The sequence below is a fragment of the Grampus griseus genome, assembly GCF_964374135.1.
Source record: "Grampus griseus genome assembly, chromosome: X".
Taxonomy (NCBI): domain Eukaryota; kingdom Metazoa; phylum Chordata; class Mammalia; order Artiodactyla; family Delphinidae; genus Grampus; species Grampus griseus.
The window spans coordinates 41836267-41980445 of NC_138999.1; the positions used below are offsets into that span (position 1 = coordinate 41836267).

Consider the following 144179-nt stretch of genomic DNA (forward strand, 5'->3'; position numbering starts at 1 on the left):
AGGAAGCAAGTCACTAAGCACACCCAGGGATGGGGAGAGGATGTTAACCACTACCTCCTGGACGGGGAAATATCTACACACATTATTTGAAATTCTCCAAGTTATCTGTCTCATCTCTCCCATTTATTAATTTATTCAATCATGTATTTATACCAGTATGGACTTATGGATATTCATTTTTATTTCATGGGTTATAATCCAATACTATTGTTTATGTTTTGTTGCTCAGATCTCTAGCTTTGGCCATTAGGAGCTCCTCTGGGTTGGCTTCTGTATCTTTTTGACATGCCCTGCCTTTTTTGAGTACGTTCTTACTTTTTGGCACCACAAGATGTTTCAGGTTCATCTTGTAGTTTCCCTGCTCCAGCCCTGGACTCAAGCACTTCTCCAAGAAGCCCTAACTCCTTTTATTGGAGAATGGTATTGAGAAACAGGATCTGGGCACTAAATGTGCTCACTGACTAGGCAGAACACTCCAGTGTTACCTAGTATATTCTTAGAGCCCAATCAAGAGACAAATCACACAGGAGTTTGAAGAGAGCATGTTTAATATAAGTAATTAACTATAACAGGGAATTGGAGGAATGGGAGATTGGCTACTAAGAGGTAAAGAGCACTCCAAAGAATAGCAAATATAGGGAGTAGCCTTTATCCCTAGTGCTGAGATAAAGCACCTGAGAAAGAGGCCACTCCCCATCTCTCCGCCCCGGCTTAGAATTTGATCTAATTGGAAAGGGCACGACCAAGACCCATTGGATGGCAGAGAAGTTTGCTGAGCTGGTTGGCAGGGCTTGATGGAAGTCTGCCCTCCGGGATGACGGGGGAAGACGTTTATGGGATGTGCCACATGCTTATGGCCACTGGGTGCTACTGTCCACCTAGGGATGCACTGCAGAAGCCATGGGTGCTGCAGGAACTTGGTGAGAGCAGCACACCAGAGCTAGGAAGAGAAGTCTCTTCCTCCTCCAGTGTCTTTCTATGCCCTCTACTGATAACTGAAATACTTAGGCTAATTTCTTTCCTTTCCCATCCTCTTCAGTGCCGTTATACTATTCATTTTTAATATAGGTATGTTCATTTGTTAGTGTATATGTCATTTAGGGTTCACCCCACATTGTAGTTAATTTTAATTTTTTTGGAGGATGTGAAACAGTATGGTTTCATGAATCAAAGCTACACAAAAAGGTATATTCAGAGAAGCGTCACTTATCTCCTTGTCCCTACTATCCTGTCCCTTTCCCACCTATCCCCTGTAGGTAAGTGAGCTCTTTAGTTTCAAGTGTATCCTCCTGTATTTCTTTTGCAAGGACATGTATGTCTTCTTATATCCCCTTCTTTCTAGACACTCTTTAAAGCTTCTCTTTTTTCATTTAACAGTATGAAATCATTCCATATCCATTCATAGTCTTCCTTTTGTTGGAGATCTTTAAGATGGATTTCTAGATGTAGGATTGCTGACTCAAGAGGTAAGAACAAATGTAGTCTAGTTAGATATTACCCAATTCCTCGCCAGAAGGATTGAAGCAGTTTGTGTTCCCAACAGAAATATACTAGAGTGCTTTTTTCCCCACAGCCTCACCAACATAACATATTGTCACACTTTTAATTTTTACCAGTCTGATAGATGAGACATGGCATCTTGGTGTTATTTTAATGTGCATTTTGCTAATTGTAAGTAAGTTTGAGCTTTAAAAATATATTTGGTGGCCATCGTACATCTCTTTTTCTTTTTGTGAATTACCTGTTCATGTCTTCCCATTTTTAAATTTGTTTTGTATTAAAGTATAGTTGATTCACAATGTTGTGTTAATTTCTGCTGTACAGCAGTGATTCAGTTATACATATACATATTCTTTTTTTAAATATTTTTTCCCTTGTTTATCCATTCCATATATAATAGCTTGCATATGCTAACCCCAGCGTCCCACTCCATCCCTCCCCCACCCTCCATCCCCCTTGGAAACCACAAGTCTGTCTTCTACGTCTGTGAGTCTGTTTCTGTTTCGTAGATGCATTTGTGTCAGGTTTTAGATTTCATATATAAGTGATATCATATGGTGTTTGTCTTTCTCTTTCTGACTTACTGCACTTAGTATGATAATCTCTAGTTGCATCCCTGTTGCTGAAAATGGCATTATCTCATTCTTTTTGGTGGCTGAGTAGTATTCCATTGTATATATGTACCACATCTTCTTTATCCATTCATCTGTCAATGGACATTTAGGTTGCTCCCACATTTTTAAAATGAGGTTTTTAGGCCCATGTTTCTCAATTTTTAAGAGTTCTTTATATCAGGGATCAGCAAACTAGAACCCATAGGCCAAATCTGGCCCACCACCAGTTTTTATAAATAAAGTTTTATTGAAACACAGCCACACTCATTTGTTTACATATTGTCTATGCTGCTTTCACACTACCCCTGCAGAGTTGGTAGTGTAGATTGAGTCAATTCTTTTCGTTCTTTTTTTTTTTAAGAATTTACCAAGTGTAATAAATTAGAGGTGAAGTCACAACAAAAGAATTTATGGCGTCCAAAAAAATTCACAAGTAGAAGTTTCCTTCTATCAACTTCTCAGAGTCCCATGAGCTCTCCCCTGACCTCTGAAAGATGGGTTTTACCAAAATCTGGTTTACACTGAACTTTTCAGGTATATATGATCTGAAAAGAAAGAAGTATCTGATAAGAACCTGCCTGGTGCTCCTTCCTTGTTGCAGCCCTTCTTTGTGTAAGTGATCAGAATCAGGTCCAAGTGACACAGAACCAAGCATGACATATCACACCAAACACCATTTCCTGTCCAACCAATTCTCATCTCTCTCCAGTAATGAAGAGGTGGACGTTCTTCTTGGACTGCAGCATCTGTGCAGCCCGCTCGACCCCGACCACAGCAGCCAACCTCTGGGCATCGTACTTGGAGTAGAGGACAGTGCAGGTCCAGGCAGCTTCCTCTCCTCTGGTGGTGGCTTGCAGCATGTTACAGACTTCACTGTAGAAGTGGGGATATGTTGGCAGTTCATAGAAAATCAGGTTCCTGATGCCTTTTATTGTGTATCTTTTGTAGAAATGGAAGCGCTCTGTGAGGAGCAGGAACTGCTTCTCTCCTTGAAGGAAGAAGTGTCTGGCCCTGGAGACACCAGACTTCTGGGCACACTCGCAGATATGAGTGAAGTTCAGTTCCTCCTTCCTGAAGTAATTTCGGAGACGCACAAAGTCCAAGTAGGAGGGGACATAGATAAGCGTGTGAGACATGACTGCATCACGATACTGAGGCAAAATCTTGTTGACGAAAAAGTTAAACCTGGCATCAATCACTGAAGCTAGGTTTTCAGCTTCCATCCTCTGGAAGACACGTGGGAGCTGCACCAGGACATGACTGATGCAGCCTGTCATCGGGACGTTCCTCACAGCCACCTGGCCTTGCCCATGGACGCAGTATTTGATGAACACAGAGTTGATCTGGGCATCCTGCAGGGCCCCAGACAGCAGCGTCTGACGATAGTACTTGGACCAATTATTGAGGCTCCACATGCGCACTCGAGAAAAGTCCACCCCATGTGAGTCCAAGGGCAGTAGGTCCATGTGGTTCATCAAATGCAAGACATGCTCCCAGTTCTGCATCAGGTAAATGTCAGCTTGATCAATGATGAGAAGCTCAATAGAAGACAGAAAGTCAAAATCTCTCTTCTTCTCTCCTTCTCCACCAATGATGGTCCTCAAGCCCAGAGGGGAGGCAATGAGGATGTCTGACAAATAGAAGGGGGCATAAAGTCGGATGCTTCTCTGCAGTATTGCCACTCCAGTCCTGAAGTGGTCATCGATGTTGCCGACAAATACAGCTTCATAATCCTCAGGCCTCTTCAGGTTGGGTGGCCTCTCCTCGGGATCTGAGCCATACTCTCCATTAAACCTCTTTTTGTTGCCTACAATTATTTTCTTCTTGCTGTCGCCCTCAAGAAGACTGATGAAGAGCTGTACCACCCGCAAAGCAGCTTCCCGGAATGGCACCACTATCAGCACCTTGGGCCTCGTTAGCCCTTGGTCCCTGAAGTCATCATCATCACCCACCCCAAGTTTCTGGCTTCGGCACCTGCTGTTGTTGGTAAGCACCTGGGCATTGGCTTTGAGGACGTGATTTATCACATGCAGGCAATACACGTGGCGGATCTCTTCCCCATTCTTCAGGGCAGTCCTTTCTGGGTAGAACAGGTCCCGGTAAGAATTCATAATTAAGAAGAGCTCTTTCTGGAGGGGTGTGAAGGGGCTACTTGAATTTGGGGGACCAGAGAGGAACTGGCTGTTGGTCTTGATCCAGGTGGATTCCAGAGGCTTCTGGAGATGAAGTGACTTTAAGTCAATGTCCTTTGGGGGTTTAAAGGTTTCCGGTTTCCAACTGTTGAAACCTGGATGAAAAGACAAGCTGGCCCAGGATGGGCCATTTTAGCTGGTGGGTAGTTTTGGGATTTGTGGCAACAGCCTGGATTTCTTTTTCTTTCAGTTCTTTGTTTACATGTTGTGCAAATGGATCTTGTAATGCTTTCAGAGAACAGTTGCCTTCTCTTTCCTCTTCGAGAAAGTTGGTTTCTAGGCTGAAGAGTGACTCATGTTTTGCATCTGTAAACTCCTCTGGGGATTCCTCTGATGTGCCAGGTGGCCCGTGCCCATCTTTTCCCTTAGGGTCAGCAGGTAAGGCCGCATTCTTCTGCATGTCAGTAGACGCTACTGCCGTCTCTTCCTCCACACTGATGTCACTATCGCCATCTTCAAGATTCATTTCTGTCTCATCTATAACACTGTCTTCTTCCTCTTCCTCCTCCTCATCTTCCTTGGAAACATCCTTTAATGTGGCAAGTAGTCTGTTGTAACCAGAAACTTGTTCTGGTTCACTCTCTGCTTCACTTTCAGAACTTGAAGTATCTAAACTCTCTGACAGTTGACAAGTCTGTGGTTTTGCTTCCTTTCTGGAAACCCTTGGAAGGTGGAAAACAGAAGTTCAATGTTTTGAAATAAAAGATTTGGTAAAGCTGTCTTCTCTTGTAACTTAGAAAGAAGATCAGTGGACGAAAGCAGTTCAGGAGCTTGTAGTTCTAAAGAAGTCATGATCCACACCATTGTAAAGAAATCATACCCCAATAAAGATGTTAAAAAAAAAAAAAGTCATGATCAAGTGGGGTTTATTCCAGAGACGCAAGGATAGTTCAACATCAGCCCGAGAGGCTTGTCTGCTCACCCGCCGGGGTGGGCGGGGCTGGGAGCTCAATTCTTTTCATTCTTGTTTCTTTATTCTGCTCTGTGGTAGTTATTTCCACTATTTTATCTTCCAGGTCACTTATCCGTTCTTCTGCCTCAGTTATTCTGCTATTGATTCCTTCTAGAGAATTTTGTATTTCATTTATTGTGTTGTTCATCATTGTTTCTTTGCGCTTTAATCCTTCTAGGTCCTTGTTAAACGTTTCTTGTATTTTCTCCATTCTATTTCCAAGATTTTGGATCATCTTTACTATCATTACTCTGAATTCTTTTTCAGGTAGACTGCCTATTTCCTCATCATTTGTTTGGTCTGGTGGGTTTTTACCTTGCTCCTTCATCTGCTGTGTGTTTCTCTGTCTTCTCATTTTGCTTAACTTACTGTGTTTGGTGTCTCCTTTTTGCAGGTTGCAGGTTCATAGTTCTTGTTGTTTTTGATGTCTGCCCCCAGTGGCTAAGGTTGGTTCAGTGGGTTGTGCGGGCTTCCTGGTGGGGGGGGACTGGTGCCTGTGTTCTTGTGGATGAGGCTGGATCTTGTCTTTCTGGTGGGCAGAACCGTGTCCGGTGGTGTTTTGCGGTGTCTGGGACCTTATTATGATTTTAGGCAGCCTCTCTGCTAATGGGTGGGGTTGTGTTCCTGCCTTGCTAGTTGTAGGGTATCCAGCACTGTAGCTTGCTGGTTGTTGAATGGAGCTGGCTCTTAGCTTTGAGATGGAGATCTCTGGGAGAGCTTTCACTGTTTGATATTACGTGGAGCTGGGAGGTCTCTGGTGGTCCAATGTCCTGATCTCGGCTTTCCCACCTCAGAGGCACAGGCCTGACACTTGGCTGGAGCACCAAGACCCTGTCAGCCACATGGCTCAGAATTAAAGGGAGAAAGAAAGAGAGAGAGAGAGAGAGAGAGAGAGAGAGAGAGGGAGGGAGGCATGGAAGGAGGGTGGGAGGGAGGAAGAGAGAGAGAGAGAGAGAGAGAAAGAAGGAAAGAAAGAAAGAAAGAGAGAAAGGAAGGAAGGAAGGAGAAAAGAAAGAAAAAATAAAATAAAGTTATTAAAATAAAAAATATTAAAAATTTTTAAAAAAAGAAAGAAAGAAAGAAGAGAGCAGCCGAACCAAAAAAACAAATCCACCAGTGATATCAAGCCCTAAAACTATACTAAAAAAAAAACCAAAAGCAAAAAAAAAACGGACAGACAGGACCCTAGGACAAATGGTAAAAGGAAAGCTATACAAACAAAATCACACAAAGGATACACATACACACTCACAAAAGGAGAAAAAGGAAAAAATATATATATAAAGGAAGAGTAACAAAAGCAATAAAGATATCTACCAATGATAATAAACTCTAAATACTAAACTAAGATAAACATAAAACCAGAAACAAATTAGATGCAGAAGGCAAACTCCAAGTCTACAGTTGTTCCCAAAGTCCACTGCCTCAATTTTGGCATGATTCGTTGTCTATTCAGGTATTCCAGAGATGCAAGTTGATTGTGAAGATTTAATCCACTGCTCCTGAGGCTGCTGGGAGAAATTTCCCTTTCTCTTATTTTTTGCACGGCTCCTGGGGTTCGGCTTTGGATTTGGCCCCACGTCTGCGTGTAGGTCGCCTGAGGGTGTCTGTTCTTCGCTCAGACAGGATGGGGTTAAAGTAGCAGCTGATTAGGGGGCTCTGGCTCACTCGGGCCAGGGGGAGGGAGGGGTACAGAATGCGGGGCAAACCTGTGGTGGCAGAGGCCGGCGTGACATTGCAACAGCCTGAGGTGCGCTGTGTGTTCTCCCGGGGAAGTTGTCCCTGGATCGTGGGACCCTGGCAGTGGCGGGCTGCACAGGCTCCCGGAGAGGAGGTGTGGATAGTGACCTGTGCTCGCACACAGGCTTCTTGGTGGCTGCAGCAGCAGCCTTAGCGTCTCATGCCCATCTCTCATGTCCGCACTGATAGCTGCGGCTCACGCTCGTCTCTGGAGCTCGTTTAGGCGGTGCTCTGAATCCCCTCTCCTTGCGCACCCCCAAACAATGGTCCTCCAATACTTCTAGGTAGGTCTCTGGACCTGCTGTGGCACTGTGGGGCCAGCTCAGACTCTGATCTGGCCTTACTTAGCTCTTCAGCCTAGAAACCAACTTTCTCGAAGAGGAAAGAGCATGTACTTGTCTCCAAAGTCCACAGTTGCCCCCAAAGTCCACAGCCTCGATTGTGGGAACACTCGTTTTCTCTTCAGATATTTCACAGATTCAGGTTTTACCAAGCCAATTGCAGGGGTTTAATCCGCTGCTCCTGTGGCTGCACGGAGAGATTTCCCTTTCTCTTCTTTGGTCGCACAGCCCCTGGAGTTCACCTTTGGTTTTGGCCCTTCCTCTGCCTGTCAGCCACCCTCAGGCATCTGTTCCTGCCCAGCCAAGAGGGGTGAAAGCAGAGGCTGATTAGGGCTCACTTGCTCACTCAGGCCGGGGAGAGGGAGGGATACAGCTGTCACAGTTGGGGTGTGGGGGGAGTGCCTGCAGTGGCAGAGGCCAGCAGGAAGTTGCTACAGCCTGAGGCATGCCATGCATTCTCCCAGGGAAGTTGGCCCCAGATAATGGGACCCTTGGCAGTGGTGGTCAGCACAGGCTCCCAGGAAGGTGTGGGCAGTGACCTGCACTTGCTCCCGGGACCCTCGGCAGCAGCAGCGGCAGCCGTCGCGCCCGCCTCTGGGATCCTAGGTAGCAGCTGCGGCTCGCATGGGTGATGCCCTGCCGTCTGTGAGTGCATGTAGGTAGAAGCTCCTATGGTGGGATTGCCCCTCTCCTTGAGCACCCTGCAACAATGGTCTCTTGCCTCTCAGGAAGGCCTAGGCTTTTTCCCAGACTCCCTCAGTTGTGGTGCACTAGCCCCCTTCAGGCTGTGTTCACGCAGCCAACCCCAGTCCTCTCCCTGGGGTCTGACCTCCGAAGCCTGAGCCTCAGTGCCCAGCCCCCACCTGCCCTGAACAGACAAGCATCTCAGGCTGGGGAGTGGTGGTTGGCACCAATCCTCTGTGCGGGATTCTCTCTGCTTTGCCCTCCGCACCCTGTTGCTGGGCTCTCTTGCATAGCTCCGAAGCTTCCGCCCCGCCACCCCCCATCTCTGCCAGTGAATGGGCTTCCTAGTGTGTGGAAACTTTTCCTCCTTCACGGCTCCCTCCCAGAGGGGTAAGTCCTGTCCCTACTCTTTTGTCTCTGTTTTTTTCTTTTTTCTTTTGCCCTACCCAGCTACGTGGAGATGTTCTTGCCTTTTTGTAAGTCTGAGGTCTTCTGCCAGCGTTCAGTAGGTGTTCATTAGGAGTTGTTCCATGTGTAGATGTATTTTAGATGTATTTGTGGGGAGGAAGGTGATCTCCATGTCCTACTCCCCTGCCATCTTGAAGGTCCTCCTGGAAGTTTTATATTTTTTAATTACAGATTCAATTTCACTTCTAGTGATCAGTCTGTTCAAACTGTGTTTCTGCTTGACTCTGTCTTGGCAGGCTGTATGTTTCTAGAAATTTGTCCATTTCTTCTAGGTTGTCCAATTTGTTGGCATATAACTGTTCACAGTATTCTCTTATGATTTTTTTTTTTTTTTTTTTTTTTGCAGTACGTGGGTCTCTCACTGTTGTGGCCTCTCCCGTTGTGGAGCACAGGCTCCGGACGCGCAGGCTCAGCGGCCATGGCTCACGGGCCCAGCTGCTCCATGGCATGTGGGATCTTCCCGGACCGGGGCACGAACCTGTGTCCCCTGCATCGGCAGGCAGACTCTCAACCGCTGCACCACCAGGAAGCCCTCTCTTATGATTTTTTTAATCTCTGTGATATCATTATTATCTCTCTTCTTTCATTTCTTATTTTGTTTATTTGGGTCCTCTCTCTTTTCTTCTTTGTGAGCCTGGCTAAAAGTTTATCAGTTTCATTATCCTTTTGAAAACCCAGCTCTTGGTTTCATTTACCTTTTTGGTTTTTTTATCTCTATTTTTTTTACTTCCTCTCTGATCTTTATTATTTCCTTCCTACTTTGACTTTGGGCTTTGTTTGTTCTTCTTTTTCTAATTCTTTCATGTGGTAAGCTAGGTTGTTTAGTTGAGATTTTTCTTATTTCTCGAGAATGGTCTGTACTGCTATGAACTGATTTTGCTGCATCCCACAGATTTTGGAAAATTGTGTTTTCATTTTCATTTGTCTTGAGGTATTTTCTGATTTCCTCTTTGATTTCATTGTTGACTTTTTTTTTAATAGCATGTTGTTTAGTCTCCACGTGTTTGTTCTTTCCCCCTTTTTCTTTCTGTAGTTATTTTCTAGCTTTGTGCCTTTGTGGTCAGAAAAGATACTTGAAATAATTTCTATCCTCGTAAATTTGTTGAGGCTTGTTTTGTGACTTAGTATGTGATCTATCCTGGAGAGCATTCCATTTGCACCTGAAAAGAATGTGTATTCTGCTTTCTTTGCACGTAGTGCCCTGTAGATATCAATTAAGTCCAACTGGTCTATTGTGTCATTTAGGACCTCTATTGCTTTATTGATTTTCTGTCTCAGTGATCTGCCCGTTGATGTCAGTGGGGCGTTAAAGTCTCCTACTCTTATTGTACTATTGTCAATTTCTTCCTTTATGTCTGTCAGTATTTGCTTTACATATTTAGGTGCTCCTGTATTGGGCACATATATGTTAACGAGTGTAGTATCCTCTTCTTCTATTGATCCCTTTATCATTATATAATGCCCTTCTTTGTCTTTCATTATAGCCTTTGTTTTAAAGTGTATTTTGATACGAGTATGGCTAGCCCTGCTTTCTTGTCATTTCCATTTGCACAAAATAACTTTTTCCATCCCCTCACTTTCATTCTGTGTGTGTTTTCTCACCCTGAAGTCTCTTGTAGGCAGCATGTTGAAGGGTCTTGTTTTTTTATCCAGTCAGCCACCCTGTTTTGTTTGGAGTATTTAGTCCATTGAGATTTAAAGTAATTATTGATAGGTATGTATTTATTAGCATTTAATTCCTTGTTTTCTCATTTTTTTGTAGTTTTTTGTTCATTTCTTTTTCTTTTTGTGGTTTGATGATTTTCTTTTGTAGTATGCCTGAGTTCCTTTCTTTTTGTTTTTTTGTGTATCTATTGTTGATTTTTGATTTGTGGTTACCGTGGGATTCATATATGTTGACCCATAATTGTATCTACTTGCTATAAACTGATAATCATTTAAGGTCACACACATTCTAAAAGATGTACATTTTTTACTTCCCTCCCCCACATTTTGTGATTTTGATGTTCTATTTTACATGTTCATGCTTATCCTTTTGCTGTTAATTGTAGTTACAATTGCTTTTACAAATTTTTTTGATGTTTTTTAATCTATGTACTGGCTTATTTAAGTGATCATCAATCCTTTTATATATCTGCCTTTCCAATAGATTCTTGCTTCTTTTCTTTTTAGAGAAAACCCTTCAGTGTTTCTTTTAGGGAGGTTAATATTGCTGAATTCCTTTAGCTTTTGCTTGTCTGAGAAATTCTTTATCTTTCTTTCTATTCTAAATGGTAATCTTGCTGGGTAGGGTATCCTAAGTTGCAGGTTTTTCCCTTTCAGGACTTGGAATATATCATGCCACTCCCTCTGGCCTGCAAAGTTTCTGAAGAGAAATCAGCTGAGAGCCTTATGGGGGTTCCCTTGTAACTGACTCCACGTTTCTTTGCCGCCTTTAGAGTCCTCTCTTTATCTTTAACTTTTTCCATTTTAATTATGATATATCTTGGTGTGAGTCTGTATGGGTTCATCTTGCTTGGGACCCTCTGTGCTTCCTGTACCTGGATATCTGTTTCTTTCTTTAGGTTTCAGAAGTTTTCAACCATAATTTCTTCAAATACATTTCAATTCCCTTTCCTCTCTTTTCTCCTTCTGGAAGCCCTATAATGCGGATGTTGGCATGTTTTATATTATCCCGTAGATCTCGTATGTTGCTTTCGTTTTCTTTTTCATTTGTCTTTCTGTCTGCTGTTCTAATTGGGTGATTTCCATTTTTCTATCTTCCAGATCAGTTATGTGTTCTTCTGTATCACCTAGTCTGCTGTTAATTCCTCCTAGTGTATTTGTCATTTCAGTTATTTTATTCTTCAGTTCTGCCTGTTTCTTTTTAATATTTTCTTGTTCCTTGTTAAAATTCTCACTGTGTTCATATATCTGTTTCCTTAATTCGGTTAGCATTTTATTGCTAATGCTTTGAACTCTTTAATAATAATAAATAATTTCTGTTTCATTAGTTGTTTTTTCAGGGGTTTTCTCTTGTTCTTTCATCTGAAAAAATTCCTCTGCCTTCTCATTTTGCTTAATTTCCTCTGTCTCTATGAAATTAGGTGAAATAGTTACCTATATCAATCTTGAAGGAGGGTCCTTGTGTGGGAGCATCACAATACTGTCTTCATGTGCCCAGTGGCTTTGATGGGAGAGCTGGATCTGAAGTGAGCATGAATCACATCTTCCCCCAGAGTGTGCTGGTAGCTATCACATTGGTAGAAGGTGGGGCTGGAAATGGAGGGGCTAGAGCCAGGGCCAGATGTGGTCTAGGGCTTCTCCTCTGCTCAGTGGCCAACACCACCCTGTTGGGGGTGGGGGTGGGGGTAGGGGTGGGGGTGGGTCCTAAGTTGCTGGAGCATAAGTCCTAAGAGTCTGGTCTGAGCTGGCTCCATTCCCTCTAAGTGTGTGCTCTCCCGTCTCCCAGCACGGGCACCCTTGTCCCAAAGGGGAGCAGTACTGGAGCAAGAGGAGCTGGAGCAGGTGCTTGGTGTGGGTCAGGGCACAGGCTGTAGCAGTACCAGCACCAGTCACTGTTCTGGACCATTCCTGCAAGTGCCAGCAATGGCTGCCTTCACCTTGTTTAGATGCCATGCTGGGTCTGAGCCAGCTCGGTCCCTCACAACTGTGCACTCCCCTCTGCCATGGTAGCCCTCACCCTAATGCAGAGCTGCACCATGGAGCAAGTGGGGCCAGAGCAGAGGCTTAGCTCAGGCTGGGTCACATGCTGGGTTGGTCATGGGAAACCAGCCAGAGTCCTGGGTAGTTTCAATATGCTTCCCCACCCTTGTTCCGGGGAGTAAGCAAGCATGTGCATGCTCTTCATGAGTGGTGTGTAGGTTTCTTACAGCCCTCCTATTAGTCTCACTGGTTTTCAAACCAGCTCCAGTTTCTTGTCTTCCCCGTGTCAGACCCCAAGGCTGGGTGCTCAATATGTGGCTTGAACTTCTCACTCCCCAGGGAGGACCTCTGAGCCTGTGCAGTCCCCTTCATCTTCTGTGCCCTCTCTCAGGGGTGCATGTCTTGACCTGATTGCTTCTCTTCCCTTCCTAGCTGATTCTGTGTGGATCATTTTTACAGCCATTTTGCCAGTCTCCAGTTTGTTTTCAGTGAGAATTGTTCCACACGTTGATGTATTTTTCATGTGTTTGTGGGTATAGGTGAGCTCTGCATCCTCTTCCTCTGCCATCTTGATCTCCCCTTCTCTCTTCCCTCCTCCTTTTTTCAATCTCCTCTTCTCCTGAACTTTGAAAAACTTTAAGAATGACAGAAACAGGTTTCAAAAAAACTGTTCTGAAAGCTGCAGGCATGAGATTGCACCTGTGATCCTGAGAAGAAGGCATGGAAAACTGGAACAGTCTCTCAACAGTTCGAACCACAAATTTTCAGCAGTTACAGATAAGAAAAATTGCAGCCTGGGACAGACCACAGTCATATGCCCTTCTTGCCCTATATAAATTAATCCTGCCTCAGCTTGGGAAGTTTATCGTTCTTAAGTTTCTAACTGATGCACATCCGTTGAGTAAAATCTTTAAGTACTCTTAGAGTCACAGTTTTTCTCTCGACAGGTTCATTCTGTAATAATAAAGGGGTTAATTCATCAAAAGGACATAACAATCCTGAATGTTTAGGGACCTAATAACAGAGCTTCAAAAAGTGTCAAGAAAAACCTGATAGAACTGCAAGGAGAAATAAATCAATCCACAATTACAGTCCAATATTTCAACACCCTTCTCTCAATAATCACTAGAAGAAGTAAACAGAAGAGAAGAAGTAAGGATATAGAAGACTTGGATAACACTATCAACCAACTTGCCCTCATTGACATTTATAGAGCATATCGGCAGACTACACTTCCTTTACAAGAGCACATGTAACCCATTTACCAAGATAGACCATATTCAGGGTCATGGAACCAATCAAATACATTTAAAAGTATTCATATCATACAAAGTATGGCCTGGGACCAGAACTGAATTAAATTAGACATCAAAACCAGAAAGATCCCTGGAAAATCCCCAAATGTTTTGAAACTAAATTACATACTTCTAAATAATCTGTAGATGAAAGAAGAAATAAAACTTGAAATTATAAGATATTTTGACCTAAATGAAAATGAAAGCACAGAATATAAAAATTGGGGGATTCAGCTAAAGAAATATTTAGAGGTACATTTATAGCACTAAGCATTTATATTAGAAATTAAGAATGCTCTTAAAGCAGTAATCTCAGCTTCCTTCTTAAGAAACAAAAGCTGTACGAGCAAATTAAATCTAAAGTAATTAGAAGAAGGGAAATAATAAAGATCAGAGCAGAAATCAATGAAATAGAAACCAGAAAATCAATAGAGGAAATCAATGAAACCAGAAGCTAGTTCTTTGAGAAGATCAATAAAATTGTGAAACCTCTAACCAGAATGATCAGGAAAAAAAGAGAGAAGACACTAGTCACTAAGATTAAGAATGACAGAGGTGAAATCACTGCAGGTCCTAAAGATGTAAAAAAGGATAAAAGGGAGCACTATTAGCAAAGATGGAGGAGTAAGGATCCCTGGAATTTCACCCTTCCATAAAAGCAATGAAAAAACTGGCAAAATATTGTCAAAATCAACTTTTTCACAACTCTGGAAATCAACCAAAGTTTTTCAGTTACCTGGGAAGCATTTAATCAAGAACATATACTGAATCTCAGTACGAACAGCAAGTTCTGTGGCATTTTAACTTTCCCTACTCCCACCCCCAACTCCCCAGTTCAGTGGCAGACTTGAAAAGACCACATTCCCGGTACCGGTAGGCAGAACGGAGTTATTGCTCTTTCTAAGAGCTGCTATAAACATGGGAGGACAAATATCTCTTTAAGACCCTGCTTTCAATTCTTTTGAATATATATCCAGAAGTGGAATTGCTGGATCATATGGTAGTTCTACTGTTAATTTTTTGAGAAACTGTTAACACTTTTTTCCATAGTGGCTGTACATTTTACATTCCCACTAACAGTGCACAAGGGTTCCAATTTTTCCACATCCTTGCCAACACTAGTTATTTTCTGTTTTTTGATAGTAGCTCTGCTAATGAGTGTGAAGCGGTATTACATGTAGTTTGGATTTGTATTTCTCTAACAATTAGTGATGTCGAGTGTATTTTCATGTGCCTGTTGTCCATCTGTGTGTCTTCCTTGGAAAATGTCTATTCAGGTCCTCTGCCCACTTTTTTTTTTTGGCCGCACTGTGCAGCTTACGGGATCTTAGTTTCCTGACCAGGGATTGAACCCGTGACCCCTTCATTGGAAGCACAAAGTCTTAACCACTGGACTGCCAGGGAAGTCCCATGCCCACTTTTTAATTGGGTTGTTTTGTTGTTGAGTTTTAGGAGTTCTGTATATATTCTGAATATTAATCCCTTATCAGATATACAGTTTGCAATTATTTTCACCCATTTTGTGTGTTGCCTTTTTCACTCTATTGATAGTGTCTTTTTAAAAATTAATTAATTTGTTTTTGGCTGCATTGGGTCTTCGTTGCTGTGCGTGGGCTTTCTCTAGTTGTGGCAAGCCGGGGCTACTCTTTGTTTCGGTGCCCAGGCTTCTCATTGTGGTGGCTTCTCTTGTTGCGGAGCCTGGGCTGTAGGCGCGGGCTTCAGTAATTGTGGCACGTGGGCTCGGTAGCTGTGGATTGCAGGCTCTAGAGCGCAGGCTCAGCGGCCATGGCTCACGGGCCCAGCCGCTCCACGGCATGTGGGATCTTCCTGGACCAGGGCTTGAACCCATGTCCCCTGCATTGGGAGGTGGATGCTTAACCACTGCACCACCAAGGAAGCCCTGATAGTGTCTTCTGATGCACAAAAATTTTTAATTTTCATGAAGTTCAATTTGTCAAATTTTTTTGGTTGTTGTTGTTGCCTATGCTTTTGGTGTCATACCCAAGAAACCATTGCTGAATCTAAGGTTGTGAAGTGTTTGCCCTATGTTCTTAGAGTTTTAGATCTTACATTTAGGTCATGGATCCATTTTGAATTATTTTTTTAACATGGTGTTAGGTAAGGATCCAACTTCATTCTTTCCCATGTGGATATTCAGTTTTCCCAGCACCATTTGTTGAAATGGCTGTTTTTCCCCCACTGATAGCCTTGATAGTACTGATCGCCTTGATAGTCTTGATAGCCTTCTCAAAAATCATTTGATCATATATACAAGGGTTTATTTCTGGATTCTCTGTTCTATTCCATTGGCTTATATGTTTGTCTTTATGCCAGTACCATATTGTTTTGATTACTGTACCTTTGTAGTAAGACTGAAATCAGGAATTGTGAGTCGTCCAATTTTGTTCTTCTTTTTCAAGATTGTTTTGGCTATTCAAGGTCCCTTGAGATTCTATATGAATTTTAGGATTTTTTTTGTGTGAAAAAAAAATTGGGATTTTGATAAGGATTGCATTGAATCTAGATCAGTATTGACATCTTACCTATGTTTTCTAATCTATGAACTTGGGTTATTTTTCCATTTATTTCTGTCTTTATTTTCTTTCAGAAATGTTTTGTAGTTTTCATTGTACAAGTCTTTTAACTTCCTTGGTTAAGTTAATTCCTAAATATTTTTATTCCTTTTGATATTATAAATGCAATTGGTTTTTAAATTTCCTTTTTGGATTGTTCATTGTTAGTGCATACAAATGCAACTGATATTTGTGTGCTGACCTTATGTCTTGCTACTTTGCTGAATTTGTATATTAGTTCTAACAGGGTTTTTTTTTTGGTGTCTCTATGGAATGTAGGGTTTTCTACATATAAGAGCATATTATCTGTGAACAGAGATCATTTTACTTCTTCTTTTCCAATTTATATGCCTTTTATTTCTTTTTCTTGCCTAATTGCTCTGGTCAGGACTTCCACTATTTTGAATAGCAGTAGCAAAGGTGGGCATCCTTGCTTTGTGTCTGACCTTAGAGGAAGTTTTCAGTCTTTTACCACTGAGTATGGTATTTTCTGTGGGTTTTTCATACATCAATCTTACTATGTTGAGGTAGTTTCTTTCAATTCCTAGTTTGTTGATTTTTTTTTATCATGAAAGAGTGTTGAATTTTGTCAAATGCTTTTTCTCCATCAATTGAAATGACCATTTGGCTTTTCGACCTTTCATTTTGTTCAGTTGGTGTATTACACTGTTCAGTTTTCATGTTGAGCCAACCATGCATTCCAGAAATAAATCCCACTTGATCATGTTGTATAATCCTAATATGCTGTTAATTTGGTTTGTTGAATATTTTTGCATCAATGTTCATAAGGGATTTTGGTCTGTGATGGATTTTTTTTTTCCTGTAGTGTCTGTCTGGCTTTGGGATCAGCATAAGGCTGGCTGATTATGAATGAATTATGAATGAATTAGGGAACATTGTCTACTCTTCAATTTTTTATTGAAAAGCTTGAGAAGGAATGATGTTAGTTTTTCTTTAAATGTTTGGTAGAATTCATTGGGAAAGCTATTAGGCCCAGAGATTTCCTTTCTTGGGAGATTTTTGATTACCGATTCAATCTTTTTACTAATTATTGGTCTCTTCAGATTTTCTATTTCTTCATGGTTTAGTCTTGGTAGGCTTTGTTTTTCTAGGAATTTGTCCATTTCATTTAGGTTATCCAATTTGTTGGCATACAATTGCTCAGAGTACTCTCTTTTAATTCTTTTTATTTCTGTAGAATCAGTAGTAATGTACTCACTTTCATTTTTGATTTTAATAATTTGAATCCTCTGTTTCTTTCTTAGTCCATCTAGCTAAATGTTTATCCATTTTGTTGATCTTTTCAAGAATCAGCTTTGGGTTTTGTTGCTTTTCTATCACTTTTCTATTCTCTATTTCATTTTATTTCTAATCTTTATTATTTCTTTCCTTCTGCTAGCTTTGGATTTAATTTTTTCCTCTTTTACAGGTTCCTTAAGCTGTAAAGTTAGATGTTGACTTGAGATCTTTCTTGTTTTTTAATGTGTTTATAGCTATAAATTATCCCTTAGCATTGCTTTCACAGTGTCACATAAGCTTTTCTTTTTCTTAATTTTACTTATTTTGGGGCTGTGTTGGGTCTTCGTTGCTGTGCACAGGCTTTCTCTAGTTGTGGCAAGCAAGGGCTACTCTTTGTTGCAGTGCACAGGCTTCTCATTGTGGTGGCTTCTCTTGTTGCAGGGCAGGGGCTCCAGGCACCAGGCTTCAGTAGTTGCAGCACGCGGGCTCAGTAGTTGTGGTATGCGGGCTCTAGGGTGCATGGGCTTCAGTAGTTGTGGTGCGTGGGCTCAGTATTTGTGGCTCATGGGCTCTAGAGCGCAGACTCAGTAGTTGTGGTGCATGGGATTAGTTGGTCCATGGCATGTGGGATGGTCCTGGACCAGGGATTGAACCCATGTCCCCTGCATTGGCAGGCAGATTCTTAACCACTGCACCACTAGGGAAGTCCTCCATAAGCTTTTGTATGTTATGTTTTCTTTTTCATTTGTCGCTAAGTATTTCCTAATTTCCCTTGTGATTTCTTTATTGATCCATTGGATGCTTAAAAGCGTGTTGTTTAGCTTCCACAGATTTCTGAAATTTCCCGTTTTCTTTCTGTTATTGATCTCTAATTTCATCCCATTGCTTTTATTTTTTTAATATTTTATTTTATTCTTATATTTTACACAGCAGGTTCTTATTAGTTATCTATTTTATACATATTAGTGTATATATGTCAATCCCAATCTCCCAATTCATCCCACCACCGCCCGCACCCCACTTTCCTCCCTTGGTGTCCATACGTTTGTTCTCTACATCTGTGTCTCTATTTCTGCCTTGCAAACCGGTTCACCAGTACCATTTTTCTAGATTCCACATATATACATTAATATACGATATTTGTTTTTCTCTTTCTGCCTTACTTCACTCTGTATGACAGTCTCTAGATCCATCCACGTCTCTACAAATTACCCAATTTCGTTCCTTTTCATGGCTGAGTAATATTCCATTGTATATATGTGCCACATCTTCTTTACCCATTTGATTGTCAATGGGCATTTAGGTTGCTTCCATGCCCTGGCTATTGTAAATAGTGCTGCAATGAACATTTGGGTGCATGTGTCTTTTTGAATTATGGTTTCCTCTGGGTATATGCTCAGTAGTGGGATTGCTGGGCCATATGGTAATTCTATGTTTTGTTTTTTAAGGAACCTCCATACTGTTCTCCACAGTGGCTGTATCAATTTACATTCCCACCAACAGTGCAAGAGGGTTCCGTTTTCTCCACACCCTCTCCAGCATTTGTTGCTTGTAGATTTTCTGATGATGCCCATTCCCATTGTTTTTAGAAAAGATACTCTGTATGATATCTAACTTTTAGAAAATATTGAGATTTAATCTGTGGCCTAACATGTGGTCTATCCTGGAATATGTCCCATGTACACTTGTGAAGGATGTGTATTCTGCTGTAGTGGGTAGAGTGTTCTGTATATGTCTGTTAGATCGAGTTTGTTTACTGTGTTGTTCATGTCCTCTGTTTCCTTAGTTATCTCTTGTCTGGTTGTTGTATTCATTATTGCGAGTAGAGTATTGAAGTCTCCAAGTATTATTGTAAAACTATCTATTTCTCCATTCAATTCTGTCAATTTTTGCTTCATATATTTTGATGTTCTGTTATTAGGCATGTAAATGTTTATAATTGTTATATATTCTCACTGCTGTGAACTTTTTATTAATATATAATGTCCTTCCTTGTCTCTTGTCAAGAGTTTTTGACTAAAAATTTATTAGTCTGATATTTGTATAGCCATCCCTGCTCTCTTTTGTTTATTATGCATGGAATAACCTTTTACATACTTTCACTTTCAGCCTATTAGTGTTCGGGGATCTAAAATGAATTTCTTGTAGATCCCATACAGTTGGATCACTTTTTTGAAAAAAATCCTTTCTGCCAATCTCTATCGTTTGATTGGAGAGTTTAATCCATTTACGTTAAAGTAATTACTGATAAGGAGGGACTTACTTCCATTTTGGCATTTGTTTTCTGTATGTCTTTTAGCTTTCTGTCCCTCCTTCCCTGCAACACTGTCTTCCTTTGTGTTTAGTTGTTGGGTTTTTTTTTTTTTTGGTAATGAAATTTTAAAATTCCTTTCTTATTTCCTTTGGTGTATATTTTATAGCAATTTTCTTTGTGGTTACCATGGGGGTTTCATTTAACATCCTAAAGTTATTACACTCTAATTTGAATTTACACCAGCTTAATTTCAGTAGCATATACAAATTTCTCCTTTAATAGCCCCATCCCCACGTCTTTCAGTTGTTGATTTCACAAAATTACTTCTTTATACATTGTGTGTTTAAAAACTTAAGCTAATAATTTTTAAAGAATGCATTAGCCTGTCAAATTATGAAGATAACAAAATGTGGAGTTACAAACCAAAGTTATAATAATAGTAGCTTCTAGATTAATAATTGCTTTTTTTTAATGTAGTAGTCTCTTAAATCATGTAGAAAACAAACAATGTGGTTATGCAGCATTGTTACAATAATTCTGCCTTTTATAATTGCCCATGTATTTACCTTTACTGAGATCTTTATTTTTTCATATGGCTTCAAGTTACTCTCTATTGTCCTTTCATTTCAACCTTCAGGACTCCCTTTATCATTTCTTTTTTTTTTTAACATCTTTATTGGAGTATAATTGCTTTACAATGGTGTGTTAGTTTCTGCTTTATAAGAAAGTGAATCAGTTATACATATACATATGTTCCCATATCTCTTCCCTCTTGTGTCTCCCTCCCTCCCACCCTCCCTATCCCACCCCTTTAGATGGTCACAAAGCACCGAGCTGATCTCCCTGTGCTATGCGGCTGCTTCCCACTAGCTATCTATTTTACGTTTGGTAGTATATATATGTCCATGCCACTCTCTCACTTTGTGAAGACTATTTCTTAAAATAAACCTTAAAACTTTGGTTTTTATAATATCCAATATATGAATCACCAACAACTGTTGTAGGAACACTGTGCTGGGAGTCTTTCACTCTCTAGCATTGCCTTAACTGTCTAGTAGAGGAGAGAAACCTGCAACCCACACAGTGACACAAAGCAGAATGACAGAGGTGTTGTGAGAAAACTGAAAAAGGAGGAGCAAGGGGTTTGGGGAAGGCTTCCCAGTGGGGCAGGCACCTGAGCTTAACGTTGAAAGATAAGCAGAAAGTTGACAGGCAAAAGCAGACAAATACAAAACAGACAAGTACAGGCAACTCTCCCCCATCCTTTATAATTCCAAGGTTAAAATAAGAGGAACACCACTCACTATTATAACTATTTCCACAAGTGCATTCAGAAGAGAAGCAGGTCACTTGGTTGGAAAGGAAGTAGAGGGAACTTCCCAGATGGTGATGCCAAAGCTGAGTCTTGAAGGGTGAGCAGGACTAAGCAAAAGAGAAGGACAAGCCTGAGCAAAGGCCTGGAATGTGGAAGCCCATGCTGCATTGACAAGAGAGTGACTATCCAGGATGTCCTGAGTGTTTGACACCTGGAGGGCCTGGGAAGAGGATTTGTCTATCACAGGAAAGTGGGGCCCTGTCATAGAGAACTTTGATGGGCACACCACAGAGTGGAGAACTGATTCTGAATACCCTGGGAATCCAGGGAAGATTCCCAAGGAGAATGGTGACATAATTTTTTCATCTGTGGCCCTTTGGGAAGACAACCCTGGAGGCAAAATGGATTAGCCAGCCACATGTCAGAGGTGGGAGTTCATTATAATGTAAAATACAGGAAACCTGAACTAGGGCTTTGGAACTGGGAATGAAAGAAATCAGCAGTAAAGAGACAGGAGATATTGGAGAGGTAGGTCTGAAGTCAGAGGTGAAGAGCAAAACGCTGTCCGAGATTCTTTGAATGAGCCACAGTGATGAAAAATAACTCAAAGGGAAGTTAAAAGTTTAGCTGGGACAAAACAAGTAGTGCTTATAAACATTCACAGCCATAGAGAGGTAGTAATGCTTTCTTTAGAGCTCGCAGACTACTTCTTAGTTCAGCTCGAATTTCTCACCTCTTGCCCCAATCCCTAAACTGGATTTGATAAAAACTGTGAAGATTTAGCAGGGGATACTGTCTTTAGAGGCTAGGCTCGAACCAGGACAAGAGCTTCTTAACAGCAACATCTTAACATTTTTGAACTTTGCTTTTCTACATCATGATTAGTTAGATGCAACTCTAGTGTAAATTACAGCATTTATTTGCTCTTATCTTCAAGGAATAATATGCAGCCAGATAAATTGCAGTAATTTGCCACTTTGCAACAACACCAGGCAAGGCACCTGGTCATCAGTAGCTACTGGACACTCTTGTGTGCCATGTGTATGCTGGGCACTGCACAACCAGTAGTGAGCAAGACCAACATTGTCCCTGCCTTCATTTCTAGTTGAGGAAGATGGGTGTGACAAAACAGGTGTGAGGGGTTCAGACAATGCCTCCATTTACTTCTTAATTTCAAGATTAAAATAAAAGAAACATTCTTGCTATATAATTATGTCCACAAATTCATTCAGAAGAGAGGCTGGTCATCCAGATGGAAAGGAAGCAGAGAGAGCTTCCCAGACGGTGATGCCAAAGCTGAGTCCTGAAAGGTGAGCAGTGTGATTGTAATCTTTCACAATGATAATGTTTTTTTCTATTTGACTTTTGTTTTACTTTTACTAATATATTTTTCTTTATTTTCATTTTACATCATTTTAATCATGTATTATATAAGATTGGAATTTTTACATGTTCATGGTGAATCAGATCATTATAGAATGACCATTTGAACCCCAATTAATACTTTTTGTCTTAGTATTTTTAGTCTGATATTAACATAATTGACCTTGCTTTATTTTGATTAGCATGTACCTGGCAAATTTCCTTCCATCCTTTTATTTCAAACGTTTCTGTAGCCTTATGATTTGCCAGGTTTGGCATAAACAGCATATGGCTAGACTTGTTAATTTTCATCCAAAATGACAATCTCTGACTTTAACTGGAGAGTTTACCCCATTGACAATTTTTTATTACTGATTATGTAATAAAGTATAAATTTCAAATATGAACTTATTACTACCTTCTTACATTTTTCTTTCTATTTTTCCTGCCTTTCCATAAATCTTTTTCTACTTTCTCGACTTCTAAAAGCTGATTTACTTGTTTTTCTTTGTTTTTCTCATTGCCTACCTCATGATTGAAATAGCAGATAGTAAAATGGTACTAATATGTAATTATTCAAAATAATTGGAAATGATAAAGGGATCAATTTTCCTGCCACATACAATAATGCAGTGAAGATCACTCGGATGTGTGAAACAGTGAGGCGCTGACGTCAAAAGAGACTAGTGTATCCTTCATGACGCACAGAACACCGTGCATGTAACTATGGTTTCTCTGTAACTATGGTTTCTCTGTAACCATTTGCTTCAAACTTTGGGCTGTACAGCAGCTCCGATATTAAGGGTCTGGAGCAAGTGCAAACACAGTACTTTCGGGAAGGGGTGGCGCTAAGTTCGATACCGGACTGGAAGTCGCTTTGCTGCCATTTTTATCTCAGCTGCCTTGAAGCTCTCCTCCGTGTAGCGCCTTCCGGGCGCTGAGGTATCTTGTGAGGGCTTTGAAGACGGAGGGGTGGGTGAGGGTGTCATCGAAGGGGATTTGGGGGTTGATAATGGGTGGCTTTGGAGTCAGTATAGGGACTTGTTCGAATTTGAGTTGAGCGCTCAGATCATTATTTTCTGTCTTCTTATATTGTCAGCTGAGACCACAGTTGGGTATGTATTGCTTTCGTTTTCGTTAAGTTCTAAGTACTTTCTAATTTCCGTTGTTATTATTTTTTTTCCTCAGAGTTTAGATATCCCTTTTCAATTTTCAAAAGTTAAGGTTTGGGCTTCCCTGGTGGCGCAGTGGTTGAGAGTCCGCCTGCCGATGCAGGGGACACGGGTTCGGGCCCCGGTCGGGGGGGGTCCCACATGCCACGGAGCGGCTAGGCCTGTGAGCCATGGCCGCTGGGCCTGCGCGTCCGGAGCCTGTGCTCCGCAACGGGAGAGGCCACTAAGTTAAGGCTTTTGTTTCTAACGCGACTTCTCTGTGCCCTGTGTGATGCTTATTCATTGGAAAGTGTTCAGACTTCCTTTAAGACTAAGGCCAGGGTGAGTTTTTATTAATATTGCATCTGTAGCTCGAAACTAGTATGTGTTCTCTGGTTGATAACTGTCTTAACCAAAACGTGTGTATTCTTTGTGTGTGTTCTTGCTCTTTTAATCTTTGAGAGTAATGATTTGCGTGTGTGTGCAAATGCACGCAAACATTTAAAAACATTTGTATATTTATATATTTTAGCAGGCGTTACTGGGTTCAGGTAGGAGTAGTTTTCAGAATAAAGACTGTCAAATTATTCTAGGTGAGTGAGTCAGGGCAGACAGCGCACAGCGTGGCACGTGCAAGTGGGGGAGGGGGCAGGGCTTGGCATGGCTCAGCATGTGAGAGGTAAGGCAGAGCAGAGTATGTACAGGAAGTGGGGAGGGGTATATGAGGCTGAGAGTCTGGGAGGCGGGCAGGGCCTGGCAGCACATGGGACCCACAGGGCTGGGAGCCTTAAGGCAAGACAGAGTGTGTCCAAGAAGGCAGAGTCAGGCATGTGGAGCCTGGAGAGACTAGGCAGACTGGGCGGGACAGAAAGGTGGGCGGAGCATGTCTGAGGGGCTGGGCCGGCTGGGCAGAGGAGGCTTGTCTGGGACCATGGTGTAGGGCAAGCAGGGTAGCAGGTGTGTCCTGGAGGGTGGACAAGGCAGGCTGAGCCCTCTAAGTGTAAGGAGGTGGAGTCTAGCTTTTCTGGGTGGATATGCAGGGCCTTATGAATTCGACTGGGCAAGATGCAGCCAGATGGACTAGCCAAGTGTGTCTGGATAAGGTGGGCAAGCAGGGCCAGGTGGTGCCAGTCATTCCCAGGCAGGCAAGACCTAGTGCATCCAGGCAGGTGCTGTGGGCCCCAGCCACAGTGGCCAGAGGGTGAGGCCAGGAGTGTTGGGGCAGGGTGAGCCCATCCCCACCCACTTAGTGCTGACCCAGAGCCCTCCTTCCATCAGCACAGGAGCGCTACTTATAATCCCTGGTCTCTGGTGAATCTAGGACACAGGGTGGTTGGGGGAATGGAGCTGGTGCGAGGGTCTGCCCGTCAGTTCTTAACTGTGATACTCTCAGAGACTTTGCCATAGTCCCCCTGACAACTGCTCACTCGATCACACCTGCCTCAACTACAGAAGTCTGAGCTGTCCCAGAAGTACCAGGTGGGGGCAATGCCATCGGCAGGAAAGGAGGCCATACACCAGCTGTTGTCTGAAAAGGACCTGCCTCAGTACTGAAGCTTATACCAGGACTTTTATATACGAGATTCTTGACAATCAAAGCCTGATGAGTGTATGGCAGGGCCCCTGCATGGAAGGGTAAGGCAGGGAGGCTCAGCAATGAAGAGAGAGGCGGCACGGAGTGTCCAGAGATCATTTAAGAAACAAATTGGGGAGACCTGTCAGCATTTTTCTCGCCTACAGCCCTGGATGAATGACACTGAGGACTTCCCATTCCTAGATTCTGCACTGCAGAAGCAGGCAATGGATACGAAGAAAAGGAAGAATTTGAAGAAAAAAGTGGAGTGGAAGGTGACAGAAATGGTGGAATGGGGGGCATGGAGGCAGAGGTTGGGGGCAGAATGCAAGGTAGTAGTACAGGGTTAGGGGGCTGACACTGATTCCCTTGCCCCTGCTTTGACCACTCTTGTCTCACAGAAGGAGAAGCAGCAGAAGCTCATGGAAAAGTCAGAAGACCCAGAGCAGTCAGGTGCCGAGCACCCAGCCTCACTGCGGCAGTGCCTGGGGCCTGACTGTGTGCACCCCACCCGGCCAGGCTCCAAGTACTGCTCGGACGACTGTGGCATGAAGCTGGCAGCTGAGTGAGTGCACCTGGAGGTTAAGCAACAGGGAATAAAGTAGGGCATGATCTATGCCAGCTGTAAGTCCATCTACCCCGCTACCTATGCATCCTCCACCATTCGTCCACTCACCCACCTATCCATCCACCCTTACATCCACCGACCCGCTGAACCACCCATCCACATTCCATCCACCAACCCACTCATTCACCCTCAACAGTCACTTACCCACCCAGCTGTCTAGCCATGCACCCAACCATCCACCATCCAAGCACGCATTCACCAACATTCACTCATCTACCATTCATTATCCTAAACATCCACCATTCGGCCACTCATCCATTTCTTCTTATTTTGATGCCCCCACATACGCATTCCATTCTTGCTGTCTCCCCTTCCAGCCGCATCTATGCGATCCTGCCCAAGCGCATCCAGCAGTGGCAGAAGAGCCCTTGCATTGCTGAGGAGCATGGCAAGAAAATGCTCGAGCGCATCCACCGTGAGCAGCAGGACACCCACACCCGCCTGAAGGACTTAGAGTGCCATTTCCATGAACTTGAGGCCATCATTCAGCGTGGCAAGCAGCAGGCTGTGTGCAAAGATGAAGAGGTGAGTGGGAATGGGTGGGGTGGAGCAGAAAGGTGCCTGATATCTTGCCCTGCCGTCCCCACCCTGCACTGCTTTACTGGCCCTTCTACTGTCCTATGCAGAGTGACAAGCATGGCAGGAACAGCGTCAACCTGCAGATCTTCTGTGTCTCCTGCGGGCAACCCATCAATACGCAGGTTGCCCTGCGCCACATGGAGCGCTGCTTCGCCAAGGTTGGAGCATTGGCTGGGGGAAGATGGGGCAAGGGTGTTTTTGGCTGGGTGGGGTCCATGAGGAGGGGGGCAGGTTTGGTGCCCGGGTATTTGTTGTAGAAGACAATACAACACACATCCATGGCTCTACCCATTTGTGCTTTTCTTCCACCCCCAGTAAAGGGGCCAAGATTTGGGCATCAGCCACTGGTGAGGGGGGGACATCGGCTGAGCTGATAGGAGCGTAGGGTCCACAGGGAGCAAATGTGTTGTTTGGGGCTTTTTCATGGGAGGTTACGCAGTGTGTGTCTATAGTTCCTCCCATTTGTACTCTTTTTTCCCCAGTATGAGCGCAAATCGCCCTTCACGTCCATGTACCCCACTCGCATTGAGGGGTGAGTGTGAGTGCTGCTCAGGGTCAAAGGCACGATGTGGACAAGGTCAGGAGCAGGGTGTGCAAGATCAAGGGCAGGATGTGGGTAGGCTCAGAGACAGAGGTGGGCAGATTAGCGGCAGGGTATAGGTGGGGTTGGGGACAAAGTGTGGGCAGGGTTCAGGGTGGGACCAGCCTCCTCCTGACCCTTAGCACCTCACTTTCACCTCTCCCCAGAGCCACAAGGCTCTTCTGTGATGTTTACGACCCACGGAGTAAGAGCTACTGTAAGCGACTCCAGGTGTTATGCCCTGAGCACTCGAAGGACCCCAAGGTGAGACTTTTCTTTCTCTACCTCATCGCCCTCCATTCCTCCCCTTCTCCCTACCTGACCACCTTCCTCTCGTCCTCCAGTGCTTGATTGCCTCCTATTCCTTCTTCCTTCTGCCTGACTGCCTTCATGCCTCCTGACCAATCCCTATGTATCCCCTCCTCCTTTCCTGACCTCCCCTACACCCCCCTCCTCACTGCCCAATCACTTTCTAGTTTTACTTTTCTCCCTGCCTGTTTATTTATTCATAATCTCCTTGCCTGACCCCGCACCCCAACATTTCTCTCTCCCTCTGCCTGACCAGCCTCCGTTCCTCTGCTCCTCACTGCATAACCATTCCCCATTCTTCCCTTCTCCTTGCTTGCTCATCTCCCTTCTTTTCCTAGCCCCTGCCTGACCACCCCACAATCCCCCCTCCCTCCCTGCATGGTTACCCTCAATTCCTCTCTTCTCACTTGCTGACTTCCTTCCATTCTTATTCTCCCTGCCTCACTTCCCCAATCGCCTTCTCACTGCTTGTCATGTCCTAAATCCCTTCTTCTTCCCTGTTTGATCAGCCCCCATCCCTTTCACGCTCCCAGCCTTATTCCTCACCTCCCCCATGCTTTACCAACCCTCATTCATCTACTTCTCCCTGTCAGACTCCCCCTCCATCCTTCCTCTCCGTCCTGTTTGATCTCTTTCTGTTCTTCCGTCCTTCCTGCCTGATCACCTCCATTCTTACATCCCTGCTTAACTTCTTCCTCCATTCTCCATGATTGATCATCCCCCTTTGGCCCCCTCTTCTTTACCTAATCACTGAATTCCTCTCTTCCCCCTGCTAGGTCACCACTCCCCATTCCTCTCCTTCCTTCCTGCCTGCCCTCTATTCCCCTCTTCCTTGCATCCTGCCTGCCTGATCACCCTCCATTTGCCACCCTTCACGTACCTCAGCATCTTTCATTCTTCCCCACAGGTACCGGATGAAGAAGTGTGCGGTTGCCCACTAGTGAAAAACGTCTTTGAGCCCACCGGTAATTTCTGTTGCCTCCCCAAACGCTTGTGCAATCACCACTACTGCTGGGAGAAGCTGAGACGTGCCGAGGTGGACCTAGAGCGCGTGTGCATGGTACGTTACGTGGTACGTTACATGGTACATTACATGGTACGCCCCTTAGGGGCTGAGAGGCGGGATGGAATCCTAGAAGGCCCTTCTCATGCTTGCCCCCCACAGTTGCTCAAGCTGGAAGAGCTGGTTGAGCAGGAGCACAAGGTGCGCACAGCCATGAAGAATCGGGCAGGGCTGCTGGCCCTGATGCTTCATCAGACAACCCAGCATGACCCGCTCACCACTGACCTACGCTCCAGAGTAGACAGCTGAGCTCTGCTCAGCTGAGGTCCTGTACTCAACACCCTGTGCAAGGGTGTCACTCTACGAATTCCTCACACACCTCTTCCTCTAATATATTTTTCAGGGCATCTCAGCGTTTCTCTGTGCTTCTCTGTTCCCCATTTAGTCTCCTGTCTCGGTCTACGCCTCCTTGAGGTGGGGTGGTCCTCAAAATCCCCCTCTTTCTGTCTGTTCCTGTATCCCCCGTCTCTTTCTTTCCTGAATCTGGGTGGGGCCAGGAGACTGCCCTGCCCTCATCTCCCACCATCCAGAGTTTTGTTTAAAAACTTTAGAACAAGAGATTTTAATATTCTTTGGTGGCCCCTAAGCCGTTCTCTCTGGCCACAAACCCAATTCCGAACCTCCAGTGGTGGTGGGTGACAGTGCAGCTTTACTTGGGGGGTGGGCTACAGTGCACATTTGGGGGTGCCTGTGATGCCCGGTGTGCTCAGTGCAGGTCCTGGTGCACACCTGGTTTCCAGTGTCTAAGAAGTGGGTGGGGAGGGTGAGTTTGAGTTTTCATCTCTGTCAGAAGAGGGAGGGACAGGTAGGTTGCCCTGGATGTGCAGTGAAATATGCAATCAGTTTATGCACACAAGATGTTGCCTCTCCTCAGCCTGAGCACTTTGAAGACAATGGGAAATAGGAATATTGTTTATTGAGAGTCAACCCCATATGGGGTTTAGAATCACAGAGTGGCTAAGTGTGGGCACTTTGGAGTCAGCTGACCTCGGCTTAAGTATTTCCTGGTCATTCTACTTGCTAGCAGTGTGACCTTGGGACAACCAACTTAGCCTCACTGTGCTTCAGCTGCTTCTATTGTAAAATGGTCCTAAGGATAACCATTGTCAGGTAGCTGGCAAGGTTGCAGTGAAAATTAAATGAGGTACCTGATATTGATCACCAGGGCCTCAGGACAGGGGCAGGTGTGTCACAGGAGGAGCAAATTCCAGACTTGGTGTCCCTGAGACAGGTCACCATCCTCCTGATGTGTGAGCACCATGGGGCTGGTGTCCCACATCCAGAGCCCTTCCTGTTTCAGTGGAAAATGTGATGCAGCCGATAGAGGAAAGGTGGGATGAGCGGGTCAGCCCCACAGACTAGAGGAGGGGGAGGCAGCTCCCTGCAGGGTGTCTGCGAGCGAGGTGTGGGTGGGGGTGACCACCGGCCCCAGCCAGGGAGACGCTCCCCCCTGACGCCCAGCACAGGCCCTTCAGTCCTCACTGGCTCTGTGCATACACTCAGCTGATCTCTACCAGAGCCTGCTTTCCCCTGATCCTTGGGGATTTGCTGATTTCTCCTCTATCCTGATCTAGGGCAGAAAAATTCCTTTTCTTTGGAACTTAGAGAATGGCAGGGTAGTAGGGTGACCACGCTCTCTAGGGCCCTTCTGCTGCTTCCTCCTCCTCTCAAAGATGAGTAAAGTGGCCTGAGAAGGTACATGACTTGCCCAGGCCTCTGGGATTGTGAGTGACAGCAGTGGACTGGAACCTGGTCTCCTGACTGTGCCTTCCACCCTCAGCACACAATAGCCAAGACCAAGTTTCCCACTAAAAGTTCCCCTCAAGGGATTTCCCTGGTGGTCCAATGGTTAACACTCTGAGCTTCCATTGCAGGGGGCACAGGTTCAATCCCTTGTCAGGAAACTAAGATCCTGCATGCCGAGTGGTAAGACTAAAAAAAAAATGTTCCCCTTGAGAGTCCGTAAACAGAGGCAGACGATGAGGGAACCAGACCTTGCCCCACAGTTCCCTCCTTCCTGTGGATGTTGTCACCTCTGGGGACAGGCTCATTTTCACAGGGGCTCAGGGTCATGTGGTCAGTAAGACAGTATATATGACAAAACTCATTTTAGTTTTGTTTATTATACAGTTATATTTGTAACTATTACAAATATAACTATTTGTATAATAAAACTAAATATAAAGCAAGTTATACACTACAAATAAGTAGAAAGAATAAAATTTAAATGACCTCTGTTATCTCCTAACTAAATTCTATTAACATTTTGATTTTTTTTTTTTTTTTTTTTTTGCGGTACGCGGGCCTCTCACTGTTGTGGCCTCTCCCGTTGCAGAGCACAGGCTCCGGACGCGCAGGCTCAGCAGCCATGGCCCATGGGCCCAGCTGCTCCGCAGCATGCGGGATCTTCCGGGACCGGGGCACGAACCCGTGTCCCCTGCATCGGCAGGCAGACTCTCAACCACTGTGCCACCAGGGAAGCCCCATATTTTGATTTTTTTGCTTTCAGATATTTTTTCTGGCTCTCAGCTTTGGTGTTTATGTTCATGAGTGTTTAGTATATTCATACATGCACATTTAATTTAAATGAAAACTAGAATTGTTTGGTTACCTTCTCTCTTTGCTCTGTATTCTAACTTAAGTATTTTTCCACGTCAGCAAATATTTTTGTATACAATTTTAATAGCTGCATAATATTGAGTCTTTGAATATATCATAATTTTTATAACCAATATACTGTTAGTTAACATTTATGAAGGATAGTTTTGGTTTTGACTATTAACATCACAGTAGTGAAATTCCTGCATTTAAATCTTCATGCACATACATGATTGTTTTCTAGAAATTGAAATCTTGGATCAGGGTGCAAGGACAGATATTAAACGACTTAGGAGGCGATAGTTGTACACTTGGTCCCAATGAGAAACCTGCCTTTTCCAAGTGTCACACAATCATATCAGTCACAGATACACAGCTTGTGGCCACAGAAATGTGGTGCCCCCTGGGTCTCCCACAGGGTGTGGCCCCCAGCTGAAGTGTGGGTGTTTCCGGGCTGGTGAATCTGATCTCTGCAACGTACCTGCACATCATCCCCTCTGCAGCTTTGACTTCACAGACCCAAGCCCCTTCCCAGGAACAGCAGGAAATAACCAAGTTTTTAATAACCAAGTTTTTAATTTAATAGATTAATTCATGTATTTGTTTGTTGTACCCATTGCTTTTCCAGTGTTTTTAGGGGGCATTAAAGAATCCCTGTAGTAAAATGTCCAGGTATGACTCTATTTTAGGTCAGAGGAGATATAGACAGAACGAACAAAGTCAGCACTAGAATCTATTTGGACTATAGGCATTTGGGCCTGATGGTCCTGCAGAGTAATTAAATTTGAGCTAGAAGTTTTTTTCTTATCTTCCTATCAGATATAGCTGGAAAGGAAACGCAGTCGTTTGTAAGATTTACATTGGCCACAGGGAGAAAATGTGACAATTCTTCCAGGGTAAACGTTTCCTGATAATTGAATTTCAAAAACAAATTTGATCTCATTATGGAGTATGGGTGAGGTAACCTTATACTTTATCATCCAAATCAGGACACTTTAGAATGGGAAGGGGCATCATTAATAATTATGCCGGAACAACAGGTGTAAACTGGACAGAGGATCAGCCTAATGAAAAAGACGAGTGTCGTCAACAGTAATCTTGTCATAAGTGTATGATGATAGGGTTTGCCACAGCCATCTTCTAGAACAATGGTTCTCACAGTATGTTTCTTGGACCACCACCAGCAGCATCATTTGAGAGACTGGTAGAAATGCAAATTCTCGGGTCCTACACCAGACTTTTGGTTATGAGGTTTAGTAGTCTGTGTGTTGACAAGCCCTCTAGGTGATTCTGATGCATGCTCAAGTTTGAGAACCGCTGGTTGAGAACCATCTAAAAGAAGCCGAGGGCGTAGGGCCCAAGCAGAACACAGTGGATAGGGTTCTTCATGTGCACACCTCACTGATGATTTCATTTCATACAGGTGCAAACCATCCTACATTTTAACTTTCCTCTGGGGCTTTTGACACTACTTGGGCCTTAGCTAGGTCAAAGTTAAAAGAATATATTTATATCAAAACACCATATTGGGGGCTTCCCTGGTGGCACAGTGGTTGAGAGTCCGCCTGCCGATGCAGGGGACACAGGCTCGTGCCCCGGTCCGGGAAGATCCCATGTGCCGCAGAGCGGCTGGGCCCGTGAGCCATGGCCGCTGAGCCTGCGCGTCCGGAGCCTAGGCTCCGCAACAGGAGAGGCCACAACAGTGAGAGGCCCGCGTACCGCAAAAAAAAAAAAACCAACCTTACCATATTGTATACCTTAAGTATATATAATTTTTAATTTGTCAACCATTCCTCAATGAAACTGGAAAATTTTTTAAATATTTAAAAACATTGGTAATAGAATATGCCATTTTCAGTCTGGGCTTAAAGTTCTGTGCAAAGACTCTGTGGTCAGTTCCTCTTTTAATGTTGTTTTTAAAAATCTCTACTTAAAATATGTTATCCTGAAATATAAAATACAATTGCAATAGGGACTATAATTCTTTCAAGATACAAAAGTTAGTTAATATATCTTCCCTGCATATATAATCCCTCCATGGTGATCCATTAGATCAAGGAAAAAATTCTTACTTTTTCTATGATGGAGTCCAGCATTTGTCCTCAGATTTTAAATTTATTTTGCTTCCCTGAATGTCACATAGACCCTTCTTCTTCTACACAGAGCTATTTGACATCAAATAGTTTTTCTTTTTCACTTCCATACCTTTGCACTTTGTATCACATGCCTTATCATCCAATTTAAGCTTCTCCAACACTGGCGGGTAAACTTACTCCCTCATGGAGAACTTACCTTTCCTACCTACCTGTATTTGTTTTTCACATTTCAGGGTTGCTACAGGACAAGGGGTGTGTGTATAATATATTTCTCCCTTCCCAATTCCTGGCATAACATTTGCTACTCGGTACTCAACGGCCCAGGAAAGGTGTTTCTGGCAGTTCTCAAAATAGCAGGAGGACTTAAGAGGGTTGTTTAGTCCTCATTTTTATCAATATTTTTTAAATTGAAGTATAGTTGATTTACAATGTTGTGTTACTTTCTGCTGTACAGCAAAGTGATTCAGTTATACATATATATACATTCTTTAAAAAATATTCTTTTCCATTATGGTTTATCATAGGATATTGAATATAGGTCTCTGTGCTATACAGTAGGACCTTGTTGTTTATCCATTCTATATATAAAAGCTTACATCTGCTAACCCCAACCTCCCACTCCATCCCTCCCCAGCCCCCTCCCCCTTGGCAACTACCAGCCTGTTCCCTATGTCCATGATTCTGTTTCTGTTTCACAGATAGGTTCATTTGTGTCATATTTTAGATTCCACATATAAGTGACACCATATGGTATTTGTCTTTTTCTTTCAGACTCACTTCACTTAGTATGATAATCTCTAGTTGCATCCATTTTGCTGCAAATGACATTATTTCATTCTTTTTCATGGCTGAGTAGTGTTCCATTGCATATTTGTACCACATCTTCTTTATCCATTCATCTGTCAACGTAGTTCTCATTTTTAGTAAAGAATAACTTTTACTGCATGAACACAGTGAATTGCAGAAATTTCAATTATATTTCTTTCTCCTATAAAATATTATATAATATTAGGTATTTAGTAGTAGGCATACTATGTTATATACCAGGATAAAAACTCATTAAAAAATTATTAACTAGGAGATGTGGGTTATTCTGGGCTGGGGTGGGAAAAGTACCGGATGAACCTGAACATTTTGTTGTACCAGAAGGTCAGGATGTGCTCAAGGAATCATGGGACATGTCAAAAGGACATAACATTCCAGCTGCAAGTGACTCCCACTGGCCAAATCTGAGAATATTTTAAAATTCAAATTAAATATAGTAATAAATTATTAGAGAAATGCAAATTAAAACTACAGTGAGGTACCATCTCACACTGGTCAGAATGGCCATCATTAAAAAGTCTACAAATAACAAATGCTGAAGAGGGTGTGGAGAAAAGGGAACCCTCCTACCCTGTTGGTGGGAATGTAACTTGGTACAGCCCCTATGGAGAACAATATGGAGGTTGTTCAAAAAACTAAAAATAGAGTTGCCATATGATCCAGCAATCCCACTCATGGGCATATACCCAGACAAAACTATAATCCCACTCGTGGGCATATACCCAGACAAAACTATAAAACCACCCCTCTAGGTGGTCACAAAGCACCAAGCTGATCTCCCTGCATACAGGTCTTTTGTCTCCTTAGGTAGATTTATTCCTAGATATTTTATTTTTTTGTTGCAATGGTAAATGGGAGTGTTTTGTTAATTTCACTTTCAGATTTTTCATCATTAGTGTATAGGAATGCAAGAGATTTCTGTGCATTAATTTTGTATCCTGCTACTTTACCAAATTCATTGATTAACTGTAGTAGTTTTCTTGTAGCATCTTTAGGATTCTCTATGTATAGTATCATGTCATCTGCAAACAGTGACAGCTTTACTTCTTCTTTTCCGATTTGGATTCCTTTTATTTCTTTTTCTTCTCTGATTGCTGTGACTAAAACTTCCAAAACTATGTTGAATAATAGTGGTGAGAGTGGGCAACCTTGTCTTCTTTCTGATCTTAGTGGAAATGGTTTCAGTTTTTCACCATTGAGAATGATGTTGGCTGTGGGTTTGTCATATACGACCATTATTATGTTGAGGTAAGTTCCCTCTATGCCTACTTTCTGGAGGGTTTTTATCATAAATGGGTGTTGAATTTTGTCTCACACCAGTCAGAATGGCCACCATAAAAAAATCTACAAACAATAAATGCTGGAGAGGGTGTGGAGAAAAGGGAACCCTCTTGCCCTGTTGGTGGGAATGTAAATTGAGACAGCCACTATGGAGAACAGTATGGAGGGTCCTTAAAAAACTACAAATAGAACTACCATACGACCCAACAATCCCACTACTGGGCATATACCCTGAGAAAACCATAATTCAAACAGGGTCATGTACCACAATGTTCATTGCAGCTCTATTTACAATAGCCAGGACATGGAAGCAACCTAAGTGTCCATCGACAGATGAATGGATAAAGAAGATGTGGCACATATATACAATGGAATATTACTCAGCCATAAAAAGAAATGAAATTGAGTTATTTGTAGTGAGGTGGATAGACCTAGAGTCTGTCATACAGAGTGAAGTAAGTCAGAAAGAGAAAAACAAATGCCACATGCTAACACATATATATGGAATCTAAAAAACAAACAAAAAAATGGTCATGAGGAACCTAGAGGCAAGACGGGAATAAAGACGCAGACCTACTAGAGAATGGACTTGAGGATATGGGGAGGGGGAAGGGTAAGCTGGGACAAAGAGAGAGTGGCATGGACATATATACACTATGAAATGTAAAATAGATAGCTAGTGGGAAGCAGCCACATCACACTTGCATTGGAAGAATCAACATTGTGTGGTGATATGTCTGGATAGAATTTTGAAAGCAGAATGCTGTTCTCCTCCAGCCAGCACCATGGTAAAAATTCTTTTAGGATTTTCCCTGATTTTCCCAGTTAACAGGTGAGTTTCCTGGAGGAAAAGCCTATAAAAGCTTGGAACATCCCATGCCTATAGGCATCAGGGACTTCACACTAGAACAGTGACCCACACATAAACTTTAAAAATTTGTTAAGTATTTCTAGCTGAATCTTCTTACTAGCTTAAATGGCATATGGTAGTATCTGTACCAGGTAAGCAAATGATGGCCTTTTTTCTCCCTGTAGGCACCTATTTTTCTCCAGATATTGGGTTACAGTCATACTTCATTTTATTGCACTTTACTATACTTCGGAGATCTTGCATTTTTTGTTTGTTTGTTTTTAACGAATTGAAGATTTGTGGCAAACCTGCATTGTCAAATTTTGGTTAGCATATTTTAGTAATAAAGTATTTTTAAATTAAAAAAAAAGAATCAACATTGTGAAAATGACTCTACTACCCAAAGCAGTCTACAGATTCAATGCAATTCCTATCAAACTACCACTGGCATTTTTCACAGAACTAGAACAAAAAATTTCACAATTTGTATGGAAACACAAAAGACCCCGAATAGCCAAAGCAATCCTGAGAACGAAAAATGGAGCTGGAGGAATCAGGCTCCCTGATTTCAGACTATACTACAAAGCTACAGTAATCAAGACAGTATGGTACTGTCACAAAAACAGAAAGATAGGTCAATGGAACAGGATAGAAAGCCCAGAGATAAACCCATGCACATATAGGGTCACTTAATCTTTGATAAAGGAGGCAAGAATATACAGTGGAAAAAAGACAGCCTCTTCAATAAGTGGTGCTGGGAAAACTGGACAGCTACATGTAAAAGAATGAAATTAGAATACTCCCTAACACCATACACAAAAATAAACTCAAAATGGATTAAAGACTTAAATGTAAGGCCAGACACTATAAATTTCTTAGAGGAAAACATAGGCAGAACACTCTATGACATAAATCACAGCGAGATCCTCTTTGACCCACCTCCTAGAGAAATGGAAATAAAAACAAAAATAAACAAATGGGACCTAATGAAACTTCAAAGCTTTTGCACAGCAAAGGAAACCATAAACAAGATGAAAAGACAACCCTCGGAGTGGGAGAAAATATTTGCAAATGAAGCAACTGACAAAGGCTTAATCTCCAAAATTTACAATATCAAAAAAACAAACAACCCAGTCCAAAAATGGGCAGAAGACCTAAATAGACATTTCTCCAAAGAAGATATACAGATTGCCAAAAAACACATGAAAGAATGCTCAACATCATCATTAGAGAAATGCAAATCAAAACTACAATGAGATATCATCTCACACTGGTCAGAATGGCCATCATCAAAAAATCTACAAACAGGGCTTCCCTGGTGGCACAGTGGTTGAGAGTCCGCCTGCTGATGCAGGGGACACGGGTTCGTGCCCCAGTCCGGGAAGATCCCACATGCTGCAGAGTGGCTGGGCCCGTGAGCCATGGCTGCTGAGCCTGCACGTCCGGAGCCTGTGTTCCGCAACAGGAGAGGCCACAACAGTGAGAGGCCTGCATACCGCAAAATAAAATAAAATCTACAAACAATAAATGCTGGAGAGGGTGTGGAGAAAAGGGAACCCTCTTGCACTGTTGGTGGGAATGTAAGTTGATACAGCCACTATGGAGAACAGTATGGAGCTCCTTAAAAAACTAAAAATAGAACTACCATATGACCCAGCAATCCCACTACTGGGCATATACCCTGAGAAAACCATAATTCAAAAAGAGTCATGTACCAAAATGTTCATTGCAGCTCTATTTACAATAGTCAGGACATGGAAGCAACCTAAGTGTCCAGCAACAGATGAATGGATAAAGAAGATGTGGCACATATATACAATGGAATATTACTCAGCCATAAAAAGGAATGAAACAGTTATTTGTAGTGAGGTGGATGGACCTAGAGACTGTCATTCAGAGTGAAGTAAGTCAGAAAGAGAAAAACAAATACCATATGCTCACACATATATATGGAATCTAAAGGAAAAAAATTGGTCATGAAGAACCTAGGGGCAAGATGGGAATAAAGATGCAGACCTACTAGAGAATGGACTTGAGGATATGGGGAGGGGGAAGGGTAAGCTGGGACAAAGTGAGAGAGTGGCATGGACATATATACACTGCCAAACGTAAAATAGATAGCTAGTGGGAAGCAGCCATATAGCACAGGGAGATCAGCTTGGTGCTTTGTGACCACCTAGAGGGGTAGGATAGGGAGGGTGGGAGGGAGGGAGACTCAAGAGGGAAGAGATATGGGGACATATGTATATGTATAACTGATACACTTTGTTATAAAGCAACAACTAACACACCATGGTAAAGTAATTATACTCCAATAAAGATGTTTAAAAAATCTTTTTATTGGAGTATAGCTGATTTACAATGTTATGTTAGTTTCAGGTGTACAGCAAAGTGAATCAGTTATACATATGCCCACTCTTTTTTTAGATTGTTTTCCCATATAGGTCATTACAGCGTATTGAGTAGAGTTCCCTGTGCAGTCGGCTCTTATTAGTTATCTATTTTATATATAGTAGCGTGTATATGTCAATCCCAATCTCCCAATTTATCCCTCTCCCCTTCCCCCCTGGTAACCATAAGTTTGTTTTCTACATCTATGACTCTATTTCTGTTTTGTAAATAAGTTCATTTGTACCATTTTTTTAGATTCCACATATAAGTGATATCATATGGTATTTGTCTTTCTCTGTCTGACTTACTTCACTCATTATGACAATCTCTAGGTTCATCCACGTTGCTGCAAATGGCATTATTTTGTTCTTTTTCATGGCTGAGTAATATTCCATTGTATATATGTACCACATCTTTATCCATTCCTCTGTTGATGGACATTAAGTTTGCTTCCATGTCCTGGCTATTGTAAATAGTGCTGCGATGAACATTGGGGTGCATGTATGAATTCTTTGGATTAGTGTTAGCATGGTACATGTTTTGCCATCCATTTACTTTTAACCTATTTTTGTCTTTATATTTAAAGTGGATTTCTTGCACAGAACATATAGTTGCGTCTTGCTTTTTTATCCAATTGAAAAATCTCTATTTGCCATTTACATATAATATGATTATAGATGTGGTTGTGTTGAAATGTATCATATGGCTATTTGTTTTCTATTTGTTCTATCTGTTCTCTTTTCCCTTTTTCCTTTATTTCTGTCTTATTTTGAATTAAGTATTTTTTATTATTCCATTTTATATTCCTCGTTGGGTTTAAGAGCTTTAATACTTTCTCGTTTTATTTTAGTTGTTGCTTTAGAATTTATAGTATTAATATCATTAACTTATTACAGTCTACCTTCAAGTGATATTATAGCACTTTATGTATAATTCAAGAACTTTTACAACATACTTCAATGTACCCTCCTAAGTTTTGTGCTATTGTTGTTATATATTTCAATTTGCATATATTATAAATGGCATGATTCATTGTTATTTTAATTTTAAACAGTTGATTATCTTTTAAAGAGATCCAAATAATAAGAAAAGTATTTATATTTACCCATGTAGTTACCATTTCTGGTGCTCTTCATTCCTTTGTGTAGATGTAGATTTCCATCTGGTATCATTTGCCTTCTGCTTGAAGGACTTCCTTTAACATTTTTTGTAGTGCAGGTCAGCTGATGATGAATTCTTTAAACTTTTGTATGTCTGAAAATGTCTTTATTTTGTCTTCATTAAAAAAATAATTTTGCAGGTAGAGAATTCTAGGTTGCTGGTTTGTTGTTGTTAATTTCAGTAAAGTTCTTGCTCCACTGTTTCCTTGCTCCACTGTTTCCTGGCTTGTTACTGACAAGAAAACTGCTTTCGTCCTTATCTTTGTTCCTGTGCATTTTCTTTTTTTCTCTAGGATTTTCTCTTCACCAGTGGTTTTGAGCAACTTGATTATGACGTGCCTTAAGTAGTTTTCTCATGTTGTTGTGCTTAGGATTTGTTGATTGTTGTATCTTTGGGTATATATTTTTTATCTTATGTGGAAATATTTCAGCCAATATTTTTTCCAGACACCCATCTCTCTCCTCTCTTCAGGAAGCCCCACCTCCTAATACATTTATGAAATGACAAAATTTTGGAAATGGAGACCAGGTTAGTAGTTGCCAGGGGTTAGGGAAAGGTATAGGAGGGGGAGGTAGGTGTGGTTGTAAACTGCAACACCAAGGATCCCTGTGATAGAAGTGTTCTCTACCTTCATTCAAACCTCTAACTGTGATAAAATTGTATGAAACTAAACACACACACACAAATGAATACAAGTAAAACTGGGAAAATCAGAATAAGATCAGTGTACTGTATCAGTGTCAATATCCTGATTGTGATCATAGTTTTGCAAGATCTTACCACTGGGGGAAACTGGGTGCTATGAACTAAATGTCTGTGTCCCCCACAGATTTCATAGGTTGAAATCCTTACCCCCAAGGTGACAGTAGTGGGATGTGGGGCCTTTGGGAGGTAATTATGTCATGAGAGTGGAGCCCTCATGAATGGGTTTAGTGCCCTTATAAGAAGAGACATGAGAACTAGCTCTCACTCTCTGATCTTCACCATGTGAGGATACAGTGAGAGGATGGCCACCTGCAAACCAAGAAGTGGGCTCTCACCAGACATCAGATCTGCTGGCACTTTGATCTTGGACTTCCCAGCCTCCAGAACTGTGAGAAGTAAATTTCTGTTGTTTAAGCCACCCAGTCTATGGTATTCTATTATAGCAGCCTGAATGGACTAAGGTACTTGGTAAAGGATACACAGGACCTCTCAGTATTATTTGTCATAATTGCATGTGAGTTCACAATTGTTTTAATTAAAATTCCAATTTAAAAAGGCATGTATGGGACAATTAAAGGACATTTGTATAAGTAGGTAACAAATGATATTAAGAAAATATTGTTAATGTTTTAAGTATGTTAATGGTATTGCAGTTAAACAGAGATACATACTAAAGGAAGTAAGGACAAAACATATCATTTCAGTGATTTACTTTAAAATAATCCTTCAGTAGTAGATAAAACAAGATTAGTCATATGTTCATAACTGTTGATAGTTGTTGTACATGGGCGATGGGTACAAGGGGTTTATTATACTATTTTTTGCATTTCTGAATAGCTTGAATATTATGCAGTACACGTGGATAAGTTCTGTAATGCCAAAAATTAAAAGATAATTTCTAAGAAAAAGGGAGGAAATGACCACAGGAAAAAACTGGACTGAAAATGTTGTATATGACTAATGCCACTTATAATTTTGACCTATCTGTTCCTCAAGCAGTGTCAAAAGGCTGACCAAGAAAAATTATTACACAGTATTACTGAAGTGCATTTAGCCCACGCATTGATACATATAATTTAGTCTTTTCTGTTTGTATGATGTCAGACCATCAGAAAGGTGTGCCCTCAGACAGTTTTGATTTCTTGTTATAATACATTTGCTGAGATCTGCTTTGACTGTAGGGCTTTGGCTTCCTCTGGAAAAAAATGCTCTAGAATAGGGGTAGGCAGCTACACTCATTTGTTTACATATGGACTATGGCTGTTTTCATGCTACAAAAGCCGAGCTAAGTAGTTGTAACAGAGACTATGAGCCACAAAGCCTAAAATATTTACTACTGGGCCCTACAGAAAATATTTGCCAAGGGCTGCTTTAGAAGACAGCCAAAGAAAACACACAGTACTACATGCAAGATGGGGTTGCTATAACAGGGAACTATATTCAATATCCTGTGATAAACCATATATATATATATATATATATATAACTGAATCACTTTTCTGTACAGCAGAAATTAACACAACATTGTAAATCAACTATACTTCAATATAAAAAAGTAAAGGACTTCCCTGGAGGCACAGTGGTTAAGAATCCGCCTGCCAGTGTAGGGGACATGGGTTTGGGCCCTGGTCCAGAAAGATCCCACATGCCGTGGAGCAACTAAGCCTGTGCGCAACAACTACTGAGCCTGTGCTTTAGAGCCCACGAGCTACAGCTACTGAGCCCGTGCACTGCAACTACTGAGCCCACGTGCTGCAACTACTGAAGCCCGCGTGCCTAGAGCCCATGCTCCTCAGCAAGAGAAGCTACTGCAATGAGAAGCCAGTGCACCGCAACTAAGAGTAGCCCCTGCTCGAGAAAGCCCGCACGCAGCAATGAAGACCAAATGCAGCCAAAAATAAACTTTAAATTTTTTTTAAAAAGTAAAAAAAAAGATGGGGTTGCTGTAAGTGACATCGTTTCTCTATTATTAGGCTGACTATATGTCCAAGTTGTCACAGCATAATTATGAACAGAGTCCCCTCTATCAATTTATATGAATATCTATCAAAAACCTTTTGAAAACCCCATACCAGGAAGTTTCTACCACAGAGGAACTGTCATGCTGTCCTTGTGGACAATTTAATCACCTAACTGCTTGTGTTTCTTTTATTCTGTATCTGCCACAAAGAACACAAATTTGCAGTTGGATTTTAATAGCCATGTTACTAAAATTCATTCAGCATTGTGTGAATAGCTACAGTCTAATTGTGCTCTGTTGTTGACTTTGTCCACTCTGTCTATATTTTCCCTGATCCTAACTTTATAGATTCATATGTGTTCATTTTACTATACTGATTATAAACCTCATAAATCCAATGGTAAATGGAAGCAGCAACTAAACAAATAAAGGAACAAACAACAATGCACCAGAGACTGAGTATTTTCTAGTTCTTTTTTGGGAAGGAGAAGAGATCTATGGTCAGAGCTGGGGAAATGAGGGGTTACAGGTGAGAGGGTACCTTCCAGAGTCTGGAATCAGCTGGGAGCTGCCTCCCCCTCACCTAGGCTGTAGGGGTGACCCTCCCATCCCACCCTTCCTCCGTCAGCTGCATCAGTTTCCATTGAAACACGCAGGGCTTTGAATGTGGGACACCAGTGACTTGGTGCTCACGCAGCAGAAGGATGGTGATCTGTCTCGGGGCAGCGAGTCCAGAATCTGCTGCTTCTGTGAACCACATGCCCCTGCCCTGAGGCCCTGGTGACAGGTTAGGGCCAACTCTTCACTGAATTCCTGCCCCTGGAGACCCCTCCCTCCTCACCTCACACATGCTGCCATGTCCCTCTGCAGCCAGGGCTGGGGACCACTGGGGAGAGCTCCAGTTGGCTGGCATCTTCTTGCTGGGCCTCAGCCCCCAGGCTCTCTTGCTGACAGCTCTGCTCTTCCTGGGAGCCCGAGGCCAGGTGGGCACCCATGGACTCAACCAGAGCTTCTGAGGCCGGAAGGAAGATTCTGCAGCCTTCACTATGGGGTCTTACCCAGGGGCTCCGCAGAGACTTCAAGAAAACTGGAAAGACAGTGTCCACATGGTCAGTTACTCAACATTCATCCCACGAACACTTCCTGCAGGCACCAAGGAGTGGCTAGCTGTGTTGAATACAGCTATTCTGTATTCAAAATACAGATACAGCTATTCTGTATCTGAAAATACAATTTTCTCTGAAGAGAAAAATTCAGAAAAAAACGAACTCTAGTTTATAGTCATGGTGGAATATAGGAAAGATGATAAAATTTGGATTAAAATTACTGAAGGTTTGAATCCCAGGTCTCCCACATGTTAGCTGGGAGTATATGAAGAAGTTACTTTCAGATACAGGTTCCAAAACAAGACAGATATGCGTATCTTAAGAGACAGTAAAAACTACATGAGATGATACTTGTAATGGTAAGCATTGAATAAATATTAGCAATTACTGTTATTGAAAGGCACACATCAGGTACCTCATTTAATTTTCACAACTCTGACAATCAGTTCCGACTATTATTATTCTACCCATTTTACAGATAAGAAAATAGAGGCGTAGAGATTTTTTAAGTCATGTGTACTAAGATCACAAAACTAAGTGGAAAGACAGGATTCAACCCAGATCTGTTAGTTCCAAAATTCACACTCTCAGCCACTCAGTAATATTGCATCAAATGCCCAATCCCTGACCTGCTCTGGCCTGTTGATAATTGGTCACTACGGGTCCCAGATCCCTGAGACCACATCACTGTCATCTCTGGCTGGTAGTAGAAGCCATCAATGACTCACTGAACCACATCAAATGCAGGGTGCTACTGAAAAACTAACCAAACATTGACATGGCACAGACTCTTAACATTAATTCAAACAGATTGCAAATTACTTTTCCAAGAGGGTAATTAGCCTGGCTTTCAAAGGCCCCTCAAATAATCCCCAGCAGAGGATCCCAGTAACATACCCCCACCAGGAATCCAATCATTGATCTGTCTAGACAGCTAATAACTGATCCTTACAGTACCTGAAATGGACTAAAGGAGAGGCCAGATGCTGACCTTCCAGGCCCCAATTAACTGACTTCACATGGCCACAATTCCTGATACCCATAGGACACCAAATCACTGATCCCAAGTATTTTCAAAATAAGACTGCCCCAAAGTCTCCAGTTGCCAAAGCTCCAAGGCTCTCAGTCAACTCACTGACTATGTCAGCCTTTCAATCATTATCTTGCAGAGATCTTAATCACTGACTTCTACAATCAATGATTCCTACAGAGATGTAATCACTTTCCCCCAAAATGCCCAAGTATTATTTGCTAAGGGCTCCTTCAAATGCACATTCACTGCTGACAAATTAGTAACTCCAGCAGGACTTCCCATCACTGATACCATTAGGCCTGAAATCAGTGGTTCCTAACTCTGCCTGCACATCAGAATCAAACTAGGATCTTCTAAAATCTTCTAAAAATGCTTATGCAAAGTTCCACTCCTGAATGAATGTAACTTAGTATCTGTGGGCCCAGGCATCTGTATTTGTAAAAACTGCATAAGCGATTCTGATGCACTGTGAGGAGTGGGAACCACTGTGTTAAATCTGATCCTCCCCCACATGCATCCTCCTAGCATCAGACTTCTCACTTACAACAATGGAAGCCAGAGTCATTTAACATCTACAGACCATGGAGAGAAGAGGACTTCAGTGTAAGGAGATTATATCCCTCCTAAAGATCCTATTTCTCAGCCAGAACAAAAGAAGGACAGTTTTAGACATGAAATAATTTGAAGAGTGTTCCATCAATTTACCATAGTGAAGGAAAACATTCAAGGAAGTATTCTAAATAAAAGAAAATTGAATCAGAAGTGAGATCTCAAAAGAACAAAACAATGCATATGCAAACATACACGTTCACCAGGTCATCGTGAGATCTTTGAAAACAACAGGACTTGTATGTATGTAAGTGCGTGTACAATCATAACAGAGGAAGAAAATGTGACTGGGAATTTGAAATTTAAAATGCTAAGTACCTTTTAAAGCAGAAACCTAAAGAAAATATAAACGACCTGTAATAAAAAATTTTAATTATCTTTGAAAGGTCCAGAAGTATAACTGTCTTGCTGAAGAAAATTGAAAGGAGAGGGCATGTCTCTATAGGTATAAATGGGGAAAATATAAACTTAATTATGTTTGATAGAAATGGGAAGATATACCTTTAAAGATTTTATAAAAGTTAAAATTCCCTGACTTAAAAGGTGAGTGGGTTGGGGAGAGAGGGGGTGAATGGTCATGCCTGCATTAAGTCATCAAAAGTAAGAACAGGAAAAAGAAAGCAGAAAATAATATAAATAGTAAACATAAAATAAGAAACAAGGCATAGAATTAGGTATACTATGGTTATGTGAAATTGAATCAGTTGATTCATTCTGTAGAGAGATAAGATTGGAATAAAAAAGCAAGCACAATGAGACATAGTTATAAGAAGCATAACTAAAACACAGCAGCAATTTGCAAAATAAAGGGCTGGGCAAAGATATGCCAAGCAAAGTCCAGAAAAAGGACAGCCAGTTTGGTGATATAATTATAAAAGGGAATTTCAAGGTCAGAAGCATTCAATTGGTATAAACAGGTTATATATAAAGGCAGAGCTAGTAGACTAAGGAACTTAGGAAGAGTGAACTTAGGAACTCTAATTCAAAAAATTAAACCCAACCCCAAATAGCCCAAAACAATCTTGAAAAAGAAGAACAAAGTTGGAGGTCTTACACTTACTGATTTCAAAACTTATTACAAAGCTACAGTAATCAAAACAGTGTGGTACTGGCATGAAGACAGATATATAGACCAATGGAATAGGGAACCCAGAAATAAATGGGTCATATATGGTCAAATGATTTTTGACAAAGGTGCCAAAAGCATTCAATGTGGGAAAGGTTAGTCTCCTCAATAAATGGTGCTGGGAAAAAAACTGGATATCCATGTGCAAAAGTATTACCTTACACCATATACAAAAATTAATTCAAAATATATCAAAGACCTAAATATAGGACCCAAAACTATTAGAAGAAAACACAGGGGAAAAGCTTCATGACATTTGTATTTGGCAAAGATTTCCTGGATATGACACCAAAACATAGGAAACAAAAGCAAAAATAGGCAAATTGGACTACATCAAAATTAAAAACTTCTGTGCATTGAAGGACACAATCAATAGAGTGAAAAGGCAACCTAGGGAATGGAAGAAAATATGTGCAAATCATATATCTGATAAGGGGCTAATATCCAGAATATATAAAGAACTCCTATAACTCAACAACAACAAACCCAGATAACCCAATTAAAAAATTGGCAAAGGATTTGAACAGACATTTCTCCAAAGATGATACATGAATGGTCAACAAGCATATGAAAAGATGGTCAACATCAATCATTAGGAAAATACAAGTCAAAAAAAGTGAGATAACACCTCATACCCACTAGGATGTCTACTATTAAAAAAAAAAGAAAATAACTAGTGTTGGCGAGGATATGGAGAAATTGGAACTCTTGTGCACTGCTGATGGGAATATAAAATGGTGCAGCCACTATGGAAAATAGTACAGCTTTCCTCAAAAAAAGAAAAATAGCAATCTCACTTCTGGGTATATATCCAAAAGAATTGAAAGTAGGATCTCAATGACAAATTTGCACACTCCTGTTCATAGCAGCACTATTCACAATAGTCAAGAGGTGAAAGCAACACAAGTGTCCATCAGGAGATGAATGGATAAAAAAAATGTGGTATATTCATGCAATAGTATATTATTCAGCATTAAAGAGGAAATTCTGACACATGCTACAACATGGATGAAACTTGAAGACATTATGCTAAATGAGGTAAGCCAGTCACAAAAAGATAAGTCCTGGATGATACCACTTACATAAGGTATCTAGAATAGTCAAATTCATAGAAACAGAAAGTAGAATGGTGGTTGCCAGAGGCTGAAGGAGGGGGAAATGGGGAGATGTCGTTTAATGGGTATACAGTTTCCATTTTGTAAGGTGAAAAAGTTCTAGAGATTGTTTGCAAAACAATGTGAATATACTTAACACTATTGAACTATACACTTAGAAACGGTTAAGATGGAAAATTTTATAGTACATGTTTATTTTTGCCACAACAAAGGTAATTAAAAATAGATAAAGAAATAAAAATCAAACTCAAAATGCACCCACAACACTGAAGTTATACACTTTGTACCAGATGTTATTTCACACAGCAAAAGCTATATTTATAAGAAAATGTACAGTCCTACATGATTCGTTATTAAAATGAGAGAAAACCTCAAAAAAGCTAAGTACTCAATCTGAGTAATTAGAAAAAGAAATTAGAAAAAACTCAAAATATGCTAATAAATCCCCTAATAAAACCTAAATGCGATATATATTTGTATATTATATGTCCATTGAGAGTATAAATAAAGTGAAGAGCTCATTCTTTGAAATGACCAGTTACATGAATAAATTTCCAGCAAATCTGATAAACGAAATAGAAAAAAAATACAATATTAGGAAGGAGGAGATATTCCACTAAACATTATTTCTAGGAGAATATTATGTGCAAATCCATAGCAACATTTAAATATGAAGGTGAAACAGGTGCTTCTCCAGCAAAAAAAAATTAATGCAAAAAAAGAAAGAGCAAAAGAATCTCTAAGTGACCAGTGTATAGAAGTCAGAAAGTTTGTAATGTGTATAATTTTTAAAAAAACACCAGCTTTGGGATTTCCCTAGTGGCGCAGTGGTTAAGAACCCACTGTCAATGCAGGGGGCACGGGTTCGAGCCCCGGTCTGGGAAGATCCCACATGCCGTGGAGCAACTAAGCCTGTGGGCCACAACTACTGAGCCTGTGCTCTAGAGCTCGCGAGCCACAACTACTGAGTCTGCATGCCACAACTACTGAAGCCTGTGAGCCTAGAGCCCATGCTCCACAACAAGAGAAGCCACCGCAATGAGAAGCCCGCGCACCGCAATGAAGAGTAGCCCCTGCTCGCTGCAGCTAGAGAAAGCCTGCGCACAGCAACGAAGACCCAACGCAGCCAAAACAAAAACAAAAACAAAAACACCAAAAACCCAGCTTTCTGTACTATTTTTTGCAATGTCCTGTGAATCTATAATTATCTCAAAATAAAAAGTTAAATACAGTATGGTGACAGACAGTTACTAGACGTATCATGGTGATAAATTTGTAAGAAATATAAATGTTGAACCCCTATGCTGTGTACCTGAAACTATTATAATATAGTATGTCAACTCTACGTCAATTAAAAAAGGAAAGTTAAGTACAAAAAAAAAGGTACCAGGATGAAACTGACTTAATATGGAGTGCAATCTAACTTTTAAAAAACAGTATTTCTACAGTTTTTAAACAGTTCTAGACCAGGGGATGGCAAACTACAGGCTGCAGGTCAAATCTAGTCCTTGGCCGGTTTTGTAAATAAAATTTTATTGGAAAACAACCATGTCCGTTTGTTTACATATTGTCTGTGGCTGCATTTGCTACAGCAGCAGAGTTGAGTAGTTGCAAGAGAGACTGCAGTACTGGCAAAGCCTCAAATATTTACTATTTGGCTCTTTACAGAAAAAGTTTGCTAATCCCTGTTTCAAATAATAATAGAAAGTTGGAAATCTTCCAAATTTATTTTATGAAGCACTGTTACCTTACCTAAAAAATATAGTCCTAATACAAACAGTTATCTGGAGATTATTTCATCTTATAGATGCAAACATCTTTAATAAAATATTAGCAATTTGAGTCCAGTAAGGCTCAAAAGAAAAATTTACCCCATGAACAAATTGGGTTTTCTGATAAGATAAAGATGGTTAATGCTAGTCCATTTATCAATTTACCTATTACATCAACAAATTAAGAAGAAAAACTATACAACCGTATCAATGGATATAAAAAGGGCATTTGACACAATTCAGCAGTAATTCTTAAAATTTTGTAGGAAACTACAAAAATTCGGCAAAGATCATAGTCTCAAAACCACCAGGAAGTATAAAACTAAAAGGTAAAATGCTGAAGACAGTTTCCATTAAAACCAGTAACAACATGGGGTTGTTCCTATGCCAACAGTGTTTGAAAGCTCTAGCTGATGCAATTAAATATGAAGATGAAATAAACTGCTTCAATATCAAGAAAGGAGAGAAAATCATTTTTATTTGCAGGTTATATCATTGTATACTCAGAAAACTAGCACAGGGAATTTTGACAAGGTGATGGGGTACAAGATTGAAACAGATGGAGAGGAAAAAAATATCCTATTTCCAATAATGACAACACAAAATACCTAAAAGTGAATGTAACAAGAACGGTGCTGGACTCAAAATAGAAAAACTAATAGTTATTATTCTAGAATATAGTATAAAACTTAAGCACATGGAGAGGCAGACCATATTCCTGGGCAGGAATATGGTAAAATAAAAATATCACTGGTTCAATATTAACCGTATTGACAAGTGCCAAGCAGAATTCCAATTCTTTTCCAGCTTGGTAAAACAATTTCAAACTCTGTATCAACGTATAAATAGCCAAGAAAATTATGTAAAGGAATACTGAAGGGATGCTTGAACTAGCAGATATTAACATTTACAATAAAACTAATGCAATCAAAACAGAGATAAATAGGCCAGTAAAATAAAAGAAAATGTCCATACTTTGATCTTAATATGTACAGGAATAGATATGACACCAGCGATGTTCAACTGAGGGAGTACAGAAAAGTTCACTATGTAAAAGCCAGGGGAAAGAGGAGGAATGAACAAAGGCTATGGAAATGCAGAGAAGGAATCAAAGTGCCCAAATAACCAGAAAAGATCTCAACCACTAATAGGTGGAAAAGGTAAAACAGAACTAGATATAATTATTCAGCCCTCAGAATAATAAAAAATGAAAAAGAACATCATACAGTGCTGGAGAAGATTTGGGGAAATGGGGGTATTTATATATTGCTGATGGGAATATTTCATACACATTTCCGTATACATAGATATATGTATTACACATTGCATATATCGATATAATATATACACAATGTATTATAATATATATATAACACTTTTGAGAGGCATTTGGCAATGTCTATTTTAAAAATACACACACTTGTACCTAATAATAAGGTTCAAATACAGCAAAAGCCGACACAAGCAAAGAGAAACGCACAAATCACCATTACACTGCCCTCTACAGAGCAGGTAGGTGAAAAAAAAAATCAGAGAGGGTATACCAGTTTTGAACAACACAATTAACAATCGGAGAACACATATTCTTTGAAAGCAATAGATGGCACATTTACGAGACTTGGCATAAGGCAAGTCTCCACAGGTTTCTAGGAACGTTCATGACACAAATCACATTATCTAACCTCTGAGAAATTAGGTTAGAAATCAATAACAAAAGGATTAACTGTTTATTGCAAAACAGAAACGCGCTTCAAAGTGACACGTGTGAAATGAAAAAAAATCATAACTGAATTTTAAAATACTTGGAAATGAACAATAATGATAATACGATACAACAAATCTTGTGGGTCTTAGATGGAAATGTATAGCCTTAAGGCTTAAATTAGAAAGAGAAAGGCTGACTAACAATTAGCTGGGCATCCGATGTAAAAGAGCCCACCACTGAATCCACAGTAGCCCCATCACCCACCCAGATTCCGCCCCCCACCATCACTCAGCTCAGAGTAGCCAATCCCCTTCAAAATCACCTCTGCGTGTCGCTAACTCGTAAACAGCTGAGAACCGCTTCCCTTCCAAGTGCCGACCTCTAACACCCGGGTGTTTAGTGGAGGGGCGGGGGGTGTCTCATGCGCATGCTCAAAAGCACTTGCGAAGCTCCGTTCCCCAATCAACAGGGCACTTTCACGCAGAGTCCGTGAGAGTTCCCTTACCCTCTGCGGCTTTGCTGGGCTCGGAATATGGCCGCATCCAAATGTTGCTGCTTCAGGGGGCCGCCATCATGGAAGGGTGTCCGTGCCGTACAGTGGAAGAAGCTGTTGCCTCCTGCCTCACGCAGCAGAACAGTGGGGCTGCCTTGGGAGGAGGTGGACTACCCTTCTTTGGGTAGACTTCCTGGTGCATGGGGGTCTTTGCATTTAGCCTCTGAGGGGCTCCAAGGGACATGGCACGGGTGAGAGGGGAGCCATTACTAATGAAAAGAGTAAGAATAAGAACCCAGAGTGTGTCTGGGAGATACCACTGGAGTTGAGGGGAAAAATGTCAGGATGGTACCCTCCCCTGGCCGATACTATGGAGTGTTGTAGAAGGGAGAGTAGGAGCGATACTGTACCCCTCCCCCCCGATACCACGAGGGGAGAGAAGTCGGGGTGGGAGCGTCGGGGTAATCTCAATCAACCCTCACACTAGTCACTCCAACTGAAATAATTGGTATCAACAAAAATTAGTTTATTTATTTTTGGGCCGCACCTCCTGGCTGGTAGGATCTCAGTTCCCCAACCAGGGATTGAACCCGGGTCACCACAGTGAAAGCCCAGAATCTTAACCAGCAGGCCACCAGGGACACCCCCCCCCCAATTAGTTTTAAATTGATATGGCTAATGGTTGTTTTCTCTGTCTAATGTAATGTGTCAGTAAAAACATCTTCCAGGATTATTCATACTTCCTTGTAAAATAACATCTAAGTAATAATTATGCAAGTGCAGCCTTACAACAAATTTCCAATCCTGTCCCACAAGGAGTTTGTTGCCCCTTAGGGCCTCAAATATGGAAATTATGGAGAAGCCATTGCCCCTATGGGAGATGTCGTGGGGGCAGAGGTGAGAAGAATCCACCATATCCCCTCAATGGATGAACTGCTACACATTCTTCAAAACCCATCTCACATGTGTCCTGTGGGAAGCCCTCTCTGACGGTGGTAGAGGCTCAATGCCAGCTGAAGGTCCTTCTGACGCGCAGGTCCTATTTGAAAGGACCTGGCCCTGAGCTCTGGTGTTCTCTATGTCTTTGTGCCCTCAGACCAGTCACGTCCTTTTTGAGCCCCAGTTCAACATTCTGGACAGCAGAGGGCTGGACTCTGTGATTACCCAATAATAGTGTGAAATTTTTCCATTAAAAAGCTGGGTGTAAAATAAATAAGCTATCATTGCCTTCTATCTACTGACACATGTAAATGGTTGTGGCTGTTTGTCCAGAGGTCCCTGCTCAGTAAATATTGTAAACTATTTTTTACCTACTAAAGGAAGGCATGCAAGACAAGACTGATCAGAAGACTGTGGATATTACTCCTTGCATCTACCGTAGGGCAAAGAGGTACTCATCATTACATCCTTAGCTGCAGATATGAAAATATTCTGACCTTGCGTTCTTCCTCGTTTTCAACTACATGCCCATATAAATGTGAGGATTCGAGACTGGCCTGCTCCAGGATGCAGGGCAGTCGGTGGTAGAGTTTAAAAGGAGACTCTGATCTTCCTAGTTAAAGTGCAGTCCTCCAGCATTTCCAATTCACATCACTCTGCCCTATCCACCCCTCTTTAGCAGTTATCACCTTTCAACAATGTTTATTGCCTCTCTTCCCCGCTAGGAGGTCAGGTCCAGGAAGCTAGGGACTTGGGGGCTGTTTTGTTTTACCAAACAACAAGTACCAAGAGCAGTGACTGGTGATCAATAAATATTTGGTGAATGAACGAATAGGGTCTTACATACTTAGAAGTTCTCCATCTCTAGTATTTTCTGCATTACTCTAGAAGACAATTTTATAATTAGTCATGTCATCCAGAGATGCCTGTAGAGTCTTTAGGAGGGAGTAATTAATCTTTTAAGAAAATGAATCCAGTGCATGTGTTTTGCTGCTCTCTACATGTATGGTAAGATACTAAAAATAAGGCAGTTGATTACTCCACATACGTGAGAAGCAGAAATCACTGCAGTATCAGCACGAACAAAGAAATGTGCAAACAGTAAATGAATAAGATAATTTCTGATAAAAAGGAAGGCTATGAAGAAAACGAAAGCATGGCGAGGAGCTAGAGAGTTGTGGGGGTAGATCGGGGAAGAAAAACATCCGAAGAAAGGACATTTGAGCAGGTGCACGAGTAGTGTGATGGAGTGAGCCCTGGGGCCAGAGCACTTTTGGCAGGGGCCACAGAAAGTATCAATGCCATGGAGCTTCTGCCTCCCTGCTCATCCCACAACTGGGTGGCATCTCTGGGCTGGAGCCAGAGATTTTCTTACCCCATTCAAGAAAGGGACATCACTTTCCTCCATGCAGACTTCCTCTTTTTACATTTAAGTGTTTATCTAACAGTTTAATTTTCCCAATTAACTTAAATATTAGTTAGTTTCAATAATATAATTAGCACTTATGCACCTACCACCCAAAAGAAAAGGTATGGCCTTAATAACCTCCATCTATCCATGTGTTCCCCCAATTGATGGCCCTGCCTGCCCTCAGCTGAGGTAAGTATCATCCTAAATCCCAAGTTCATCAATTTTTGATTTCCTTTTTATATAATTTTATCACAACTATACAAAATCCTAAATAGTTCATGTTCTTTATATTAGTAGCTTTTAATTTTATAAACGTGTGTTATGTTTTATATACTATTTTGGGAATCACAGGGTTTGTTTTTTCCCTTAAACTCATCCTTATTGTTGGGTACTGTTCTAGTTCATACATTTTGACTCCATCCATTTTTGTTTCCAGGTCTTGCTATTGTGAACAGGATGCCATGCATATCCTAGGTTTCATGTGCAAGTGTTTCTCGTGGATATATTCCTAAGAGTGGACTGGATAGATTGTGAGGTATGTACATATTCGCTGTAGGAGGAAATGCTAACTATTTTCTAAAGTAGTTACACTGGTCTATATTCCTTCAACAGGGCAAAAAGATCCTGTAGCTGTACATCCTCTGCAACACTGTACTGTCAGACTTAAATATTTGCAAATTGAATGGGTGTAAAATGTCATCTCATCATGTCATGATTTGTATTTCCCTGATCGCTGATGACTTTGAACATCTCTTCATATGTTTTTTTTTTTTGAGCCAGCAATAAAATGAAGACTATATTATTAAACTTACATAACAAAAGTTCCAGTCCCCAACTCTAACTACTTGAATATGTTGGCTCCTTTTGGTCATTTTTTATTCTTCAAAGGAAAACAGCCATGAAGTTGATACAATGCAGAAAAGAAAACTTTACATGCTGAAAGGAAAGTAATAGCACTCTTATTTGCACTTGACTCAATCAATTATGCAACCTCAGGAACACAATAAATGCACTTGACTGTTTATACATCATTAATATTGCAAAATCAACTATATTATCATAAATTTTCTTTACTTATCTCAGAATATAATCTCCAAAGACTGTAGTCTCCATGAAACAATTGTCCATCTGGAATTACTTTGTCCCCCTAAATGAGGCTAGTTACTTTTTTCCTATTAGGAAGCCATCCAAAGTTTGATTCCTTTCAGAGTCATATCTCAAATGTCTATTTCTGAATTTATTTTGTTGCAAGCTTACAGTTAGCAGTTGACAAAACCTTTAACTTTTTTTATACCCACAACAATTTGACAAAATATTTTTTACGTTTCATATGTTTATTGGCTCTTTTTTTTTTCCTTCTCTGAAATAGTCTAATAGACTTAGTTTTTTAAAAACGTAACCATAGTGCTATTACGACACTCACATTAACAATGATTCCTGGAGCTCTATTAGACATGTATGCATGCCAAACATGCTTCCACTTATTCCATTTCTTCTTTCATTTATTCATTCAACAAACACTCAGACCAGGGCTATAGGGGCAGAAAGAGAATCTGGGATAATCAGAGAGTCCAACCCTCTAAGAAAGTAAAAATCAGCTCAGGGTATAAAAGTCTGCTCTGCCACTCATAAGGCTGGGAGAACAGACACAGATTAAGTCAGATGCGAAATTAACAGAAAATATTATTTCTCCCAAGGATGTCCTGCAGCTGTAATGCCATAAATAACTCCTACTTTGAGTGACTACTGCTTTTTTACTCACTGAGAAACTGTTCTCTACAATCATAGGCTATCAGAAACTACTGTTTGAAGTGATATCAGTACAGATAAAACATCTCACTCTTGCTGAAGATTATAAGTCACTTAGACACCGCAGCTAAGATTTCTAACCCCAGTGCAGAGAGAAGGGGTATCTAGATACAAAATTCTGTATCTATCTTAACTTTATGGTTTCCAAGGAAACAGGATTCTGGGTTCACTTCATAGTCCACATACAGCCCTGCTTTGCTTTGAGTTTACCAGAACACTGCTTCATTCACATTTCACCTGAACTTCACCATTCCTCAGAATTCCATAATAACTCTATTTTTTCCTTGTTTAGTGAGCCACCCCATGGTTCCTCTGGCGTGTGGTCTCCCTCACTGACTGATAGATTTGTCTGACTACAGATTAATCCCAGATGGTCTTAGGCTAATTGGGATAGGACACCCTTACATTCCAGATTGTTAAACTGAGGCCCAGAGGGGATGTGACCGGACTGAGAGCATCCAGCAAGTTCACACCTGAGCCCCTCAAAACACCTTCTTCACTTGAGGATTCAAAAAGGCCTTCAGAGGGTTACAGAGCCTTCTACCTCTTTCAGGAAGATTCCCTGGAGGAGATAGCTGAACTTGGTTTTGAAAGATAAGTAGGCATTCCCAGGTGAAGGGTAGCATGACTTCTTCCCCTTCTGCCCCAGTAACATCTCCCAGAGGGCACAGGCATCTCCAGAATTTCCATATTGGGGGTGATAAGGGGCAACAAATTGGTTGAAGGGCAGAATCAATCTTGTCTTAAAGCTACACTTGCAAAGTAAGGGCACTATTACTATATAGATTTTATTTTATAAGAAAATAAAAATAAATTTTCCTAAAGATACTTTTATTGACATATTGCATTAGATTAAGGGAAAAATCAAAAACCTTTATTGGTAAGAACTTCTACTTTAGCTCGGGTAGCTGGAGTGGGAGATAATGTAGATTATGGGAGCATCCAAACCCCACAGCCAACCCCAACAAGCCCAGCAGAGGGGAATCTAACACTGACTCCTCCCCCTTTTCCCCAGGGCTATATCCTAGGAGGACTTGCAGGTCCCTGATTTCTTCCCTTTCTCCCCTCGTGGTATGTTCCAGGAGAGGCCCGCAAGCAGTCCTACTTCTTCTCATCCTGTGGTATCTGCCAGGAGATAACAGCCACTGGCACCTCTGCGTCTTTCCAGAGGCCTCTCAGCTTCTCTGAACATTATTACACAGATCCCAGGATGCCCGCCCAGAGAAACGTCCCCACCCTCTCTCCCCACCATCTGTGAGACAGCGCCAGTGCTCAGCAATGTGAGTTTAGAGGCTTCCTCATCCTCTGTACGGAATGGACACTCCTCCAACATGGCGTACTCCATGAGGAAGCGCAACCTGGGCGCGGCCATGTTCCCCGCCTGACAATGCTGCCTAGGGGCACTGAAGGCAACTAAACACAGACTCCGTAACATCTCCATGTTGGCTCTGGCTGACTGCGGCTTCGAATGTGATTTTGCTCATGTGCAGAACCACGCCCCTTCGTGTAAAGCCCCAAACCCCGAGAAGGGGCGGTGCTAGGGGTGGTGACCGGAAACTGCTGCGGTTTTCGGCCGCGGTTTAATAGTTGTTGTCAAGAGGATCCCAGTGCTCTTTGCCGGAGGGATGTGGAGGTGATGGGGACCCGGGGAGGGTGAGTGTTGAGGAATTCTGTGTGGTCAGTGATGGAATCGGTTGTCTGAATGTAGTTGGATGATTCGCTTGTTATTTTTCAGGCTTTCCTCTTTTCTCATATCAACGTTAAGGTCTTAAAATTCACTCTGAGACCCACAAGGTTTGGTGCATTATAAGTGTTTTCTAAGAGTTGATTATTATTTTTTTTGCTCATGAATTATTTAAAAGTGCGCTTTCATTTTACAGAAGTTTATCTTTTTACTAGACTTCTAGCCTTAGTTTTCTGTGGTTAGAAAAATGTCTACATGAAGCTCATTCCTTGAAATATGAGGGGAGTCATGGCCTAGTCCTTGGTGAATTGTTTTATAAATGTTCCATGTATAATTCGAAAATAATATTTAATTGTTTAGTCGTCAATTGTGTTGTACAAAATTTGTACTTTTTTTCCCCTGCTAGTTCTATTACAGAGAAAGGAGAGATTAAGTCTTCACTGTGATGATGATTTGTTCATTTCTCCTTCCTGCTGTCCATGATACATTTTGAGTTAAGTTTTGTATAAAGTGTGAGACTTAGATCAAGGTGCATTTATTTGGCTGTCCAATTACTCAAGCACCGTTTGTTAAAAAGACGGTAGTTCCTCCACGGACTCGTTCTGTACCTGTGTCAAAAATAAATTTGCCATACTTTTGTGTGGCTATTTCTAGGTTCTCTATTATGTTCCATTTATTTATGTGTCTATCTATGTGTCTTTTATCATGAATGTGTTTTGAATTTTGTCAATACTGTGTGAATTTATATGGTTTTTCTTCTTTGGCTTGTTAATATGGGGGAATGCCCTTATTGATTTTTGAATATTGAATCAGCTTTACATTCCTGGAATAAGCCTCACTTGGTTGTGGTGTATAATTCTTTTTTTATATTGCAGGAATTGATTGGTTAATGCTTTTGTTTTTGAGGATTTTTGTGTCTAAGTTCGTGAGAGATGTTGGTCTATAGTTTTCTTTTTTTGTACTTTCTTTTTCTGGTTTTAGTATTAGGGTAATACTGATCTCAATAAATGAGTTAGAAAGTGTTCTCTTCTATTTTCTGGAAGAGATTGTGTAGAATTATGTTATTTTTCTTTAAATATTTGATAGAATTCTCCAGTGAAACCATCTGGGCCTGGAAATTTCCTTTTGGAAGCTTTTGATTATGGCTTCAATTTCTGTAGTAGTCAAATGACTATTCGGGTTATCTATTTAATATCTTTTCAGAGTATCTTCATATTTAATAGTGGGTAAGTTGTGGGAGTCTCTGTTTTGTGAGGAATTGGACTATTTCATCCAAGTTGTTGAATTTATGTGCATAAAGTGGTGTGTGGTATTCCCTTACTTTTCTTTTAATGGCTGCAGGATCTATAGTTATATCTCCTGTTTCATTTCTGATATTGGTAATTTGTGTCTTATCTCTTTTTATCTTTGTCAGTCTTGCTAGAGGATTACCAATTTTATCGGTCTTTTCAAAGAACCAGCTTTTGTTTTCATTGATTTTTCTCTATTGTTTTTGTTTTCAATTTTATTGATTTCTGCTCTTATATCTATTACTTCTTTCTTTCTATTTGCTTTGGGTTTTCTTTGCTCTTCTTTTTCTAGTATCTTATGGTGGGAGCTTACCTTACTGATTTAATACCTTAATTCTTTTCTAATATAAACATTTAGCATTATAAATTTCCCTCTCCATGCTGCTTTATCTGCATCCCGCAAATTTTGATATGTTGTATTTTGATTTTCATTCATTACTTTTTAATTTCCCTTGAGACTTCCCCTTTGATCCATGGATTATATAGAAATGTGTTGTTTACTTTCCAAATGTTTGGAGACTTTCCTGTTACCTTTCTGTTATTGATTTCTAGTTTGATGCTGTTATAATCAGGGAACATATGCTGTACGATTTCAATTTATTAAGGTTTGTTTTATGACCCTGGAGAATGTAGCACAGGTGCTTGAAGAGAATGTGTATTCTATTAGTGTTTGGCTGCAGTAGAATGGGTATGTTCAGTTAGGACACCCTTTTCTTGGTCCTTTGATTAAGGGGAGCAGGCTTTTCTTAGAGCTTTTTTTGTCTGTAGCTATTGATGGTTCTGAGTTATAAGCTTTTCTAGTGCCCTGTTTGTGATATATGGGAGGGAAAATGAAACCCAGGGAACTCACCGCTGTGTTGTTCCTTAGGCCCTGAGGTCTGTGGACTGTCTGCCTTTCCTTTTTACCTTTCAGAGTCTTTCTGTTTGTATTTGCTGTTATGTCATTTTTTCCCTGGTCTCTTCTACATTCATTATTCTCTTCTACCTGTATTTTCCTGTATTAACTTTGTTAATTTACATTTTGCTAGGGAAGCATCTGCTTCACATCAATATTAAAATATGTTGCTATACAGTTATGCATAATATCCCGCAATAACTACTTTGAAACACTGCCTGATCTGGGAAAGATTCTCATTCTGTCTCTCTCTCCCTCTCCCTCTCCCTCTCCCTCTCCCTCGCTCTCGCTCTCTCTCTTTCTCTGTGTGTGTGTGTGTGTGTGTATATGTTTTTAAACTCTTCTTTATCTCATTTGCTAGGGGGTTATCTGTGACATCCGTCATTTTAAAGGACCAGCTCTTTGTTTTCTTTAAACTCCCATTGTTATATTTATTTGACTTATTTAAGGTTTTTATTAGTTACTATTTTCCTTTCGGGGGGTTGCTTCATTTTGGTTTTTTTCTACTTCTGACGTTCTCGATTGAATACTTAGCTCTTCTTTGTTTTTATTTATTTATTGTATAAAACATTTACTTTGTTGGTCTTTGGGGGCAGTTTGATACATCACCAGTGTATTACAGCTGAGCCATTAATCTTGTAGCTTCCTCACCATTAACTGGTTCATTTTTATGACACTGCTGAGGAGTCTGCTGTTTCTGCAGAGGTTCAAGAGAAAGGCCTTTTAAGAAATGTGCAGGTTCCTTTTGTATATCTCCAGAAGCTGTTTCCACTCTATTAACTTTTTCATCATTCACAGTGTTTATCTTCTTAAGATTAGTGGTAACTGGTTTTTGCTGTATTTTTTTTTTTTTTTTTTTTGCGGTACGCGGGCCTCTCCCTGCTGTGGCCTCTCCCGTTGCGGAGCACAGGCTCTGGACACGCAGGCTCAGCGGCCATGGCTCACGGGCCCAGCCACTCCGCGGCATGTGGGATCCTCCCGGACCGGGGCCCGAGCCCGTGTCCCCTGCATCGGCAGGCGGACTCTCAACCACTGCGCCACCAGGGAAGCCTGTTTCTTTTCTTTTAAAACAGATTTATTTATTTAGATATATAAAACAGACTTATTTATATATATTCAATACCTTAAGATTCACCCATTTAAAGTATACAATTCAGTGGTTTTTAGTACATTCACAGAGTTGTTCAGTCATCACCACAATCTAATTTTAGAATATTTTCAACACACCAGAAAGAAACCTTGCACACATTAGCAGATATTCACCATTCATGCCACCCCCTACCCCCAGCCCTAGGCAACTTCTAATCAGTTTTCTGTCTCTATATATTTGCCTATTCTGGACATTTCATATAAATGGAATCATAAAATATGTGGTCTTTGTGACTGGCTTCTTTCACGTACGATAATGATTTCAAGGTTCATTCATGTTACAGTGTGTATTGGTACTTCTTTTTTTATTGCCAAATAATATTCCATTGTATGGACACACCAAATTTTGTTTATCTGTTCATCAGTTGATGGACATTTAAGTGCTTTCTGCTTTTGGGCTATTATGAATAATACTGCTGTGAATATTTGTATACAAGTTTTGGAGTGGACATGGGTTTTCATTTCTCTTGGTAGATACCTAGGAGTGGAACTGCTGGGTCATATGACAACTCTATGGGTAGCATTTTGAGGAACTGCCAACCTGTTTTTCAGAGTGGCTGCACCATTTTACAATTCTACCAGTAATGTATGAGCTCAGTTTCATTCACATCTCACAAACACTTGTTACTATCTTTTTTTTGCCATCTTTGTGTATATGAAGTAGTCTCCTAATGAATAGAACATTTTTAATTTTTAAAAATATTTATTTATTTTTTGGCTGCGTCGGGTCTTAGTTGCGGCATGCAGGACCTTTTGTTGTGGCGTGCAGGCTCTTCGTTGCAGTGCGCGGGCTCCAGAGTGTGTGGGCTCTGTAGTTGCAGCAGTCAGGTTCTCTAGTTGTGTCGCACGAGCTTAGTTGCCCCATGGCATGTGGGATCTTAGTTCCCTGACCAGGGATCAAACTGGCGTCCCCTGCATAGCAAGACAGATTCTTAACCACTTGACCACCAGGGAAGTCCCAGAACATTTTTGGTTTTGATTACATTTCCCTAAGGACTAATGACGTTGAACATCTTATACTATAATCAGAGAATGTAGTCTGTCAATTCCCAACATTCAGACATCTACAAGATTTTTTGTGTGGCCAGGTTATTTGATAGAATTTTGTAAAAGTTCCATGGGTGTAAGAAAAGAAAGCATATTCTCTTTCTCTGGCACAACATCATCTTTATGTGTTTAAAATTTAATTTGTTCATACCTTTAATTTTATTTTACTCCTTATTTCTTTTACTCTGTTGTTTCCTCTTCATCTCATTTCTTACTTTTGTTGTCCTAATTAAGTTCCTCTTCATTTTATGTGATATTTACCCTTTCCCAACAAGAATGACTAAATCTGTAGTGCCTGTATTAGTTGATCGTAATGAAATTGTACCTCAATTTGGACACAGAGACACCCTCCCCTCCCTAGTTCCCTCAACAGGAGAAACATTTTTCACCTCTGGATGTTTTTGAGGTAATTAAAAATTTTAGTCCCAGGCTACTAGTATTTTCCTTATTGCATATCTCTTCTGTTTTAAGAAACTTTACTGAACATTTTTTTTTTAATTTTTATTCCAAATTACGGTCATGTTTTCAACATTTGTTAAATAGAACCATGTTTATTTTGAGCCTCCCACATAAAAGGTACCATGTGATGTACCACTGAGAATGTGAACTTGAAAGCCAGGTAGACTGAGTTTGATTTAACATCACAAACCTCTGTTTCTGTATGCATAAAATGAGATAATAATAACTACAGCAACACATGGATGACGTGATTGTTGTGCAAATTAAATGAGGTACCTCCTTCTGTATATTACATGAGTCCTTGTAATAACAGTACTTGCTAATATGAATTAAATGTTTACCTGGGCCAGTCTGGTGCTGAGTGCCTTAAAAACATCATCTCATTTAATTTTCACAACCCCTTGAAATAAATAGTTTTGATTTGTTTTGGGGAAAAAGTCTGAAGAAACATTTTCATATTCATATAGCTAAAGGTTGGCAGAGCTAGAAATGAAGCTTTTATTAATTTTAGTCTAAATCTCATGGTCTTGCTCATATTCCATTGTAATGAATAACTTGAATCGGTGTTGATGTGGCTTTGTCTACTCCACAGTATCCAGTGTCGTGAGCTATACTTCGGTGCCCTCAGGAAGCGCTTGTGGGGTGAATGTTGAATGCCTGACCAAGTGGACACTGTCTTTCCAGGTTTCTTGGAGTCTCTGTGGAGCCCCTGGGCCAGACCCCATAGTGAAGGCTGCAGGATCTTCCTTCAGGCCCCAGCAGCTCTGGTTGAGTCCACAGGTGCCCACCTGACCTCGGGTTCCTGGGAAGAGTGGAGTTGTCAGCAAGAGAGCCCGGGTGCTTAGGCCCAGGGGGAAGATGCCAGCCAACCGGTGCGCTCCTGGGCCATCCCTGGCCCTGACTACAGGGGGGTGTGACAACTCCTGTGAGGTAAGGAAGAAGAAGAGGTGCCCAGGGACTGGAATTCATCCAGAATGAAAGATAATATCTCATTATTTGAATTTGTATGACTTTTTTTTTAACCAGGCAACATAATCAGGGGGTTTTTATTGGATTTATTTCCCTTATGTGAATTTCCTTTTCCTGTCCATTGCTGAGTTATTTATTTTAGCTTATGGATGTTTACAGTTTTTTTTGAATATTAAGGTTAATAACCCTTTATCTTTCTTATATATTTTTGTGAATATTTTTTGCCACTTTGTAATTTGAAATTAGTTTCTAGTTTTATTTATAAGTGGCAAAAGGTGCCAAGTAGTTTTTGAAGTCTTCTTAAAACAGTGGCTCTTCCCTGCTTTGTTTCTCCCAGATTCCAACTCCCTAGAAGCAAGCATTCTTAATCTTTTTAATGGATTTATTTTTTTTTCGTTTGGGGCATTATCTATTGACTTTCCACTATGGAAGGTAGAGGTTCAGCTTTTCCTTGCACCTCCACTCATATACACATTTGCCTCTAGCTATCACTGTTTTTATTAGATCTACTGTCAGGGTTTATTATTGTGACTGTTTATAGTTAAGTCATGTAGTGTCCATGCTGTGATTACTATTTCTGTACAACTTTTCCTTTTGCCTGGAATTAACTATTTTTTTTCTGGTTTAGTCATTTCTTTGCTTTACTATATACATATCAATAATTCAACTCCAAATTCTTTCCAGTTGTTCAAATCTCCACTCTGTATATTCAAACATATTAGGTAATGATCATAGTGACAATAATTATAAACACTCATATAATGTTTACTATATGCCCAGCACTGTTACACACACACTACATATACTAACTCATCTTCCTAACAACCTGGAGAAGTAGGTACCATTGTTATTCCCACTTTATAGAAGGGGGAACTGGGGCATAAAGAAAAACTATCTGGCCCAAGTTAACACAGCTAGTAATGGAGGGGGGGCTATCTCAGCTCTGGGTATCATGTCTTCTCTTTGAAGAAATCTCTCCTGGACCTTACTGATTCACTGAAGGCTGGTTTGGTTGCTCTCTCAGCTTCACACACAGCTATGACCTTGGTGTGTTCTGTTCGCCATCCCTCAGGAAATCCTTTTTACCTCTGTCTTGTGTCAGATTTCCTTTCCTGGGAATCCTGTCCTTCCTTCCTGTTTCCTGGATCCTGTGTCTTCCTCTTTCTTGGTTTACCCCCTAATTTTTTGGAGCACATCCTCCAATATGTCCCTGAGAATGGATGCATGACAGGTGAACTTTATGAAGCTTTGCATGTCTGAAAATGTCATGCAAAAATGTATTTATATAATATATATAATTGTATAAATAAACTTACAGAAGTAAAAAAAAAGTAATAAATACCATGGAAATATATTTATTTGACCCTGACACTAAATTTATCTTTTTGGCTGGGTATAGAATTCTAGGTTGGAAATCATTTTTGTGTAGAATTTTACAAGTCTGTTTCCAGTCTAGTCATTTTCTACCCATACACACGTTTTCTCTGCTTTTCAAAAAACTATTCTTGTTCAGTTGTTGATCCTCCATATTTTAAATTCTTTGTCCTACTGATTTCCATTTCTTTTTCTTTTGCTCACCTTTCTAGTTCTTTTTTAAACTTCACCTCCCAGGTTTTCTTCTATGTCTCTCATTAATGCTGTTCTATATTGTTGGAGGATGGAAGCAATGAAAAGTGCCCACCAAACTGGGAAGGTATCTTGAGACTGAAAAATGAGGCAGGCAGCTCCATATAATCAATGGATCAGTTTATTGTTATAGGGTAACTTACTCACAGGGTGGGATCAAGGGGGCGATGATCCAGAAGTATTTGCAGCTGCATTCCGCACAGCTGAGGGACGATTGGGACAATTTCATAGTTAACCTAGGGTATGGGGGTACGTGCTTGGAAACAGGAAGTGCATTCCTAAGTCAAGATTTATGAATGGGTAACTGGTCTTATGAGCACTGGGAATATGTCAGTGAAGGTCTTCATTATTGTTTATAAATTTATTTTATTTTTATTTATTTTTGGCTGTGTTGGGTCTTTGTTGCTGCACGTGGGTTTTCTCTAGTTGCGGCAAGCGGGGGCTACTCTTCGTTGTAGTGCATGGGCTTCTCTTGTTGCGGAGTGTGGGCTCTAGGCATGCAGGCTTCAGTAGTTGTGGCACACGGGCTCAGTAGTTGTGGCTCATGGGCTCTAGAGCATGGGCTCAGTAGTTGTGGCTCATGGGCTCTAGAGCACAGGCTCAGTAGTTGTGGCACACGGGCTTAGTTGCTCTGTGGCATGTGGGATCTTCCTGGACCAGGACTTGAACCCCTGTCCCCTGCAATAGCAGGCGGATTCCCAACGACTGCGCCACCAGGGAAGCCCTTCATTATTGTTTAAAGACTACCAGAGCGTAGAGGCCACCAGACCTAACGATCGTGAAACAATATCTATTAACTACAAAGCCCTTGGTGACAGAGAAGAGGCTTACCACACAGTACAGCTCTAGGCAGGGTCATTGGAAGGAGGAGGAACTGCAGAGGCCCAAGATGGCATCTGTTATGATGACAACCATACATAAGTTTTTATTTTAAATAGCTCTGTTTCTTTTCAGGATATTCCCTTATAATAGCATACTATTTTTGTTTTATGGATGTAGCATCTTATCACTCTAAGGACATTAGTAATAGTTTTTTAATCTAATTTTTAAAAAGTAATAGACACATGGCTCAAAAATAAAAAATTAAAAAGTATATAAAAATTTAAAATATACAAAGGTATATAGTCTAAATTCTCTTACCCATCTTTCTCCTATCTGTTCATCTCTCTTAAATACATATAACCAAGTTAGTTAGTTTTCTCTGCATGAGTTTCTTTATGCAGATAAAAGCAGCTGAGAACATGTTCTTATTTTCTCCTTTTAAGTTCATGAAAGGTGTCCCACAAAACAAATTTTTATCAATTTTTAGTAACTTTAGGTCTTTTGGTGAGATAGAATATGAATTATAAACAATGCTGCCATGAACATTTTTGTTCATGTCTTATCATGTACATGGGTCCACCCCTCTCTTGACTATATGCATAGAGGTGGAGTTAGTGGGTCGTAGATTCAGCCTATCTTTAAAAAATGTTTTTATTGTGAAATATAACATATATCCAGAAAAGTGTGCAAAACAGACATGTACAGCTCAGTGATTTTTCACTATATAGGTCTAGAAAATACCCATAGTCAGCATTCCAGAATCCCCCTACTTCCAAAGATAACTACTCTCCTGACTTTTATGATAATTACTTCCATTGAGAAGAAAATCACAAGACACAGAGTGGAAAAAGAAACAGACAACAGAGGAGTTATATCCAGGATGTATAAAGAACAACAAAACAATAAGAAAAAGCAGACTACCCATTAGTCAGAGGCCTTATTTGAATAGGTGTGTAACAAAGGAAGAAATCCAAATGACTAATAACACCTGAGATGGTACTCAATCTCTTTAGTCATCAGGGAAATGCAGAAGTTAAACCACAATGTAATACCACTACACTCCCACCAGAATGGCTAAAATTAAGAAGTCTAACAATGACAAGTGTTAGCAAGGATAGGGGGTCATATCAGTAGTTCATATACTCATTTCAGCACATATAGCTGCTGCTCTGTTAGCTCATATCAGCAATTCATATGCTGCTGGTGGGAGGGTCTCTTTGGAAATCTCTTTGGAAAACATTTTAGCCTTCTTTATCAAAGCATACGTAGACCATATGAGGAAACACTTCTAGGAAAATACCCAAGAGAAATCCTTGGCTAATGTACCGGGACACACATTTAAATGTTCCCTGTAGCATTACTTGTAACAGCAAGAAACTGGAAATAACTTAAATGTCCATCAATAGTAGAATAGATACAAAAATTGAACATAATATTGAGTGAAAGAATCCAGACACAAAATAATTTGTATTGTTTTAATTTATGTAAATTAAAGCAGAACAAAACCATATTGTACAGGGATGTATGGTTAGGTGGTGAAACTCAAAAGCAAGTGCTTACTATCAGAGGCAGGATAGTGGTTTCCATGATTGATGGGGAGGCTGGGTGGAAGGAGGGAAAGAGGCATGAGGAAGGCTTCTGGGCAAAGAGGTGGCAATGTTCTGTTTCCAGACCAGAGTGGGAATTATGTAGGTATTTGCCTTGAATAATTAGTTAAGCCAAATATTTATGTTTCATGTATTTTTTGAATGAGTATTATATTTTATAAAAATCTTTTGAAAAGGAAAAGAATATCTACCCTCCAATTTTGACCGCAGTCTCCCATAAACCCTTTCCAAAGACAGCTACAAAAACATACATACATACACACACAGACACACACACACTCTGCTATAGCCATTTTTAAACTTCTAACACTTTTCTCATTTAACAGTAAATCTTGGTGATCATTAAATGTCAGTAGATGTAATGAGTTGCCTCATTCTTTTTAAAGGCTGAATCTTATTCAATTATATGGATATATCACAATATAACCAGCTCCCCGTTAATAGACATTTAAGATGCTTCCAGTCTTTTGCTATTACAGACGATGCTGCAATGAAAATCCTTATTTCATCCTTATACATATTTCAGTTGACACAAGAGGGAATATGTTTAAAGAGAAATTTCTGCAAATGAAATTCTCAGGACAAATGATATATATGCATTTTTATTTTTGATTGATAGAGCAAAATGACCTTCTTTGTGAGTTGTATCAGTTGTATAAGAATGCCTGTTTTCACCATACCCAAGACAGAAGAGTGTCTTGTCATATTTTTCTTTTTGGCCCATATAATAAGTTAAAACATGGTATATTAGTACAGATCTAATTTGCATTTCTCATGTTATGACTAAGGTCGAATATATGTAATTGTGTTTAAAGATCCATTTATATTATTTTTCCTGAGCTGATTTTAAATTTCCTTTGCCCATTTTTCTATTAGGTTTTTGCTATTTACGTATTAATGACAGTAGCTCTTTGTCTGGGTCTGTCTCTGGGTCCCAAATATTTTCCCTCAACTTCTCAGTTGTCTTTTAAAGGAAAATATTGACTTTTTCTCCGTGCATTTCACATAATTGTGCTTATCAATCTTTTATGTCCTCCAAGCTTTGTGTCATAAGTAGAAGACCTTCCCCATTGCTCAGCTATATTTAAAAAAAAATTCCTGCATTTTCTTTTTAGTATTGGTACTTTCATGTTTTTAGTTTTGCTTTTACTTCTGTGACTATCTGGATTTTTGGTTGTTGTTGTAAAGCCTTAGCTAGGGATCAATCTTCATTTTCTTCAAGATGCCTACAAATTTGTCCCATTACCAGTTATTGAATAACCTATATTTTCCCCACTAATATGCAGCACTACATTAGGATATATATATATATATATATATTTATTTATTTATATTTATATTCTAATACATAACTCTGGGTATATTTATGCACCTTATTCTCTTCTGTTGATCTAATAGTCATAGTCTTTATGATTCTAATTCCTCTGTATTTATAGTTTATTCTAATACATCGGAGGGCTAAGTCTCTGATTACTCTTCTTTTTCAGAAATTTACTGTTTTCTTGACTATTTTATTTTCCGTACACAATTTATAATCAGCTTACCAAATTTAAAAATAATCCTCTTGTCATTGTCAGTGAGTTTGCATTAAACTTGTATTTTAAGATACGACCATTTGTCTCTTTATAATTCAGATTTACTACTGAAGTACAGAGTATGTCTGTGTTTTTTTCAAGTAATCTTTGCATTTTCCATTAGTGCGATAAAGTTTTCTTCTTCAAGTATATTTTTGACATCAGTGCTTGTTTCTGTTATCTAAATGAAAAAATACAATGCAAATGTATATGAACTTATATCATTACAAAATGGAACTAAAATGACAATTATACACACAGATAGTTGGAGAGTGAGTGAAAGGAAAAACAAAGAATCCTATGGTTCTCTTATTCTTGTTCAGGAGAACGATATAGATATTGATGGACCTTGTTAGAGAAACAAGCGTATACTTATGGTTCCCTTTTCTCCACATCCTCTCCAGTATTTATTGTTTGTGATCTTTTTAATGATGGCCATTCTGACTGGTGTGAGGTGATACCTCATTGTAGTTTTTATTTGCATTCCTCTAATAATTAGCAATGTTGAGCATCTTTTCATGTGCCTATTGGCCATCTGTATGTCTTCTTTGGAGAAATGTCTGTTTAGGTCTTCTGCCCATTTTTTTGATTGGGTTTTTTTGTTGTTGTTATTGAGTTGTATGAGCTGTTTGTATATTTTAGAAATTAAGCCCTTGTCGGTCACATCATTTATAAATATTTAAGGGAGACAGATTTCTAATCTCAGTCATTCATGAGACAGAATGGGGAGTTGGAGGGTCTGTGTCTGGCCTTGTCTGCAGATACAGGCAAAAGGAGAAAGGTCTGCATTTGTTCTTGTCACAGGTAAACAAGGGAGTCGTTTGCAAGTCGTATGGGGGTCATGGGAAAGAGTGGACAGCCAGACTTAGATAAGTCATGTGGGAAGAATGGTTGTTTGTGGTAGGTCATTTCTCAAAAAGGAATACAAGTAGGTAGGAGGGATTTCTTAATTGTCACTGTTTTCAGGGCTCAGGTGAAGTTCGACATTGTCAGGGGTTCTCAGTTCTGTTTGAAAACTTGCGTCCTAGATGTCCATGCCGCCGGCCACATGGCATTCTTCTGCCCCACAGAATGGCTGAGTGATGACCAAGAGAAGTGGTTCAGGGAGACATTTGGAGGTGTTGGCAGGTGTTTTGCGTGTGAGATGCAGGAGCTGGGACCCTACCTGCTGTTTCTGACAGACTTCTTAGCAAGATTAAGGGGAATGGTGATAGCATCCTGGTCGTAGGTATTGGAAGACCTGACAGTTAAATTTAAGGCTTTTGCAACAGTTTGGGAGAGATGTGCCAGGGCATTTTCCTTTGTGAGGAAGGCTCCAGGGGGTGGTTCTGAAAGGCAAAGATCATTAATGCCTGTCCCTTTCCTGTACCTCCTGAGGTCTGAGGTGTTTCCTCTTCAGGTTCTGTGTTGTTCCTCATCCTCTACTGACACAAAATCATTATGGCCCATTCTAGTAGCTATAAATTCACCTCCCCCTGCCCAATTATCTTCTACTAGTTCCCAGACCTTTCATCTGAATGGGTCAGGTACAAGAAAGACAAGGGCATTTTTATAAACTCACAGAGATCTGTTATGTTGTGCACTTTGGCCCATAGTAAGCAATGTACTGAACCAAGTAGTAATTAGCCTTGTGATCTAGGACAGTGTCCATCCAACCAGAGAATCCAGGTAGCTGAACCAGAATTAAATTTCAGTCTCTCAGGCTCCCTCCCTGCTGGCTGGGCTGCCACACAGAGGGTTACCAGCCAGGCTGGTCTGAGGTCGCTAGGTGAAGGAAAGATTATACCCAGGAATGTTCAACGGAGGATCCCAGATTGTCAAAATATGTCCATATAACCCCTGATCACTAATTACCCAGGGAGCAGCTGAAAGGAACTGATTACTTTCTGGGGAGAGCCATATTCATTGACCCAACTGCTTTACTAGGGTGTATGGACCAGAAGGAGGCAAGGGTGATAGAGTCTGAAATCCTTTTGAGTCCATTTCTGAGGAGGCCATTCCAACACTCGACAATACCAGATGCTGGTGGATGGTTGGGGAGTGTGGAAGTCCATCAGATACCTTGACTATCAGCCTATCATTACATGGCTTTTGCAGTAAAAGGTGTACCGTTTTCAGGCTGCAGATAAATAGTCCAGGATGCCGAAAACTTGACACAGAATAATTCTAAGGGCCACAGCGGTGTGGCTGGAGTCAGCTGAGCAGACTGCAACACTTCAACCTGAAAAAATGTCAACAATGGTGCAACAGTGGTGACATCCCTGAGAGCAGGCTCTTGAGGTGTGATGCTGTATGCCAGGAGCAGGCGGGCCCACAATTCATGCAGTGTGTCCTTCCTCATCCCAATGGGTCATCTTTTAGAAGGAGTCATGTTTTGTCAGGCAATGGTAGCTTCTGCGTCAGAAAGCTATAGTCTTGCAATTTGCGCCCAGTCTGTGATGATGGTTGTGTTGCCATGTCCGTGTGATGATGGATGCAGAAAAGCAATAGCAGTAATATAGGCCCTGAAGGCTCCATCAGCAGTGTGATTCCAGTCAGTATCATCAGAGACTGGACCCTTACCATGGGCACCTACGTGGGTGACCCAGACCGTTCAATTAGTAGCCTTGTTTTGTTTCCATGGCCCACGATACCAAAGAAGGCTGCCCAGTCTCCCAGCCTGTAGTCTTCCAAGTGGGAGACTGAACAGCTGGACATTGGCAATAGCTTAAGAGTCAATAGATATCAAAGGGAATATTGGCCAGAGTTACAAGCATAGGCTTGAGTTCTGCCTGCTGAGGGGAGTGCTCACATCCATCCTCAGTTCTACTAAGGTTGAACAGCCACAGAGCCTGGTAGAAACCATTAGATTCCAGCTTAGACCACTCATTAGTGGATCAGGTCTAGGCATTTGAGGGATCTTCTATGAATCGAGTGCCCCATGAAGCCCAGCAGCCTTGCTCCACGGTTGGCAGAGTGGGAAACAGATTTTCCCCCAAAGGGAAAATCTGTCCCATTTTCATGTGAAGCCAGGCCAGCTGTGCTCTTGAATATATTCTTTCCTTTTGACAAATGAGGCTTTTGGGCCCTTCCCATCTTGTTAGTCATCGAGTCTGAATTGACCTACCCCCAAAGGGGAGTATCAAGCTGGAGGGTTTGCAAGGCCTCCATGAGTCAGGTGTTCAGTTTCGACAAGGGCCCAGTAGTAAGCTAATAGCTGCTTTTCATAAGGGGTATAGCTAGTAGGTGTGTAAGGAAGACGACAAAGCCTGTACCCTAGGGGGCTTTTCCAAACGGAGGCTGCCCCCCGTTGCTAGCAGCCCCAGTAGGCAACACCATCAGTTACACGGACTGGTAGTTCAACAGGGTCATTTAGGCTTTGGGGACCCTGAAGGCAGAGAGCAGAGAATGTGCCACAGCGAGCCGGACAGCATCCTACACTGACCGTTGGTTTGGGCCGCACTCAAAAGACATTGTGGTTTAGCCAACATAAAGGATCAAATAGAATGTCCAGGGGAGGCACATATTGTCTCCCATTCCCAAAGAGCCCAGTGTGATGTTGGGCTTCCTTTTTGGCATAGGGTTCAAAGAGATAGAAGTTTTTCTTTGCAAGAGGGATAGAGCATCGTCCATCCACCCAGAGGTCCCAGACACTTTAGTCGAATTTTGTCAGGGTTTACCAGCGACCTCTGATGGCAAAGGTGTAATAATACTATGGGCGGAGCCATTGAAATTAAGGCTTCCGACTGGCTAACCAAGAAGACTTCATCTATATAGTGAAAAGTTTGGACAGCAGAGGGTAGAGGCAGTCTCGCCAAAGCCTGACCCACTCACTGGTGTGAAACGCCGAGGTACTCTCATTACTTCTGGGAGAGCACTGCCAACGTATATGGAAGGCCTTGCCATGTGAATGCAGATTGGTCGTGGTCCTTGGTGTCAAGAACTGTGTAGGGGCTGAGATTTTACCCTACTAGTAAGCTAAGAAGTTGGCTTGCCACAGTTTCAAGTATGTTGACAGAGGCCATGAGACTCCTGAGTCAGTGATGGGAGACTTTATTTGTCACAGAAAAATCAGTAGCCAGAGTCAGCATGGTTGCATGTTAGGGAAAAAAAATTAAATCTCATAGCAACCCAGGAAATATAAATACGCAAATATAAAATAGAAAGAAAATTGTTTTGTTATTGAATAAGCATCAAAGCAGACCACAGTGTGCATCACAAGCAATTAGCTAAAGAGATTGCAAAGACAGAAAGAAATCTCACCCTTTTCTGGGACAGAGCAGGTAGAGTCCATTACCTGCTTGTTTTCAAAATAAATGATAACTTATCAAGTCCTCATGCAAGAGGACTTGACAGGACAATTCAGTCTACATTCTTTCATAGTTCATCCTAAGTTCACCTGGTAATGGGAGTGGCCATCTGTGCTAGTTAATTGCCTTTATCTAAAGGCAAAATCAAACTGCTCCTGTCTCTATGACAAGCAGGTAGTTCCAGCTTAGAGCCAGGTGCCTAGGCTAAGCTCCCAGGGTGACAGGGAGATAGGGTGCTATCTTTCTTCCTTGTTATTTACATGTCAATGAGGTGTCTCCCAGACCCTTAAGAAAAACATTCCTGGGTTATAATGCTGACAAAAGGCTTATTTAACCTTTTAAAAGATTTACATACATATAAAAGGGGCAGAGGGAGGATTTACAAATACCAGGTTTCTCAAGGAAATACTCTAAGAAAAGGGAAGCGGTGGGGGGGGGGAGTCTCCTCTTTTGGCAACAGGGAAAATTCCATTTTTTTTTTATCCTTACAACTTTCCTTTTATAATAACACCACACTTTTCTAATTATCTCACTGCATTTTCTACCTTTCTGTGGGCAGTTTGCTGCCACCTAAATATCTAGTAAGTCCACACAATAGCTAAGCACAGCAATTAGGAAAATAACCATAGGGTGAATTTTAAAAGTCAGTGCAATATATGTGTTGGGGAAAAAAACCTTTAAATATGTCTTACCAGTAGTTAAAGCACATTCTTGATTAGCAATGTGCAAAAGCTCTCTGTTCCTCATACATTACTTTTACAAACTGTTGTATTATCTTTATTCCTTGCTCTTTCAAATGATTATTTAAGTATTATTTTGTAGTTCCTTATGAAGTCTTACCCAGTCCAAGGCCAAGGAGTAGCTCTCTGGGGGCCTGATAATTAATTTTTGTTTGTTTGTTTTTTGATGTGGACCATTTTTAAAGTCTTTATTGAATTTGTTGCAATATTGCTTCTGTTTTATGTTTTGGTTTTTTGGCTGGGAGGCATGTGGGATCTTAGCTCCCTGACCAGGTATCCAACCTGCACCCCCTGCATTGGAAGGTGAAGTATTAATCACTGGACCACCAGGGAAGTCCCTAATTAAGATTTTTTTGTGGCTGCTTCCCACTAGCTATCGGTTTTACGTTTGGTAGTGTATATATGTCCATGACACTCTCTCACTTCGTCACAGCTTACCCTTCCCACTCCCTGTGTCCTCAAGTCCATTCTCTACATCTGCGTCTTTGTTCCTGTCCTGCCCCTAGGTTCTCCAGAACCATTTGTTTTTAGATTCCATATATACCATGTAGCATACGGTATTTGTTTTTCTCTTTCTGACTTACTTCACTCTGTATGACAGACTCTAGGTCTATCCACCTCACTACAAATAACTCAATTTTGTTTCTTTTTATGGCGGAGTAATACTCCACTGTATATATGTGCCACATCTTCTTTATCCATTCATCTGTCTATGGACGCTTAGGTTGCTTCCATGTCCTGGCTATTGTAAATAGTGCTGCAATGAACATTGGGGTACATGTGTCCTTTTGAATTATGGTTTTCTCAGGGTATATGCCCAGTAGTGGGGTTGCTGGGTCATATGGTAGTTCTATTTTTAGTTTTCTAAGGAACCTCCATGCTGTTCTCCATAGTGGCTGTATCAATTTACATTCCCACCAACAGTGCAAGAGGGTTCCCTTTTCTCCAGCATTTATTGTTTGTAGATTTTTTGATGATGGCCATTCTGACTGGTGTGAGGTGATACCTCATTGTAATTTTGATTTGTATTTCTCTAATGATTAGTGATGTTGAGCGTTCTTTCATGTGTTTTTTGGCAATCTGTATATCTTCTTTGGAGAAATGTCTATTTAGGTCTTCTGCCCAGTTTTGGATTGGGTTGTTTGTTTTTTTGATATTGAGCTGCATGAGCTCCAACATTTTGGAGATTAGTCTTTGTCAGTTGCTTCATTTGCAAATAATTTCTCCCACTCTGAGGGTTGTATTTTCGTCTTGTTTATGGTTTCCTTTGCTGTGCAAAAGCTTTGAAGTTTCATTAGGTCTCATTTGTTTATTTTTGTTTTTATTTCCATTTCTCTAGGAGGTGGGTCAAAAAGGATCTTGCTGTGATATATGTCATAGAGTGTTCTGCCTATGTTTTCCTCTAAGAGTTTTATAGTGTCTGGCCTTACATTTAGGTCTTTAATCCATTTTGAGTTTATTCTTGTGTATGGTGTTATGGGGTGTTGTAATTTCAGCTCGGTGCTTTGTGACCACCTAGAGGTGTGGGATAGGGAGGGTGGGAGGGAGGGAGACACAAGAGGGAAGGGATATGGGGATATATGTATATGTATAGCTGATTCACTTTGTTATAAAGCAGAAACTAACACACCATTGTAAAGCAATTATACTCCAATAAAGACGTTAAAAAAATAAAAAGAAAGAAAAGATTTTTTTTTCTTATAAGCCCACTGAATTTCTCCCGAGTTCCTGTTGTTCAGTAATTAACATCACACGGACATAATGTAGCCCTGCAGTAATGGTTCCATCTCCCCAAATAGTATTTCCCAGATGCAAAACACAGAGACAGCCATGGTCATTTCTAGTATATTATTATGAGGCACTCTTTGAAGGGTACAGATTGAACTTCCAATGCTTAATGTAGTTTTAATTATTTTAAGTCTTGAGGAACAACCCCGCCTATGGGCCGTTGCTTGCATTGGTCCAAATCAATAACAGGCATGCAAATCTCCCTGAATAATAGGCATCTACTTTTGTTTATCCATACTGGGACTGGAGAGAACTTGCATCCTAAAATTAATACAGTGACATAAGACCTATCTTCTGCAGTCGCTATCTATAAATGCCAGGTTTCTGTTTGTCTATTAATTAGATGCTGTTTTAAACCATTCTTCTGTCCCTTCTGGTATAGTCATAGTGCAATACCTGTTTGTTCCCTTGAATATGCTGTAATTCTGAACTAGTGATGCTATCCTAGAGTTATTTGATAGCTAACTGCTCCTGGACTGTACAGATGAGTGGCTCTGAGACCTATGTGGTGATTTTTTTGCCCCATCATTAAATTATTCCAAACAGTCCAATTCCAGAATTTTCTCAGTTTCCATTTGACTTGAGTTTCCATGGCTTTTAAACATCTTGCATGATGTGATTCCATGCAGTTTGCCATTGTATTATGTGTTTTTGTAGTTATCCCAAAGCACCAAGTTTATTATTCAAAATCTCATTACCAAAAGAGTTAGCTATACCTGTGCCTGTTCCTGTTTCTTCCAGGATTGTATTCCGATAAGCCTTCTTTTGCCCTTGTGTGGTCCCAAACAGGCCCCTTAAACAGATTCCATAGTGGGAGGGCTCAGGGATACAAGTCTAGTTGTGAAGACTGATTTTAGCCTCAGATATATTAAGAGAAACTATCCACCTATAATCCTAGGAGCTATTAAAATAGACTCAGGGCATTACCATGTTCCAAACGTAGTAGGGAGATCTCGTTTATATATATCTTACAGGGTCTGTTGATAGGATTCTTACCAGTTTTTATGATGTAATTTACCATCACTATCTTTACAGCTATCAGTAGTCTTATTGAACCAAACCCTTACCATAGTAAAGGCAAGAGAACAGTTCCCTAGTAGGATTACTCCTACAGTTCTCTTGATTGTAGTATAGTTAAGAGAGTTCTTTCTTCTATAACGATCCTTCCAGTCAAACTAGTTAAAACATTTTTGTGTCAAATTTAGGGCTGGAGTATCTTGATGCATATTAGTTACTTTACTTTGGTATTATAAAAAATTACTAATGAATATGGTTCCACCTTTACTCTGCCAATAATTGACTTGTTTGACTTAAAAGTCCAGATCATGTCTATTCTGAGAATACAATATGGAGTTGATTAGAAATATGTAATTGTGGAGACCATTACTTGGAGTATAGAAAAAAAAGCAGTGTAATATGTGTTTTCTAGTAAAATCTGATTCTTAGGTAGTTGAAATAACTCTGCTGTGACTAGGACAGCAAGGCAGTTATGAGAATGGTAATGTTTGCTTGTAGGGGAGGAAAAAATAATTTTCTTTCTACCCTTCTAAGTTCTTGGCTGAGACCCCTTTAATAAAAGATAAATTAATAAGAGAAAACAAGTTTATTAACTTACATACCTCTTGTATATATGGGAGATACCCAGGGAACAATGAGTCACTCAAAACGGTGGCTTAGAATTCCGGCTTATGTAGCATCTTCAGCAAAGAACAATAAATTTATGGGGAAACGACAGGAAAAAGGAAAGCAGTTTTAGGTTTCCAAGGGCAGCATACTGTGGGAACATAAATATATGGGAGAAGGCTAATGGTAGATAAAGGCTAGTTAATAAAGTTTGTTATGTAGGTGCCATCTCCAGGCTGATAGGGTCTAAAGTTGCCTCCTGTGATTAACTTTTGTCCTTCCTGGGAGAGAGGAGAGGAGAGACACCTTAGAAAATTTATATCTTTTTAAAAAAATTTTTTATTGGAGTATAGTTGGTTTACAGTGTTGTGTTAGTTTCTGCTGTACAGCAAAGTGAATCAGTTATACATATACATATATCCACTCTTTTTTAGATACTTTTCTCATACAGGTCATTACAGAATATTGAGTAGAGTTCCCTGTGCTATTCATTGATCCTTATTGGTTATCTATTTTATATATAGTAGTGTGTATATGTCAGTCCCAATCTCCCATGAAAATTTATATCTTACTTTTAGGCAAATGGGAGGGCAGGGAGCTTTTCTTGTACCTGCTTCTTCTCAACTGCATTCAGCTCAAAATAATCCTTATGCCAAAGTGACATATTCTGCTACTCTTCAACCTCATTTCAGTTGAGCTCAATACCAGTATCAGTCACTCTAGAAAACTTAAGTTTCAAGTCCTTTGTGGGAGAGACAGTCCAGTCCTCCTGAGGTACTGGCTTCATAGGGAAAGCATGAATCCAACTGTATTTTTTCTTTTACTTGGAAAGATCCCTCCCAGTGTGGTGACAGCCTGTCTTTTCCTGGGACTCTTTTATGTAGATGAAATCTCCCTTTTGATAGAGGTGGCAGACTTTCCAGGGGGTCTTTCCAGGTTCTTATGACTTTATGTCTCAGGGTTTCTGGGGAAGAGAGAAACCCTTTTAAGAATTGAATATGATTATGGGAAGATTCAGTTAAATTAGGCACAGGACATGGTCTCAGACCAAAATTCATAGGCCTGCTAAACATAAGTTCAAAGAGAGTGATTTCATGCTTGCTGGCAAGGGTTGCTCTAATTTTTAACAAGCTAGTGGTAAAGCTGTAGGCCTTTTTAACCCTAATTGGTTGCTGAATCTTGGCCAATGAGTTTCTTTAGAGTTTGATTCATTTGCTGTACATGTCCACAGGAATAAGAATGATAGGCTATATGATAGCTTGTAGAAATCTGTAAACATTTTTGTAATTCCTGAACAGCAGTGGAAATAAATTGACTTTTTCTGTCTGATTCAACGTGCTCTGGTATCCCCAAAGTGGAAATTACGTTTATTAAGGGAACCTATACCATTGCCTGAGCACTGGCTTTTTGAAGAGAGGAAAACTTCAGGCCATTCTGACATCATACACACCATAAGTAGACAAAACCTCCTATGTTCTGCACGCATTACTTCTGTGAAATCCAACTGCCAGCAGTTCCTGTTGGATGGGAAGTTGGTTGGGGAAAACTTCTGGTGCTTACCTTGGGAGTGGCCTGCAAAGAATTCTGCTGACAGATAGCACATCTCTTTAATATGTTTTGAATAAGTTCATCTCTTTGGTAGGTGTAGTGAGAGTCTTTAAAATGCCTTTATCAATGGTGAAAAACTGAAACCATTTCCACTAAGATCAGGAACAAGACAAGGTTGCCCACTCTCACCACTGTTCACCATAGTTTTGGACGTTTTAGCCACAGCAATCAGAGAAAACAAAAGAAATAAAAGGAATCTAAATTGGAAAAGAAGAAGTAAAGCTGTCACTGTTTGCAGATGACATGATACTGTACATAGAGAATCCTAAACATGCTACCAGAAAACTGCTAGAGCTAATCAGTGAATTTGGTAAAGTAGCACTTCCGGGGGCTGGAATGGGGGAAGGGCTCTCCCACCTCCATGGCCTCCTTGCCTCCCCAGGGAGAGGGGAAAGGAGTCAGCCAGCTGTCAGTGCTAGAAGCTTCAGGATCACGCGCTCGGACAGCGGACTTTCTCTAAGAGCCCGTGCACCCATCCCCAACCAGGAGAAGACGCTCAACCTCCCATATGTCCTGTCCACCTGGGTTTCAGAGGATCTTGCCTTCTGACCCGGAGGCAGAGGGATTGAAGCCATCGCCTTCCTCCCTTACTAGAAACACAAGAAGAAGCTGAGAGTGAAACACAAGAAGAAGCTGAGAGTTACGTGGCCGGATCAACCCAGGCTCCCAGTGCAGTGTTAGGACTGAGGGCCCCAAGGGGGGAAAGTGGGAGACTCGCCCCTTCCAGATCATTCGCACCTGCTCCCTCCGCCCTGCTGTGGGTCGGGCTCTCTGCCAGGGTGGCCTACCCCTTGCGTAGCTTTTGTGATTTGATGTTCTGTTTATTTACTAAGTGGGCAGGTTACAGGTGTGGTGCAGGAGTCCTGAGGTTTTGCTGCTGTATACTTTTTTTCTTTTTAAGATTTTGGTTTGTCAGGCTTGCTATGTTCATTTCACACAGCGAGGGTTTTCTCGTGCCCGAGACGGCCACGGCCAGCAGGAGTGAGCTTTATTGTGTGAAGAGTTCAGGGAGATCTGTGTCTTTATGCCTGTCTTACCCCTAAGTACTTCATGACCTTTTTTTTTTTTTCTTAGATTCCATATATATGTGTTAGCATACGGCATTTGTTTTTCTCTTTCTGACTTCACTCTGTATGACAGACTCTAGGTCCATCCACCTCACTACAAATAACTCAATTTCGTTTCTTTTTATGGCTGAGTAATATTCCATTGTATATATGTACCACATCTTCTTTATCCATTCGTCTCTCTATAGGCATTTAGGTTGCTTCCATGACCTACCTATTGTAAATAGTGCTGCAATGAACATTGGGGTACATGTGTCTTTTTGAATTATGGTTTTCTCAGGGTATATGCCCAGTAGTGGGATTGCTGGGTCGTATGGTAGTTCTATTTGTAGTTTTTTAAGGAACCTCCATACTGTTCTCCATAGTGGCTGTATCAATTTACATTCCCACCAACAGTGCAAGAGTGCGGGAAGGGTAAGCTGTGACAAAGTGAGAGAGTGGCATGGACATATATACACTACCAAACATAAAATAGATAGTGGGAAGCAGCCGCATAGCACAGGGAGATCAGATCAGCTCAATGGTTTGTGACCACCTAGAGGGGTGGGATAGGGAGGGTGGGAAGGAGGGAGACGCAAGAGGGAAGAGATATGGGAACATATGTATATGTATAACTGATTCACTTTGTTATAAAGCGGAAACTAACACACCATTGTAAAGCAATTATACTCCAATAAAGATGTTAAAAAAAAAAAGAGTTCAGGGAGGGAGGTGCCAGCCTGGGGTATCAGTTCCCAAAACAAGGGTGACGGTACCGTTCTGAACACTTCACTCACTCGCCTTTTACTTGGGCCGCCCGACTTCCTGTTCTCACTAGAAAGAGAAGTAATTTTCCAAACGAGGAGCAGGCCAAACACCGAAGGAGCTGGGCTTGCCGGCCGCTTCCCACCCTGCAAGAGCTAGCGTGGTTGGTTTGGGGTTTGGTTTTCACGATTTCTGAGTTAAAACTGCAGGCCGCTTCTGCCTCCCAAATCCCGCACGAGGGCACAGGTGCGTGGCGAGCATCCCAAGTGGCTGTAGCCATGTTTTAGCTGCTTGGAGACAGACAGTGGTGTTGAGGATGACACGGCCTGTCAGAAAATACCGGTTGAGGCAGACTTCTTGTATGCATATTCTACAGCACCTGGTTACTATTCCTGGCGAAATTCAAAGGACGGATCCTGGTTCATCCAGTCACTTTGTGCAATGCTGAATCAGTACGCTCACAAGCTTGAGCTTATGCATACTCTCATTTGGGTTAACCGAAAGCTAGCGATAGAATTCGGGTCCTTTTCCACTGAGTCTGCTTTTCACGCAAAGAAACAGATTCCTTGTATTGTGTCTATGCTCACAAAAGAACTGTTATTTTTAATCACTAAAGAAATGGATGATTTTTTTTTAATTTGTATGCCAAGTGAGGAAACGGTGTAACTCATACTATATTTTCCTCTCTCATTTAAATCTAATCTAATCCCCCAGGTGATACTTGGAAACATGTCACTTTCATAGAAATAAAACTACTATGAAGCTACTTCAGACACAATCAGGTAGTTGAAATTGAATTTAAGAATAAATAAAAATGGATAGTGGTACAGTCATTATGAGAGGATTGTAAATTAACAGCTCTCATAATTAGTAAGTTTTAGTGCTTATGCTATGCTACAGATTTTCAAGGAATTATGGAAGAAGTTAAACATTGCAGTAATGTATTTCATTGATATGGATATGTTGTTGTATCAGAGAATGTGTTATGGTTTTTGTCAAACTATAGAAATGATGATGTGGAATAATGTATCCTAGAAATTGGTGGTCCGTGTGCGTGGTCAAAGGCTTGAAGACCTTGATCTTAGAATTAGTATTTGGAGATAAGACAATGGTATTTTTACATCACTTCTCTGAGCACATGGTTTTTTGATGCATGTCTTTGTTGTTAAAAGAAAAAATCATGTTTAGTATTGAAAAAGGAACTAAATGTTTTAATTGAAAATGTGTGAGAAAACTAAGTTGACGCTCTCAAGGTTAAATGCAACATTAATAGAGGGAGACAGAGTTAGGACTATAAGGTGCTGAAACGCAACTCTTCCCACTAGCTGCTGGGCCTCGCATTCCCACAGAATATCTGAAGGGCTCTTATGTCAAAACCTCAAACTTTGATCACACTGATAGCAGCATGAATTGAAGAAACTCTGTAGGAACATACTAAAATACAACTTGCAGAATACACAGTGAGGTGTAAGGAAGAAACAGTAAATCAAGCATCTGGGCACTCCGTAATTAGAAGAATAGTTGGAGGTTGAACAGGGACACAGCGCAGCCTATGTGATGAAGGCAGAGCCATAGACTGCGGCTTCAGGAAAAGGAATGCTGGCTAATTATCTTCATAGGTACTGGTGTGCGTGGAGGATGCTCCCAAGGCAAGAAGCTCCAAGAAAGTGAACCAAATCAAACTTCTGAAATGGAAATTTTCCAAAGATGGTGAGAGTCATAATAAAAATCATAGCACTCTTTTTTTTTTAATTTTTCAATGATGGCTTTTAACTGGATGTTAAATCAAATTCTTATCTGCCTTTTTGTAGATAGCACATTATATAAAATACACTTAGCACCACTACCAATGTAACGGATACACTGAATAACAATTCACTTCTCACTTTACACTGAGGGGGAGAAGGGCTGCGGTTGTCAGCCTGTCAGAAATTAAGTATGTAAATTAATGCTTAAGTGTATGAATTTGAATATGATTTACAAGAGGCTTGGAGTGTTGTTGGGGGGAAATACTGAGGTTTCTCTCTCCCCTTCAAGGTTAACACGTGCTCAGTGACCTTTACAGACTGCATGCGGGCATGGGTGTGCCCATGTGTGCACTTGGCCACCGAGCTTTGGCCGGGAGCTGAAATACTCATGAAGAGCAAATCCTGGACTCCTTCTGGAACGCCCCTTTCTGCCATCCATGAATGTCAGCCCATAAAAGCAATTTCATTAGCATTTCCTCATTTTCCAATATAAGCAGTGAGTGTGGCCTGATAATATGGGCCCTCATCCATCCTTTGCAGAGTATGGGAAAAATCATAGCACTCTTTGTAGTAAAATTTTTAAGTTGTATTCTGTTGACATTTACAATCAAAGGAGAACGATACTGTTATGATCATATACTGTTCTCTGAAATGAATGGACCATGGCACCCAGGACTTTATCAGTCATCCAGTCTTCCCTCCTTTGGTGCCAGGGAAACTGAAGGCCAGAGAGGAGAAGCAGCACAGCCCCCAGCCAGGGAGGCCTGGCTCCGAGCCTTCTAGCTCAGGAGGTGTTGAGCTGTCCCTGCATCGCTGTATCCTGCTGGTTTTCAGTCTGACATTTCCTGTGAGCTTTCTTTTTTTTTTTTTCTTTAAAGCAAGATTTATTACTAGAGATATTTCATAATATAAAAGAGCCAATTTAAAAAAACAATATAAAAATTTTATATCTGTACACAGCTAATAACATAGCCTCAAGATAATAAAACATAAACGGAGAAAAAAAAGAGAAATAATCAAATCCATACTCAGTGGAAAATTTAACATACCTCTTTCAGTTACTGAAAGAAAAAACAGGCAAAAATTCAGTAGATATAAAAGACCTGAACAACATAATTAATGAACTTGAGCCAACAAAAATATATAGAGCACTGTAACCAACAACTTCCGGGTACATATTCTTTTCAAGAGCACAAGGAATGATTATAGAAATAAACCACATGCTGTGCAATAAAGTTTTTAATATGTCATTTTAAATTATCATTCAGCTAAAAATATTTTTAAATTTCCTTTTTTTGTCCCATGAATTATTTAGAATCCTGTGAGCTTTCTTTTGCTAAAAGAAACGAACTCACATTTATAAATGAGAGCTATTTGTTTTGACTATGTCTGTAACTTTTTCTAAGTGAAGCATGTAGTGGTATCTTAAGGTGTGTTCCTGTGTGGCAGTTTTATAAAAAATTTGTTATTATGAATTTTTATTCCCAAATATAAATTTTAACTTAAAAATATAAAACTAAAACACTTCAATGGTGATCTATTACTAAAAGAATTCATACTATTTCATGATCAGACTCCAGCCTACTTCCTTGGATTTTTTTTTCTCATAATTGCCTCCTTGACATACTATATAATCTCTCCTTTTCACAAAGCTGTTCGCTCTTTCCTTAATTACTGTGTATTTTCCTGTCTCCACACCAATTTCTTCATCTTTTCTGGAAAACATTTTCCCTCACTTATCTCTATCACACTTATTTTTTCCAGGATTCAGTTTAAACTGTACCAGCTCTATGGAACCTAAACCTACATCCCCAGTAGAATCAACTGTTTTCTCTTTGGGGCCCACATTGTACCCTGAATATATTTATAATATGCACTTTTTTGTGTGTTTTTTGAAATGAGTTATATTTGAACGACATTGAATTACCCAGATCTTAAATGGTATAGTTTAATGAATTTTGACAAATATGTATACCCATCACTCAAATTAAAATATAGACCATGTCCATCACCCTTGAAGGTTCCCCCTTAATCAGTCAATATCCTCCCCCTGAGGCAATCATTGTTAATATTTTTAATCCCTATAGATTAGCCCTGCTGGTCCTTGATTGTCATATAAATAGAATCATACGGTTTGTGTTTGGCTCTGTGTTTGGCTTCTATTTGTAAATTTTTGAGAGTCATCCAGGTTGTTTGTTCTACCAGTAGCTCTTTCTTTTTTATTGCTGAATATTCAGTTATATGAATATGCTATAATTTGTTTATGCATTTACCTGCTGATGAACATTTGGAATGTTTCTAGTTTTTTTATCATGATAAATCCTGCTATAAATATTCTTGTGGAAGTTTTCTGAGGATATATTGTTGTCATTTCTTTTTAGTATCTACCAAGGAATGGAATTGCCAGATTACAGGCTGGTGTATATTTAACTTTATTAGAAACTGCCAAACCAGGGACTTCCCTGGTGGGGCAGTGGTTAAGAATCCGCCTGCCAATGCAGGGGACACAGGTTCGATCTCTGATCTGGGAAGATCCCACATGCCGTGGAGCAACTAAGCTCGCACGCTACAACTACTGAGCCTGCATGCCCTAGGGCCCACGTGCTGCAACTACTGAGCCCGCACGCTTTAGGGCCCACGTGCCACAACCATTGAGCCCGCGTACCTAGAGCCCATGCTCCGCAACAAGAGAAGCCACCACAATGAGAAGCCCGGGCACCACAACGAAGAGTAGTCCCTGCTCAACACAACTAGAGAAGGCCTGCGCACAGCAGCGAAGACCCAACACAGCCAAAAAAAAAAAAAAAAGAAACTGCCAAACAAGTTTCCAAAGTGATAGTTCAGTTTTACATTTCTACCAGCAATTTTTCAGTTTTTTTTAATTTTAGCTTTGAAAGTGAGTGTATAGTGCTATCTTAGTGTAGTTTAAATTGCATTTCCCTTATAACTAATGATGTTAAACATCTTTTAATATACTTTATTGGTATGTCTTTTTCATGTGTGTCTGTTCAAATATTTTGCCCATTTAAAAAAATTGGGTTACAGGCTTCCCTGGTGGTGCAGTGGTTGAGAGTCTGCCTGCCAATGCAGGAGACACGGGTTCGTGCCCCGGTCTGGGAGGATCCCACATGCCGCAGAGCGGCTGGGCCCGTGAGCCATGGCGGCTGAGCCTGCGCGTCCGGAGCCTGTGGTCCGCAACGGGAGAGGCCACGGCAGTGAGAGGCCTGCGTACCGCAAAAAAAAAAAAAAAAAAAAAAAAATTGGGTTACATGTCTTTTTCTTTTTGCTTTGTAGGAGTTCTTTATACATTCTTAATATGGGTGTTTTGTATACATATTGCAAATATTTTCTCCCAGTCTGTGTCTTGGCTTTTTGTTTTCTTAATGACATCTTTTTTAAATTTTTATTTTATTGAAGTATAGTTGATTTACAATGTTGTGTTCAACATTTCTGCTGTACAGCAAAGTGATTCAGTTATACATATATATATTCTTTTTCACATTCTTTTCCATTATGGCTTATCACAGGATATTGAATATAATTCCCTGTGCTCTACAGTAGGACCTTGTTGTGTATCCATTCTGTATGTAATAGTTTGCATCTGCTAACCCCAAACTCCCAATCCATCCCTCCCCCACTGCCCCTCCCCGTTGGCAACCACAAGTCTGTTCTCTATGTCTATGAGTTAATGACATCTTTTGATGAGCAGAAGTTTTAATTTTGATAAGGTCCCATTTATCAAAATTTTCTTTTGTGGTTGTTGCTTTTTGTACTATGTCAAGAAATCCTTGCTTGTCCCAGCATTGCAAAGATGTTCTCTTATGTTTTCTTCTGGGGCATTTTTAGTTTTAGTTTTTATGTTTAGGTCGATAATACAGCTTGAATTAATTTTTTGTTGACTTTTTCTGTCATTTGTTTTCTATTTCATTAATGTTTTTGATCTTTGCTAGTTCTTTTACCTTCTTTGGGTTCATTTGGTCTTTTACTTTCTAGCTCCTTGAGGTTAAATTTTAGGTCATTGATTTTAGACTCTTTTCTAATATACGCATTTAAAGCTATAAATTTCCTTCGAAATTTATCTTTATTTGCTTCATGCAAATTTTGATTTTTTTTAGTAAGCAGCCTTCTAAGTTGGCTGTCAGTGATCCCCACTTCTCGGTATTCATACCCTTGTGTAATCCACTCCCCTTTGTATGTGGGCTGGACCTAGTGACTTGCTTCTAAGAAACCGAATAAGGTAAAAGTGTTGGGATGTCACTTATGTGATTAGGTTATAAAAGACTGTAACTTCCATCTTGCTGGCACTCTCTCTCTCTGGTTCTTCTTGTTTGCTGGCTTTGATGAAACAAGCTGCCATGTTGTGAACTTCCCTATGGAGAGATCCACGTGGCAAAGGACTGAGGGCAGCCACTGGCCAACAGTCAATAAGGAACTGAGTCACTCAGTACAACAGACCTCGAGAAACTGAATGTTATCAACAACCACTTGCCTGAGCTTGGAAGTGGGTCATTCCAAGTCAGTGTTCAAGATGAACGTAGCCCTGGCCAACATCTTGATTGCAGCCTTTTGAGAGATCCCAAGTGAGAGGACCTATTTAAGCCACACCCGGGCCCCTGACCCACTGTGAGATAACGGATATTGTTGTAACTCACTAAGTTTTCGGGTAATTTGCTATGCATCAGATAGAAAGCTAACACAGATTTTGGTACTGGGAGTAGGGTGTTGTCATAACACACCTAAAAATGTGGGAATATCTTTCAAACTTGGATGTGGGTGGAGGCTGGAAGGATTTTAAGGAGCATATTAGAGAAATCCTAAATTGCCTGAATAGACTATTAGTTGAAATTTGGACTATAGGATGCCGATGAAGGCTCAAAAGGAAGTGAAGAACATGTTTTGGAAACTGGAGGAGCTTATGTGATAGAAACTTAGCAACACTGTTGTCTGCAGTTATGTGGAAAGTAGAGAATTGTGCTTCATGAACTTGGTGATCTATCTAATATTTCCAAGAAAAGTGTTGAAGGCATCAAGTTTCTTGCTGCTTTTAGCAAAATATGAAAGGAGATAAATTGAGAGAAAGACTGTCAAACACAAAGGATCCAGGACTTGATGGTTTTGAAAATTATTAGCCTCTTCAGATAGCACAAGATTCTAAAGTTAAGAAATAGCTCTGCGAAATTGAGCTATTTGTAATGAGGTGGATAGACCTAGAGTCTGTCATACAGAGTGAAGTAAGTCAGAAAGAGAGAGACAAATACCGTATGCTAACACATATATATGGAATTTAAGGGAAAAAATGTCATGAAGAACCTAGGGGTAAGACAGGAATAAAGACACAGACCTACTGGAGAACGGACTTGAGGATATGGGGAGGGGGAAGGGTGAGCTGTGACAGGGTGAGAGAGAGTCATGGACATATACACACTAACAAACGTAAGGTAGATAGCTAGTGGGAAGCAGCCGCATGGCACAGGGATATCGCCTCGGTGCTTTGTGACCGCCTGGAGGGATGGGATAGGGAGGGTGGGAGGGAGCGAGACGCAAGAGGGAAGAGATATGGGAACATATGTATATGTATAACTGATTCACTTTCTTATAAAGCAGAAACTAACACACCATTGTAAAGCAATTATACTCCAATAAAGATGTTAAAAAAAAAAAAAGAAATAGCTCTGAAACACTATCAGGAAAATATGATCTAGAAATAAAGCAAAAGATGTGACTATACAACCTTTTCTTAAGACCTCAGATCAGAGGACCAGAGCATTCAGCCACACAAAACTCCCCTTGAAGAGATTAAGAGTGCCTCATAGATCTCAATCAAGCAAGAGGGCCTCTAGGAAGCTTAAGAGTGTGTCCCTCAGCCCTCTCAGCAGGAGTCCAAGATAAAGAATGGCTTATCTCAAACAGATCTGTAGGTGCACTTTTCGTCTAAGGGAGTGAACCCAGTGAGATTCACAGACAACTCATAAAATTTTAGAGCAAATTATATGAACAGAAACACTACCACTTTAGACTTAAAGGGATAGAGACAATACAAAAATGGAAAGATGTCAGACCTTCAAAATTCTACCGGTAGGAAGCAGACTGAGAAAACTCTTCTGCTATCTTTCCTGAAATGCTACCTTTCAACCTTTCATGAAATAGGAAAGATGGCTCAGAGGGTGGGACCAGAAACACAGAGGGTAGTACCAAAAGCCATGAAGAACTTATCAAGGCACTCCTAAATTTGCCCAGCCAGATAAAACTTATTTTCTTCATCATTTAAAAATTTTGTAGTTTGTATTCTGTATTTTGACCTCTGTTTCTTCTGTTGAGCACTGAGTGGTCATTTTAATCACTGTTACCCTGTATGTAATATGTCTTTTTTTGTTTGTTTTCTGGCTGCTTTCTTCTTTGGTTTTCATTAGTTTGACTACACTGTGCATAGGTGTGGTTTTCTGTGGATTTATCCTGCTTGAATCTGTAAATTTATGTCTTTTACCATATTTGGGAAGTTTCTGCCTCTTATTTTTTTATATAAATTTATTTATTATTTATTTTTGTCTGCATTGGGTCTTCGTTGCTGTGTGCGGGCTTCCTCTAGTTGCGGTGAGCAGGGGCTACTCTTCGTTGTGGTGCATGGGCTTCTCATTGCAGTGGATTCTCTTGTTGCAGAGCACAGGCTCTAGGTGCACGGGCTTCAGTAGTTGTGGCACGCGGGCTCAGTAGTTGTGGCTTGTGGGCTCTAGAGTGCAGGCTCAGTAGTTGTGGCGCATGGGCTTAGTTGTTCCACAGCATGTGGGATCTTCCCGGATCAGGGCTCAAACCCGTGTCCCCTGCATTGGCAGGCGGATTCTTAACCACTGTGCCACCAGGGAAGTCCATGCCTTTTTTATTTTTATTTTTATTTTTTGCAGTACGCGGGCCTCTCACTGTTATGGCCTCTCCTGTTGCGGAGCACAGGCTCCGGACGCGCAGGCTCAGCAGCCATGGCTCACGGGCCCAGCCGCTCCACGGCATGTGGGATCTTCCCGGACCGGGGCACGAACCCGTGTCCCCTGCATCGGCCAGCGGACTCTCAACCACTGCGCCACCAGGGAAGCCCCACTTGGTTATTTTTTTAAATGAGGTATAATTGACATATAACATTATATTAGTTTCAGGTATATAACATGATCATTCAATATTGTATATATTGTGAAATGATCACCACAATAAGTCTAGCTAACATCCATTACCATACATAATTACAAATATTTTTCTTGTGATGAGAACTTTTAAGATTTACTTTCTTAGCAACTTTCAAATATGCAATACAGTATTATTAACTATAGTTATCATGCTGTATATTACATCCCCATGACTTCTTTATTTTATAACTGGAAGTTTGTACCTTTTGACCCCTTCACGCATTTCGCCCACCACTCACTCCTGCCTCTGGCAACCACCAACTCTTCTCTGTATCTGTGAGCTCTGTTTTCTGTTTTTTGTTTTTCTTAGACTCCACATATAAGTGAGATCATATGGAATTTTCTTTCTCTGTCTGATTTATTTCACTTAGCATAATGCCCTCAAGGTCCATCCATGTTGTTGCAATGGCAATATTTCCCTCTTTTTTATAGCTGAATAATATTCCATTGTGTGTGTATGTGTGTGTGTGTGTGTATGTGTGTGTGTGTGTATACACACACACCACATTTTCTTTATCCATTTTTCCATTTATGAATGCTTAGGTTGATTCTATATCTTGGCTATTGTAAATAATGCTGCAGTGAACGTGGGAGTGCAGATATCTTTTTGATTTAATGTATTCATCTTCTTTAGATAGATACCCAGAAGTGGAAGTGCTGGGTCATACCTAGTTCTGTTTTTAATTTTTCGAGGAACCTCTATCTTGTTTTCCATAGTGGCTGCACCAATTTACATTTCCACCAACAGTGCACAAAGGTTCCCTTTTTCCTGTGTTCTCACTAACACTTGTCATTTCTTATCTTTTTGATGATAGCCACTCTAACAGGTATGAGGTGATATCACATTGTGGGTTTGATTTGCATTTCCCTGATGATTAGTGATATTGAGCACCTTTTCATGTACATGTTGGCCATCTGTATATCTCTTTGGAGAAATGTCTGTTCAGATCCTCTGCCCGTTTTTTAATCAGATTTTTTGGGGTTTTTTGCTGTTGAGTTGTATGCGTTCTTTATATATTTTGCATATTAACCCCTTATCAGATATATGATTTGCAAATATTTTTTCCCATTCAGTAGGCTGCTGTGTCATTTTGTTGAAGGTTTCATTTGCTGTGCATAATATTTTTACTTTGGTATATTCCCACTTGTTTATTTTTGTTTTTTCTTGCCTTTGCTTTTGGTGTCAAATCCAAAAATTTATCTCCAAGACTTATGTCAAGGAGCTTACCACCTATGTTTTCATCTAGGAGTTGTATGATTTCTGATCTCATGTTCTAGTCTTTAATCCATTTTGAGTTATTTTTTGCATGTAGTATAAGATAGTGCTCCAGTTTCATTCCTTTGCATGTGGCTGTCCAGTTTTCCCAACACCATATATTGAAGAGACTGTCCTTTCCCAATTTATGTTCTTGGCTCCTTTGTCATAAGTTAATTGACTTTATATGTGTGGGTTGATTTCTGGGCTTTCTGTTCTATTCTGTTGATCTGTATATTTGTTTTTATACCACAATCGAGTTACTTAATACATTCATCACCTCACAGAGTTGCTTAGTTTGAGTGTGTGTGTGTGTGTGTGTGTGTGTGTGTGGTGAGAACACTAAAGTTAATTTTTGTATATGGTGTGAGATGTGGGTCAAGGTTTGTTTTTTTCCTCCAAAACTCATATCCATTTGTTCCAGCACAATTTTTAAAAAAGACTTTTCCTTTCCCCCTTTGGCACCTTTGTCCCTTTCCCCTTTGGCACCTTTGTCAAAAACCAGTTGTCCATATGTGTGCAGATCTGTTTCTGGATTCTCTATTCTGTTCCATTGATATATGTGTCTGTTCTTAGATCAATACCACACTGTCTGATTATTGTAGCTTTAAAGTAAGTCTTAACATTGCATAGTATAAATCCTCCATGCTAATCTTTGCTTTGTGTATTCTAGTTCCTTTGCATAGCCATATAAACTTTTAACATCTCCCTGTCAATTTTTACCAAAAAGTTGACAAATAATTGGCTGAACAATTAGAAGACAAATGAGTAAAGTGATATAAAATTTCAGCAGCACTCAATCAAGTTGATTTATATATTATAACTGCACCCACCAATGACTGAATATGCATTCCTTTCCAGGGACACATGAAACGTTCTTCCGGATAGAACATATGTTGAAATCATACAGAGTATGTTTTCTGACCACTATGGAATTAAATTAAAATTGGCCAAAAAAAAAAAGGCATCAAGAGAAAATGGTTATGTTTTTGAAGACTAAATGAAAGCAGCAGTAGAGGGAGCTATGTAAAGTGAAAAAAAATGTACATTCTTCCTTCTAAAAGTTATAAAACACAAATTCCCATTAAAATGAGCAACAAAATAGGATCAAGTTCAAATCCTGTACAGAAATATTATTTTTAAAAATGAAAGACTGAGGCGCTTCCCTGGTGGAGCAGTGGTTGAGAGTCCGCCTGCCGATGCAAGGGACACGGGTTAGTGCCCCGGTCCGGGAAGATCCCACATGCTGCGGAACGGCTGGGCCCGTGAGCCATGGCTGCTGAGCCTGCGCGTCCGGAGCCTGTGCTCCGCAACGGGAGAGGCCACAGCAGTGAGAGGCCCGCATACCAAAAAAAAAAAAAAAAGAAAGACTGAGTGTTGTATACAATGAATAGCAGAAATTTCCAATTAGATATTTGTATTCTGTACATTATGTATAAGTAGGTATTTAATAGGCATACCCTGTGGGATATTATGGTAAAAGTTACTAAAAACAATTTTCTATCTCTTCCCTATCCCGCCATGCTGACCATGTCACCCTGAATGGGATTGTGTTGTTACAGGTGTCAGTGTCCTTTGAGGACGTGACTGTGGACTTCAGCAGGGAGGAGTGGCAGCAGCTGGATTCTACTCAAAGGCGCCTGTACCAGGACGTGATGCTGGAGAACTATAGCCACCTTCTCTCACTGGGTAAGCAGAGCCACTCTGTGAACCTACAAGGACCTTGTTATGGGTAAAATTGTGGCCCCCCCCAAAGAAAATATGTTGAAGCCCTAACCCCCACTACTTCTGAATGTGACCTTATTTAGAAATAGGGTCTATCCAGAAGTAATCAAGCAAAAACAGGGTCATTAGATGGGCCCTAATCCAATATGACTGGCATCCTTATAAAAAAGGGACATCTAGACACAGAGACACAGAAACACAGAGGGAAGGCAATGTGAAGACATACAAGGAAAAGATGACCATGTGACTGGAGTGATGCATCTATAGGACAAGAAATGCCTGAGGCCACGAGAAGCCAGGAGTGAGGCATGGAACAGTTCCCTCCCTAGCACCTTCAAAAAGAGCATGGCCCTGCTTACACCTTGATTTTAGACTTCTGGCCTCCAGAACTTCAAGACAATAAATTTCTGTTGTTCTGAGCCACCCAGTTTGTGGTACTTTGTTACAACAGCCCTAGGAAACTAGCACAGCTTTCTGTACTGGGAAGTGGGGTGCTGCCGTAACAAATACCTACAAAATCCATGGAGGTGGCTTTGGAATTGGGCAATGGGTAGAGCCTGGAAAGATTTTCAGGTGCTTGATAGAAAATGTCTAGATTGCCTCAGAGAAACTGTTGGTAGAAATAGGAGTGTTAAAGGTGTTTTTGGTGAGGTCTCAGATGGAAGTGAGGAACATATAATTGGAAACTAGTGGAAAGGTGATTCTTATTATAAAGTGGCAGAGAATTTGGCTGAATTGTGGGTAGAAAACAGAAGTCGTGAGTGATGAATTTGGATATTTAGCTGAGGAGATTTCTAAGCAAAGTGTTAAAGGCAGGGCTTGGTTTCTGCTTCATACTTACAGTAAAATGCTAGAGGAAAGAGAAATTGAAGAAGGAATTGTTAGTAAAAAGGAACTAGAATATGAAGATTTGGAAAATTCTCAGCCTATCCATACTGCAAAATATAAGAAGGTGTACTCTGGAAAGAGCACCAAGGGTGTGGCTGGACAACCAGTTGCTAAAAAGATTAGGTATATGATTTGTGGATCCAGTCAACCATCTCAGAAGAAACGCTGCCAGCTTGGGCTGAAGAGGCCGGAGGCAGGGAAAAAGGAAGGAAGGCTGGGGTTCTGGGATTCTACAGACAGGAAACAGTCCAGTAAAGCTATTTGGCTATGAACACGCTTCAAGAAAAGGGATGAATGACCCCCAAAATGGTTCAGAAGCCAGCAGGGCTGTCACTGCCATCACAGGCCCAGAGGGCACAGACTGGGGAGATGCAGGGTGACTGGCTGTCACCTCTTTGTTTCCAGAAGGTGAGCCACCTTAATTAGTTCCAGAGCTAAGAGGGCAGGGCCACCACCCAGGTGTGAGGTCGCCACATCTGATCTGAGGTCACACCTCTTAACATGCTCTCTTGAACTCTCTCTTCAACTGTCCCTTATGGTACTTGTTGACTATCAATTTTGAGCCAGTATTTAGCCTTAGACGGAGTTTACCGCCCACTTTAGGCACATTCTCAAGGAACACGACTCTGGGAGGACCCAGTCTCAGTGCTCCAAGGGCGGCTCCTGGCCTCATACCATCCACAGGCTGGGCCTCCATCATAAGGACTTGGGCCCCTTACGAGCAGCACTGGGAGGCAGGTGTTGCCCCTCCTTTTGTTTATGGAAAAGCCAGACACAAAAACTTACTCTTCAAGACCTTAGAAGGGATATCTCAACATGCCCCACACCACTGGACCCCTAGAAATTTCACTGCGATAGAAGGCTCCTAAATTTTTGTCAGATTTATTTCCCACCTTCTGCCACACAAATGTCTTATCCATAAGTCTAGAGTAGTTGCTCCTCCTTGCTCACTAGGTCTAATGAGCATAGTATCATCCATGTAATGGACCGATGTGATGTCCTGTGGAAGGGAAAGTTGATCAAGATCCCTGCAGACTAAATTATGACATAGGACTGGAGAGTTGATCTGCCTCTGAGGTAGGACAGTGAAGGTGTATAGCTGGCCTTGCTAACGGAGAGAAAACTGCTTCTGCTGGTCTTGACTAACAGGTATTGTTTTTTAAAAAAGCATTTGCCAGATAAATAGCTACATACCCGGTATCAAGGAGTGCGTTCATTTGCTCAAGCAACAAAACCATATCTGGTACAGCAGCTGCTGTTGGAGTCACTAGCAGGTTGAGTTTATGATAATCCACTGTCTTCTGCACAGGCCAAATAGGCACGGTGAATAGGGATGTAGTGCAACCACCACCCTGCATCCTTCAGGTCCTTGATAGTGGCAGTAATCTCTGCAGTCCTTCAAGAATGCGGTACTGCTTTTGGTTTACCATTTTCTGAGGTAGAGGCAGTTCTAGTGGCTTCCACTTGGCATTTCCCACCATAAAACGCCTCACTCCATAGGTCAGGAAACCAATATGGGGATACTGCCTGTTGCTGAGTATGTGTATTCCAGTTATGCATTCCTGGACCAGAGAAATAACCGCAAGATGGCTTTGGGGATCCACTGAGCCCACTGTGTGTGGTGGACCTGAGCGAAAACTCCATTGATCACTTCACTTTTATAAGCCCCTACGCTGTCTGGTGGGCCACAGTGATGTTTTGGGTCTTTTGGAATTAGTGTCAGTTCAGTGCTAGGGTCCAGTGATATCTGGTAAGCCTCATTGTTTTTTTCCCCAACGCACAGGTACCCTGTAAAGGGCTATAGGTCCCTTTAGGGAAGGTTGGGAGAAAGGTTAGTAGTATAAATTTTTGGCAGTGTCATGGGTTCCTTCCTTCAGGGACCCAGCCTCCCCTTCATTCAAAAGTGTTCATTCCGGGTATATAAACTGGCTCAAGTCTGAGAATTGATTGAGGAGCCAGGACTCTGTGTTTTGATGTTTCAAGTTAGACTTCTGTTCACTTGACCTAGGACTCTTCTCCTTATACAGATCAAGTAAGAATTTAGTAGATTGCCCACCTGTTTCTTTTCTAGGGATGTCAGGATCAACTAGCCAACCCCATAGATCTCTGTGAATTGGACTTTTTGTTTGTTTGTTTGTTTTTTTGGCAGCACAGAAAGTTTGTTTTATTTCTAATGTATATTAAAGACATGTATGCATTTTTTCCTATTTGACAGTAGTATGGTATATGAGAAAGAAGTTTAAATCTTCACCCGGCCACTTGTTGAGTGAATAACTAAGCCTCTTACTAGCTATGTGATTTTGGAATTTTACCTCTCTGAGCCTCAGTTTCCTTATCTAAAGGGACTAAGAGGAGAGTTATTTTCAAGATGAAATGAATGAATTTATCTAAAGTGCCTAGGGCAGTGTCTGGTACATAATGAATACACAGTATTCTTTCATTTCCCCTTTCCTTGCTCTTAATTTGTTGATATGTCTGTCTGTGAGCAGATGAGCCACTCTGTAACAGGTGTTATATTTAATGCTATTCCCCTATTCTCATATAGTGTTAGAAGGATAGAGAGGTATAGACATATAACACATAAATATATGAGTATGTAGCATAGTTTCATAAATATCTGAAAACTGTTCTTTGCTAAATGTTCATATACTGTTTTTGTCCTGCTTTTCTTAGACTGTCCTAACTCTGCTGCCTTGAAAGAAGGTTATCTCTTAAATAATGGAACACTAAGATAAAGGTTTGTTTTGAAAGATGTCTGAAGTCTAATGAGTAGGAGAATAAATTAAAACAGTATTATAAAAATGTCTACTCTTATGTGTGAATCGGACTTTTCTGATTACTGCTTTGACCCTGTGGTAACCGCATCCACCTTGCATTTGACAACTCAATGCCTCTGTTTGGCCCCTGCCACCCCAGGATCCAATTACTCCCATTGCATTTAGGTTTCCCAGTTCACTGGCAGAAGTTCCCACTGAAATTTCTGACCTACAGCAAGGAGCTTGCAGCAAAGAGCAATCACAGATTACCCGGGGCCCCTTCACAAATTTATTAGTCACAGTCATCATGACAGGTGTGTCTCTGGACCCTCCCAGTGTGAGTGAGCAGACCTTCCACGATAAATCCACTCTAACATTCCAATCTCCCTAAGCCTTTGGATGCCTTCCTCTGTAGTACACCAAAGTAGTCCTGGCATTTCAGCTACATTTAGTGTGGGCCATGTTTTGGTCCATGTTTCAACCAACCAGCCAAACACACTGTTTCAGCCCTTCCTAACCCCTCAAGTGGCAACATTACATTCAGAATCTGCTTAGTGTACACATATCAATAATTTTGGCCTGATCCAACTTTATGTTCTTTCCATTATCCCACACTCTTAATATCCATTTCCACACATATTCCCCAGATTTCTGTCCGTATAGATTGGACAAATCATGCAGTTCTTTTGGAGTATCTCACACCTCCTCATGGGTCACACTCTGTACCTCACCCTTGGGCCTTGATGAGACTTAAGTCTAGTTATAGGTCTGGAAGCAAAGAAGGGTGGTAGACATAGGTCCTGAGGGGAACCAGCAGTACCTTACAAGGCAAGTCCCTCAGGGGAGCCCACTGCAGGCTCCTCTGGCAGAGGAGGGTTAAACTTCTCAGTTGAGGGTAAAAGGGCTGCTTCTACTGGCAAAGACTCATCTGAATTTAGAAGTTCAGTGTCCTCATATGTCTCCATTCCAGTTTTCAGGATCCCGTTCCTTCCTCATCAATGCTCTCCTTTAACAGCAGACACTCTGTGAAGTTGGGAATTCAATTTGTGTTGTAATTTAGCCACTCACAGGATGAGACTCTGGGTTTGGTTTTCAGCCATCTCAGCTCTGCAGCTATAGGAGCTAAGGGTTACTTTCAGGACAGACAGAGAAATTTTCAGGTCACTTATGCGATGCATGATCTGGAAAATCAAATCCCTGAGCTCATCCTTTTCTTTCCCCACTTCATCCAGTGCAATTAGGAGTAACCAGGCAATCTTATTATACTTGGAAGTTTGACAAAAATTTCCAAGGTATCAAATACAAGGTTATCCAGAACCTCACTTCTTACAAGCATTTGATTAGGAGTATCCAGTGTTGACATTTTGCATATCTCTATTGCCATGTTACACCAGGGACTATTAGTGCCCTCCTTACTACTGAAATAGAGTCATTAGTGCTTTTGAATCTAATCAGAATAAGGAATCAATTCTAGAAATCCCATAACTAATTCAGAAAACTCATCCTTGAGATTCTGTTCCTCTAGAGCCACTCTCTATTATGGTTCTGCAGAGAAATAGAACCAATAGGATACAGGTATATACATATAGAGAGTATACACATACGTGCACGCACACGTGTGTACATAAATACAGAGTAGGGGGGAGAGATATATTTTAAGGAACCAGCTCACCCAGTTGTGGGGACTGGCAAGTCTGAAGGGCAGGCCAGCAGGCTGGAAATTCAGGTGAGTTGATGTCGAACTTTTGAGTCTGAAATCCACAGGGCAGGCCACAGACTGCAAACTAGGCAGATTTCTTATGTCGCAGTCCTGAAGCAGAATTCCTTTTTCCACTACCCCGTTTTTTGTTCCCTTTGCTCTCAGCAAGCACCTCAGCTAGTTGTGGTTTTTTACCAAGTGGGATGACCCAAAACTTTATTCCTGAAGGGTCTGGCCCATCAGTAGTGCTGCCTGAGTTGAATTGTTGTAGTTTTCCATTGACTTTAATCACAGGGCATGATAGTATGCCTTATGGGGTCTCCTGTATTCTAGACATACTCTTCTTTACCTCCATCATGATATAGCAGTCCAATTTCCCCTTGGTGGTCAAGATCAACCACCACAGCCAGCACAGTAACTCCCTTCTTTGCCTGTCGATTCAGAGACATGAAAAGACCAAGATTTCCAGGTGGCAGACTTAACTTCCAGTTCAAGGGAATCATTGTTGTGTCTCTCGGTGGAAGTGTTCCTCCCTTTGGAACTAAAACGTGTAGAGCAGCAGAGCATAAGGTTGCCGGTACAGGAAGCAAAATTTTTGCTAATGGGTCACTAGTGGTAATAGTAAGTGGTGCCACTCCTGGCCCGGGGCTGAGTGGGTGGGGCTACCACCCTCGTGGGCTTGGAGGACAGAGTGTTGTACCAATGAGAATTATTGTGAAGCCTTAAAATCTAATGGAATTTGCCCTGCTAGGTTTCAGACTTGCTTGAGACCTCCCATCCCTTTTTAAATTCTAATTTCTCCCTTTTGGAATGGGAGTATCATCTATCCTCTGCCTGTCCCACCACTGTATTTTGGAAGCAGATAACTCATCTGTTTCCACAGGTTTGCATGGAGAGGAATGTTGTCCCAGAATGACTCATACTCAAGTCTCACCTGTAAGATTTGGATGATTTAGATGATGTGATTTGAGACTTTGAGTTGATGTTTAGATGAGATTTTAGGCGTAAGAGTTGATGCTGGGATGATTAAGACTTTGGGGGATACTGGGATGGGGTTAGTGTATTTTGCACATGGGAAGAACATGAATTTTGGGGCATCAGAGGGCCGGCTCTTACGGGTTGAATTGTGTCCCCTCAAAAAAATATGTTAAAATCTTAACCCTCAGTACCTCAGAATGTGCCCTTATTTGCAAGTAGTAATCTTTACAGAGGGGATCAAGTTAAGATGAGGTCATTGGTGTGGGCCCTAATTGAGTGGTATCCTTACAAAAAAGGGAAATTTGGGCACTGAAATAGGCACACGTAGAGGGAAGACAATGAGAAGAGACGCACAGGGAGAAGACAGCCATGGGACTGGAGTAAAATGCGTTTACAAGCCAAGGAATGCTAAAGATTTTTGGCAAGCACAAGTGCTAGAAGATGCAAGGAAGGATTCTCCCCTATATCTGCCAGAGAGAACATGACCCTGCTAACACCTTGATATGAGATTTCTAGCCTCCAGAAATATGAGACAATACCTTCCTATTGTTTTAAGCCACCCAGTTTTCAGTACTTTGTTAGAGCAGCCCTAGGGGAACTAACACAGAACCTCAGAGAGGCTGCTTCCATCCTCAGCTGCTGAGTGCTCTGGGGCATCTGAAGTGTGTGATGGTGTCATCCTTGATTGGTCTGAGATTCTTCAGTCCCTTTGCACCTTTGCGCTTATTACTCTTTTCCCAATGAAATGTGGTCACTTTCCAAAGAACAAATGGAAAGCAATTAGCTGGACCCCATTTTCTATCATTTCCTGTTAACAGGGTGTGAAATTCCCAAGCCAGAGGTCATCTTCAAGTTGGAGCAAGGAGAGGAGCCTTGGACGTTGGAGGAGGAAACCCCACATCAGAGCTGCTCAGGTGAGCGAGTGTGATCCGGGCAGAAGGGAGACATGGAAATACTTGAGGCTCATACTTGTAAAAGGCTATGATTGCTACCCTTTTTTTTTTTAACATCTTTATTGGAGTATAATTGCTTTACAATGGTGTGTTAGTTTCTGCTGTACAACAAAGTGAATCAGTTATGCATAACACATGTTCCCATATCTCTTCCCTCTTGCGTCTCCCTCCCTCCCACCCTCCCTTCCCACCCCTCTAGGTGGTCACAAAGCACCAAACTGATCTCCCTGTGCTATGTGGGTGCTTCCCACTGAAGGTTCCAAACTTTAGAGACTTCTTGAAAATAGATAACATTGGCCTCTCTGGTACCAAATTGCTCTCTCCCTTTATTTCCCTTACTGTTATCAACTGTCTTCTTGGCTTGGCTTTCCTCCAGGAGAATTGCTGCAATATGTATAGTCTCGATCATATGACAGGCTTCCTCAGTATGGATCTGGTTTTCTTGGATATTCTCTCCTTCCATCACATTTTTATGCTTTAGTACCGAAACCCCACTCCCAGGGTCTTAGATCCTTATCATATACATTCAGGTTTTAATGGATTTACCATCTTTGAAGATCAGTTGGTTGCCTCACTCCTGTTCTCCCTGGTGCCCTTTCACCTTCTTCCCCATCTCATTTTCATCTTCTCACTCTAAGATACCAATAAACTGTCATCTACAACCAGCCTCACCTTCTTTTCTCTTTGTAGGTATTGCCTTTAGATTCCTCACTTCTCTCTACCTTCCCTATCTCACGCCTCTCTCCCATCTTCTGACTTTATGATCACTGTCACCTAGCATTTTTTCTTTTAAAATCAGCTTTATTAAGGTATAATTTACATACCATAAAATGTATCCATTTTAAGAGTACAGTTTCCTAAGTTTTGACAAAGGTACACACTGATATAACCACCACCCCAATCATGACATATTACATTCCATCACACAGAATGCACCTTCATGCCCCTTGAAGTTAATACTCAACACCACTTCGGCCCCAGGCAACCATTGGCATGCTTTTTGTTATTATAGATTAGATTTGTCTTTATTAGGGTTTCATATAAATGGAATCATACTGTATATACCCTTTGGCGTCTGACTTTATTTGTTCAGCATAATGATTTTGCAATTCATTCATGTTATTGAGTGTATCACTAATTTGTTCCTTTTAAATAGTGAATACTATTCCGTGGTATGACTATACTGTAATTTGTTTATCTCTATACCTGTTGATGACAGGTGGTCATTGTTTGGTTATTATGAATAAAGCTGCAGTGAACATTCTGATATGTCTTTGTGTGAACATATGTTTACATTTCTCTTGCGTAACTCACCTAGGAGTGGAGTTGCTGGTATAATATAATCAGTGTTTGCTTATGTTTCTTATAATTGCCAAACTGTCTTCCAAAGCGGCTGTATTATTTTACATTCCTAACAGCAATACATGAGAATTTCTGTTGTTCCAAATCCTCACCAACACTTGCTATCGTCAGTCTCTTTAATCTTTGCTATTGTAGTGGATGTATGAGTTTAAGTTGCATTCCTCTGATGAGTAATGATAAGTATCTTTTCATGTGCTTATTGACCATTTGTACATTTTTGTGAGTTGTCTATTCAAATATCTTTCCCATTTTTTATTGGGTTGTTTGTCTTCTTTTTATTGAGTTTTAAGAGTTGTTTATATTTGCTCTATACAACTCCTAAGCCAGATATATGTATCACTGATATTTTGTTCCAATCTGTGCCTTGCAATTTTTTTAAATATTTTTTTAACTTTTATTTTATATTGGAGTATAGCCGATTAACAATGCTGTGATAGTTTCAGGTGCACAGCAAAGTGACTCAGCCATACATATACATGTATCCATTCTCCCCCAGCCTCCCCTCCCATCTAGGCTGCCACATAACATTGAGCAGAGTTCCCTGTGCTATACAGTAGGTCCCTGTTGGTTATCCTTTTTAAATATAGCAGCGTATACATGTCAATCCCAAACTCCCTAACTATCCCTTCCCTCCACCCTGCCCCCCACTGGTAACCATAAGTTCATTCTCTAAGTCTGTGAGTCCGTTTGTGCCTTGCAATTTTATTTTCTTACTGTTGCCTATCAAAAGGCAAATATTTTAATTTTGATGGAGTCTAATTTATCATCTTTTTCAAACTTTTAGTATTTTTTGTGATCTGTTTAAGAAATCTTTGCCTACTACAAGGTCACAAAAATTTTCTCATATTTTCTTCTATAAGTTTTATTATTTTAGCTTTTTCAGTTTAGGTCTATGATCCATTTTGTGTGTTTAATGTAAGGATTGATGTTCATTTTTTTCAATACGACATTCAGTTGTTCTAGAACCATTTGCTGAGGAGACTTTTTTCCCACTGAATTTCCTAGGCACATTTATTAAGATCAATTGATTTCATATATGTGAACCTATTTCTGGATTCTCTATTCTGTTCAATTGATCTATATGTCTTTCTGTTTTAAAATGAAGGTTTTATTATTATTTATGTATGGTGAGGTCAACAGATCCAGAGACAACTGCCATTGAAAATAGTTTGTAACTCACAGTTCTCAAGAGGAGGAGGCATGCCACACCACGTAGGGTCACACCAGGGAGCACCAGGGTCAATCACGAGGTAGAATTTGTGAGGAGGAAGCATGGGCAAGAGACTTTATTGTGATTTTCATGGAAATAATGGGTGAGCCAGAGTAATCAGGCTGGGGAGGTTTAGAATTAGCTAGTTTGAGTAATTTCAGCTGGCTCTGGGGTGTAGGGAGTTGCCTGGTACCCAGCCCTGAGGTGATTTGGGCATGGGGCTAGTGGCTCAACCTGTGAGATCGTGATGAAGGAGATAATTGGTGGATATGGGCTCTGGATTGGTTGTTTTGCATATGAAAGGTACGTTAAAGGGAAATCATTTACTGCCTCTAGGAAATAACTAGGCCTGGGAGGGGCAGTCTCTCCAGGATCAGCAAGGCATCGGATGCCAGAGCATCAAGAATACAGAAAATAAGAAAATATAGTTAATACACTGTCCTTTTGCCAGACCCATACTTAATTACTGTAGCTTTTATAATGAGTCTTGAAGTCAGGTAGTGTAAGTTCTCCAGCTTGGCTTTTTAAAAAAATTACTTTAGCTCTTCTAGGTCATTTGCATTTCCATATAAATTTTATAATCAGTTTGTAATTTTTTTGAAAAAGCTTGCTGGGATTTTGGTATTAATTCTGTAGATCAATTTTAGGAGAACTGACATCTTAATAATATTGAGCCTTTGAATCCATGAATATGGCAACTTCCTACATCTATTTAGACCTTTGATTTCTTTCAGCAATGTTTTATAGCTTTCTGTTTAGAAGTTTTATGTATCCTCCATTAAATTTATCCCTAAGTATTTAATGTTTTTTGATACTATTATAAATGGCATTGTGTTTTTTTTATTTTCAGGTGGTTCATTGCTAGTATAAATTGCTAGTGATTTATTTTTGTATGTTGACTTTGTATCCTGAGGCATTTCTAAATCCACCTATTAGTTTTCTTGTAGGTTCCTTGGGGTTTTTCATGTAAGTAATCATCATCACTTTAAGGGCACTTTTACTTCTTCCTTTCCAATCTCATGATTTTTATTTCTTTTCCTTTCCTTATTTCAGTCTAAGACCTTTAGTTTGATGTTGAATAGAAGTGTTGAGCATGGGCATGCTTGCCTTGTTCTGATATTTGGGGCAGAAAGTTCATACCATGAAGTATGATGTTAGCTGTAGGTTTTTTGAAGCTGCCCTTTATCAGGTTATGTAAGTTCTTTCTAATCCTAGCTTATTGAAGAGGTTTTCTCTTATCATGGTTACATATTGTATTTTGTCAAGTGCTTTTTCTTCATCTTATTAGAGTGATCATATGATCACTTTTATTTTGTTAATATGTGAATTTATTTATTGATTTTCAAATGTTAAATTGACCTTGCATTTTTGAGATAAATACTAGTTGATTTTGATTTATTAACCTTATTATATCAATGCATTGTTGGATTCTATTTACTGATTTTTTTTAAAATATTGGCATTTTTCATGAGTAATATTGGTTTGTAGTTTTCTCTTCTTTTGCAATATCTTTGTCAGGTTTCAGTATTAGGGTTATGCTGGCCACAAAAAAAATGAGTTGTGAAGTTTTCCCTTCTCTATTATCTGAAATAGTTTGTGTAAGATTGTTACTTTTTTAACTGTTTCATGGAATTCACCAGTGAAACCATCGGGCTTGGAATTTTCTTGACGAGAAAGCTTTAATAACAAATTCAATTTCTTTAATAGACATAAGGCTATTCAGATTTTCTGTTTCATCTTTTGTCAGACATAGTAAGTTGTATTTTTTAAGGAATTTGTCTATTTCCTTTATGTTGTCTAATTTAATTCTGTTGTGGTCTGAGAAAAGAATATATTTAGCTGTTGATGGGTGTTGTGTACTAATACTGTATATATATATATATATATATATAATCTATATATAGATTTAAAGTTGGTTGTGTGTTGTTGAGATCTGTTGCTTTATGGAATTATATTCTACTTTTTCAATCAATTATTTGTAATTATAGGGGATTAAAACTGACAAGGAGATTTTAAAGTTTATATGGATATACAAAGGACCTAGAATAGCCAACACAGTCTTGAGAAAGAAGAAAAAGTATGAAAGATTTACACTACCTAATGTTCAGATTTACTATAAAGCTACAGTAATTCAGACAGTGTAGTATTGGTGTAAGGACAAACAGATATATAAATGGAACAAAAGAGAGTCCAAAAATAGACCCACATGTATATGGACAACTGAGTTTTGAGAAAGGTGCAAATACAATTCAGTGGGAGAAAGGAACATCTTTTGAACAAATTGCACTTGAACAATGGATATTAGTATCAAATGGAAAAAACCTTGACCCAAACCTCACACTATATACAAAAATTAACACGAGCCATAGTAGGACTGAATTGTTTCCATTGGACCAACCCATCTAACAGATCAAAACTGTTAATTCTATCCATCTCTTTTTTTTTTTCGGTACGTGGGCCTCTCACTGTTGTGGCCTCTCCCATTGCGGAGCACAGGCTCCGGACGCACAGGCTCAGCAGCCATGGCTCACAGGCCTAGCCACTCCGCGGCATGTGGGATCTTCCCAGACCGGGGCACGAACCCGTGTCTCCTGCATCGGCAGGCGGACTCTCAACCACTGTGCCACCAGGGAAGCCCCTAAACTGTTAATTCTGGAAAATATATTTTAAAAACTACTGAAGACACTGGAGAGTGACCAAAAGAACATTTTTCTAGGTCATCATATATTGAGTAATTTTGGATTGTATCTTGAACATTATCAGTGTTATGTTGTAGTAACACTATATTCTGTTACACTGTTCTGCGTTTTTTCACAGTAGGCAATTAACCAGGTTATACTCAAATCGGAGATGCTGTCTCACCTAAGGTGGATAGCAACTCAGATCTCTGTTCAGACTTCCTCTAACTTCTGACTTCTCTCCAAAATCTGCTTGCTTTTATTCACTCTACCAATACCTGTTTTGTTTTGTTTCTCTAGAGCTTACAGTTACTGTCTGTAGAAGAATTTTTGTTTAGGAGGTTACTTCTCCATACTAGAAGTGGAACTCTTACAGTTGATCCTTGTACATTTACCCTGTATTCTGAGACCTTGCTAATAAATTCACTCATTAATTCTAGTGAGTCTTTTTGTAAATTCCTTAAAATTTTCTGTATCCATTGTCATGTCTTTTTATCATTTCCTTTTTAGTCTGCATGCCCTTTATTTTTATTTTATCTTGTTCCCAATCTGAAGGCAAAGTCTTTCAGTCTTTCAGCATTAAGAATATTAGCTGTGGTTTTCCTTAACTAATTTGTGGCAATTTATTTTTATTCCTAGTTTGAAGAGTTTTTAACATGAATGGATATGAGATTTTCAAAATGCTTTTTCTGCATTTATTGATATGAACATTTTATTCTGGTAATGTGATGAATTTCACTGATTTTCAGATGTTAAACTGACCTTGCATTCCCAGGATAAACCTTACTTGATCATGATGTATTATCTTCTTTCATGTATTTCTTGATTCAATTTGCTAGCATTTGGTAAGGGTTTTTATCTCTTATGTTTCTGAGAGATATTAATCTTTAGTTTGGGGGATTTTTTTCATCTTTGATTTCAGTATCATGTTAATGCTAACCTCATAAAATGAGTTGAAATTCCATGCCTGCTCTGTCTTCTGGAAGAGTTTATGTAAAATTGCTATATTTGCTAGGATTTTTCAAAGTTCACTCCTCTGTTCGGTGATTTTGTATAAGATTGCTTTAAATTTTATAATTTTTCCTTAAATATATGATAAAATTTACCAGTGAACTCATCTGGGTCTGAAGTTTTCTTTGTGGGATTATCTTTAATTTCAAATTCAGTTTCTTTAATAGATATAGGAATGTTCACATTTTCTATTTCTTCTTGTTTTGATAATTTTTCTTTCAAGGAGTTTGTGCATTTTATCTAAGTTGTCAATATTTGACATTCAGTTGTTTCATAATATTCCTGTATTATCATTTTAATGTCTGTTGTATCTTCAGTAATGTGCCCTCTTTCTCTGAAATTGATAAAATTTCAATTCAACAGGATTACAAAAATATAAATTTGTATGCACTTAATAACATAGCCTCAAAATATATACAGAAAATATGGATTATACTAAAAGGAAAGATAAATACACAATCAAATCATAGTTGGAGATTTTGATATGCCTATCTCAGTAATTGATTTTTATCTGTTTACAGACAAAAGAGTCTGTAAAGATGTAGAGGATTTGAACACAATAAACCAGTATGACCTAACTGACATACATAGGTCACTCCATCCCACAACTGTAGATTACACGTTCTTTTCAAGTGCATGTGGCACACTGACCAAAATAGACCCTATTTTGGGACATAAAGCTAATTGCAACAAATTTCAAAGGATTGAAATCATACATTATATGTTCTCTAGTTACTGTTGAAATAAATCAAAACTCTGAACAGAGAGACAATTAGAACATCCAAATGTTTAGAAAGTAAGCAGCATATATACACATAGCTCATAAGTCAAAGAAAAAACCACAGTGGAATTAGAAAATATTTTGAGCAGAATGATAATGAAGATATGACACATCAGGGCTTCCCTGGTGGTGCAGTGGTTGAGAGTCCGCCTGCCGATGCAGGGGGCACGGGTTCGTGCCCCGGTCCGGGAAGATCCCACATGCCACGGAGCGGCTGGGCCCGTGAGCCATGGCCGCTGAGCCTGTGCGTCCAGAGCCTGTGCTCCGCAATGGGAGAGGCCACAACAGTGAGAGGCCCGCATACCGCAAAAAAAAAAAAAAAAAAAAAAAAAAAGATATGACACATCAGAACTTGTGGGATGAAGCTGAAGTACCACCCAGATAGGAATTTATTGCTTTATATCAAGATGGTAGAGTAGGAAAATCCTGAGCTCATCTCCTCCCACAAACACACTTAAATTACAGCTACACAAAGAACAACTAACTATCTCCGAGAATGACATGAAGACTAGCAGAACAGATTTTCTACAACTAAGGATATAAAGAAAAGGCCACATTGAGATATGTAGTAGGGGCAGAGACACAGTCTATTCAGAACCCACACACCCAGTATGATGACCCACAAGCAAGAAGGTATCATAACTGCAGAGGTCCCCCTTGAAAAGTGAGGGGTCCAAGCCCCACGTTGCACTCTCCAGCCCAGGATACCTGCACTAGGAAGACAAGTCCCCCAACATCTGGTTTTGAAAACCAGTGGGGCTTACATCTGGGAAAGCTGGATGGCTGTCAGAAACTAAGACTCCACTCTTGAAGGGCTCACATACAGACTTACTCTCTCTGAGTCCCATTGCAGAGGTAGCAGCTTGAAAGTGCCTGGGTTATACGAGAATGAGATTCACTGACTAATTTTAGAGCATGTGCCAGAGGGGCAGGGATCTAGTGGAACTTTCTCTAGGGACAGAAGTGCTAGTGCATTTTTTTTTACTCTCCTTCCACCTAGCTGGCCTGGTGCTGGCAGGTACCATTTCTGTCACTCTCCCACTCTCCATTAGCCTCACTAACACCATGCACCCAATGTTCCTCTAAGGACCCACCCCACTCCACCCAGTGGGCAGCCTCAGCTGGCACCAGTGCCCCCCCCAAAGTGGGTCCTGCTCCAGGGGGCCATTCCACCCTCCAGCATGCTCACAGCAATCATGGCCCAACCACAACAGGTGAGTACATGCAGCCCACACAGGATACCCCTGGAGCACCTGGTTCTGGTGACCAGGGGGGATTGTATCACTGGATATTAAGAAGATATTATGATGAACTTTATGCTAACAAATTTGATAACTGAGACGAAATGGACACAATCCTAGAAAAACACAAGTTATAAGAAATGTCACAAACAGAAAGAGAAAAATTTTAGTAGTCTTTTTATCTATTAAAGAAGTTTAACCTAGAATTTAAAACCTCTCTCCATTGGTAAATTCTTCCTGTCGTTTAAAGAAATAATACCAGTATCGTACAAGTTCCTTTGGAGAACAACAAAACCAAAAAATAATATTTTCCACCTCATTTGATAGTAAATTGAACTATATTAGAATAAAAAATTACTCTTCTTGCAAAGGTATCATCATGGTCAGAATGGTGGTCACCTCTGGAGGTCAGTAATTGACTGGGAAGGACCACAAGGAAACTTCCTGGGATAATTAAAATATTTTATATTTTCATCTAGGTGGTGGTTACATGGGGTATAATATGAAAAAACTCATGAGTTCTACATTTAACATCTGCATTTTACTGTATAGAAATTATACCTCAATAAATGAAGAATTTCTTATGCAGATCACCTTATGAGCCTGTGAGATTACTCCTTGGAGATATTTATATAGGAATGGTATTGCTTGATCATTGGAGTATACATGCTGTACACAAGTGTGCCCATTTCACCACATCTATGCCAGTACTTGGCATTACCCAGATTTCTTATTTTGTGGCCAATCTAATGGATGTAAAGTGGTATTGTGGGATTTTTTCCCCTTTTTAATATCTGTTATCCATTTGGGTTTCCTCTCCTGTGAATTTCTTGTTCCTATTATTTTATCTTGTCTAACCATATAGTTTTTTTCTATTCTTGACTCGTACCTAATTTGCTCACTTCCTTTTCCATTGAGCCTTTTCCCCCCACTGAGATGCCACTGGCTATGGATGTTGTTTACTGGCTTCTGGATATTTGTTCCCGTAGTAATTAATTCAAAAGATTCTGAACACTTAAGCTTTTTATTTGTATTCTTAGGAGTTCCATATTGGCACCACTAGTTGCTATATTATAACTGGGCTTTAGTACCACACTTACCTACATATTAGACAATTCCCACAGAATATTCTACTTTATTCATCCTTACTTAGTATGTGAGGAATTGGCATTATCATTGCCCAAATCAGGAATCTTCAACATTCCAAACTTTGTCAGATTCTGCTGTTTCTTGTTTCTTCCCTCTTAGCTATCTTCTCCTACTCATTACTCTGCAATTCCTTTTTTTTCTTTTTAAAAGAATACTATTTAGATATCCTCTCATCTTAACTCCTAGTATCATCACCTAGAGCAAGTCTATTTTCTTATGCTTGGATTTGCAGATTCCATTCTTGTTTCTAGTTCATCTTAAATACCACTGATAGATTTCATTACCTGAGACACTGCATTTCTCTTTACCATTAGCTTTATGAAGTAAAGCTATTAATATTAAATATTAACTTTTTTGCAGTCCAAATGATTTTATTTTTTAAAATTTATTTTATTGAAGTATAGTTGATTACAACATTGTGTTAATTTATGCTATATAACACAGTGATTGTTATACATATATACTTTTTCATATTCTTGTCTATTATAGTTTATCACAGGATATTGAATATAGTTCCCTGTGTCAATTACTCCATGTTATATAATACATGACCAATAGCTCTTCTCTCAGTGCCACCTACAACATGGCCATTTATTTCCAATAAAGGTTGTATCTGTGCAGTTTCCTTAATTCATGCTTTCCTCAGATTTTCACCTTGTCTTTAATGCCTACCAAATATAAAGTTCGTCTCTGCATCTAGTCTCTTTATTATTTTGTGCTTTGCCTATCTAGGCAATAGACACTTTCGTTTTGTTTCATCTCAGGTTATCGTCTATTACATAAAACTCCCCTTACCTACTCCAAAGTAATTGCTCTTTTCCGTTTCTGTTCCCCCAACACTCAGATGCTTCTGCCCCTAGTAATTTTGAAAGTCCCTGAAAATAAGAGCCTGTATCTTATTTTCATTATCCAAATACTAAGCACAAAGAAAATACCAATATTAACTAATCAAATTTGTGGGGGACAAGAATATGAGTATTTTGCTCTATTTCAGAAGGGTTTTTAAAAGTTCTACTGAGAGGAATTCAATGGAACATAGACTGCAATTGGAAAGTAAAGACAATGGAATCAAATATTTAAAAGTTTACTGTCTATGCATTGTGTTTCTATTTTTAAAACATTATTTATTTTGGCTGCTATTAGTCTATTAAAATGATTAGCAAAATGAATAGCACATAGGGTGTCTGCTTCTGAGGTTCAGAAAAAAGTCTCACTAGCAATATGATCAGATTAATTTTCAAAATAAAAGACTCAAACTATTTGATGAAGCATACATACATTTTTAAATGGCACAAAAGAAGATGCTAAGCAGGAATGGAGGAAGAGGATATGAACATGTCATTTTATTTGGGAATAAACTGGACTTTTGTGAGGCATTTTTTTGAGTGGCAAAGAGAATGCCAGCTTGCATGTACAGTTCTTTCTAGACTGATGACTCTCCATTTATGTACTGTTCATTGAATATATGGGCTCAGGAAAGGTGTAGAGAAGCTTTTTATTGCAGGAGCAAATTTTTTACAATGAATATTGGTGCTGGTGATCTAAATATTGTCCAATACAGCAGGGGGTTAGAAGTTAAGTTCTATTTATGTTAGACATTTTATATAAATTTAAGTGTTAAGTAAAGTGAGAAGTGAAGCCACTGCTAAAACCAAGCCTAGGAATCCAGGACTTAATAACTTACAAATAAAGTAAAGCCAAATGTGTGAGAATAAAATGCAACTTAAGAATAAGAGGAGGGGGCTTCCCTAGTGGCGCAGTGGTTGAGAGTCCGCCTGCCGATGCAGGGGACATGGGTTTGTGCCCCGCTCCGGGAAGATCCCACATGCCATGGAGCGGCTGGGCCCGTGAGCCATGGCTGCTGAGCATGCACGTCCGGAACCTGTGCTCTGCAAAGGGAGAGGCCACAAAAGTGAGAGGCCCACATACCACAAAAAAAAAAAAAAGAAAAAAAAAGAATAAGAGTGGGAAGAGGCCTTCAAGATCGTGGAGGAGTAAGACGTGGAGATCACCTTCCTCCCCACAAATACATCAGAAGTACATCTATATGTGGAACAACTCCTACAGAACACCTACTGAACGCTGCCAGAAGACCTCAGACTTCCCAAAAGATATATATTATTTTCCTTTTTCCCTTGCAAAAATTCCCTTGCAAGTGTGTATGTGTATGCTTCTTTGTGTGATTTTGGCTGTATAGCTTTGCTTTTCCATTTGTCCTAGGGTTCTGTCTGGTTTTTTTTTTTTTTACACTATAGTTTTTAGCACTTGTTATCATTGGTGGATTTGTTTTTTGGTTTGGTTGCTCTCTTCTTTCTTTCTTTTTTTTTATTACTTTTTAATTTCTTTTAATTTTTAATAGTTTTTAAAATTTTTTATTTTAATTTAATTTTATTTTTTTCTTTCTTTCTTTCTTTTTTCCTCCCTTTTCTTCTGAGCCATTTGGCTGACAGGGTCTCGGTGCTCCGGCAGGGTGTCAGTCCTGTGCCTCTGAGGTGGGAGAGCCGAGTTCAGGACATTGGTCCACCAGAGACCTCCCAGCTCCATGTAATATCAAATGGCGTAAGCTCTCCCAGAGATCTCCATCTCAATACCAAGACCCAGCTCCACTCAATGACCAGCAAGCTACAGTGCTGGACACCCTATGCCAAACAACTAGCAACACAGGAACACAACCCCACCCATTAGCAGAGAGGCTGCCTAAAATCATAATGTCACAGACACCCGAAAACACACCACCAGACAGGGTCCTGCCCACCAGAAAGACAAGATCCAGCCTCATTCACCAGAACATAAGCACCAGTCCCCTCCACCAGGAAGCCTACACAACCCACTGAACCAACCTTAGCCACTGGGGGCAGACACCAAAAACAACGAACCTGCAGCCTGTGAAAAGGAGACACCAAACACAGTAAGTTAAGCAAATTGAAAAGACAGAGAAACACACAGCAGACGAAGGAGCAAGGTAAAAACCCACCAGACCAAACAAATGAACAGGAAATAGGCAGTCTACCTGAAAAAGAATTCAGAGTAATGATAGTAACAGTGATTCCAAAATCTTGGAAATAGAATGGAGAAAACACAAAAAACGTTTAACAAGGACCTAGAAGAATTAAAGAGGAAACAGACAATGATGAACAACACAATAAATGAAATTAAAATTTCTCTAGAAGGAATCAATAGCAGAATAACTGAGTCAGAAGAACGGATAAGTGACCTGGAAGATAAAATAGTTGAAATAACTACCACAGAGCAGAATAAAGAAAAAAGAATGAAAAGAATTGAGGACAGTTTCAGAGACCTCTGGGACAACATTAAACACACCAACATTCGAATTATAGGGGGCCCAGAAGAAGAGAAAAAGAAAGGGACGGAGAAAATATTTGAAGAGATTATAGTTGAAAAATTCCCTAATACAGGAAAGGAAATAGTCAATCAATTCCAGGAAGCACAGAGAGTCCCATACAGGATAAATCCAAGGAGAAACACGCCAAGACACATATTAATCAAACTACCAAAAATTAAATACAAAGAAAAAATATTAAAAGCAGCAAGGGAAAAACAACAAATAACATACAAAGGAATCCCCATAAGGTTAACAGCTGATCTTTCAGCAGAAACTCTGCAAGCCAGAAGGGAGTGTCAGAACATGTTAAAGTGATGAAAGGGAAAAACCTACAACCAAGATTACTCTACCCAGCAAGGATCTCATTCAGATTGGATGGAGAAATTAAAACCTTTACAGACAAGCAAAAGCTAAGAGAATTCAGCACCACCAAACCAGCTTTACAAAAAATGCTAAAGGAACTTCTCTAGGCAGGAAACACAAGAGAAGGAAAAGACCTACAATAACAAACCCAAAACAATTAAGAAAATGGTAATAGGAACATACCTATCAATAACTACCTTAAATGTAAATGGATTAAGTGCTCCAACCAAAAGATATACACTGGCTGAATGGATACAAAAACAAGACCCATATATACGCTGTCTACAAGAGACCCACTTCAGACCTAGGGACACATGTAGACTGAAAGTGAGGGGATGGAAAAAGATATTCCATGCAAATGGAAATCAAAAGAAAGCTGGAATAGCAATTCTCATATCAGACAAAATAAACTTTAAAATAAAGACTGTTACTAGAGAGAAAGAAGGACACTACATAATAGTCAAGGGATCAAACCAAGAAGAAGATAGAACAATTGTAAATATTTATGCACCCAACATAGGAGCACCTCAGTACAGAAGGCAAATGCTAACAGCCATAAAAGGAGAAATCGACAGTAACACAATCACAGTAGGGGACTTTAACACCCCACTTTCACCAATGGACAGATCATCCAAAATGAAAATAAATAAGGAAACACAAGCTTTACATGATACATTAAACAAGATGGAGTTAATTGATATTTATAGGACATTCCATCAAAAAACAACAGAATACACTTTCTTCTCAAGTGCTCATGGAACATTCTCCAGGATAGATCGTCTCTTGAGTCACAAACCAAGCCTTGGTAAATTTCAGAAAATTGATATCGTAACAAGTATCTTTTCTGACCACAACACTATGAGATTAGATATCAATTACAGGGAAAAATTCTGCAAAAATTACAAACACATGGAGGCTAAACAATACACTATTAAACAACCACGAGATCACTGAAGAAGTCAAAGAGGAAATCAAAAAAATACCTAGAAACAAATGACAATGAAAACACAACAACCCAAAACCTATGGGATGCAGCAAAAGCAGTTCTAAGAGGGAAGTTTATAGCAATGCAATCCTACCTCAAGAAACAAAAAACATCTCAAATAAACAACCTAACCTTTCACCTAAAGCAATTAGAGAAAGAAGAACAAAAGAACCCCAAAGTTACCAGAAGAAAAGAAATCATAAGGATCAGATCAGAAATAAATGAAAAATAAAAGAAGGAAACGATAGCAAAGATCAATAAAACTAAAAGCTGGTTCTTTGAGAAGATAAACAAAATTGATAAACTGTTAGCCAGACTCATCAAGGAAGAAAGGGAGAAGACGCAAATCAATAGTCTTGAAAAAGGAGAAGTAACAACTGACACTGCAGAAATACAAAGGATCATGAGAGATTACTACAAGCAACTATATGCCAATAAAATGGACAACCTGGGAAAATGGACAAATTATTAGAAAAGCACAACCTTCTGAGACTGAAGCAGGAAGAAATAGAAAATGTAAACAGACCAATCACAAGCACTGAAATTGAGACTGTGATTAAAAATCTTCCAACAAACAAAAGCCCAGGACCAGATGGCTTCACAGGCCAATTCTATCAAACATGTAGAGAAGAGCTAACACCTTACCTTCTCAAACTCTTCCAAAACATAGCAGAGGGAGGAACACTCCCAAACTCATTCTGCGAGGCCACCATCACCCTGATACCAAAACCAGACAAATACGTCACAAAGAAAGAAAACTACAGGCCAATATCACTGATGAACATACATGCAAATATCCTCAACAAAATACTAGCAAACAGAATCCAACAGCACATTAAAAGGATCATACACCATGATCAAGTTGGGTTTGTCCCAGGAATGCAAGGATTCTTCAATATATGCAAATCAATCTATATGATAAAACATATGAACAAATTGAAGGAGAAAAACCATATGACCATCTCAATAGATGCAGTAAAAGCTTCCGACAAAATTCAACACCCATTAATGATAAAAACTCTCCAGAAAGTAGACATAGAGGGAACTTACCTCAACATAATAAAGGCCATATATGACAAATCCACAGCCAACATCATTCTCAATGGTGAAAACTGAAACCATCTCCACTAAGATCAGGAACAAGACAAAGTTGCCCACTCTCCCCACTGTTATTCAACATAGTTTTGGAAGTTTTAGCCACAGCAATCATAGAAGAAAAAGAAATAAAAGGAATCCAAACTGGAAAAGAAGAAGTAAAGCTGTCACTGTTTGTAGATGATATGATACTATACATAGAGCATCCTAAAGACTCTACCAGAAAACTACTACAGCTAATCAATGAATTCAGTAAAGTAGCAGGATACAAAATTAATGCACAAAAATCTCTTGCATTCCTATACACTAATGATGAAAAATCTGAAAGAGAAATTAAGGAAACACTCCCATTTACCACTGCAACAAAAAGAATAAAATACTTAGGAATAAATCTACCTAAAGAGACAAAAGACCTGCATGCAGAAAACTATAAGACACTGATGAAAGAAATTAAAGATGATACAAACAGATGGAGAGATATACCATGTTCTCAGATGGGAAGAGTCAACATTGTGAAAATGACTATACTACCCAAAGCAATCAATGCAATCCGTATCAAACTACCAATGGCATTTTTCACAGAACTAGAACAAAAAAATTCACAATGTGTATGACAACACCAAAGACCCCAAATAGCCAAAGCAATCTTGAGAAAGAAAAACAGAGCTGGAGAAATCAGGCTCCCTGACTTCAGACTATACTAAAAAAGCTACAGTAATCAAGACAGTATGGTACTGGCACAAAAACAGAACGATAGATCAATGGAACAGGATAGAAAGCCCAGAGATAAACCCACACAGATATATGGTCACCTTATCTTTGATAAAGTAGGCAAGAATATACAATGGAGAGAAGACAGCCTCTTCAATAAGTGGTGCTGGGAAAACGGGACAACTACATGTAAAAGAATGAAATTAGAACACTCCCTAACGCCATACACAAAAATAAACTCAAAATGGATTAAAGACCTAAATGTAAGGCCAGACACTATAAAACACTTAGAGGAAAACATAGGCAGAACACTATGACATAAATCACCGCAAGATCTTTTTTGACCCACCTCCTAGAGAAATGGAAATAAAAACAAAAATAAACAACAGAGACCTAATGAAACTTAAAAGCTTTTGCACAGCAAAGAAAACCATAAACAAGACGAAAAGACAACCCTCAGAATGGGAGAAAATATTTGCAAATGAAGCCACTGACAAATGATTAATCTCCAAAATTTACAATCAGCTCATGCAGCTCAATATCAAAAAAACAAACAACCCAATCCAAAAATGGGCAGAAGACCTAAATAGACATTTCTCCAAAGAAGATATACAGATTGCCAACAAACACATGAAAGAATGCTCAACATCATTAATCATTAGAGAAATGCAAATCAAAACTACAATGAGATATCATGTCACACCAGTCAGAATGGCCATCATCAAAAAATCTAGAAACAATAAATGCTGGAGAGGGTGTGGAGAAAAGGGAACCCTCTTGCACTGTTGGTGGGAATGTAAATTGATACAGCCACTATGGAGAACAGTATGGAAGTTCCTTAAAAATCTAAAAATAGAACTACCATACAACCCAGCAGTCCCACTACTGGGCATATACCTGAGAAAACCATAATTCAAAAAGAGTCATGTACCACAATGTTCATTGCAGCTGTACTTACAATAGCCAGGACATGGAAGCAACCTGAGTGTCCATCAACAGGTGAATGGTTAAAGAAGATGTGGCAGATATATACAATGGAATATTACTCCACCGTAAAAAGAAACGAAATTGAGTTATTTGTAGTGAGGTGGATGGACCTAGAGTGTGTCATACAGAGTGAAGCAAGTCAGAAAGAGGAAAACAAATACTGTATGCTAACACATATATATGGAATCAAAAAAAAAGTGGTTCTGACGAACCTAGGGACAGGACAGGAATAAAGATGCAGACATAGAAAATGGACTTGAGAGAATGGAGTTGAGGATACGGGGAGGGGGAAGGGTAAGCTGAAATGAAGTGAGAGAGTGGCATGGACTTATATATACTACCAAATGTAAAATAAATAGCTGGTGGGAAGTAGCTGCATAGCACAGGGAGGTCAGCTCCATGCTTTGTGACCACCTAGAGGGGTGGGATAGGGAGGGTGGGAGGGAGATGCACAAGGGAGAGATATGGGGATATATGTATATGTATAGCTCATTCACTTTGTTATAAAGCAGAAACAAACACACCCTTGTAAAGCAATTATACTCCAATAAAGATGTTAAAAATAAAGAAAAAGAATAAGAGGATGAGATTTTATATGGGAGACGTGTTCAGAGTACAGTATCAAAATGACTAACAGGGGAAAACTGGATTTGATGATTCAGAGCATTCTCCGTATCTAAAAACTCTTGCTGGTAAGATAGTGTGTAATTCTTCATTTTACAATTATTATTGAGATTCGCATATGTCTCATGAACTATACTGGTAATGGAACAATCTGTGATTCCCACTCTGGGCAAGAATAGTATAATAATTGTGTTAAAGATAATTCACAGTAGTAAAGAGAGCATTAGATACAGTGACTTAAATACAGAATTTTACTTCTCTCTTATATAAAGTCTCTAATATCACAGGCCATTGGAAAACCTAGTTGCTCCTGCTTATTTATGAATCCAGGTTCCTTCCACTACTCAACTCCACTGTCTCTTGGATTCTTTGTGGCATCTGCATGTTTGAATCCATGTTGCTGTCACGTCCAGGTTTTAGTAAGCAAGAGGGTAGAAGAAGGTATAGAGAAAACATGCCTACTGGTTCAATGCTCTGGTTTGAAGGTAGCACCCGTTTTTTTCTCTCACATTCTGTTTAGAACATTGTCACATGGCCACACCAATTTTCAAACGAGGTTGAGAAATGTTATATGACTGGGCAGCCATATGGCTGGCTACTACTCTGTTATTGCAAAAGAATGATGAAACAGATTCTAGTGGGCAGCTTTCAGTCTACCACAGTTGGTTTGTCATCTCTCTGATTTTGTACTTCTTGTTAAATATATATAATTTTTGTTCCAAGAAAACAATAACACCTGGATGGAGAGTTGGAGTATAGACATCCATTTATTGTTTGTATAGGTCAAGATGGCTGTGATCACAATATTTTTCCTATAGGCATGAATAAATTAATTTTTTCAGTTTTATTGAGATATAAGTGACATACAGCATTGTATAAATTTAAAGTGTACAGCATAATGACTGGACATATATATATTGTGAAATGATTGCCACAGTAAGTTTAGTTAACATCCATATCATATAGATACAAAAAAGAGAAAGAAAAAATTTTTCCTTGTGATGAGAACTTTTAGGATCTACTCTCTTAGCAAATTAAACTGTTTTTTATCACCTTAATTTGATATTGTTGCTAATAAGCAAGAATCAGTGAGATAAGTGAGGATTTAGAATTGAAAGCTAATGAGGACTTAGACTCTGAGTCACCCCTTCAAGCCAAGCTAATGAGGACTTAGACTCTGAGTCACCCCTTCAAGCCTAGGCTCTCCACAGAAATTTCCCCTTTAAACCCTTGTCTGTTTAATCTTCTCTTCACCCTACTTGATATCCCCTACCAAAATAGAGCTAGATTGCTTAGCTGAACTCCAATCTCCAATACTGAATATATATATATATATATATATATATATATATATATATATATATATATATATAAATCATTCTGAACTTCACTTTCCTTATCTACAATGGTGAATAATAATAGAAAATACCTCATAGGGCTTTTGAAAGGATTAAATGAGTTCATATATATATATTTCTTAGAACAATGCCTGGAACATCATGTCATATAAGAGCTTGGCACATAATAAGTGCTATATATGTATTTTCTGTCATTATCATCATCATCATCATCAAATTTACTGGTTTCCCTGTGTTCAATTTGGATTAATTTATGTGTACCTTTTAATCTTCTGCCATCTATTCTTTGTGTCGATTTTACTTTTTCATTCTGTTTTTAGATGAAAAGTTTGGGATTAAGACCTCACAAAAAAGAATTTCTGGAAAAGTTTCATTTCATAGTGAAATGGAGGGTGAAGATACAAGAGATGATTCATTGTATTCCATTTTAGAAGAACTGTGGCATGGTGCTGAACAGATAAAAAGCTATCAGGAAAAACAGAACAAACCTCTGAGTCATGCTGCTTTCATCAATAAGAAAATATTGAATACAGAATGGGATTATGGATATAAAGACAGTGGAAAATTTGTTCATCCAGGCCCAAATCGTATTCCTTCACAGAAAAGATCCCATAAACGTGACTCATTTGGAAAGAGTTTAAAGTATAATTTAGATGTACCTATTCATAATAAAAACAATGCAACAAAGAACTTTGATAAAATTATTGGACACGGTGAAGTTTTCACCCAGAGCTCTTCTTATACTAACCATGAAAATACACATACAGGAGTGAAATTCTGTGACAGCAATCCATGTGGAAAAGTCTTCAGCTTCAAACAAGCACTCAGTCACAATCTGAAATTTCCTGTTGGGGAAAAAGCAAATATGTGTACTGAACTTGGGAAGATCTTCACCCAGAGGTCACACCTCTTTGCACCTCAGAGAATTCATACTATGGAAAAACCTCATGAACTTAGCAAATGTGTGAATGTTTTTACACAGAAGCCACTACTCAGTATATATTTGAGAGTTCATAGAGATGAAAAACTGTATATATGTTCTGAGTGTGGGAAGGCGTTCATCCAAAATTCAGAATTAATTATGCATGAGAAAATTCATACTAGAGAAAAACCCTATAAATGTAGTGAATGTGGAAAATCATTTTTCCAAGTGTCATCTCTACTTAGGCATCAGACAACCCATACTGGAGAAAAACTTTATGAATGCAGTGAATGTGGGAAAGGCTTCTCCCTCAACTCAGCCCTCAATGTACATCAGAAAATTCATACTGGAGAGAGACACCACAAGTGCAGTGAGTGTGGGAAAGCCTTTACCCAAAAATCAACGCTCAGAATGCATCAGAGAATTCATACAGGAGAGAGATCCTACATATGTACTGAATGTGGGCAGGCCTTCATCCAAAAGGCACACTTGATTGCACATCAAAGAATTCATACTGGAGAGAAGCCTTATGAATGCAGTGACTGTGGGAAATCTTTCCCTTCTAAGTCACAACTCCAGATGCATAAGCGAATTCACACAGGAGAGAAACCCTATATATGCACTAACTGTGGGAAGGCCTTTACCAACAGGTCAAATCTCAATACTCACCAGAAATCTCATACTGGAGAGAAGTCTTATATATGTGCAGAATGTGGAAAAGCCTTCACAGACAGGTCAAATTTCAATAAACACCAGACAATTCATACTGGAGAGAAACCCTATGTCTGTGCTGATTGTGGGAGGGCCTTCATCCAGAAGTCAGAGTTAATTACACATCAGAGAATCCATACTACAGAGAAGCCTTACAAATGTTCTGACTGTGAGAAATCCTTCTCCAAGAAACCACATCTCAAAGTACATCAGCGAATTCACACAGGAGAGAAACCATATATATGTGCAGAATGTGGGAAAGCCTTCACTGACAGGTCAAATTTCAATAAACACCAGACAATTCATACTGGAGAGAAACCCTATAAATGTAGTGACTGTGGAAAGGGCTTCACTCAGAAATCAGTTCTGAGTATGCATCGCAATATTCATACATGAAAGTAAACCTGTTTCTTGAAAATGAGAAAACCTTATCACAGAAATCAGGTCTAAGTGTGTATTATAAAATTCAACCAAGACCGATCATATATGAATACATTGTATAATAAAAAGAATTCATCAGGCTGTTTCACCTGAGAGGAGAAAAATTATTTGGAAGAGACCCTCTAAGAATGCACTGAATGAAGGGGAACTTCCATATTTTCACAGCCTCACAAAATATAATAGAATTCATACCAGGGAAAATGCTGTCAGTTTGAGGCATTAGGAAAAGCCTTCCTGTACAAAGTATTATATAAGGCAAGTTATTATCAAATTCTTTATAGATGGAGTATGCAAAATCATATAAATGACTGTAATGTTTACTGTGTTATATTAAGCAATTTAAAGTGGCAACAAAACAAAAGGTAGGACAACAAAATGATATATTTAATGTGTAGACCTGCTCTCAGTTCTGTAGAGTATTTGCAGCAGAACACATTGCACAATGGGAGGAATAATTGAATTGAAAATTTTTTTTGGATTTAATGTAATTATGTCTATCAAATATGTTTCCTATTGAATATTTTGCTCATGTGAATCCACAGTTTTAAAGTCATTATGGTTTTATATATACACACATCTGCTGATACAATTTTACACGAATACATACATATAATCCTATCATTCATACTGGTTTCCATGACATCGTATTTTTATCTTCCTTCATTGTGGTACAATGCAAAATAGCCACAGATCTCTCCCATCCTTTTATGCACCCCCCTTTGTAATATTACTCTGTTGTTTTTCTTATGAAGAGGTGGAGCTCTCTCTCTACTCCTTGACTCTGAGCTTGGCCATGTGACTTGTTTTGGCCAATGTACATTAACAAAGAGATTCAAGAAGATGCTGGGGAAGTGTGTAAAGCCTGCCTCGAGTCTTACCCTCTCTTGCTGCTCTTTGGAATTCCAAGACCTTCATGTGAAGAAACTCAGATTACTGAGGGATGAGAAGCCACATGGAACAGAGATGAACCAGGCCAGCTGAAGCCCCTTAGACCAAATGCCAGACATGGGAGTGAGGCTTTCATCAACCTCCAGCCCCAGCCACGCCAGCCCACACCAGAAGAGCCACACCAGTTATCCCAGCCAACCTGGAGAATTATGAGATAAATAAAATGATTATTGTTTTAAGCTACTAAGTTTGGGGTAGTCTGTTGTACAGCAAATGCTAAGTAATACCTAAAAGTGTACGTCTACTGGGGGTATTGTTTCAAAATATAAGACGTGACATTAGCTTTGGGCCTGGGCAGCAGGCAGAGACTGGAAAAACAATGAGGAAAACTGTTAAGAAAGGCTGGAAAAGATGGCAGTCTGTGTTGTTTAGTAAGGGAAAGAAATAGCAAAACAGTCACCATCCTCTGTGGAAAGATAGAGAATGTACCAAATGAACTTGTGGATTTGGCTAAAGAGATTTCCAACAGAATGTTGGAATTATCAGTTTGCTTCTTTTAGCTGCATGTGATAAGATACAGAAAGAAAAGTATGAACTAAGCAAATAACTGTTCCATTTGTGAGCAGAATTCAGAAGAAATAACAGAAAAGCCAGGACTTGGCTGGGTTGAAAATAACTGCTTCACATCTCCAGTCTCTCCAGCCACCAAAATATTCTCAAGGTGAAAAAATGGCCCAAGGGTAGAGATCAAATCGTAGATGTGGTTCTAAGACCCTTTGTTAAAATGTGTGAAATATTTAAGTTGGAGTTTGGGAGACTCTCTCAGCTAAGTCAAACAGCTTCTTAAAACTTCACATTTTCCCAGTAGCCTGACACACTGCTCAAAGTAGGGAGGGTAAAAAGAATTGTTGATGTCGCATTTGGGACATGGAGTAAATACAAACCAGATTCATAGAAACTTGTAACATTTTTAATAGAGTTTTACTAGCAAAACTACCTCCAGGTTGGACTTAAAGGGACTGAAACAGTCCAAAATGAAAAGTGGCCTCTGGACTCCCCTCTCTAACTTCTGTGAACAGGAAGCAAGCTGAGAAAGTTACTCAGCTGCAGACATGGGCCATTTCTTATGGGAAAAGAAGGCTGTCTCAGAAGACCCAAGAACGATGTACTAAAATGGACTGGGAAGCCATTCCCAGGTAGAACCGTGACCTAAGCAAGAAACATTATTTGCCCCTGGGGCAGGGAAACCTGACAATTTTTGCTTTCTGGGATTTCAGAATTATTATGGAACAGTGACATATGTGCCTCTTGTTCCTCCCCTTTTTGAATGGGAGTATCTGTTGCAGTTATCTTGTCCCTATCTCATTATTGTATTTATATTTATGTGTGTGTGTGTGTTGGGTTGGGGGGGGGTGGTCATATAACTTGTCATTTAACTCACAGGTCTCTGGATCAAGAAACTGAGAAACTGCACCCAAGGAGCCTCAGCCATATCTGAACCTGATGCAGAAGACTTAAAGTCTTAGATTTGAACCTGATGCTATAATTTGGGATAAACGTTTAGAGGTCTTGGAATGGAGGTGAACATATTTTGCATGGTATGATAATGTAAATAATTTATGACCAGAAGAGAGACTGTTAGACAGAAAATGCTACAAATTTCTATCCTTATATGTATGCCTGTTTTCAGTCATTATTTTGCTTTGTGTTTCAGTTGGGATAATTTCTATTAACCTATCTTCAAGTTCACTGATTTTTAACCCCTACCCTGGCTCTGTTAGATCCACTGATGAACCCATTGAAGGCATTCTTCATCTCAGTTATGTTTTCTTTTCATTTCTAGTATTTCCATTCTCTCTGCTGAAATTCCCCATCTGTTCATACCTGTTGTTTACATTTTCCACTACCCTCTTTAACATATTAATTAATCATTGTTATTTTAAATTCCCTGTTTGACAGTTCCAACAACTGGATCAACTGAGTCTGGATCTGTTGATTGCTTTGTCTCTTGACAGTGGATTGTTTTCTCTTGCTGTTTTGCATGTAATTTTTGGCTGAATATCCAATGTTGTATGTAGGAGAGTAGAAACTAAGGTAAATATTTATTCCTGGGAGTAGATAATGGCTGCTTTCCTTATAGGTCATTAGCATAGGGGAATTGAGTCCATCTAGTCAGGATTTAGGCTGGGTTTAGGTTTTGTTGCTCTCTTTACCTACAGTGTGTCAATGACTTCAAATTTCTCTAGTGTTACCTTGTGCTTAGAGTAGGCACTGGCTTTCCAGATAATTTTTCTCAATATTCCTGAACCACCCTTGCCTTTAGGTGTTTCCTATGTGCCTGCATCTCAGAGAGACTCCCTCTCTATGCTCTTGCTTCTCCCTTAGTAGTAGACTTCTATTATTACCTGGGTCTTGGTGACCTGATGAGTGGGGGGGCAGGAGTTGTCCTGGGCCAGCCTCAGTCTTAGGCAGGCCCTGTATCCCTAGGTCTTGGAGGGTGAGGCTTTTTCAGTGATCCTACCCTCCCCATTAGTATAAAGCCTTAAATGGTCTGGGCCTAGGATGGTTTCCTGCCCTCCCTCTGTGAGTGGAAGGTTTTTTTCCCTTTTCCTTTCCTCTAGCCACAGTGGATCTTCACCTATGTCCTGTGGGCAACAAGGTTTGCTGCACTTCCCCCAGTGGCTTAAGGCTTTTGTTTTGTAGGGGAATAGGGTCCCATTGGGGCTTTGTGCCATTTCTGTATCAGCAGCTGTCCCCTTGCAGGCCTACACCACTGAGAGAGGCTTTCTCCAATCCCACCCTATCCCCAGTGTTTCTTGTGAGCACCCAGTGGAGGTCTGTGGAGAAGAACCTGCAAATGGGGGCTAACTACCCCTAGGTCTGCAGCTCTCAGAGGTCCTATATTCTCACACTATCCCACACTCAGCCTTTAGAAATTTATTTAAAATTCTTGCTGAATTCTTACTGCTGGTGTGGTAGACCCATCTTCCTTCCTGCTCTGCCATAGGTGACCAGTGATAACTTCCTGTCTCCTTTGAGGCATTTGCCTTATATATCAAGCTAGTTGGTTGCTCTATGATGAGTTCAAGAAAAGTTATGATTTTGTAGATTACCTGAATTTTTTCTAATTATAAGAATGGGAGCTCTTTTCAGGTGTCTACATTCTAGCCAGAATCCAGAAGTCTGGATGGTCTCCTTTAGTCACTACCATCAGAATATATGCCACCTTTCAATATGACTTTGCCACTTCACCCAAGAGGTAGAGTCCATTTCTCCAGCCCTTGAAACTGGATTTGGCCACTTCTTTGGCCAGTAGGACATTAGCAAATATGACACAAGCAGAGGCTTGAGAAGTACTTGCACACTGAGGTTTGCCCACTCTTGCTCCTCTTTGAAATCCTGAGCCCAAGTGTGAAAAAGCCTGGATTATGCTATTAGAGGATGAGAGACTTTATGGAGCAGTGATGGAGCAGAGATGAGCCATCCCAGTTGATGTGCCCTAGACCAACCATATTTCATCTGCCAGATGTGTGAATGAAGCCATTCTATCCATCTAGCCATGGTCAAGCCTACTGTGGTCGGCAGCCTCTGAGATGACCTTGAATTATCGCCACCTCCTGGTATCTACACCCTTGTGTAATTCTGTTCCCTTGAGTTTGGGCTGGATTAGTGACTTGGTTCTAGTGAATAGAATGAGGCAGAGGTAATGGGATGTCACGTCCAAGATTAGGTTACAGAAAGATGGGGGCTTCCAATTTGGATGCTGTCACTCTCAGAGGGTTTACTCTAGGGGAAGCATGAGGCAGCCCTATGGAGAGACCCAGATGAGTGAGTTTTGGAGCATATTTTTCCAGTCTAGCCTTCTCATAAGACCAGAGCCTCAGCTTACAGCTTGACTGCAACCTTATGAGAGACCTTCAGCCAAAGGCACCCTTCTGAGCCTCACCTGAATTCCTGACCCACAGAAACCGTGAGATAATAGATGTTGTTTTAAGCTGCTAAATTTTAGGGTAATTTGTTAGATAGTAATAGATTACAATAGTAATACACTGGCCTAGACTAGAAAAGCTCTGCCATCCACTCCACCCATCCCAGACGACTCACAGAATCGTGGATTAAAATGTTGATTGTTTTAAGCCACTAAGTTTTGGGTGGCTTATTACTGAGAAAAAGCTAACTAATACATTTATTATTTACTGAATTTCCTCCTCCACTATTTATCCCCAACAGATAACCAGTACTAATTAACCACTATGAACACTTTCATATTTTAATCTGTGCTCATAATTGTATATAGATATACATATGTTACATGCTTATAATCAGACAGAAGCTGTATAAGGATTGTTTTCTTCCTTGATTTTCAAATATGGGATCATGTCACACAACTATCTCTGCTTGCTTTATTACTCAACAATAACGCATTTGAATGATTGCATGATAGTTCGTGGGGTGGATATGCAATAATTTATTCAACCATTTATATATTAAGATTTATTTATACACCCCCTTTTCAACTTAGGAGCAATGCTGTTCAAAATATTGAGGCAATTTGCATAGTGGTTGGGTAGATAGGCTCAGGAACCAGTCAGCTAGGGTTTCAATCCTGGTTCTACCAGTTACTAGCTATGTGACCTTGGACAGGTTAGTTAACCTCTCTGTCCTGATTTCTTCAGCTGTAAAGGATGGATGTTCACAGTAGTACCTATCTCATAGATTTGACATGAGATGTGTATAAACTTCCTAGGGCTGCTGTAATAAAGTACCACAAACTGAGTGGCTTAAAACAACAGAAATGTATTGTGAGGGCAGAAGTCTGAAATTAAGGTGTCAGCAGGGCCACACTCCCTCTGAAGGCACTAGAGAAGGAATTGTTTTGTGCCTCTCACCTAGTTTTTGGTAGTCTCAGTCATTCCTTGGCTTGTGGATACATCACTCCAGTCATACAGCCATTTTCTTCCTGTGTGTCTTCACATCGTGTTCCTTCTGCTAGTCTGTCTCTGTGTCTAATTTTCCCTTTTTTTTTTAATAAGAATACCAGTCATATTGGATTAGGCCCACCCTACTGGCCTCATTTTAACTTGATTACTTCTGTAAAGACTCTGTTTTCAAGTAAGGTCACATTCTGAGGTACTGGAGGTTAGGACTTCAACATATCTTTGGGGGGTACACAATTACTCATAACAAGAAGTTGATGCACTTATCTGTGTAAAGCACTTAGAACTATGTGTGGGGAGAAATTCTTGATGAATACTAGATACACCCCACTTCCTGAGCCTGCCAAGTCCCCCCTACCATTCTCTATGCTTGGGCAGGATTTGAGAGCTTGTGTGTGGTATCTTAGTCTCATCCAACTACCTAAAGAAAATGTTTAGAGTGACAGGGAAAGCAGGCCGAGGACCAAGGCTTGTGCTATCAGCATTTGAGGACCAGGCCAAGAAAGATTCATCTACAGAGCATAATGGGAAGGAACAGCTGGAGTGGTGAAAACATACCAGGTGAGCAAGGGGTTCACAGAGAACAGAGTGTTTCCAAGGAGTGTTTCAGTGGAGGAACTGTCCACACTAGAGGTCAATTCACATGAGGAAAGAAAACCGGTGCTTGGATTTTGTGACAAGGAGGTCATTATTAACTTTGGTGAGTGTTATTTTAGAAGTGAATTTAACTAAGGAAAACAATTGAGCAAATTTGAAGGAGTTTCTGAACTCAGGTGGTGTGACTTCACCACAAAACTTTTCCAGTAGAAAAAAAAAATTAGGTTATTGGGCTGTATTGTTCTACTGTTGTCTGGGTTATGCTGAGAAATGTGTTTTCAAGAATCCTGTGTGACTCCAGGTTAGAGTCGGCCAAAAGTAGAAATTGCATGAGATTCGGGAGGTCAAAGTGAAGGAACAACCATTACTCCAAAAGTTTGAGATTAGATACAGGGAAGGACAGATGCAGAGATACCCGGAAGGTCTTAATTTTTCCTCACTCTCTTCCACTCTGTATTCAGCCCTTTCTATCTCCCAGCCCTGCTTACCTACAGTGGCCCCAGGCCTGCCACCAGATGCCTAGCTGCAACCCACAAAGGCAACAGTTCTTCATATATTTCTCCATCAGCTCTCCTTTCATAGTCTCACTTAAGCAGCTGGATGTGCCTGGCTTCTCAGATTTTCTTGCAAGCACTGACTTATCCACCCATGCCAGTGTTTCAAAAGGGCTGGTTTAGTGACTTCTCTAATCTTCCAGCTTCCCCTTCCATACCTTTACTTCCCCAGCTACTCCCACAATTGTGCATGATCTAATTCATATAAAAATTCCTTATTCCATAATACTCATAATGAATCCACTTCCCTGATTGAACCCTGATTGTTAAAGTTACACTTTCTTTTCCTGAGAACTTGGTAAGCATTGCTCTTCTAAAATTGAGTGGTACCATTGAGAAGTCTTAGATTAACCTGATATTTTTCTTGTATGTTTCTGCCACGTGATTCTTTTTTTATGCTGGAAGTTAAGGATCTTTAGAAGCATATGCCTTAGTCTTGATTTTTGTGAGCTAATTTTAACTGGGTTATAGTTAGCTGTTCCAATCATGATTCAAGCCTTTTATTTCAGGGAAGTTTTATTTTGTTTAACTTTTTTATCTGGTCCATCTCTTCTCTTCTTCAGGGACATCAAGTATGCATATGTAATATGTCTTTGTCATCTTCTCCGTCCATTTCTTACCACTCTACATTCGTTTCATACATTCGTTTCATTATTCTTTTTGGTTGTTTGTGATTGGCTCTAGCCTCCTGTTCAGAGATAATTCTCCATGAATTCTTAATGTCTAGACATCAAGCCAGTGTGCTCAGGTTTATTTACATTCCAGAACAGTAAAGATAGAGAATGTCTCCCTCCCTGGAGACATTCCCAGAGATTTACTTACATTCTAGGACAATAAAGGTAATGTCTCTCTTCCTAAGACGAGGATGGGCAATAAATCAATATAACAATATTGTGTTTTCCCCACATTTTAATTATGTCAATTTTCAATCATGTAGAAGTACTGAAAGAACAGTACAATGAACACACATACAACTTTCATCTAGATTCAACAATGTATATGTAAATTTTTTCCTGAATAATTGATGGTAAGTTATAGACATTATAACATTACACTCAAATATTTGAGCATCCATATCCTAAAAATAAGGACATTCTCCCCCATAACTAGATCATCATTATCAATCTAATTCTCATATGATATCTAATACGATATATCCAGTCCATTTTCAAATTTATCTCATTGTCTCCAAAATATATTTTACAACTTTATTGAGGTATAATAACATATAGTAAATGGAACTTGTTTAAAGTGTACAATTTGATGAGTTTTGACATATGTATGTACCTTTAAAACCATCACTACAATAAAAATAACATATCCATTACCCATAAAAGTTTCCTTATGCCCGTTTGTCATCCAACCCTCCCTCCCCACACCCTTCCCCCCATCCACAGGCAACCACTGATCTGTTTTTTCTCACTATAAATTAGTTTGAATTTTCTACAATTTTATATAAATGGAATTGTACTGTAGGCATTCTTGTTTTGTTTTGCTTCTTTCATTCAGCATAATTATTTTGTGATTCGTTTTTGTTGTTACATGTATCTATAGTAATTACTTTTTTCTGCTAAATGGTATTTCATTGTATAGATGTACCAAATTTGTTTATCCATTCATGTGTTGATAGAAATCTGTGTTGTTTCTAGTTTTTGGCTATTACAAATAAAACTGATATGAACATTTGAATACAAGTCTTTGTGTGGATGTAGCTTTCATTTCTCTTGTGTGAATACCTAGGATTGAATAGTTTGGTCATACACTGAGTGTATATTTAGCTATTTAAGAAATTTGCAAACTGTTTTCCAAAGTGCTGTACCATTTTACATTTCCACCAGCAGCATATAAGTGTTCCATTTGCTTCACATCTTTGCCCTCACTAGGAATGATTATTCCTTTTAATTTTAGCCATTTTTGTGGGAGTCATGTGGTGTCTCACTGTGGTTTTAACTTACACTTTCCTAATAACTAATGCTATAGATCATCTTGTGCTTATTTACAATCTATATATCATCTTGGTTGATATATCTTTTCAAATACTTTGTCCAGTTGTAAGAGTTCTTTATATATCCTAGATATAAGTCCTTTGTTGGATATATATTTTGCAAACATTTTCTCCCAAGTTTGCCTTTTCATTTGAATAACAGAAGAGCAAAAGTTTTTAATTTTAATAAGTCCAGTTCATTTATACGTTCCTTATAGTTCATGCTTTTTGAGTCATGGTTAAGAAATTTTTGCAAAACTCAGGGTCACTAAGACTTTATCCTATGCTTTCTTCTAGACATTTTATAATATTGGTTCTTACATTTAGTCCTGCTATCCATTTTGATTTAATTTTGTATATGGTCTTAGGAAACGGTTTAGGTTCACTTTGTTTTGCATATGGCTGTCCAATTGTTCAAGAACCATTTGTTTAAAAAAAATTATCCTCCCTCGATTGACTTGCCTTGTCATTTCTGTAAAAAAGTCAGTTGATTGGTTGTATTTCTGGAAGTACTTCAGTTCTGTTTTTCCATTTGTCTATCTTACTGCCAGTACCACTGTTGGCATTGTTGTAACTTCTGTATTACTCTAGCATTAGTGATTACTGTAGATTCATAATAAGTCAAAGTCAGATAGTGTTAAGTTCTCCAACTTTACTTTTCTTTTCCACAATTGTTTTGGCTATTCTAGGTCTTTTAAATTTCCATATGAATTTTAGAATCAGCTTGTTGGTTACTATAAAAAGCCTGCTTGGGTTTTGATTGGGATTGAATTGAATCTATAGATCTATTTGGAAATAATTGACATTATAATAATATTGAGTTTTCAGATCCATGAACAGGGTATATATTTCCATTTATTTAGGTCTTCTTTCATTTCTCTCAAAAGTGTTTTGTAGTTTTTAGTATGCAAGTTTTATACATTTTGTCAAATTTATCCCTAAGTATTTCATATGCCTATATTATTTTAAATGGTATTAATTATTTTAAAATTTCCAATAGTTATTTGCTAGGATAGAGAAATACAATTGACTTTCACATGTTGATCTTGTATCCCATAACCTTGCTAAGCTCACTTATTAGTTCTAGTAGTTACTGTTGATCCTCTTAAGCTTTTCTACATAGACAATCATGTCATCTGTGAGAAATGGTAGTTTTGCTTCTTCCTTTCCATTATAGGTGCCTTTTATTTATTTTCTTGTCTTATTGTACTGGCTACAGTACAATGTTGAATAGAAGTGATCAGAGTGGATATCTTTGCCTTTTTCTTGATCTTAGGAAGAAAATATTTAGTCTTTCACCTTTGAGTATATTAGCTGTGGGTTTTTCATATATGCTCTTTATCAGGTTGAGGAAGTTACCTCTATTACTAATTTGTTGATAGTTTTTATCAAGAAGAGATGTTGGATTTTGTCAAATGTTCTTTCTCCAGCTATTGAGACAATCATATAGCTTTTCTTTTTTAATTTGTTAATCTGTCAAATTACATTGATTATATTGATTTTTGATAGTTAAATAAATCTAGCATTTCTGGAATTAAACCCCTCTTAGTCATGATGTATTATCATTTTTATATATCACTGGACTCAATTTGCTAAAGTTCTTGTTAGGAATTTTTGCATGTATTCTTATTTAGGATGTTGGTTTTTAGTTTTCTTATATTTTCTTTGTCTGCTTTTGGTATCAGGATAATGCTGACTTCATAGAATGAGTTGGGAAGTGGTCCCTCCCCTGGAAGATTTGGTGTAGAAATGGTGTTATGTCTTCCTTTAATGTTTGGTAGAATTTGCCAGTGAAGCCATCTGGCACTGGTATTCTTTTATAAAAGATGTGGTGTATATTTCATGGAATATTATTCATGAAAAAGAAGAAAATCCTGCCATTTGTGACAACATGGATGGACCTTAAGAGCATTATGCTAAGTGAGGAAGTCAGACAGAGAAAGACAAGTACTGTACGATATCACTTATATGTGGAATCTTAGAAAACCAAACTCATAGAAACAGAGAACAAAATGGTGTTTACAAGGAACTGGGAGGGGTGAGGCAATGGGGAGATGTTAAAGGGTACAGACTTGCAGTTAGAAGATGAATAAGTTCTGGGGAGCTAATGAATGGCATTGTGACTATAGTTAACAATATTGTATTATATACTTGAAAGTTGCTAAGAGACTGGATCTTTAATGTTCTCACCGCAAAAAGAAATGATAATTATGTGACATCATAGGGGTATTAGCTAATGCTATGGTGGTAATCATGCTCCAGTATATAAGTGTATCAAATCAACAGGTTGTACACCTTAAACTTACACAACATTAAATGTCAATTATGTCTCATTTTTTTAAAAAGTTTTAAACTAAAAATTCAATTTAACGGTTATAAGGCTATTCAGGTTATCATTTTCTTCACTGAGCTTTAGTAGTTTGTATTTTTCAAAGAATTTGTCTATTTCACATAAGTTGTCTAATTTAGGAGCAAAGTGTTGTTCATCATATTCCTTTTTTATCCTTTTAATAAAATCTGGAGGATCTGAAGTGATGTTCCCTTCTCCCATTCTTGATATTAGTAATTTGTGTCTCATTTTTCTTCTGGGCAGTTTGGCTAGAGATTTATCAATTTTATTGATTTTTCTCAAATATCCAGCTTTTGGTGTGATTGATTTTTCTCTATTGTTTTTCTGTCTTCAATTTTATTTATGTTCCCTTGTTTATTATTTCCTTTCTCTGCTTACTTTGAGTTAAATTTGCTCTTCTTTTTCTAGTTTCTTATGGTTGAAGCTGAGTCACTAATTTGAGACGTTTCTTCTTTTGTAGTATAAAGCTTTAGTGATATAAATAACCCTTTAAGCACTCATTTAGTAGCATCTAATATATACTGATATGTTGTCTTTACATATTCATTCAGTTCAAAATACTTCCTAACTTACCTTGGGATGTCTTCTTTGTCCCGTGTGTTATTTAGATGTGTGTTACAGTATCCAGATATTTTAGAATTTTCCACTTTCTGTTATGATTTATAATTTGATTCCATTGTGATCAGAGAATATACTTTGTATGACTTGAATACTTATAAATTAATTGAGACTTCTGTTACGGTACAGAATATGGTCTATCTTGGTAAAAGTTTTATGCACACTTGTAAAGAATGTATTTTTCTCTTGTTATGTGGCATGATCTATAAATATGAATTAAGATCTTTGATAGTATGATTCAAGTCTTCTGTAGCCTTACTGATTTTATGTCCATTCTATCAGTTATTGAGGGAGAGGTATTGAAATCTCCAACTAACATTGTGCTTCTTTCTATTTCTCCTTTCAGTTATACAGTTGATGCTTTATCTATTTTGAAGCTCTGTTATTAGGTATACAGCATTTAGGACTGTTATGTCCATTTGTTGAGTACGCCCTTTTTTCATTATGAAATGACTCTATCATGGTAAAATTCTTATATTAATAGCCACTTCTTTTTTCTTTTGATCCGTTTTAGCAAGTATGTATTTTCCCATCACACACACTTATATATAGTCTCCAGCCCTTCCAGAGGCTGAACTGATACCACATGGCTCAAAACCCTTACCATAAATCCCATTGTTGGCATAGACTACCCAGCATGGCTCCAGGCTCCCAGGTAACAGACACTCTTATCAGGCAGGACACTCCAAGGGCTTAGAGGTTACCTCCTAGGAGCTGGGTCAAGGGGCCAAGCCTTTCTTTGGGCAAGGTTTATCCTTTACTGAACACCAACCTTTTTTCTGTTCCAGGATCCAATGCAGTTTATCACATTGCTTTGAGTTGTCATGTTTCCTCAGTCTCCTCCAACCTGTGACAGCTTCTTTGGTCTTTATCTTTCATGATCTTGACACTTTTGAAGATTAGTCTTGTAGACATGATAAGTAGTCTTGTAGAAATGCTCCTAAATTTGCATTTGTCTGATGTTTTATCATGAACATATTGAGGTTATGGATTTGGGGGATGGATATCACAGATTACGTGCCCTTCTTATTGCATTATTTCAGGGGACAGATTATATGAACGTGACTTATTACTAAGTGATATTACTAAGTGACATTAACCTTGGTCACTTTGTTATGGTGGTGTCTCCCAAGTTTCTCTGTTGTAAAGTTACTGTTTTTCCTCTTTCTATACTCTTCACTGACTCAAAAGTCCTCATACTGAAGGAAAGGGCGATTAAGCTCTACCTTCTGTATGGAGGGGCATCAAAGAGTTTGTAGTCATATGTTAAAACTACCACAAGGGAAATATTTTGAGGTTGTGCAAATATCCTGTTTCTCCTTAAAGTTTCATCCATTAATTTTAGCGTTCATCAATGGCTCTTGTTTTGTTCTAACAGTGATTTTCTTTCCCTCATTGCTTCTACATTTATTAACTGGCATTCCTCTATAAGGAATATTTGTCTTTTCTATTCTTTGTATTATAATCCAGTACTACATTATGTATTATGTGGCACAAATTGTTATAGGTTTGGCCATTGTTAGGTCTTTCAGCTTGCCTCCTGAGTCCCTTTAACATGCCCCCATCATTTTATCGTGGAGGAGGGTACTTCCTTATTTACTGGAACTATAAGAAAGTCCAGGTTCATCTTGTAATTTCCCTGATCCAGACCTAGAATCAGCTATTAATTTCTCCAAGGAGATCTGGTTTCTTTTGTTGGAAAGTGGCACTTAGAAACCAAGCTCTCGGCATTATGTATGTTTATTGCTACTGGTGTGTCACTGCTAGGAGTGTCAAAGAGCTAGGAAATACATGTATGTATCCTACCCATGTATACACATATTTATTTTTATTTCTTTAGCTATTTATCTGTATATATTTTAAAAGAAACATGAGTTCATGCTGATATTCCTGACTTGAACCCAGTACTACGGGGTTCCTTTAGCCTTCTCCCAGCCCTTGCTTATTTGCACTTTTTTATCTTGACAGGAAAGAAAAACAGTTAACTCCATTTCTGTGGGCCAATTTTGGGGTTCCCTATTCTCTATTCAGTTCCACTGATCTGTGTTTCTGGATTTTTGTCATTACCACACTGTCTTGATAACTGTAGCTCTACAGTGAGTCTTGAAATTGGGTAGTGCAAATCCTCCAATTTTGTTTTTTCATAATTTTTTTGGCTATTCTTGCTCCTCTATTTTACCATAACAATTTTAGAATTAGCTTGTCAAGGGTGGTGGGGTATAGCTCAGGGGTAGAGCATTTGACTGCAGAATTAGCTAAAAAATAACTTTAAAATGCTTGTTGGGAATTTAATTGGAATTACATTGCATCTATAGGTCAAATTGGGGAAGAATTGGCATTTTAATTATATTGGGTCTTACAATCCATGAGCATGGCCTATCTTTCCATTTATTTACATGATATTTTATTTCTTTCATTGATGTTTTTTTCAGTATACAGATCCTGTACATATTTTGTTAGATATATACCTAATTAGTTTGTCTTTGTGGTCATATTATGTGTGTTATATTTTTGGTTTTTGTGTTTTTTTTTAACATGTGTTATATTTTTAAATTTCAAATTCCAATTGTTCATAGCTGGTATGTAGGATATAATTGACTCATATATTTGACAGTGTATCCTGAAATCTTGCTAAACTTGCTAGTTCTAGGAGCTTTTTTCTAGACTTTAAATTTTTATCTACATAGACAATAATGTTGTCTGAAAATAGAGTTTTCTTTCTTTCTCTCCAATCTGAATGTCTTTTATTTCCTTTTCTTATCTAATATAGCACTGTCTAGGACTTCCAGCAGAATATTGAATAGGAGTGATCAGAGAAGACACACTTGCCTTGTTTCTAATCTTAGAACGAGAGCATGCAATTTCTCACCATTCAGTATGATGTAAATTGTAGGGTTTTTGTAGATTCCATTTATTAGGTTAAGGAATTTCCATTCTGTTCTTAATTTGTTTTGAGTTTTTATCATAAGTGGGTATTTATCAAATGCTTTCTCTGCATCTACTGAGATGATTATATGGCTTGTCTTATTTAGTCCATTAATATGGTGAATGAAAATGATTTTCAAATGTTGAAACAGCCTTGCACTCCTGGCATGAACCCCTCATTGTTGTGATATGTGAAATACATATGTGTTTGTATGTACGTGTATACATATACATATGTGTATATGCATCTCTTATAAATTGTATATTTTTATAAATCTTTTACAAATTGTATATTTTTATATCTTTATAAATATAAATATATAAAATATATTTATATATTTATACATATAACTAATATTTTAATTAAGATTTTTGTGTCATGTTCATGAAGGATATTGGTCTTCAGTTTTTTCTGTCATATCATTTTCTGGTTTTAGTATTTGGGTAATGCTGCCTAATAAAATGAGTTGGGAAGTGTTCCCTCCTCTTTTTTTCTGAAAGAAGTTATGTTTTCTGAAATGTTGGCAAGGGTATGGAGAAATTGGAACTTTCATGAATTGCTTTTGGGAATATAATATGGTACCACCTCTGTGGAAAATAGTTTGGCAGTTCCTCAATAAGTTAAACGTAGAATTACCAAATGACCCATCAATTCCACTTCTAGGTATATACCCAAAATAGTTGAAAACAAGTGTTCAAACAAAAACTTGTACATGAACATTCACAGAAGCACTATTCACAATAGCCAAAAGGTGGAAACAACCCAAGTGTCCATCAGCTGATGAATGGATAAACAAAACATGGTATATCCATAAAATGGAATATTATTCAGCCATAAAAAGGAATGAAGCATAGATTCATGCCACAACATGGATAATCTTTGAAAACATTACACTAAGCGAAAGAAGACAGACACAAAAGGCCACATATTGTATGATTCCATTTAAAGGAACTATCCATAACAGGCATATCTGTAGAAACAGAAAGTGGTAGTGGTTGCCAGGGGTTGTGGGAGAGTGGGCTGAGGGGTGATTCTTAATGGGTAGGACCTTTTTTTTTTAAGAAGTTTTTTTTTAATTTTTAATTTATTTTTAATTTATTTTTGGCTGCATTGGGTCTTTGTTGCTGCATGTGGGCTTTCTCTAGTTGTGGCGTGTGGGCTACCCTTCATTGTGGTGGGCGGGCTTCCCATTGTGGTGGCTTCTCTTGTTGCAGAGCATAGGCTCTAGGTGCGGGCTTCAGTAGTTGTGGCTCGCCGGCTCTAGAGCGCAGGCTCAGTAGTTGTGGCGCACGGGCTTAGTTACTCCGCGGCATGTGGGATTTTCCCAGACCAAGGCTCAAACCCATGTCCCCTGCATTGGCAGGCGGATTCTTAACCACTGACCCACCGGAGAAGCTCCAGGAGGTTTCTTTTTGAGGTGACAAAAATATTGTGGATGGGCTTCCCTGGTGGCGCAGTGGTTGAGAGTCTGCCTGCCGATGCAGGGGACGTGGGTTCGAGCCCTGGTCCGGGAAGATCCCACATGCCACAGAGCGGCTGGGCCCGTGAGCCATGCCCGCTGAGCCTGCGAGTCCAGAACCAGTGCTCTGCAATGGGAGAGGCCACAACAATAAGAGGCCTGCGTACCGCAAAAAAAAAATATATTGTGGAACTAGATAGTGGTGATGGTTGCTCAACATTGTGAATATACTAAATGCCAAAAAATTTCTGAGAGAGAGGAAGGGAAGGAGGAAGGAGAAAGGAGGAATGAGGGAGGAAGGAAGGAAGTGGGGGGAGGGAAGGAGGAAAGGAGGGAGGGAGGGAGGGAGGGAGGGATGGAAGAAGAAAAAGAAAATGTGTGTAGCTTGAGTTAATATACATTCATATACAGTCCTCCCTGGGTAACCATGGGGATTGCTTACAGGACTCCTGCAGGTACCAAAATCTGAGGATGCTTAGGTCCCTTACAGTTGGCCCTCTGTATCTGCCGATGCAGAACCCACAGATATGGAGGGCTCACTGTATTTCCAAGCCTCCAAGTTAGCTAAGAGGGCCTAGAAGAAATAATAACCCAATGAGTACCAATGAACATACACAGCAACCAGATCTAGGTTTCTAAATATCATTTCCTAATAAAAGGAACCAGAGCTCCTTGAAATAGTTGAACTGGGGCAGGGAAAATACAAAATGAGGTGGAGCAACTTGTAGTTCCAGGAAGTAAGGAAGTACTCAAAAAAAAGATGCGGGCATACCAAAAGGGCACCATAGCCAACCTGAGTCTGCTTGCAATGGCCAAAGGTGGAACAATTTGAGACAGAAGATAAATAACCATATTATTAGATTATAACCCATAGAATAAAATAAATATGAGTACAAGTTGATATAAATAAATAGATGGGGGAAAGGGACAACTCTTACTTACAGAATAATTCTAATTAATAAAGGCAAAAGGAATGAGGGGAGTATAAAAGCACTGTTTTTTTTAGAACACCACAGTAAAAAATGTTGCAGACAAGATCCATCCACGGGTGCTAAAATTAGTAGGTGAAAATTTGATAGGAAACAATGTATTTGCATAGTCTCAACATATTTTTCCCAAGATATTTGTTAATTACAAAGGGAAAATAGTAAAATTAGAGTGGAGAAACCTGGCAGACACCACTGGGTTAACCAATCAAGGTTAACATCACCATGGTGGCACAAGAATGGGAATGTAGTTAATGCCACTGAACTATACACTTAAAAATGGGCTAATATTGGCTGTACAGCAGAAACTGACACAGCAGTGTAAAGCAACTATACTCCAATAAAAAAATAAAATAAAAAATAAAAGCAGGCAGACTGGCAAAAAAAAATTGGGTTAATATTGGGAATTTCCTCGCGGTCCAGTGGTTAGGACTCTGTGCTTTCACTGCTGAGGGTGCGGGTTCAATCCCCAGTCCAGGAACTAAGATCCCTCAAGCGCACAGCACGGCCAAAAAAATGGGGGATTAACATGGTAAATTTTATGTTACATGTATTTTGCCACAATTTTTTAAAAAGTAATCTTACATCTATGACTGAGGAAGAAGGGGGCACTGACAGCCCCAAGTTATGATATGTCCTATGAAATACTTGGGACAAACTTATACTAAGAAATGATTTATTGTTTATCTGAGATCCAGATTTGTCTATTTTTATTTGCTAAATCTGGAAACCCTACCCAAGAGGCCACACTTTCTATTTGAACCAGAACTTGCTCTGAATGAACAAAGCTTGCAATAGCGTTCTAAGAAACTCAAAACCCCAAAGAACTCTGGCATGTCCTTTTTCACTTGTATTACTTCCCTGTGTGAGCCAGCTCTTTACACTGAGAATGATATAAAAGGAAAGAAAGATCAGGCAACATAGAATTCCTCTTCCTTTCAGTCCTTCCTTGCTCATCAGTAAGCCTAAGGTAGAGAATGTGCATGTATCAAGAAGGGAAATAAAAACAGTTGAGTTCATTTTGTGCAGTGTTTCCACTGTTTTCATAAGAGCTAAATAGATATACAAGCTATGAAATCTGAAAAAAAAGGTTTAACATCACCAGGAAATAACATAGACATTATGTGCCCCCTGATATATAGCCCTGGGAAGGGTATATCACTTCTGTAGTACTCAAAAATGTGTAACTTCGACCTAATAATAAGAAAACACAAGACAAACTCAGATTGAGGAACATTCTACAAAATAACTGATTAGTACTCTTTAAAGTGTCAAGGTCATGAAAGACAAGAAAAGACTAAGGGACTTCCACAGATTGGAGGAGGCTAAAAAGACATGAAAACTAAATGCCATGTGGTATCTTGGATTGGATTCTGGAACTAAAAAAGGACATTAGTGGAAAAACTGGTAAAATCTGATGAATAAAGTCTGTAGGTCAGTTAATCATATTGTTCTAATGTTAGTTTTTAGTTTTCATAATTATATCATGGTTATGTTAACATGAGAAGAAAGTGGACAAAGGGAATATAAGAACTTTGTGCTATTTTTTTCAACTTTTCTGTGTCTAAACTTATTTCAGCATAAATGGCTAAATAAAAGTTGAATGATCATGATCAAAAACATCTTAGATGTAGAATTTAGAACTGTTTGTCATATAGTAAGTATATGCTTTATAAGAAACTGTTGAACTGTTTTCCAAGGTAGTTATACCATTTCACACTTCCACCAGGAATTTATGGGAGCTCCAGTTGCTCCACATCTTCACCAGCACTAGGTAGACCAATATGTATTGTGGTAGTCAGCTTCTAAATGGCCCCAATGATAGCCACTTTCTGTTCACTCCCTTGTGTAATCCCTTCCTCCTGAGTGAGGCTAGATGTATTGATTCACTTCTAACAAGAATACAGCAAAAGTGATGGGATATCACTTCCAATATGAAAAGACTGTGGCTTCTATGTTGGGCACTCTCTCTATCTTGGATAACTTACACTGGCAAAAAAAAAAAATTCCATATTTTGAGCAGCCCTATTGTGAGGCCCACGTGGTGTGGCAGACTGAGGTCCATAGTCCATCAGCCCACAAGGAACTGAGGCCCTCAGTCCAGCAGCCATGTGAATTAGCTTAAAAGTGGATCCTTCAGATGACTGTATCCCAAGGTGACATCCTGACTGCACCCTCTTGAGAGATCTTGAGTCAGAAGCACCCAGCTGTGCCAATCCCAGATTCATGGCCCACAGAAACTGTGATATAATAACTATTTGCTGTTTTAAGCCACTAAATTGTGAATAATTTGTTACTCAGCTATAGATAACTCAAACATATTTAAACCACATCGAGTTATTATCCTTTACCTATGACAATGGCAAAAAAAAAAAAAAAAAGGTTGATGAGTGGGAACACAGTCACTCTCATACCATGATGTTATAAGTGCAAAATAAAAATAGTACAGATCTGAGGAGGGGCAATATAGGGGTAGGGGATTAAGAGGTACAAACTATTAGGTATAAAATAAGCTACAAGGATGTATTGTACAACACAGGGAATATAGCCAATATTTAATAATAACTATAAATGGAGCATAACCTTTAAAAATGTGAATCACTATATTTAAAATTTTTTTAAGGATAGCATTGTTTGCAAAATATTTTCTCCCAGTCCATAGGTTGTCTTTTCATTTTGTTTATGGTTTCCTTTGATGTGCAAAATCTTATAAGTTTGATTAGGTCCCATTTGTTTATTTTTGTTTTGATTTCTTTTGCCTTGGGAGACTGACCTAAGAAAATATTGCTACGATTTATGTCAGAGAATGTTTTGCCTATTTTCTCTTCTAGGAGTTTTATGGTATCATGTCTTATATTTAAGTCTTTAAGCCATTTTGAGTTTATTTCTGTATATGGCGTGAGGGAGCGTTCTGACTTCACTGATTTATATGCAGCTGCCCGGCTTTCCCAACACTACTTGCTGAAGAGACTGTCTTTTCTCCACTGTATATTCTTGTCTCCTTTGTTGAAGATTGACTGTAGGTGTGTGGGTTTATTTCTGGGTTCTCTATTATGTTCCATTGATCTATATGTCCTAGCCACAGCAATGAGGCTGTCTTACATATACACAACTTACCAAAAAGCATATTATATAGGTGCAGCCCCAGTTCTTTTGACTTAGATCTACTCAATAGTCTCTATTACTAAAATTGTCAATGCTTGGCATGGGACCACTCTTGTCAAATGCTGCAAAACAATACCATTTGACAACCCCATAGGGGTTATCTTGACCAAAGACAGATCAGTTGCTGACAGATCAGTTCCCTGACAGAACTGTATTGGATTTGTAACATAAATGCCTGACTATTAACTGCAAATTGCACAGCATCTGTTATCTTGGTAAATTAATGCCTACCTTCAAAAGAGCCCCTAATATCACCCAGAGTTTCTTTTGCTTCAATAAGTTTCCTTTTCAGAGAAAGAAGTCTTTAGATAATTTGATTCCAGAAGGAGAGAGACTAGACCTTGATTTGAGTCCAAAGACTTTACTCAAGAGGAATTTTGGACTGCCTTTTTCTGTCACCAAGTCTCTTCTTTCCACACTTTGTAAAGGCCAGAAAAGTGGGTGAAATTCTATATACTATTGTTCAGAGAACAGCAGGAAAACTAGACAAGGTCACTAAGGCTATAGAACTCCTTGCAGGAGAGGTTCATGAAATCAGACAAGCAGTGGTTGAACATACAGCCACTCTAGATATAATATTGGCCTCTCAAGGTGGAAGAATGTTGTACCTATATTCCAATAGGTTCTCTGGGACCTTTAACATTACTAAAAATATCAGAGAAACAAACAAGCAAATCAATGTATCTGATATTTTTGCTAGTCCACCAATATCTGCTTCTGCATACTCTTCAGATTAGGAATGGGATCTGCTCTCTTCCTTTACTTGGGTAAACTTGGCTCTTGACTTAGGAGTGTACTACACAATCTTAGTATAATCATTCCCCTAGTGTTCGTGTTACAGTGTTTAAATGTGGGACCTCCAGAGTCTTAAATGCTACTGTGCAGCCACTGTCCTTTCTGATGATGCAACACTAAGGTGCTTTTGAAGGAATGTGAAGAATGGACATTTGTCCAACTACAGATTACGTTCTCCAAACCGTCTTTAGATCAATGTAACCGAGACAATGGCGAAGATGTGAATTTTCCAGAATAATATTCTATAGTTGAACTCACCTGCCCTTGGCCAAAAGGGGTAGTGAAGAGTAAAAACTTCTCTGGGACAGAAAGAGTGAAAATCAGCTCAGAGTGAGAAAGAAAAAGGCAGCACTGCATAACAGGTACAGATAAAGACAATTGCAAGTTAACAGGAAATACTATTTCTCCTAAATTCATACAGCAGCTGTAAAATGCCACAAAGACACATTTTTTCTCTAACTACTACTTTCTTATCAATGATGACCCCCAGATCCACTTTGCTATTCACATCTATTGCTGGAGATTTCCACCCCTTCCCCTCTGGGTCCCTGCCTCACTCACCTCTGCTTACACACATGGCCATCACATCAGACTGCCATCTGGGCCCCAGGAAGCAGGAGTCCAAGATCAACCTGAAATGGCAGATCTGACCGCCCATCCCCATCCCACTTAAGGGTGACCTTTGATGGGCCTGAAACCCCAGGAATATTCTCTATCAGCAGGAGGATGAAATGTTTCTTTTGTTTTTCAATTTTATTGAAGTATAGTTGATGTACAATGTCATGTTAATTTCTGCTATACAGCAAATTGATTCAGTTATACATATATACATTATTTTTCATATTCTTTTCCATTACGGTGTATCACAGGATATTGAATATAGTTCCCTGTGCTATACAGTAAGACCTTGCTGTTTATCCATTCTCAATGTAATAGTTTGCGTCTACTAAGCTTGATTCCACCACAGAGATGGCCTCAGTGAAAAACCACAATAGGGTGAGGGCCACAAATATGGTCATCCATACAGTGGGACCTCTCCTTCTGGAGCAAAAGTGCTATTACATGGACTTTGGCTGTATCCATTAAGATCATGGCTTTCAATCTGTCTCTCACCTTGGAAAATGTCACCAGCAGAGGTGTGATTTGGGGGGCAAGTTATTCAACCTCTCTGTGGATTTATGCTTTATATCTCTTATAAAAAGAATACATACACATGCATGAATGAAGTAATTTAAGTCGTTTTAAGATATAGAAAGGCATTGGCAGGCTTTAGTACAGGATATTTTCACAGATGTCACTGTGCATACTAAATAAGAAATGTGTTCCAGTCTCAATTATTGTAGATTTACATAATGCAGTCCCAGCTGACCTTAGAATCACTTTATTTGGCAACCTCAAGAAAGCAATGCTTGTGTGCCTTTGGAACTGGCTGGATATCTGTTTTGTCTGACTGATAATTCAATTTACTCACTCTAAAAAAATGAAACTCCACATTGAGCATATCTATACTAAATGTTATGAAATCCTGCATCTAGAATCTGACTTCATTAGAATAGTAATAGAAAATATGCTTTTTAAAAAGTTTTATTTTTTGAAAAGGTAGTACATCCACATAGTACAATTTTCAAAAGTTCTGAAAGGATATACAGTTGTCTCCCTCCCATTCCTTCCCTCCAGCCACCCACTTCCCCTTCCCTTTCCCAGAGGTAATCAGGGTTCCCAGCTTCTCGTATATCTTTCCAGAGATAGTTTATGCATATACACTCAATTATGTATTCACCATTCGTTCTCCTTTTTACTTACAAATGGTAGCATATTATCCTCAGTATCCTGCACCTTGCTTTTCTAATAATGTATATTGGAGGTCATCCCACATCACTACACAAATGTTGTCCAAGTTCTCTTTAACCATTTTTCTTTTTTGTCTACCTAAAAGGTTGCTGTGCGAACATTCCATGATTTCAGGAGCCATGTGGAAAGCTTCCAATCTTTTGTTTTCACAAACAGTGCATCACTGAATACCTCTGTGTGTTCATCATTTTGTACATGCATGAGTATATACATTCCTAGAAGTGGAATTGCCAGCTCAAAAGCCATGTACATTTATGGTTTTGATTGCCTTGGAATCATTCCTCATTGAATAAGAGTTTTTCCTGGACTTGTTTGCTGGAAGTTCATGTAAGGGAAGAAATGGGGCCACATTCTAGGCAGATCAGAGTTTTTCTAACTGGAATTACTTTTGCATTTGGTAGGTTTTTCAGACTTGACTTTCCAGAGTCAGTAAATAGGGGCAGCTGTTGGGTTCTTCACAAGAACACTCCCTTCTCTTTCCCCAGCCCCTGCCAACTGCTCCTCTCATGAGTATAGACTACTTTCTGCAAATATGGCTTGTCTGAGCAATTCCTTGTTGAGGCCCCTGCCTGTCTCTCCTGAGACTCCAAATGGGTCTAGGAAACGTCCCACCTGCCCATGCTCTCTGTTACCATTGTTATGTATCTATTTGGTCTTGCACTCAGCCTAAAACTTGGCTAACAGTCCTTACCAGTGCTATCTCACATCTGCAGCCTTGACCACTCCTCTCTAGCCTTTGAAATCTCCTTGCACTGGTGCTTGATTTCCTCTGCCTCTGGCAGCCCTCTCATCAGGGTTTCAGCGATCTCCTAATTTTGTCAGATACAGAGATTACACGTCCACTTCTTTTTCTCCTAGTAGTTTTGGGCGAAGACTGAGATGGAAAGAAAAAAAGGCTGAC

General features: G+C 39.7%; 2 protein-coding genes across 2 annotated transcripts; one reads left to right on the forward strand and one right to left on the reverse strand.

Annotated features, from left to right (window-relative positions):
• Positions 1 to 2809: 2809 nt before the first annotated feature.
• LOC309840036 (U3 small nucleolar RNA-associated protein 25 homolog) lies at positions 2810 to 23163 on the reverse strand (the record flags this gene model as incomplete). The annotated part of the gene is given in 3 exon segments (XM_082682041.1): positions 2810 to 4387; positions 4389 to 4968; positions 23036 to 23163. Coding segments are annotated over 3 exon segments (2286 nt in total).
• Positions 23164 to 56634: 33471 nt separating this feature from the next.
• LOC309839934 (zinc finger protein 81-like) lies at positions 56635 to 99519 on the forward strand. The gene is made up of 5 exons (XM_082681932.1): positions 56635 to 56695; positions 62250 to 62495; positions 91760 to 91886; positions 99062 to 99157; positions 99396 to 99519. The coding sequence occupies exons 2-5, from the start codon at positions 62424 to 62426 to the stop codon at positions 99416 to 99418; spliced, it is 318 nt and encodes a 105-aa protein (XP_082538058.1). The 5' UTR covers positions 56635 to 56695; positions 62250 to 62423; the 3' UTR covers positions 99419 to 99519.
• The last annotated feature ends 44660 nt before the right edge of the window (positions 99520 to 144179 follow it).

Bases quoted from the DNA above. Each gene is read 5' to 3' on its own strand.
- LOC309839934 (XM_082681932.1), top strand. From the start codon at position 62,424: ATGCCAGCCAACCGGTGCGCTCCTGGGCCATCCCTGGCCCTGACTACA. The intron at 91,887-99,061 runs GTAAGCAGAGCC...TCCTGTTAACAG, and splicing joins TAGCCACCTTCTCTCACTGG to GGTGTGAAATTCCCAAGCCA. The intron at 99,158-99,395 runs GTGAGCGAGTGT...CCACCCCTCTAG, and splicing joins CCCACATCAGAGCTGCTCAG to GTGGTCACAAAGCACCAAAC.